Source organism: Aquarana catesbeiana, linkage group LG02, assembly GCF_042186555.1.
Source record: "Aquarana catesbeiana isolate 2022-GZ linkage group LG02, ASM4218655v1, whole genome shotgun sequence".
Lineage (NCBI taxonomy): Eukaryota > Metazoa > Chordata > Amphibia > Anura > Ranidae > Aquarana > Aquarana catesbeiana.
The window spans coordinates 624,879,013-625,000,908 of record NC_133325.1 but is presented as its reverse complement, the minus strand read 5'-3'; the positions used below and the strand labels follow the sequence as shown (position 1 = coordinate 625,000,908).

General features: G+C 43.1%; 1 protein-coding gene across 1 annotated transcript; it reads right to left on the bottom strand.

Annotated features, from left to right (window-relative positions):
- Positions 1-4,205: 4,205 nt before the first annotated feature.
- On the bottom strand, positions 4,206-61,491 carry LOC141128833 (arylsulfatase D-like). The gene is made up of 10 exons (XM_073616386.1): positions 61,371-61,491; positions 47,208-47,354; positions 43,834-43,955; positions 42,706-42,828; positions 39,592-40,012; positions 17,576-17,712; positions 16,767-16,901; positions 10,519-10,681; positions 7,115-7,236; positions 4,206-4,819 (listed from the first exon to the last, which is right to left on the bottom strand). Exons 2-10 carry the CDS (start codon positions 47,345-47,347, stop codon positions 4,470-4,472), a joined length of 1,713 nt encoding a protein of 570 aa, XP_073472487.1. The 5' UTR covers positions 47,348-47,354; positions 61,371-61,491; the 3' UTR covers positions 4,206-4,469.
- Between the last annotated feature and the right edge of the window lie 60,405 nt (positions 61,492-121,896).

Sequence of the window (121,896 nt, the reverse complement as noted above, 5' to 3'; positions counted from 1 at the left end):
TCTGCCCCACCGCTGAACCCCCTTCTCATCCCTCCCACCACTGTACCTCCTGCACATCTGCCCCAACACTGTACCCTCTTGCTCTTCTGTCCCACCACTGTAACCCCCCCTGGTCATCTGCCCCATCAATGTACCCCTTTTCTCATCTGCCCCACCACTGTACTTCCCTGCAGATCTGCTCCACTGCCGTATCCCTATGCTTTTCTCAGTATCTCATCTGTCCTGATACTGAACCCATCTGCTCATCTGCCTCACCACTGTAACCCGCTTTCTCATATGCCCCACCGCTGTAACCAGCTTTCTCATCTGCCCCACCAATGTACCTCCTGCACATCTGTCTCACCTCTGTTCCCCCTGCTCTCCTGCCCCACCACTGTAACCCCCTGCTCATTTGTCCCACCAATACACCTCCTTTCACATCTGCCCCACTACTTTACCCCCCTGCTTTTCTGTCCCACCACTAAACCCCCTTCTCATCTGACCCAACGTTGAACCCCCCTGCTCATCTGTCCCACCACTGTAACCCCCTTCTCTTCTGGCCCAACAATGAACCCCTCTGCCTCATTACTGTACCCCCCTGCTCTTCTGTCCCACTGCTGAACCCCTTCTCATCTTTTCCACCACTGTTCCCCCCTGCACAAGTTTCCAGAAGCTCAACAGTAATTCCACAAACTGTCTCCTGATTGTGGTTTTCTCAGTCACAGTGGAATCCCTTCTTTCTGAGATTGGTAGTGGCAACCAAGTGAGTCATCTTCCTCCAGAAGGAGAGCAGGGCTAGCAGGACTGTGATTGGCTTTAGCAGTGGCCAATGACAATCCTCCTCCTCCTCCTGAAAACAGGGACCGCCCCCCTCCTAGCAAAACTGCACCCAATCTCTTCCCCATCACAAAAGCTGACGATTGTAGCTACAGCAAAGTTAGAGAACCAAATACCCATCTTTTACAATGTGTGGGGGCTCAGTGCCTCCCCCTCAGTGCAGGGGCGGCATGGGAAATTCTGAAATTGGAATGCATTAGTGTCTCACTGACACTGCTGATGAGGAGGGAGCCGAGGGCCGGCTAAAGAGGCCTTGCGTGCTGGGGGTTGCCTACCCCTGCCCTAAAGTAAAGTTGCAATTCAGAGCTTGCACAGGAAGCTCCCATGGGTGAATGTAAGTATAAGGCTGAGTTCACACTGGCATTAAGAGCAGGCGTTTGAGAGGAGTTTGACAGGTGTGAAAAATGCCCCTGAAATGCCTATGCACAAGATATAATAGACAGCATATTGTGCTGTAGACATGTGCACACTGAAATATTTTGTTTCGGAATTTCGTTTTCGTCTCAAAAATAAATTTATTTAGTTACTCCCGAAATTCGTTTTTATTTATTTCGTTTTTCGTTAAAAATTGCATTCGTCCGAAAATCCAAATTAAGGTCGAATCTTATTATTATTGAAGGCTTATGGTGTCTGTCGAATGTTCAAAGAAGATTCGACGGAGCAGCTAAACTGTACAATGCCGTATAGTTTACCTGCTCCGTCGAATCTTCTTAGAACTTTCAACAGACACCATAAGCCAAAGTACGTGTGTACTTAGTTCTAGCTATTTTACTGCTCCACCTCTTTGGTTACAATCAGCCAATAACATTCATCATCATCATTATTTTTATTTATCTTTTCTCCCCTATGTTGAATCTTTCCTCCCCTACGTCGAATCTTTTCTCCCCTACGTCGAATCTTTTCTCTCTATGTAGAATAATCTTGGACTAATAGAGTTAAGGTTAGGCACATTCGACCACAGGTTTGATGGACACAGATTGTTATTGTCATCATCATGTCGAATCTCCTATCTATATCGAACTGTTGTAGCAACGAAAATGAAAATAAAGCATTTGTTTATGTCGGATCTTTCGTTTTTCGGACTCTGCACTTTCGTTATCGTTTGTTAAAACGATAACGAAAATACCTGAAATTCGGACGAAAATGCATTCGGACGAAAACGAATGCACATGTCTATTGTGCTGTTCACACTAAGCGCTAGTTTTGCTTCGCTTCAAAATTGAAGCCTCATGTCGAGTCAGGAGGCGTTTGAAGCCTTTCAACTCCTCCCATTCAAGTCTATGGTAACGCTCTGCAATCGCTCTGGCAGGCGTTTTTAGTTTACCTCTGTCACTTTCCATTGTGGAGCAGTTTTAACGCTCATCAAACTCTACGAAACTGCTCATAGGGAGCTATTTAACGCCTGTAAAACGCCCCATTCTAAAGCTCATTGACTCCTGTCTGACGCCCATACCAATGCCATACAAATGCTATAGAAGCATTTGTTGAGCGTCAGAAATTTAGTCAATTGTGAACAAGCCCTAAGAGAGAAGGCACACTGGTCTAGAGAGTCAGGGTGTGTTTTAGAAGGCTGATGAAGGAGGGTAATTCCCTGAAAAGTGCCAGACCCAGGAACACTTACAGAAGTGGGATCTACTGTCTGAAGCTCAGCATGCACTGCAGTCTGGACTGTTACTGGACTGTCACAACAACGCCAGCACGCATCGCGCATACGCAATTCCATTTTTAACGGCAAAGGAGTTTATTTGTCATCTCTGCTGATGTTGTTCCTTTTTATCATTTTTTTTTACCTATTTTACTTAATAAATGAAACAGTCATAGTTTATCTGCACTATTGGAGTCCCCCTTTCTTTTTTTGGAATCTGTGATTTACCTTCGCCTGATCTCTCTGGGAAGAAATATTGGAAGCGCCCCTGGGAGTATTCCTTCCGTACTGGCGCCCCTGCTACTGTTGATCAGCTGCTCGGGAAGGAGGCTGGCAAGGCATCCTATGGAGTTTACCATGGGACATCCCCAGGAGTCCATCACTACTAAGCCTGTTTTGACCCCCCTGAGTAAGGGCGGTCGCAGGCTCTCTGGCAAGCCTCCATTACTTATCACCTGGTGGCGGGCTGCACTGGCGGTGGATTATTCGACTCCGAACCCTGCATTGATTAACCTTTGGACTTGACTTTTCACCTATATCACATTTATGAACTTTGTTCTAAATATTTATGCTTTCACGTCATTTGTTTTTTATCACTTGCACATTTTGTATTGTATGGTTTCTCACTGGCCATCCTCACTGGCTGTTTTTTTTATCACTGTAGGTTAATTTTCTAGTTATATATTTTATATTAATTTATAACATATTTAATCACATATTTATTCACTTTGCAATAGGTCCAGCGCTGCACTGTCCTTTTAAGTCTTTTTCTATGTGCCCTTGTATTGGGGTTATAGTGCTTAGCTGCAGGACCTCCTTTACGGTTTTTTACTTATCACTATTTGCCTTTTCATTTAGCACCTAGCGCAATTCTTTTTTTCTTTATCAGCATATTATGACACACTGATTATGCATCCTTTTTCCTAGTTTTCTCTTGGCAGTCATTACTGGCACAGTATTTTGTTCCATCTCAAAACCCAGTCACCCAGGTTCTGTGTATGTTGGGGGTTCTGTGTACGTGCCTCGCCAGCACACGGCTCTACCACCTCAGCTCCCAGTAAAGATTCTGGCCTTGGCTCCATAATTACCACACCTCTCTGCACTGATTCCATGTAAGTACTCAGGTGGGGCATATTTTATTTTACCACACCTTATAGATATCTCTGAGCACCCTGCCCCTGATGAGTGGTTTACACGAAACGCGTCGGTCAATTTGTTATACAGACACATGCTCACATCATACCATCAACTTAGAACATCTTCCTTCAATCAAATTATGGTTTCACTGTTTTATACTATTTTTATTTCCACCACTAAGTGCTGCTCTTATGTGTATATACATGTATTCATTTTATGTATTAACCAATCAGTTGAGACCACTATGTGGCATCTATCTGACATATTTGATGTATTCTTGATGCCTTATTACACGCGCACATACATATGTGTGTATGAATATTGATGGAATGACATTTATTATAATGTTTTTTTCTCATGTGGTTTATGTTATTGATATGTTTGATACAGTTTTACGATCAATAAATATGCAGTCTTATTCCATCAACCTCCATGTTGTTCATGGACCTCATTTAAAGTCCCAAAACTCCCACTCTTTTTTCTGAACCAGGGATGGAGGCACACCACACATGTGCCTCATTTAAAGTCCCAAAATTCCCCCTCTCTTTCAAAAATAAAGAAGGAAACATTAAAATTGTATTTTCCCAATTGGAAAACATTTCAATATAAAATTGAGTTTATTAAAACTTTTTATCACCAATTTGATAATAAATTGATCCATTTTTAAAAACTTTTTTCTGCCATTATAACACTATCATGTTTTAGCATGTTTCACCTGCACAGCAGAACTTGAAAGAACAGCATGTGATAGATAAAAAAATACAAAAAAGGTACAGTACACATCAAAGTTTTGGTTATCAATACACAGATTCTGTAAATTACAGTGAGTAGATTATTTTCATAGCAGATACAATAATGTTTATTGCTAGATTTAACTTGTGCTTTCTTTGTTGCACCAACAAAATGGAAAGGATCCACAGCATGGTTGAAGTCTGGGGTCCCAAATGTTTTTTAGTCCATAGAGCTGTTGAGGCACTGGATGCAACGTTGAGTTATGATGGGCTGTAGCCAGTTGTGTTTTCTGTAGCACTTCCTTATAGAACACAGATTCATTGGGCAGAGGATTCACCTCAAAAGGATCATTGGAAAGGTTGAAAATTAATGGGGGAATGTGGTATGCAACATTTTCTCCACTGCAAGAACAAAGCTTGGAACCATAGCATGCATTTGCTCCTGCTGGGAATTTTGGAGAAATATAGTGGACTTTCCAAGTCGTCTTACCTATTGACAAATACAAACATTAGATTGCACAATTAATCCAAAATCAACAAATTAGCCTAATTCTTTCTGAGGGCTTTGCAAGTTAAGAGCTTACTGTGCTATTATTCAAGTTGGAGGCACACTGCTTTTATTCACCATGATATCAATGTAAGCGAGGACAACAAGCCTGTATACTCTCAGCCCCCCCTCACACCTGTACGTTCTCAGCCCCCCCACACACCTGTACGCTCTCAGCCCCTTCACATCTGTACACTCTCAGCCCCCCTCACACCTGTAGGCTCTCAGCCCCCCCTCACACCTGTACGCTCTAAGCCCCCCCACACACCTGTACGCTCTCAGCCCCCCTCACACCTGTACACCCTCAGCCCCCCTCACATCTGTACACTCTCAGCCCCCCTCACACCTGTACACTCTCAGTCCCCCCTCACACCTGTACACTCTCAGTCCCCCCTCACACCTGTACACTCAGTCCCCCCTCACACCTGTACACTCTCAGTCCCCCCTCCCACCTGTACACCCTCAGTCCCCCCTCCCACCTGTACACCCTCAGTCCCCCCTCACACCTGTACACCCTCAGTCCCCCCCTCACACCTGTACACCCTCAGTCCCCCCCTCACACCTGTACGCTCTCAGCTCCCCCTCACACCTGTACGCTCTCAGCCCCCCTCACACCTGTACGCTCTCAGCCCCCCTCACACCTGTATGCTCTCAGCTCCCCCTCACACCTGTATGCTCTCAGCCCCCCTCACACCTGTATGCTCTCAGCCCCCTTACACATGTAGGCATTCAGCCCCCCTCACACCTGTACGCCCTCAGCCCCCCCCACACCTGTAGGCATTCAGCCCCCCTCACACCTGTACCCCCTCAGCCCCCTCACACCTGTACCCTCTCAGCCCCCCTCACACAACAAGAGCTGGGACTAGGAGGACCATCTTACAAGGGCTGTTGTGCAAGGGGGGGGGTGCACATTCCGGTGTCTGTGTGTGTATATGCCTGTGTCTGCTTGTGAGGGTGGCTGGCTGAGAGCGTACAGGTATGAGGGGGGCTGAAAGCATACAGGTGTGAAGGGGGCTTTATTATATAAAAAATGTGTTGCACTGTCTAGTCAAATACAATTTAATGTATAAATCAAAAATAAAATAAAAATCACAAATAAATAAAATGACACACCAAAATCCATAAAGTGATAATGTGGAAAGTCCTTGAATTCAGTGCAACACCCAGTGCTTAAACAGGGAGGCAAAAATGTCTTCTTACCAGAGCCAACGACCTATTAAGGTCTGTATTTGCATCTGTGAGCTTTATTATCCCTCACATTACGTGCAGGTCATCTTAGCTTGACCACAGGATATCCACAGAAGCCGATCCAACCATTGATCATATGAGAAACGGAAAATTCATTGTGCAGCGTCCAGATTAAAAACGGGCAATTTATTAAAAATCTGCTTACAAGAACTGTAATCACAGGTATGTGGAAATATAACCGTCCTAACACTCTAATGAGCGTCTGAACATCATCGCTATTTCCTGCCCTGCCTTTGCACTTTGCACATTATCACTTTATGGACTTTGGTGTCTCATTTATATATTTGTGATTTTTATTTTATTTTTGATTTATACATTCAATTGTATTTCACTAGACCACGCAACACATTTTTTTTATATAATAAACAGAATCTACACCAATGACATAACAGTAGTTAGGTAGTATGGTTTAAACCCCTGATTTACACGGAACCCCCACACTGCTGCGCCAATCACTTGCTGCAGAATTATGACAACATTTGAAGTCCTGAAAACCTTGCTACACAAAATATTGTATTTTTTTATTTTTATTTTTGTTTATTTTTTAGGTGTCAGTTTCAACACACCTAGTCAGTTTATTCTTGTGCCTGTCATCGACTTTTCCATTTCCCTTGCATATCTATCAGAAATTCATGCCTCTTGCCATATTTTTTGTTCTGTCATCTCTCCTATCTATCATATTACCACATGAACATGTCTACATTGTAAGCGCGCTGGATCCTTGGACAGTGAGTGTCTATTTATTAAAAAGAGCAGCTACAGTTTTTGAAGCTCACAACTTTTAATTTTTGCAGAATTGACTGAAGCGCCTCTAACTCTCAAAGCTGATCCTGCATTCATTTACAGGACAGAGACAGAGTGGATAGTACTTGTAGCTCTCTTTACTTGACATAAGGGGCAGGGGCAAAAAGAAAAACCTTCAGTGTGTGAAGCTGGATGAGTGGATAAGAAGTTCATTTTCTTGGAAATTATATAATGTATTTTACTTACTGCTTGTGTCGTGCCATCGTACTGCATGCAAGAAGTCATCACAATAATGAAACATAAATTCATGTTCAGAATTAGGAACAGTTCCTTGCACGAGAGGCATTAGATCCTTTCCATCAATGATCCTAGAACCAAGAAAACAATAAACCACTACATAAACAAGCAAAGGATAAAAAATTGCATGCCCTGCCATAAACGAGAGCATGACCTTAAATGCTTCTAAGGTAACAACAGTTGCAGAATTACAGAAGCCTTGTGGTATCCACACACACACCTGTGTTAAGTCTCCCAGCTAAAGCTGGCCATACATGACCAGTGTAGGAACTAATGTCCCCAACTTCCACTACCCACTCTTTATTTACTACTCCCCTTTCCCTTTCTTATCTATAATAATTAGATAACGCACACAGGAGTTGTTTTGGAGTAAAACCGGCCATAGCAGCCTCCTTTATTATAAAATATAAAACCAACTTTTAAATAACTTTAAATAACTCTTTTAATGAACATTTTGTACAACTATGTATAACTTTTAACTGACAGTTCTTACACCTCCCAATCTTTGGTCTTCTGATGGCACTCTTAACTTCATCTCCTCCATTTTAACAACTTCACCAAACACCATACACTGCGGTACATAATTTACCATACCAGGCCACCAGCCGTATTTAAAAAACAGCTCGGTGACAACACCCTTCCCGCAGTGTAACATCTGTCTTCCAGCCTCGCCTTCCGCTGTCAGAACAGAACACACCAGAGGGGCCCAGAATACTGAAAGCCCCCCACCATTTACCATCACCTCTTTGCATTTTACCACCATCAGAGACCAAAGATGCCGCCGATAAATTGCTGCTATGACGACCATGATCCATTCACCTGTAATAAAGAAAAAACAGAAACAGCAAACCAGAAAATACCCACAACAAACCAAAAAAGGGAGGGTGGGTGGGCAACTTCCCCTTTGTCTGTCTCCTCACACTGCTCCTGCTTAAACCCCGCCTATTCCTTTTATATCTCTCCACCCCTAAAGTTAACTATAATCCCCTCCCTCTTACTTCCTTTCCATTTTTAACCCTCCGTTGTGTCCTGTTCCACCTTGTCATGCCCAGCCCTTCATTACCATTCCATATTTCCATTACCATTCCGGGCTTCCCTTTATACACTTTTCTGGTACATATTTCCTCTAGATTTACCAAAACCATATAATATGAGGTCAAACCTAAACGATTTCAATATGTATGCAATCATGAAGGCCCTTGCACTACATTTGCATAAAATATATTGAATAAGAAAATTATATAATGTATGGCCAGCTTGATCCGTGTGTCTCTGTGGAACCATTAGGATCTTAGGCTGCGTGTCGGCCTTCCCCCTCCAATGCTAAGTTCCACCTCTTAATTTACCTGTCAAGTGCAAGACCCTCAGTGAGCAGTACAGACTGTGACATTTGACAGTTGAATGACATGAATGAGGTACAAGAAGCTTAACAAGGACTAATGGATTAATATAAAGAATAACACAGGTACTTGCACATTTTACAACAACATGTTGCACTTCAGCACTATTTTCACCTTAGAAATATTTTGGGCAGGTCAGGTCCGGTTCATTTTAAAGATCTCGGGTGCAAGCTAAATTTCTCTCTCTTAACTGGTCTAATGGTTCTGCAGAGCCTGGTCAGGTATATCCCTAAATTTGGGGGTTAATTGGTCCTGCCTGCCTGGAAAAGGTTTCCAGAAATAGTGTAGAAGGATGAATCTCTGAGCCATGAATATTTATCTGACCTCAGCCAATCCTTGGGAGGGGGTGCTCAGAGGGTGTGGCTGGGGAGAAGATACATGTTTTGGGAAGGCCTGCTAGAGGACAATACCTAAGGAAGCTGAGCTAGAGAAGGACCAGTTTCACTGAAGAGTGTTGCAGGGAAGATGGTTGGGGAGCTGTCTCTAAACATTGAGAGCAAGACCCTTTTGCCTAAGGCTCTAGTCGTGCCTGTGCTTTGGGGGATTGAATGCCAGATGTTGCTGCCAGGACTGGGACTGCTCATACAGAGTATCAGACTAGCTATCTGTGCCCTCTAGCTCCAGCATTACTTAAAGCGGTTGTATAGTCAATTTTTTAACTTTTACCTACAGGTAAGCCTATAATAAGGCTTACCTGTAGGTAAAAAAAAATCTCCTAAACCTGTACAGTTTAGGAGATATTCCCCTTGCTATGAGCCGCTGACTGCAGCGAGCATGCGCACAGGGGATTCTCGGCTGAAGGCCTGGCAGATGCCGGACCTTGCCGGAAAGAAATCTCCTGTGCGCATGCGCAGGAGTGACGACATCGCGGCTCCAGCCACTCACAGCGCTGGAGCCGCGATACCCGGAAGACACGCCGAGGCAACATGTCAGCTACCTTGGCGTGGACCAGGTAAGATACCGATGCCTCGTTCTAAGGTAAGTATTTCATAATGAGCTAGTATGCGGTGCATACTAGCTCATTATGCCTTTTGCCTTACAGGGGTATAAAAAAAAAGTGTCAGCGGGATATTCCACCGCTTTAAGGCTGCCACTGAAGGACTTTGCCTGAGAATCTGTCTTCTAATGCTTACATGTGTTTTGGAGTATCCTGCACCCTCATCCCTCTACTCACTGTGTTCAAGTACAGCAATAAATCTTAAAAAAAGACACCCCTTGAATGAACCTGTGTTTGTCAGTGTGCTTGGAACTAGTGTAGGGGCCTGGCAGCCTCTGAACAGGTAAGGGAGACCTGAGTAATTTCCAGTGGCTCCTCAGGGGGTAAACGCTACATATTATTTATTATTAATGCAATCATCATATGAATAGTCTTGCGACTGGATTGGATGAATATCTCTAAATCCCATATAAATCTAAACAGATCTTAAAGAAAACATTTGCTGAGAGAAATACAGAGCTTGCCATGGCTGACCCCATTCTGAAACTGTCAACTACCTGGCTGGTCCTAGCTTTAAGATCTTAAGACATTGACCTGGAACTAGCATGCAGCCATGGAAAAGGTCAACAATGGCAGCCTCTCTACTTCCTCATATTCTTTTAAAGTGCAAGGTATTCTGAAAGTAACGGTTGATTAGAGATAGAAATCTTCAGCCCCTGTCCCTCAATTCATAAGTGTTCATCAATTCATAAGTCCTGACTGGCTGCTGTTATGGTCCACAGTAACCAATCTGAAATGTTGCTGGTCTTATTGCTAGTCTCAGATGTTGCAGTGAAAGTGCAAAAAAGATTGCTAATCAAAACTGTAGTATTTTCCATCTTATCCAAATTGTTCTATGATATGTGTGTCCACTAAGATGACATATTATACAAGATTTTTTTAACAGTTCCATGCTAAATACATATGCATTAATCTAAAGTGTAATAGTAGTATATCGGTTTATTGAAATATCATACCTGTCTTGGGGCAGAGTGCCTCCTCCAAGCTTAGTTACAGTGGGGAATATATCCATTAGACTTGTTGGCGTATCAACAGAGGTATTTGTAGGAAGAATACCCGGCCAGTGAACTATTCCTGGTACTCGTATTCCACCTTCCAGTCCACCCATACCTTTACCACCTGGAATGTACAGATAACAACAAGTATAAATTATACAGGGCCAATAAAAATATAGCGGTTAACAAAGTTGTCTTTCAAAAAATAAATAAAGTGATTGTAGCAGTAGTAATGTACTTGCAGCAAAAACAATCGAGCACTATCCATGATACTTTTTTTTTATTTGCACTAACATCCAAATTTTCAGGACAAGCTTTCAGGGTGTACCTCCTTCTTCAAGGTTCAAGCAGCGCTAATACAAAACATTTTAGCATAATATTAAAGTAATTATAAATTGTTAAGGAATTTTACCTTAACCACTTGCTGACCACACACTGTTGCTTCACTGCTACAGTGTGGGCTGGCTGTGCAGAATCACGTATATATACAAAGTGCCTTGAAAAAGTATTCACACCCCTTGAAATTTTCCAATTTTTGTCATGTTACAACCAAAAACGTAAATGTATTTTATTGGGATTTTATGTGATAGACCAACACAAAGTGGCACATAATTGTCAAGTGGAAGTTAAATGATAAATGGTTTTCCATTTTTTTTACAAATAAATATCTGAAAAGTGTGGTGTGCATTTGTATTCGGCCCCCTATACTCTGATACCCCTAACTAAAATTGAGTGGAACCAATTGCCTTCAGAAGTCACCTAATTAGTAAATAGAGTCCACCTGTGTGTAATTTAATCTTAGTATTGAAGCAATAACTCTCGGTGGAGCTGCTGGTTTAAAGCGGGCTTGTTACCTTCACTCTCGACACCTCTGTTTCACCGGCACCGGGTCTAGGGTTCCGTTGAGTTTACCTCTGGACGATATAAGCACCACACACTTGAGTAGGTTTTCCAATGCTTTAATAAAACGAACAAGGGAAGTAGCAGGAAAGAGGTAGTAGGAAAGCTGCAGGGAAGCTCAAATACCTTTCTGTTGTATTTCTTCAAAACATTCTTTGTAATTGAACACTTGCAATTGAATAGTCCCCCTTTCGTAGGATTCAATCTTTGCCCGCCTGGATAGACATCTCTCACTTGCCTAGCAGCCAGCATGTAGCATGAACAAAAGTCTCTGCCACAGACTTATCTGGAATAAAACCCGTACGATCCTCTGCGACAGGATGTATTGGTTTGTGATGAATGTCAGATACAGTACTTGAACCTTTAAGCCAACCCGGCAGTACTATACTGTAAAATTACTTCGGAATGCGTCCTCCAACCGAGTCACCAGGCCCCTCTCCAGACCAGCACTCTGCATGATCCTTCCATGATGGGTCCTCCCCTGGGATCTTCTCGGTTGTCCAGCTTCTTCACTCAGGATAGACAGCTCAGGACCATTCCTCCACTGCGGTGGTAGGCCCTAGACAGGCTTCTGGGCCCACCCACATGCCACAGCGATGCGTGCCTCCGGAACGGAGGACCACGAGGTGGTATTCCTAGTGCATACCTGTTGGCCAGGAGGGCCAGCAGGTGGCTGAAAACGAACCCTAAAACATGGCGTCTGTCCCATAAATACCCTCTCCCAGAATGCAACTCGGAGGACCACCTCCACCGAGTTATCTCAGGGACAGAGGAGCACTCATTCGCTTCAACGCGTTGCTTTTCCAACACCTGCCGATGGTGACAACGACACCTACGGGCACAATGTGGAACTGCATGCAACATCAGCCAAGCTGGAACAGAGGCAAATCTAACTTCCTATAATAAGCGACCCACTAAATTTACCTATCAGCGGTAGATAAAAATCTACCAGCGCTACAGTATAAACACAGCTGTTCTGTGAAGCCCTCAGAGATGTTAGAAAACCTTAGTGAACAAACAGCATCGTGCAGACCAGAGAACACACCAGACAGGTCAGGGATAAAGTTGTGGAGAAGTTTAAAGAGGGGTTAGGTTATAAAAAAAATATCCCAAGCTTTGAACATCTCTCGGAGCACTGTTCAATCCATCACTCGAAAATGGAAAAAGTATGGCACAACTGCAAACCTACCAAGACATGGCCGTCCACCTAAACTGATAGGCCAGGCAAGGGGAGCAGTAATCAGAGAAACAGCTAAGAAGCCCATGGTAACTCTGGAGGAGCTGCAGAGATCCACAGCTCAGGTGGGAGAATCTGTCAACAGGACAATTGTTGTGCACTCCACTAATCTGGCCTTTATGGAAGAGTGGCAAGAAGAAAGCCATTGTTGAAAGAAAACCATAAGAAGTCCTATTTACAGTTTGCGAGAAGCCATGTGGGGGACACAGCAAACATGTGGAAGAAGGTGCTCTGGTCAAATGAGACCAAAGTTGAAATTTTGGCCCAAAAGCAAAACACTATGTGTGGTGGAAAACTAACACTGCACATCACCCTGAACACACCAATCCCACCATGAAACATGGTGATGGCATCATCATATTGTGGGGATGCTTTTCTTCAGCAGGGACAGGGAAGCTGGTCAGAGTTAATAGGAAGAAGGATAGAGCCAAATACAGGGAAATCTTATGCCGCGTACACACGAGTGGGATGTCCCTCTCAGAAAAAGTCCAATGGGAGCTTTTCATCATATTTTCCGACCGTGTGTATGCCCCATCTGACTTTTTTTGTTGACTTAGAGAGTGAACATGTTCTAAATTTTTCCGACGGAACTAATTACTATCGGGAAACGCGCTCGTCTGTATGCTGTTCCGACGTACCAAAAATGACACATGCTCTGAAGCAAGTACTAGACGAAAGCTATTGGCTACTGGCTGTTGAACTTCCTTTTTCTAGTCCCGTCGTATGTGTTGTACGTCACCTCGTTCTGGACGGTCAGACTTTGGTGTGACCGTGTGTATGCAAGACAGCTTGAGCGGAATTCCATCAGAACTCTGTCAGAAAAACCTTCAGAGTTTATTCCAATGGCAATACCGGTTGTGTGTACAGGGCATTAGAAGAAAAAACCTTTTAGAGTCTGCAAAAGACTTGAGACTGGGGCGGAGGTTCACCTTCCAGCAGGACAATGACCCTAAACATATAGCCAGAGCTACAATGGAATGGTTTAGATCAAAGCATATTCATGTGTTAGAATGGCCCAATCAAAGTCCAGACTTAAATCCAATTGAGAATCTGTGGCAAAACTTGAAAATTGCTGTTCACAGACGCTCTCCATCCAATCTGACAGAGCTTGAACTATTTTGCAAATCAGATAGGGCACAAATTTCACTCTTGATTTGCCAAGCAGGTAGAGACATACCCAAAAAAGACTTGCAGCTGTAATTGCAGTGAAAGGTAGTTCTACAAAGTATTGACTCAGGGGGGCTGAATACAAATGCACGCCACACTTTTCAGATATTTATTTGTAAAAATTTTTTAAAACCATTTATCATTTTCCTTCCACTGCACAATTAAGTGCCACTTTGTTTTGGTCTATCAAATAAAATCCCAATAAAATACATTTACATTTTTGGTTGTAACATGATAAAATGTGGAAAATTTCAAGGGCTATGAATACCTTTTCAAGGAACTGTATGTGATCTTGCATTTCCGGGTAGGGGGCATGTGCGCCTGGCTGTGCTGTCACTGGCTCCAGTACATGCCGATCACCGGTTCACCTAAAAATGATTTATGGCCAGGAACCGCTGATCGTCAGAGCAGGTCACAGGAGAGAGCTTTGTGTATATAAACAACATAAAGCTCTCTTCTGACAGTGGCAATGTATTAAAAACCAGCACATCCTTTAGTAAAAGCACCTTAAAGTACACACAGTAAACATATGCACACATTTAACCCTTTGATTGCCCCAGATGTTGACCCCTTCCCAGCCAGTGTCATTAGTACAATGTAGGGATGAGCCAAACCCCCCCTCGGTTCGGTTCGCACCAGAACCTGCGAACGGACCAAAACTTCGCGCAAACTTTAGAACCCCATTAAATCTATGGGACTTGAATGTTCGAAATCAAAAGTGCTAATTTTAAAGGCTAATATGCAAGTTATTGTCCTAAAAAGGGTTTGGGGACCCGGGTCCTCCCCCAGGGGACATGTATCAATGCAAAAAAAAGTTTTAAAAATTGACTTTTTTTTGGGAGCAGTGATTTTAATGATGCTTAAAGTGAAAAAATAAAAGTGAAATATTTATTTAAATATCGTACCTGGGGGGTGTCTATAGTATGCCTGTAAAGTATGCCTGTACAGTGGCATGTTTCCCGTGCTTAGAACAGTCCCTGCACAAAATTACATTTTTAAAGGAATAAAAGTAATTTAAAACTGCTTGCAGCTTTAATGTAATGTTGGGTCCCAGCAAAAAAAATGAAAATCAGTGAGACAAATGGCATGGGTACCCCCCCCCCCCCATTCCATTACCAGGCCCTTTGGGTCTTGTATGGATATTAAAGGGGAACCCTGCACCCAAATTAAAAAAAGGAAAGGCGTGGGGCCCCCAGGCCCTATATACTCTGAACAGCAGTATACAGGCGGTGCAAACAAGACAGGGACTGTAGGTTTGTTGTTAAATAGAATCTGTTTGTAATTTTGAACTGGTACATTTTTAAAGTGTAGCTCCAGCCAAAAAATCTATTTTTAAGCTTTTTGGAAAACATGGGGAAGGGTTATCACCCCTGTAACATTTGTTTTGCTGTCTTTGCACCTCTTCAGAAGATTTCACCTCACTTTCTGTCCCAATGACAAATGTTTTTTGAAAATTTGGGGTTTTTAGTAAAACAAGGATTAGTGATAAAGCATCAGTGAAGAGGAGACACGTTTTTCCCATATTAACTGTTACAGGAGAGAATTTCCCTTCCTAGGGGTAGATTTCATCTCACTTCCTGTTGTCTCCTTCCGTTTGCAAGTAGGAGTCGTTTGTAAGTTGGATGTTTGAAAGTAGGGGCCTGCCTATATACTCTGCAGAAACTGGGGCCTTAGGTGTTAGAAATATTAGATCAAGAATTGTAATTACATGCCATTGTTGAACAGTGGTAGAAAAATTTGGCCTGTGGTGGTGGTGCTGCTGATGAGTTGAGGCACTATCTATATGGCATTAGGGAGCAAAGCCTTCGCTTTATCTGTGAGAATGGGATGGAATTTCTAATAAGAGAGTCAGTGGCTCCACTTAGCTGGGTCTTGTGGATAACAAGTGCAGTTACAAGTGGGAAAATATGTTAGTACTATAGAGAATAAACCACATGATAGCATATTCAAAAGCTCATATATATTAAAGGATAAGTTCACCTTTTAAAAAGAATTATAAATGCACATGTTTTTGCAGAAAAAGATGTGCATTTATTATTTTTTTCCTCCAGGAGCCTGGAAAGCATTGTACTAGTGTTCAGTTAATTATGGATGTAATGTCAGGCTTCTGCAGACAAGCCCTGCAGCTTTTAGCCTGTACCTTTGATACAGGCTGACTGTTTACAAGCTGCAGAGCTTGTGAATGAACTATGAGAGCTCTCATCAGCACCCTTGCAGTCCTTTCAGAACTACATGACATCAACTGTGGTGGCTGACGATAGTTGTAGTCTATCTATTCACAGGAAACAGCCGTTTGGGTGGAGCCCCGTTTAGCCACACTGTTTTTAAATTGTAATAGCGGGTACGGGGAGAAGATCCCCCACCTGCTGTCATGCAGAGGCGGGGAAAGGGGGGTAGAGACTGCAGGAGTTTGATCATGTTACATGCTCCACCCAAAATAAGAGTAGACATATAACATGTTCCAAAAGATAAACTTAGCCTTTAAATATTAGTAACATGTACCATCCAGTGCACTATCAAACTTTTAATATTCTTTAAACAGGTCTTGTACAGTCTTCAAAGCATGTCTCCGTGAGGGAATATTAGATTAACATATAGTCTGTGCCCCATGAAAAGAGATCCACATCCCTCCATCGCCCGTTCCATGTGCTCTTCTTAAAGGCTTACCCAATAATACCTTGCAATAGGCAGGTCAAACTTGATGACCTCATCACAAACGACATAGGGCACAGCGGCCATAATTGAAAAGGGCAAAACAAACACACATTACAAGTGACGGTCAATGAATACTCATACTAAACATAAAACAGCAATTATCACATTACTACAGTGGCTTCAGTACAGCACATCTTCTCCATAAAAAGAGAATGAAAATAAGGATTCATTATGGCAGATGAATCATTACCTCTGTAAATTCCATTGTGGCCTTTCAGATGAGGACTTCCATCCATTCCTTCCAAATATGCCCCATGGTCTGACGTAAAGTAGGTAAACGTATTATTCACTAAGCCTTCTTTATCAATGGCTTCTAGGATTTCCCCTTAAATGACAAAAAGTTAATATTTGTATCCATATTTAGCTGTTAAAGCCGCAAAACAAAAATGCCATATAGCTTACCAGTCCTTACTAGATGTGGTGGCTGCATTAGGCTGTGTACAGACAGATTGACATTTGGCTGGTTCAGCGTGGACTTGTCAAATTTCAATCTGTGCATAGCCCTCCCTGTTTGAGAGAAGTTGACCATCAGATCTACTTCTGTGGAACAGACATGCTGGAAAACTTTCACTGATCAGCAGCTGCAGCCAATGGGCTGCAGCTGCTGATCAGTGCATTTTAACAGCAGAGTCCCAGGGTTAGAAAAAATGTCCTGATGGGGGGGATTCATCCATTCACCTCACTTATGTTGGAAGAATAAACTGCCCATACCCAGCCTTAGTTTCTAGCTTGTTAGCTTTATTTTCACCTTGTGATTATGCCACACTTTCTGTCTCAGGATTACAATGCTTACTCATCGTACTGTATCTATGGAAGAGCAGTGTGGCTCCATTCACACCCGAGTGTACTGGAATCACAGGCGGTTGGAACAGTAAAGCCTGCCAAAGCACAAACATTGTACCAGAGCCTGCATTTGTAATGAGAGAGTGTGGCTACTCCCATGTACATATAAAAATTACAGATATACATTCCCTTTATACAGAACAGGAATTAACTTACCAACCATCCAGTCCATCTCCTCTATATTGTCTCCATACAAATCATGTTTACTTCTTCCTTTAAACCTCTTAGTGGTATAATGAGGAGTGTGGATATGCAGGAAAGATACAAACAGCAGAAAGGGCCCATTTTTATTCCTATAAAGGCAGAGAAATTGTCTATTTAACTTTTTGGACTTAAAGCAGGGTTCCACTCAAATATTTAACTTAATCTTACTCCCTTCAGTTAATTGCATAGATGTTCAAATGCCACACAATTTTTTTTTTATCGCTGTAATTACCTTTATATTGTACTTTATTGTGGCACTTCCTGTCTCTCCTCCCATGGGAGTAGGAGTGTTTATTGCCTTTCCCCGGTGGCACACTGTCTCTTGGGAGCTTAGTGTCAGGTTTCCCAAGATTCAGTGCGGAAACAATGATCATGCGTGTGAACAAGCTGTGAATGAACAGCATTCACCGCATCCAGGAAATCAATGCTCGTGGGCTTCACATGCCCACAAGCAAGATGGAAACAGCCAGCATCACATTTTTTAAGTTATTCTTCAGTACGAAAACAGACAGAGGCGGAAATATTACACCCAAACTGTGAGTATTATTTTGGAATTAGCAAAGTGTCTCAATGACCTAAAAAAAAAAAAAAAAAAAAAAAAAGGAGGATTGGTCGCCAGACTCCCACTTTAAAGTGCATCTGAAGCAAATTTTTTGGGGATATAGTAATGAGGAGTTATAACTAGAGATATGTTTGGGTGTCCTTTGAAATCAATGTACATCAGCTGCGCTCTTTTTCAGTCCAGTTATCTGCAGGCCAGATAATTTACTGCTCTGCAGTAGATGTAAAGAAGGGGGTGAGATGCTGGTGCCTATATTTAGTCAATGACATCAGTCATTAGTCGGGAGGGGGGGATTGGGGTGCAAAAGGTGAGCAAGGAGGGGTGGGCAGAGGCAAGTGGGGGAAATTGGGGTGTAAATGGGAGAGGAGGGGGGTATAAAAAGGGAGCCAAAAAATGGGGTCGGGTGCAGAAATAAGCAGTAGGGAGTTTTGAATACAGACATTAGCAGGGAGGATTTAGGATGCAAAGGTGGTCTGAGAGGAGGTGGATAAGGGTATAGAGATTAACCATGAGGGGGAGGGGTCATTGTAAATACCCTCAGTAAATTGCTGGTCAGTGTAATGTTTCTCAGTTATATTGATCTTTAGTGTAAATACCCCTGTTATATTGGGGGTCATTGTAAATCTTCAAAGTATATATGTCCCTGTTAAACTGGTGATCAGTATAAATGTCCCTGCTACATTGGTGATCCATGTAAATACTCATGTTACACTGGTAGCCATTCCCCTTACATTGGTGGTCAATGTAGAAATCATTCCCTACATTTATAAACTCCCCAATTACATCGGTGGTGAGTGTATCATCCCCCTTATATTGGTGGTCAGGATAGAATTTTCCTCAATACATTTGTGATCAATGTAAATGATCTATTACATTGGTGTTCAGTGTAGACATTTCCCCTCTGCACTGGTGGTCAGTGTAGAAATCTCCTTGTTACATTGATGGTCAGTGTAAATACCTTGTTACATTGGTGGTCAGTGTAGAAATCCTTCCATACACTGGTGATCAGTGTAAATTCCTTATTACATTGGTGGTCAGTGTAGAAATTTCTCTGTTACATAAGTGGTCAATATAAATTATTTATTACCATGGTGGTCAGTTTAGAAATCCTTCCATACACTGGTGTCCAGTGTAAAATCCCCTTTACATTGGTCAGTGTAAATCCCTCCTTACATTGGTGGTCAATGTAACCCCCCCCCCCTTACATTGGTGGTCAGTGTGAATTCCCATTACATTGGTGGTCAGTGTTAATCCCCTTTACATTGAGGGTCAGTGTAGAAATATCCCCATTGCATTGAAAAGTGTAGCATTTCCCCTTTCATTGCTGGTCAGTGTAGAATTTCCATTGCATTGGTCATCAGAGTATGATCCCCATTACATCAATGGTCATTGTACATCCCCCCTTACATTGGTAATCAGTGTAGAAATCTCCCTGTTACATTGATTGTTGGTGTAAATTTCTTAGTACATTGGTGTCAGTATAGTAATCCCCTGTTACATTGGTGGTCAGTGTAGAAATTCCCCACTTCATACATGCAAAAGATTTCCAATTTTGTTCTATGTAATTTGTTTTGTCAGTGCAATGCCTCCCAACTAGATTTATTACACAGGATTTTTGCCACCTACTGTTCGGCTGTTGGGTTGCTGCACTTATTATTACAGATACAGGTAGCAGCACAGTGGTGTAGTGGTTAGCACTTTCACCTAATAGAAAAAGGGTCGCTGGTTCGAATCCCGACCATGACACCATCTGCCTGGAGTGTGCATGTTCTCCCTGTGTCTGCGTGGGTTTCCTCCGGGTACTCCGGTTTCCTCCCAAACTCCAAAAACATGCTGGTAGGTTAATTGGATCTTGTCCAGAATGGCCCTAGTATATGTGTGAATGTGTGTTCCAAGCGCGTCGAGATCCTACGGGGTAAATGACTGCGTTATATCAAGATGCAACTCAACTTCTATAGCACTGTCCCTTTTACGCAGTGCTTTACATATACAGTATATTGTACATTCACATCAGTCCCTGCCCTCAAGGTGAATACACATACTAGGGCCAATTTAGATAGGAGCTAATTAACTTATCAGCATGTCTTTGGAGCATGGGAGGTAACCGGATTACCCGGAGAAAACCCACGCAGGCACAGGATTGAACTGACTAAGGTAGACCATAGATTATACATTCTTTCACTTCAACCAGTGGGTTGAAGGAAAAAAACTGTTTTGGATTACCCCATCAACGCACTCAGTCTTAATGGGGGAATCCCTCCCACAGAGCTATTGTAGTGTGACAGCAAGGAGAGTTCCCTGCTGCCCCGCTGTCAGAATACAATGTTCAGTATTGTCGGCTCTAGCCGGCGGCACTGATCAAGCAAATAAACCCAACAGGCTGGTTGTACCCAACAGTCGAGAGATCAACTTCTATAAAACCAGCCTGCCCATAGATGGTTCAAATTCAGCAGAGATTTTGATCCATCTATGGCTGGCTTAAGGCTAGCCATACACATGTAAATTTCCCTTGTTCACACCCATACAGCGACTGCATCTGATTGGATGCAGTCACCCTTTGGCCCATAATTTCCCACCCGGCTCCATCAATTTTAAAGCTGGCTTTTGTTGAACCAGGTGGTGCTGACACGGGCACTCATGGCTCAGATTTCAGCCAATTCAGCAGTCGTGTATGACTAGTTTAAAAATTGTACAGTAGCTAGCTAAACAAATCCATCGATAGACATGTGCACTGCCGAAAAATTTGCTTGTTTTGGTTTAATGCTTTTTTTTGTTTTGTTTTTCAGGTCATTCGTTATGATCGTAATTCGGAAATTTGTAAATTAGAAAACACGAAAGAAAAGCGAAAGAATAACTAACAGCAACTTAAACTATTAAGTTATAGGTATTGGAATTTCCTTTCAAATTTGTCTGTTAGTAAACGTAATGAATACGAATTTATCCAAAGTTACGAATTATCCGAAATAACCAATGCCGCATCTAAACTAATCAAACGGAACAAATGAATTACATAGTTACATAGTAGGCGAGGTTGAAAAAAGACACAAGTTCACTGCCTGTGGAAGAGTATACCATATCCTAACGATGTCAGAGACTGCAATCATGGTACAGGAGATGGTCAGAGACTGCAGACATAATGCAGGAGATGGTTAGAGACTGCAGACATGATACAAGAGATGGTCAGAGACTGCAGACATACTACAGGAGTCGGTCAGAGACTGCAGATCTAGCACAGGAGATAGTCAGAGACTGCAGATATAATACAGGAGATGGCCAGAGACTGCAGATATAATACAGGAGATGGTCAGAGACTGCACATATAATAAAGGAAAGGGTCAGAGACTGCAGTTCCTATGGACGTTAGTAGATAATGGCTGATCGGCCCTCTCACCTGACCCAGTGATACAGCAACGGTTCCACTGATCAGGAGTCAGCTCACTCTGGATTGCCCGTGGCGACTCCGTTGGGTAGCACCAAGATCTATATTCTGGCAATGACTCCATTCCTTTCTCTGCCAGGGATGCCGCTAGGCTGTGTGGCTTTTCCTCTAGTAGGGCAGCGGGGTTCTCTCTCTGATGGTGGTGACTGGTGGTCGGTGGGAAGAATGTCCCTTACATTGGTGATCAGTGGAAAGAATGTCCCTTACATTGGTGGTCAGTGGGAAGAATGTTCCTTACATTGGTGATCAGTGGGAGGAATGTTCCTTACATTGGTGTCACCCCCCCTTCCACCAACTATAGTCGCCCCTCAGTACAGACCCCCCTCCACTAAGTATAGACTCCCCTCCGTTAGTGCAGACTCCCCTACTAAGTATAAACCCCTCCCTTAGTACAGACCTTCATCAGTACAGACCCCCCCTCCATCAGTATAGACGGCCCAGGACAAACCACCTCCCTCCATTAGTACAGACACCCCCAGGACAAACACCCCTCCATTAGTACAGACCCCCCCACCAGGACAAACTCCCCTCCATTAGTACAGACCCCCAGGACAAACCCCTTTCCATTAGTACATACCCCCCACCAGGACAACCCCCCTCCATTAGTACAGACCCCCCAGGACAAACCCCCCCTCCGTTAGTACAGAACCAAAGGAAGACCCAGGACAACCCCCCCTCCATTAGTACAGACCCCCCCACCAGGACAACCCCCCCTCCATTAGTACAGACTCCCCACCAGGACAACCCCCCTCAATTAGTACAGACCCCCCAGGCCACCCCCCTCCATTAGTACAAACCCCCCAGGACAAACCACCCCCCTCGATTAGTACAGACCCCCAGGACAAACCACACGCCTCCATTAGTACAGACCCCTAGGACAAACCACCCCTCTCCATTAGTACAGACCCCCCTCCATTAGTACAGACCCCCTCCAGGACAAACCACCTCCCCAGGACAAACCATCCCTCTCCATTAGTACAGACCCCCAGGACAAACCACCCCTCTCCATTAGTACAGACCCCCTCTCCATTAGTACAGACCCCCCCCCAGGACAGACCCCCCTTCATTAGTACAGACCCCCCCAGGACAGACCCCCTTCATTAGTACAGACCCCCCAGGACAAACCCCCCCTCCATTAGTATAGACCCCCCAGAACAAACCACCCCCCTCCATTAGTACAGACCCCCCAGGACAAACCCCCCTCCATTAGGGTACATAAAAACACCCAGCGGCAGCTGGAGAGGAGAAGACAGTGTGCAGCCGCCTGGGTGGAGAACAGATCACAGCAGGTAGGAGTTAGACAGAGAGGAGGAGGAGGAGAACATGTGTCAGGCACGGACCGCCCCCCCCCAGTGACGTCACTGTGCGGCTGGTCTCTGTTCACACAGGGACAGCCGCTCCGATCTCCGGCTGCTCTCCTTCTCTGACAGGAGGAGGGAGAGGGGATGGGCTTGGAGCAGGAAGCACAGCGGCGACGGTGACCGGCGGAGAGAGCCGCCTCTGGACATGGACAAAGAGAGGAGGAGGAGGAGGAGGAGGAGGAGGAGGAGGAGGAGGGAGGGGAGCACTCTGGCACTTCAGTGCCCCCACCTCTGTGGCGCCCGGGTGCACTGCACCCCGCACACCTGCCTAGGATTGGCTCTGGTGGGGGGACAGGGACACAGGAAGATTTCATCTAAAAGAAGAGAAATTAGCACAAGGGATACATTTTCTTCTGCCTAAAAACTCCCCTCCATGTTAGCCAATGTGTCCATGCACACACTGGCTTTTTCACGAGTTTACAGGCATATGTTCTTACAGGCAGAAACCCCTCCCACCAAACTCGCGTTTTTTAGAAGAGCTTTTGAGGGGACGTGGCCAGATGTTGGTCTAGGCAGATGTGTAGGTAAAGAGCTCCAGCAATCCAGAGGCATGTCCAATATTCTGCACTCCCCAGCAGCCCTACCTGGATCTATCCACGGACCCCAGGGTCCCCCAGCCCATTGGGGAACCACCTGGGGCTCCATGCTGCTCCAGCCATCTGAGAGACAATCTGCGGCTTCGACCTATACATGGGGAGAGGCGGCCATTTTGGTCCACCCGGCGACAGTAACTTCGCCGCCTCTTGGTGTTCCTGGCACTCCTGCGCCTGGCTCCCTCATCACAACATCATCGGGACAGTTCAGCCTGACACCCGCAGCCGGCGGCCCACGAGATACCGCTTATGTGTGCCAGCCAGATAAAGCTTTGTGGTTCCCTTAGGTGAGTCGCGGCCATCTTGCTGCACCCCGGCGGATGCCCGCGGCCTCCTCATCTCTCCTGTGCCTGATCCACACCTCACTGATCATCATGAACATCCCGATCGGACAGAGCGAGTCACTAGTCGGAGTTTGCAGAGGTACCTTCTCAATTTATGGCGCAGGTGGCGGTCGAGGTCCTGTCCCCATACCCTTTTCTGCTGCTATCTTGCTCCACCCAGCTGCAGGGTTACTAGGACTTTTACAACCCCTCTGAGCCTGAATCACCCCCTGCAATATTATCAGAATTGCCCAGCCTGGCTGACTGCCACCTGCAGACCTCAACGAGAGAACTCCTGCCTTCATAGCCGCACGAAGGGCAGTTTTCAGCAACACTCCTAGGATTGGTGGCCATCCTGCTACACCCCAACAACTTATTTTTGACCTGCAGAACTCCAGTGTGTCTGATCCTTGACTGAGATGCGACAACACCTCAATCTGGGATGAAGCAGACGAGATGAGCTAAGGCCACGAAACTAACAAACAGGGGGCGCATGCGAGGCGCAATGCAGATCAACAACTCTATGTAGGAGCTCCATCGGATCAGAGGTGATATAACACACACCGCACGGAAAAAGCACCACAAATCACCCCAGTTTCTATAACCACCCCTGCAGGTCACACTAGTGCATGCCGTCGGGCAATTAGGCGCACCGTCGCCGCACACAACAACACTCTTTGACCAATTATCTGCTGCGCAACAAGGAGCAGGAGAACATAGCTTAAGTACAATCTCCTATAACAGCTTGTGACCCTCCGCAGGAGTTTGCCTTCACACAAATTAACAGTGAGTACTCCTCTCAGCTCCCAAAAGCTGATTTAGATGCTACCTCAACTAAGATTTATGAAAAACGTGCTGATAAAATATAGTAGGAGCTCCATAAAACAACTGCGTCAGAATGGCATGGGTGGGTGAAACAACATTACATAATGTCGGGCGCGCCCCCTAGGCGGCCGTGACGATCGGATTTGTTTCAGAACCAATCAGTCTCCAGGCCCAGGCCAATGATTTCTGGCCTGGACCTGCTGATCGGTCCTTACGAATGAAATCCTCCCCTGCCTGTGTACGTGTACACGTAGGCACACTTGTCACCCCTCGATCACCCCCCCCAGTTAACGCCTTCACTCCCTGTCACTGTGTCACCCAGTGCAGTGTTCATATTTTTTTTTATCACTGTACTGGTGTTATTTGTGACACTAATTAGCATTAGGGTACTTAGTAGTAGCCCCAGATAGGTCTAGGGAACCCCCCCTAATAAAGGTTTAACCCCTTGATCACCCCGTCACTGTCACCAGCGATCACCGTATTAGTGTCACGGGTGACGCTGGTCAGTTAGTTATTTTTTTTTAGCGTCAGGGCACCCACCGTATATTACCTAAATAAAGGTTTAACCCCCTGATCACCCGGTGGTGATATCAGTTAGGTTTTAGTGTCAGTCAGGGTCTGCGTCGCCCCAGGCAGCGTCAGATTAGTGCCAGTAGCACTAACACCCACGCATGCACCATACACCTCCCTTAGTAGTATAGTGTCTGAACTGATCAATATCTGATTTGCCAAAAATGCAGTGTTAGCGGGATCAGCCCAGGTACCTGCTAGCACCTGCGTTTAGCCCCTCCGCCCAGCCCAGCCCACCCAAGTGCAGTATGAATCAATCACTGTCACTTACAAAACACTAAAACACATAACTGCAGCATTCGTAGAGTCAGGCCTGATCCCTGTGAACGCTAACAGTTTTTTGGTAGCGTTGGAAGCAGACGCTGACAGGTGTTTTTTTTTCCTTTGAGTTTCACTAGTGTACCAGTAAATTTAGAGGCCAAAATATCAAATCGAAGGTACACTAGTGAAGAGACCTACACGTTTCTGAGCATGACAGATGAGAGTGAAGAGGAACTCACCCACCTGTCAGATTCAGCCTCAGAATACGATCCTGTAGACAGCAGCGGCACTCTGACAACAAAGTAGTGGTTCCTGCCAAGGTCAGGCAACCCCGTTCTTCTGCTGTTGTTGAGGTGCAAGAATCGCAGGGCTCTCGTATGGAGCAGAGAGCCATTACTAGTGCCACTCATTCTTCTGGTGAACTGGCAAGCACCAGCGGCCTAGTACATCCTGGTCATAGTCAAACCAGCACTGCAGTATCATGTGATGACATGGCGAGTCCCATAAGTGCAGTTCAAGCTGGGGAGGGGGGTAGCACAACTAGTGTCCCGCAGTCACCAAGAAGACAAAGACAGGCCCGTCGAGCCCATAGTACCCTTCCTGCTGCATTTGCCAATCCGAATTGGGAGCCCACCACTTCTGCAGCACCCGTACTTCCCCCATTCACTGGCCAACCGGGAATTCAGGTGGAAACAGTTGATTTTACGTCACTTGATTTTTATTCGCTGTTTTTCATGAAAGATCTCTATAGATCTATTGTGGACCAAAGCAATCTGTATGCTGGTCAATTCATCACCGCTAATCCCCATTTGACCCTTGCCAGAGATTGGAAACCTATTACGGTCTCCGAAGACCTTCCTGGGCCTATCCCTCCTCATGGGCATAACTAAAAAAAGTGAGTTGTGGTCATATTGGTCTACTGACCCAATTCACCATATGCCCATATTCTCTGCCTCCATGACCAGGACACAATATGAGCAGATCTTGCAGTTCATGCATTTCAATTGGCTCTGCTGAATGCTTATGTGCTATACAAAGTTTCAGGATGAACTGGATCCTTCCTTAAATTCCAGGAAGAGATCATCACAGCCCTTCTGTTTCCAAACGGTGCTGTTACCCAACTTCCCAATCCAAATGCAGTAAGCTAGCTGCATGGGAGGCATTTTCCGCATGTCCTCCCTGGTACCCCTACCCAAAGAAATCCCCAAAGAAGATGCCGTGTCTGTAGAAAGCACGGATATAGGCATGACACCTGCTTTTATTGTCCCTCCTGTCCTGACCAACCTGGTCTTTCCATTGGTGACTGTTTCAAACGCTACCACACACTAGTGGAGTATTAGCATAGGGTACAGCGCTACACAGTCCTAGGGCACACTAACACAGGGTCTCGAAAGATGAGATGACCATCACATTTTGAGAGACCCTAATCTGGAAGGTTTACAGTTTATATAAAAGTGCAAAAAAAAAAAAAAAAAAAAAAAACAGAAAAACACAATAAATAAATAAAAAAGTCAAAAATAGTTGTGGTTTTATTTTTCTTCTCTATTGTCCTCTCTATTGTCCTCTCTCTATTGTTCCTGTATTTTAGATATGTAATGTTTTATTTTTACTATTTTTTTTGTATTTGCTTAGCAGTTATGGTATGTCTTACTATTGTACTGTAATGTTACTTTGTTTTATTGCTAACCATCATTTGCTTAGCAGGTACGCCATTCAGCTGCAGCATGGGTTTATTTATTTTGACAGCAACAGCATTTGCTCCCACGATGCGTAAAGTCGTGACTCCAGCGCTGTAGGAGGTAATTTCACCACCACAGTTAAAAAAAGAGCATATATGCCAAAGCATGGGGGCAGGGGTGGAGGAGCGATTTGCTCCTAACATTAGGGGCGGATTGCCCCCATGCTTCGGCATATATATTTTTAGGCACAAATTGCGTTAAAACATTTTTTAATTTTTTACTATGTTTTATTGTATTTGCTTTGTAGGTATGGTATGTCTTACTTATATAATGTAATGTTACTTTGTTTTATTGTTAACCATCATTTGCTTAGCAGGTAAGTCATTCAGCTGCAGCACTGATTTATCTTGACAGCAACAGTGTTTGCTCTCACGATATGTAAATCAGCGACTCCAGTGCTGTAGGAGGTGATTTCACCACCACAGTTTAAAAAAAAAATGGTGTATGTATGCCCATCATTAGATGTGGGTGGATGAAGGGCAGTATTCTAATGGTGGGCATAACCAGAGATCAATCTTTTTTTTCGCTCAGCCCACAGGCTGCATGAAAAAAAGAACATTACAATATATGCCCAACAAGGACCAGTAACGTACTGGTATGTTGATGGATTTTGAGTAGTTATACCAGAATGATACCTGCAGATTTAGGTATCATCTTGGTATCATTCGTTTCAGCCAGCGGTCGGCTTTAATGTAAAAGCAATCCTAGCGGCTAACTAGCCTCTAGACTGCTTTTACAAACAGTGGGAGGGAACGTCCCCCTCTCCCACTGACCTCCATGGCTTTCTCAGGCTCTCCTGTCCCAGCAGGAAACCCGAGAATGCAGCTGATGGTTCCGACCAGCTGACCATAGAGCTGATCGGAGACCAGAACAGCTCTAATCATCTCTATGGCCTTAGAAACCGGAAGCTACAAGCATTTCATGACTTAGGTTTCACCGGATATAAACAGCGCCATTGGGAAATTGGGAAAGCATTTTATCACACTGATATTGGGTCTAATAGACCGCAATTAAAAAAAAAAAAAAAAAGAAGGAGTACCTGTCACTACCTATTGCTATCATAGGGGATATTTTCATTCCCTGTGATAACAATAAAAAAATAAAAATAAATGAAAGGAACAGGTTAAAAATAAAAGAAAAAAAGCACCCCTGTCACCTCGTGCTCACGCGCAAAGGTGAATGCAAGCGTCGGTCTGGTGTCATATGTAAACAGCAATTGTACCATGCATGTGAGGTATCACCGTGAAGGTCAGATCAAGGGCAGTAATTTTAGCATTAGACCTCCTCTGTAAATCTAAAGTGGTAACCTGTGAAGGATTTTAAATGCTTTTAAAAATGTATGTATTTTGTCGCCGCTGCACGTTTGTGCGCAATTTTAAAGCAAGTCATGTTTGGTATCCATGTACTCGGCATAAGATCATCTTTTTTATTTCAACAAACATTTGGGCAATATAGTGTGTTTTAGTGCATTAAAATTAAAAAGTGTTTTTTTTTTTCAAAAAATGTTTTTTTTCAAACATCGCTGAGCAAATACTGTGTGAAAAAAAAAAATGCAACACCCATCATTTTAATCTGTAGGGCATTTGCTTTAAAAAAATATATAATGTTTGGGGGTTCAAAGTAATTTTCTAGCAAAAAAAAAATATATTTTTCATGTAAACAAAAAGTGGCAGAAAGGGCTTTGTCTTCAAGTAGATAGAAGAGTGGATGATGTGTGACATAAGCTTCTAAAAATGTTGTGCATAAAATGCCAGGACAGTTCAAAACCCCCCAAATGACCCCTTTTTGCAAAGTAGACACCCCAAGCTATTTGCTGATAGGCATGTTGAGTCCATGGAATATTTTATATTTTGCCACAAGTTTCGGGAAAATTACAAACTTTTTTTTTTTTTTTCACAAAGTTGGCACTAAATGATATATTGCTCAAACATGCCGTGGGCATATGTGGAATTACACCCCAAAATACATTCTGCTTCTTCTCCTGAGTACGGGGATACCACATGTGTGAGACTTTTTGGGAGCCTAGCCATGTACAGGACCCCAAAAACCAATCACCGCCTTCAGGCTTTCTAAGGGCGTAAAATGGTGATTTCACTTCCTCACTACCTATCACAGTTACGGAGGCCCTGAAATGTCAAGATAGCACAAAACCCCCACAAATTACCCCATTTTGGAAAGTAGACACCCCAAGGTATTTGCAAAGATCCATGGTGAGTATTTTTCAGCTCTCATTTGTTTTTGAAAATTAAGAAAGAGTTAGTAATTTTCCCGCAACTTGTGGCAAAATATAAAAAATTCCATGGACTCAACATGTATCTCAGCAAATAGCTTGGGGTGTCTACTTTCCAAAATGGGGTCATTTGGGGGGGGGGTTGCTATCTTGGCATGTTATGGCCTTCAAAACTGTGATAGGTAGTGAGGAGTGAAAAAAAAAAATGTACACCCTTAGAAAACCCGAAGGCAGTGCTTGGTTTTCGGGGTCCTGTACGCGGCTAGGCTCCTAAAAAGTCTCACACATGTTGTATCCCCATACTCAGGAGAAGCAGCAGAATGTATTTTGGGGTGTAATTTCACATATAACCATGGCATGTGTGAGCAATATATCATTTAGTGACAACTTTGAAAAATGACAAAAAAAAAAAAAATTACACAATCACTTGTGACAAAAAAATTAAAATATTCAATGGGCACAACATGCCTCTCTGCTATTTCTTTGGGGTGTCTACTTTCCAAAATGGGATCATTTGGGGGGGGGGGGGGTTGTACTGCCCTGCTATTTTAGCACCTCAAGAAATGAGATAGCCAGTCATAAATTAAAAGCTGCGTAAATTCCAGAAAATGTACCATAGTTTGTAGACGCTATAACTTTTGCGCAAACCAATAAATATATGCTTATTGACATTTGTTTTACCAAAGACATGTGGCTGAATACGTTTTGGCCTTAATGTATAACCAAAATTGAGTTTATTGGATTTTTTTTTATAACAAAAAGTAGAAAACATTTTTTTTCAAAATTTTCGGTCTTTTTACGTTTATATTGCAAAAAATAAAAATCGCAGAGGCAATCAAATACCATCAAAAGAAATCTCTATTCATGGGAAAAACAGGACGCACATTTCATTTGGGTACAACTTTGCATGACCACGCAATTACCAGTTAAAGCAGCGCAGTGCCAAATTGTAAAAAGTGCTCTGGTCATTGAGCAGCCAAATCTTCCTGGGCTGAAGTGGTTAAAGGTCGCTAAATCACCATCGCCTCAATTTATGCCCCCAATGATGCACAATCTACATTTAAAAAAAAAAAAAATGATATTCTTGACAAATATCATTCCCCCCATTAATAGTAGGGGGGAGGCTTTAATTTAGCAGCAAATTCTGTACTTGGTAGAAGTAGAGTTGTCCCATCAAAGGCATTCCCTAAATCTCTTTCCCGCTCCCTACACAACCTTCAATTAATACATACTTGAAGAGCTCATAATGTTGGTATAAGGGTTTATACTTTTTATTCTCATCCACATGAAAGCTATGCAAGATTAGACTATATTTTCGAAACCCCAATCCTTTTAGCTAACTCATCTAATGCGGATATCCATACATGCCCTTGGTCTGATCATCACATTGTTTCTTTTACTACTTCTCACATAGGCATGGCCCCTTCTCCATATAAATGGCGTATTAATGACTCTCTAATAACAGACCCCACTATTACCCAACAACTTTCAACACAATTAGCAGATTACTTTACTCATAATGTAACTCCAGACATACCTTCTACCACTTTATGGACAGCACATCACACAAGGCAGTTATGAGAGGTCATCTTATTAATATCGCCTCAGCCAACAATAAATCAAAATTAATTGATATTAATACCCTAAAAATTAGACAAACTATATTACAAACATTTCCAATACCCATCTCCAGATTTATATCCAATATAAAAGAAGAGCCCTTGACACATTGCTGTCTGCTGACACAGAAAAGGCCTTGAGATGGTCCAAAGCGAAATTCCTATTATATAGCAACTCTGCCTCTACTATGTTTACTAGAAAGCTTAAACAATCTACAAACCCTCCGCATGTTTACAAATTACACAATTCCAATGGAAATTTAGTCTCTCACCCTAAAGAAGTCATGGAGATTTTCTCTGATTTCTACAAAAATTAGCTTTCTGCTCCTCATTCTTCACCAAAGCAATCTTCTCTGAATTGGCTTTAAGATGTTCTGCTTCCCACTCTGTCTGCCCAGCAAATTGAAAAACTGAACGCACCATGTACTGCTATTGAAATAATGAGATTATTAAGTCCCTAAAAACTTCCACAGCACCTGGTCTAGATGGGTATTCTACCTTTTATTATTAAAAAATTCCCATATTATGGCCCCTCATTTATCCAAACTATACAATTATATTTTACAAGGCAATAAATTCAAAGAGGAAATGCTTCTAGACAATATGTGTTTATTACCCAAGCCCCATAAAGATCACACCTTACCACAGAACTATCGCCCAATACCAGTAATAAATAATGACCTCAAAATTTTTGGTCATTTGCTAGCAGACAGAATGGCTGTGGTCATCACCTCCTTAATCCACCCAGACTAAACAGGTTTTATTCCAGGCAGACAGATTACTGACAATTTAAGGCTTGTCACAAATATAATACAGAACGCTAACCTACATGCAAACCCAGTAGTTATTCTTAGACTTGATATCCACAAGGCCTTTGATAGTGTCAGTTGGTCGTACCTGGAACTACTGCTCCCCAAATACGGTCTTTGCAATGAATTCATGCATGGCTTTCGAATGTTATATCAAAATCCTTAAACTAGAATTAGACTTTAAGGGAAAAACCCAGAGTTCTTTACATTAGGTAGAGGTACTAGACATGGGTGCCCCCTTTCCCCTCTTTTTGCCCTAGCCATGGAACCCTTCGCATGTGCCATTCGAAATAATGTTAATATTAAAGGCTATTCCAAAGGCCTAAAAGACTTCAAACTGAGCCTATACACCGATGATGTTTTGATGTTCCTTTCAGACCCCTTAATTTCCCTTCCAAACCTTGTCAAAGAACTAGAAACATTCCAGGATATCACCGGCCTAGGGGTTAATTTATCCAAATGTACTGGAATGCCCATAAATATTCCACCATTGTTAACGGTATCTGTGCAGGAGAGATTCTCTTTCGCCTGGATATTACATTCCTTTAAATATTTGGGCATCCTCCTTACCCCATCTTATAAAACTTTTTCAAACCAATTATACATCACTATTCACAAATATTAAAACACTACTAAAATTATGCATAAAAAGTGTAGCGCTATTTAGAATGAAAGAATATAATGTTGCATACAGTATGGACATTTAAAACACATAAATGCATATGTCACACCACAAGTGGAAATACTCCAGCAAATATCTACTAGGTATAAAACAAGTTGTGGAGAAAAGTCCCTTGTTGTGAATGTAATAATTCCGTTCACCATGTGAGTGGCTGGTAAGATCACGAACAGATATGGTGTGTCCCCCACAAGTAGTGCAGGCTTACCAGATAAGTTGGACTCATGCAAACATATGTTTAATGAGTCAATAAGGCTTATATTGCCAGCCGACAATGGAACAGGGTGGTTCAATCAGACAATGATGTACTCCGGATGGCATCAAAAACTTTCAATAAGGACTCCCCAACTTCTAACTTGGTCTCGATAAAGATAGCCCAAAAAGAGAAAAGGGGACCAAATAGTGTAATAACGTTTGGTGTAACCAATTTATTTAAAAAGTAGAACACTTACATTTTCCAAGATAAAAAAGAGCTTTGTAATAAAATTGTGGCAGGCAGTGGAGTCTCCCGACGCGTTTCGTCTAATCAGACTTCATCTGGGGTACCCTACCACTGCTGCCAACCCCTTTATAAAAGTACTGTGACCCCCCATAATGAGAATCCAGCTCGTCTCAGTTAATTGAATGCACTTCCGGGTAATGCCAAGATGGCGGACCCGCGTGCATTCCAGGCCTCTTTTTCAATATATGGTGTGCGTTCCAGCACTCCTATCCTTATATCGAATGGTAATATATCTCTCGATTCTAACATAGATAACAATAGTAAGGCTCCTCTGTGTTTTAAAAAAAGAAGAAAGTATTCCTAAATAAAATAATATAAAAAAGGATCAGTATTTCCTCTCGTCTTGGATGGTCAGTTCCGGATCATATATAGGAAGTGTGTGAGTACGGGCGGCTCGTTCCAGTGACGTAAGAACGTCACGCTCCGCAGCGTCCTCCGCCTGTTTGGAACGCAAACAAAGCCGCCATCAATCTAGTGTACACCACACCCCCTGACTAAAGGAGACGTGCCACGATGACGTAGAGAACGTCACACTCTGCAGCATCCTCCGCCTACCTAAAACGCAGGCGTCAATCAAGTATGCACCCCACCTCCTACATAGGGGAGACGTGGCGTGGCGTTCTTTCAGTTCCCTACAACTTCTCCGGCACATCTCCGGCCAGGGGGGGCCGCGCTGCTCTGCGATCCGGCTCCAGTTGTCTTGGAAACCAAGCAGGATGTCGTGCTGACCAATTCTTCCCCCCACGGTTTGTGTGATGAAGACATCTGACCGGATAATACATCTAGACCTGTTGGTCACCAAGCCTCTTTGACCTGTATGGCATATGCTATTTCAGGCCACTACTTCCGGTAAGCCTCCATATTTTCTGGTGGTGGTCCTGGCACTGTCTTCAAACTTCCGTGCACCTCTGATCTTTTACGGTCCATTTATCTACCAGGCTACCGGGTTTAAAGCTTTTCTGCACGTACAAGAAAACACCTGCTCATCATTGCTTATGCACTGATATCACAGATTTTTTCTTTGGTGTTTTGGACTTTATATTTGAAATTGTTTTTGATGTTTATTTGAATTGAACACATATGTGTATTATCATTTTGCTTACCAGTCACTGTCACATGTGCTCACGTGGCATTTTTTTGGTTCACATTTTAATGGTGTGATGTTATTTAATGCTTAGTTTTTTTATATTGCTTATACTTAACAATAGCGCCACACTTCGAACTTTCTGTTGTTATTTTTGTCCCTGAGTCTACGGGTGTGTTGGCTGCTTCTTTAGTTTGCTTTTAGCGCAGCGCTGTACCACATTTTACAAATATTTTGCACTGTCGTCACCGGCAGGATGTAATCATATGTGTTCGGCATGGCAACGCGTCCCCAGCAACGGGGTGTCATATTATGAGGTCTATATGATACTAGCCACTTAATATAAACTAGCCACTTAATATAAACAATATAATATATATAAGGTGATCCTCTAAGTGTTGCCTCAAAATAGAGACAGTGCAACATGAATAACCAATGGTGATAAATAAAATAAAAAATTAGTCTGAATAATTAAAGACTCTCAATAATGTGACTAAACAATCAGACATTCTATATGCACATTATCACAATTAGGAATGTGTTACATGTATGCATATAGAATTCCATAAATATAAGGTTATGAAATATGATATATCTATACCCATAAATATGAGGCAAGGTTTCCATCGTATTACAACAAAAACGTTACCAAGCGGTGACTAATCACGTGAAAAAAGTTTAAGGAAAAAAAAAAAAAAGAAAACTAGGATTTGGGATAATTGAAGTGAAAATTAATAATAAATAATTGTATATATATAAAAAAAGTTCACTCATATAGATAAAGATCCGAGAGGGATTCTCATTGGGTGATCCAAACCTATGATGATATATATATATATATATATATATATACACACAGAGACAATTGTGTAAAAAATTGGCATATTTAAAAAATAGACATATAAAAAATAATATGAAAAAATGAAAAAATACAGAAGAGACAGAAAAGGTCCCCCCATCCAATTAGGTTCTACGAATCATTAATAAAAATACAGAAGAGATGGAAAAGATCCCCCCATCGAATTTGGTCCTAAGACTCATTAATAAAGGCATTAATATCTAATTCCATATTCATACCCTGTGGGTGAAAAGACTGTAGCTGGTGTATCCAGAATGTTTCTAATCGAGAAACCCCTCTGGTCATGGCTCCACCTCTCCATGGAGGAGTGTATTTGTCTATCACCAAAAATAATGAACCTGCAGGGTTACTATTCTGAAATTGTTTATAGTGTCTAGGGACACTATGTTTCGAGTCCCTACCCTTGATGAGACTAATGTGTTCACTCACTCTCACCGTGAAGGTTCTGGTTGTTCGGCCAATGTATTGTTTGCCACAAGGACAAACAATTAAATATACCACATATTTAGAGCTACATGTGTAGAATGGTTTAATAGTAACTCTTCCCTGTGACAGTAGATGTAAATTCTGTCAATTTACGTCTTATCGGTATATTATGTTGGCAAACAACACATTTCTTACAGGGGAAGAAACCTGTCCAGTTGTGGAAAAAGGACGGACGTACAGGGGGGTTGACCACATTCGGTGCTACATGTCCCTGTAGGGACGGTGCTCCTCTGAAAATAATTTTGGCCTGTTCTGGTAACAGTTCCCCCAATACTTTATCTTGTCTAAGGACACCCCAGTGTTTTCTCATAATGTTTTGAATTTGTCTATGTTGTATTGAATTAGTAGTCAACATAGCCCATTTGAATGTGGTGTCCAGTTCCCTCTCTGGTTTGTGAGAAGGGTGTTCCTATCAGTGTTAATCACTCTCTGAAGTTCAGCGTCTAAGTCAGCCTCACTATATCCTTTGTCAAGGAATCTCTGTCTTAGGACTTCTGCTTGAGTGGTGAATATTTCCGTATCAGTACAATTCCTACGAAGTCTGAGGAATTGACTGCGAGGGACTGCACTAAGCCACGAACTATGATGGCAGCTATCCCTAGGGATGAAGCTATTTCGATCTGTAGACTTGAAATGGGTATTGAACTTAAATTTCCCATTGACAATCCCAATTTCCAAGTCTAGAAAGTGGATCCCCGTTTCACTAGCCTCATACGTTATATGAGGCGTTACATAAATTCCGTTGCTGGGGACGCGTTGCCATGCCGAACACATATGATTACATCCTGCCGGTGACGACAGTGCGCCACGTCTCCCCTATGTAGGAGGTGGGGTGCATACTTGATTGACGCCTGCGTTTTAGGTAGGCAGAGGATGCTGCAGAGTGCGACGTTCTCTACGTCATCGCGACACGTCTCCTTTAGTCAGGGGGTGTGGTGTACACTAGATTGATGGCGGCTTTGTTTGCATTCCAAACAGGCGGAGGACGCTGCGGAGCGTGACGTTCTTACGTCACAGGAACGAGCCGCCCGTACTCACACACTTCCTATATATGATCCGGAACTGACCATCCAAGACGAGAGGAAATACTGATCCTTTTTTATATTATTTTATTTAGGAATACTTTCTTCTTTTTTTAAAACACAGAGGAGCCTTACTATTGTTATCTATTTTAGAATCGAGAGATATATTACCATTCGATATAAGGATAGGAGTGCTGGAACGCACACCATATATTGAAAAAGAGGCCTGGAACGCACGCGGGTCCGCCATCTTGGCATTACCCGGAAGTGCATTCAATTAACTGAGACGAGCTGGATTCTCATTATGGGGGGTCACCGTACTTTTATAAAGGGGTTGGCAGCAGTGGTAGGGTACCCCAGATGAAGTCTGATTAGACGAAACGCGTCGGGAAACTCCACTGCCTGCCACAATTTTATTACAAAGCGCTTTTTTATCTTGGAAAATGTGTTCTACTTTTTAAATAAATTGGTTACACCAAACGTTATTACACTATATGGTCCCCTTTTCTCTTTTTGGGCTATCTTTATCGAGACCAAGTTAGAAGTTGGGGAGTCCTTATTGAAAGTTTTTGATGCCATCCGGAGTACATCATTGTCTGATTGAACCACCCTGTTCCATTGCCGGCTGGCAATATAAGCCTTATTGACTCATTAAACATATGTTTGCATGAGTCCAACTTATCTGGTAAGCCTGCACTACTTGTGGGGGACACACCATATCTGTTCGTGATCTTACCAGCCACTCACATGGTGAACAGAATTATTACATTCACAACAAGGGACTTTTCTCCACAACTTGTTTTATACCTAATAGATATTTGCTGGAGTATTTCCACTTGTGGTGTGACATATGCATTTATGTGTTTTAAATGTTCATACTGTATGCAACATTATATTCTTTCATTCTAAATAGCGCTACACTTTTTATGCATCTGTTTCTACAAATTTTCTGTTTTGTTGTGTGAGCTGCTATCTATATTGAGTAAGCGCAGAGTTTTTTGGTTTTTGCAAGTACTACTAAAATTATGGTATAATAATACATCTCATTTTGGGGGAGAATAACAGCTACCGAAATGGTGATTTTACCTAAACTACTATTTTATTTTAGAGCTTTACCCATACAGATCCCTAAAAGTACGCTAGACTCCCTACAAAAGAGAAATTAACAAATTTATTTGGCTCAACAAAAAACCGAGGTTTAGTTACTCTCTCATGGACAGATCTCAATCCAATGGTCATTTGAGCCTTAATAACTTATGGTGTTATTATTTACCAGCAAGATTTTACACAGTTAGCTTAATGGTTTGCTCCTTCAAATCAAATTGCTTGGTTACATTTTGAAGAATAATCAATTATACCATTCCATCTTCAAGGTATATTATGGTCCAAGTTGATTCAACCCAGAGAGATCTTTCCCTTAAATAAGGTGGTGGCTCACTCATATCAATTGTGGCACCGTATAAAGATAAATTTTACTTTATTTCAACCACCCCCCTAGTATCCTTTCTAAGAGACCTAGGCTTCCCCCCCCCCCCCCCCCCCCCCCGGCCTTTAGAAATAGTATTACTTTCTGTATGTGGAAATTAAGCAACCTCACTACTTTAAAATCCCTATCCTTAAATAACAAATTTCGCCCTTTTTCAGATTTATGTGAACTATATAATCTCCGAATTTCAGAATTACCCCATTATACTCAACTTTTCTACCAAAAATATTTCTCTCTAACATTACATCCTCCGTATTCCCAATTTGAACAAATCTGCATCTCCTCACCAAGAGATAGGGGCTTGATCTCTCGTATTTACCGTTGTTTAAATGAACTTTCTTTCTCAGAAAAATCAAAACCAATGCTGCAATGGGAAATTGACCTGGACCAATTTTCTACACTACCAGAATGGACCACTATAATCCAAAACCTACAGAAATTACTTGCTCAGTTTCCACGAGAAAAACAGCCATCAAAATACACACCAGATAGTACCTAACTCCCTTTAAAATAAACTCATTGTATACATCGGTATCCCCCACTTGTTTTAGGGGATGCCCAGATCAAGGCACCATCTTGCATACCTTCTGGAACTGCAAAATTTTAAACCCATATGGTTACAAGCAGCAGCTAAGATTGAACATATTATAGGCGAAAAAATTCCCCTCAACCCTAAGATGTGTTTATTGTTTGCTCCTATACCTAATGTACCCACACAGCATACTAGATTAATACACACAATGTTTAACTCAATCCACTGGATGATAGCTTTTAACTGGCACTCATCAACAGTCCCTTGGTCCCAGGTATTGAGTAGAATGGAACAAATAAAACTCTCAGAGCGTATCCACCATATACTCTTTGACACCATGCACATTTTCAAAAAAAAAAAATGGTCCCCTTGGGATATATCGCCTCCCTAAATATCACTTAATGTAACCTAAAAATAAATATAATTTTAGAACAAAACTGTAATGTAAATTATATAACATAAGAAAAATTAATTCTTAGATATCACCATTATTGTTCTTATGTTGTATTGCTATGTTCTTTTTTATATATACCGCTCACCTCATATTAAGTATATACTTGATATATATTGGATGTACCTATGTTTCTGTTATACATTTGTACTAAACTTTGACCTTCTGCAACAATAAAAATTGTTTGTAAACAAAAAAAAGAGAAGAACTTTTGAGCAGAAAAGATGCCTAAGTGCCCCAAAACGCATGAAAAACTCAAAGAAGCTCAAACACACAAAAAAAATAGCATAAATGAGCTGAGGGGAGGGTTTTCGAAAAAAAAAAAAAAACGCTCATGTTTAAAAAAGCTCAAAGAAGCTCAAGGAAGCTCAGTAAAAATGTGCAAAATACCCAAAAACGTACTAGCTTCTTCAAGCTGAAATAAAAGCTCAAATGCCTATAAAAGCAGCTTTTTTTTGAGCTGCAGTGTGCATGAGCCCCAACACATATAAACTTTTACTGATCCTATATTGAAAACATTACATGTTTATTCTTACCTGGTAATAAATGCTTTGGCCTCCTCCACTATCTGGCTAACTTTTAATTCCAGATCCATTGGTTGTTCCACAATGTCAAAGTTTCTCATTAATATGCAGTTCCAGTGTGGTAGAAATGCAAGGGCTACATACCAATATAGGAAAAAAATTGAACCAAAAAATGCAAAAATAAAAAGCTTCCATGGAATAATAATTAGATGTGAAAGTTTGATAACTAGTAATGTAAGCACAGTGATGATGAAAATCTGTGCATAAAACGTCATTTTTTTCTTGTAATTCAATAGCATTTCACTTGGTCTTGAGGCTTCACAATCATTTATAAGAGTAAAAGGCGTACCAAAAAAATAATCAAAGCCATGATTTAATGGGTGGTGGCAAAAGTCATTCCTTGATTCACAATTTATACCCAAGTGCCACTTTCCTGTTTAAAACAAAAATATATAAAGACATTTCAATTTTATTAAGACACAACAAAATAAAAAAGATTGTTAAAAATTAGAACATACTAGATCCCAGACACCAGGGTGCCATAAAATACTGCTGGAAATTAACATTTCAAAACAATATCATTTCATGTTAAATGCAAGGGAATGGTATGTTGTTATTTGGGATGAGAAGTGTGATTTTGTTTAACCACTTGCTTACTGGGCACTTAAACCCCCCTCCTGCTCGGACCAATTTTTAGCTTTCAGCGCTGCCAACATTTTTTGGTAATTAGGTAGGGGTATTATGTCCCCAATACGCATTTACATGGGGGGGGCAGGATCTGGGGGCCCCCTTGTTAAAGGAGGCTTCTAGATTCTGATACTAGAAACGGGAGAAGTGGGACTTTGAGTGAGGTATGCAAAAAGGCCAAGGGATCAGTCACCATGTAACAAACCATTTATTGATAGACAACAGCCTAGTGGCACAGTATTGTTCCAAAATATACATAAAACCGTCAAATGTAGTACATATACATCCTTACATATATACATGGTGGATGTAGATAACAAAACCCTGATGATGCAGGGCAAAAAATGATTGAGAAGTTATAACATCCATAAAATGCACAGGGTCACAACATTGATATATAAAAACTCAATTAAAAGATATGGTGCATGTGGTAAGACCGACGCGTTTCGTGTATCAAACACTCTTCAGGGGCAATTAAGCACCAACATCTAAAAGCAAGAAAAACAAGGAGTCCAAATGGGTCAAAAATTATTGTGCATAAGGAAAAAAAAAACAAATGGTTTGTTACATGGTGACTGATCCCTTGGCCTTTTTGCATACCTCACTCAAAGTCCCACTTCTCCCGTTTCTAGTATGCATAGGGATGGAGACTCACATCTCATTTAAAGTCCCAACCCCATTCCAGTAAACCCGATATAGGGATGAAGGTGTGCTTTGAGACCTTTGGATTATTTCACCAACATGGACATCAGTCCACAGGACACTTGCCCTGAATCGTTGGCCCCCTATTGGGGATTGTCTAGTATGACACGTGTTCCTTTTCATTCAACCTTTTTTTGTGTACATGCATTGCTTTATTTGTTGGTTTATTTCTATTTTTTATACCAATATATAATTTTTTTTTTAAATTTTTTTTTTGCACTTTTTTTCCATATTATTTATCCCACTGATGCAGTTTTGTAGTGTGCCCCCGATTGGGAGTCCATGTCATCCTGGTTGCCCTCCTGTCTAGGTATCCGGGAGCTGCGATGCATGGTGGGGCCCCTCCCCCTTCTCTCCTCGTCATCCCTGTGGGTGACGGGGATCGGGGCGGGTTCCCCTCCCTGCGTCGGCGTCATTCTTCCACGCTGTACACGTGACGTCCGTCACGTTGTCGGTGTTGTGTTTACCTTCTGTGTGGACACGTGGATGGCGGCGTCCCCAGCAGCTGTGGGCGGCGAGTGTCGCTGCACCGGAGGAGGCCTTGGTTCACCTGGTGCCTGCACTGTCTGACGCTGGGGGGAGTTTCCCTGCTGGGGGGAGGGGTTGGCTAGGTGCACATAAGGGCCCCCATTTCTTCGCTAGCCTAAGGCAGCACATCCATCACTGGGCAGGATACATGTGTTCATCACCCACCATCTTAGGTAAGAGGGTTACTATATGCTCATACTTTTTTCACATTTACTCTGATTGGGGGCTCTTGTTAGCCTAGGAGCATACTTCATACATATTACTTTTCATCACCACTACAGACTCACTCCCCTCATCTTATACCAGTGTGGATACATTACTCTATGGGGATTCCCTGTGTGCGCCTGGCATCTTCTCTCTCCCCATCTTGAGAGCTCCTCCCTCAGCTCCCGGACCTGAATCAGTCGGTGGCCTGTGACTATGGAACCCATGAAGGTTGCACTCTCCGGTCAAGTATACATCTGGGAATTGTGGCTTTCAGCCTCTCCTATATGCATACCCCCTTTTTTCCTTATGCACAATCATTTTTGACCCATTTGGACTCCTTGTTTTTCTTGCTTTTAGATGTTGGTGCTTAATTGCCCCTGAAGAGTGTTTGATACACGAAACGCATCGGGCTTACCACATGCACCAGTTTTTATATATCAATGTTGTGACCCTGTGCATTTTATGGATGTTATAACTTCTCAATCATTTTTTGCCCTGCATCATCGGGGTTTTGTTATCTACATCCACCATGTATATATGTAAGGATGTATATGTACTACATTTGACGGTTTTATGTATATTTTGGAACAATACTGTGCCACTAGGCTATTGTCTATCAATAAATGGTTTGTTACATGGTGACTGATCCCTTGGCCTTTTTGCATACCTCACTCAAAGTCCCACTTCTCCCGTTTCTAGTATGCATAGGAATGGAGACTCACGTCTCATTTAAAGTCCCAACCCCATTCCAGTAAATCTAGATTCCGATAAGCCCCCTGCCTGCAGACCCCCACAACCACAGACCAGGGTTGTGGGGATGAGGCCTTTGTCCCCATCAACATGAGTACAAGGTGCTTTGAGGTGGATTCACACCTTTAAAAAGGCCGACAATGCCTTTACCCCAATATTTCTTATTTAATCCTAAAACAAAGATTGGATTAAGCAAGGTGGACACTGAAAAAGGACATACACAAAATATGGATACTTCTCTGCAATACTCACCAATAATTCCTGTGGAATAACCTTGTTGCTTTAATATCTTTGCAAATGTTGTTTCATTACTGGGGAGACCACCAGATGCAGCATTCCACAGCAAAACCTCATACCCACTGTGTCCTGTCATGCCTAAAGACAGAAAAAAAATGGAACAAGGAAGAGAAGCATCAGTAGTTATACTACAATATACAACTATAATTTAATTTAAAAAAATAGAGGTCAAAACAGAGAGAGAGATAATACATTTTATGGGAATGCAATGCAACATCCATAAAGGAAAAACACTCTCCCGAATTAAAATTTCTTCTATGTCATCAGAGAAGTTGTTAGGAAGAGAAGGTCTCAAAAACTATTCTAAAAGGGCACTAATTTGCTCAAAATAAATGTAAAATGCTTTTATTTTATTATCTTATTAATATCATTCTAATACATATTAATAGCAAATTTACAAAAACTAAGCTTTTGTTTGGACACGTCAGGAGCTGCACTTAACAAGTTGAGCATCATTGCATCCACATCTGCATCCACAGCTAAGGTCTTTACTCACAATGTCCCAGGAGCTGTATGCCACCCAGAATCCACAGGTAGATCCTCATTGAGGGAGATAAAGGATCCTTCTCCAGACCAGGACTCCATACCAGTGCTGTCAAGCAAATATAATCCGTTGGCAGACTTCCCTAGGCCCTCAGCCCATCTCTTGCTGAGGTCCAGACTGCAGATATCTCTGTCGCACTAGCTTTCTCCTAGAGGCAGCATCCCCAGTAGAACCGGAACCCTCCCTGCTGAAGAATGGACAGTCTAGCAAGGCCTTCCAAACCTTTATCACCTCCCCAGCCACCTTCTGGATGCCTTTTTCCAGGGATTGGCTGGGGCATGATAAATATTCATAGTGGTCATTTGAATCTCCCTGCCCTACATTCTAGAAGCATCTTCCAGCAGCAGGTGAGAGAAACACCCAGCTTAGGAAACCCTGAACAGATAAAACCAATAGATCTTTGCTCAACTCACTACGGCCAACCAAAAAAAAAAACTATATTTAACCTAGCTGTCTAACTAGAGGAGGCCGCTACATACATTATACATTTACAAATGTTTCAAATGCCAAATATTCTGTTAAACTGACAAATAAATTACCCGTTCTTATAGGATATCGGCCAGTTTGAAAGGCTGATCTACTTGGAGAGCATAAGGGAGCTGCAGAAATATGATGTGTAAGTTTCACACCTTCTTTTGCTAATCTGTCAATGTTAGGAGTCCTGAAAATGAGAAATTCTTAAGCGTTAGTAAACTGATACCTGAAAAGAAACCATAAATAAAATAATACATGTAAAATGAGCCTATGCTGGCCCATGCAAATATGCAGAATCTGAAAGTAGAAGCACAGAGTTGCAAAATTAACACTAACCGATTCCCGACAGACCACAACACTTAGATGGGTGTTCAACAGCATCAATTCTATATTTAGTGGGAATGCTTTAGCAGTCCCACTATTGTTATTCGTTTTTTTATTTATTTTTCTTCTTATTCCGTACGTTTTTTGGTTCTGCGTAACTTCTGCATACTTTCAGCTATTAAAACCATTCAACTATTAAAATGTTCGTCTCTTTTAGCTGAGGTGTGCTCTTTTTCAACTTTTTTTCTACCATTTATACTTTTTAAAATATTACTTTTTTTTAACATTGAAGTCAATGGGAGCATGCTTGAAACCCTTAAATTCTTCTTCCGCTCCCAAAAGTTTCAGTTCCTTCATACTTTCACCTAGAGACACCAAACAAACTTTAAAATGTTCAAAAAATATTCAGCTATCTGGCTATATCTTTTCAGTTTGATATCTTTTACAGTTTTTGAGAAAAAGCTTTTTGTTTAGAGGTCATTTCAAGAAATTTTAGCCATTAATCAGAGTGTACTCTGTTTGTTTTGTTGCCATGGTTACCAAAGCTTCTGTTATACACAGGGGGGAGGTGGCTGGAGCATCTCAGCTCTGATTACAGAGCCCGGGGGAGGGGACAGACACACCATGTACTGATTTATAATAGAGGAATATGATGGGGCAGTTTTGATAGGGCAATTCTGATGGGGCAGTTTTGATGGGGCAATATGATGGGGCAGTTTTGATGGTGGCAATATGATGGGGCAGTTTTGATGGTGGCAATATGATGGGGCAGTTTTGATGGGGCAGTTTTGATGGTGGCAATATGATGGGGCAGTTTTGATGGTGGCAATATGATGGGGCAGTTTTGATGGGACAATTCTGATGGGGCAGTTTTGACGGTGGCAATTCTGATGGGGCAGTTTTGACGGTGGCAATATGATGGGGCAGTTTTGATGGGGCAATTCTGATGGGGCAATTCTGATGGGGCAGTTTTGATGGGGCAATTCTGATGGGGCAGTTTTGATGGGGCAATTCTGATGGGGCAGTTTTGATGGGGCAATTCTGATGGGGCAGTTTTGATGGTGGCAATATGATGGGGCAGTTTTGATGGTGGCAATATGATGGGGCAGTTTTGATGGTGGCAATATGATGGGGCAGTTTTGATGGGGCAGTTTTGATGGGGCAATTCTGATGGGGCAGTTTTGATGGGGCAATTCTGATGGGGCAGTTTTGATGGGGCAGTTTTGATGGTGGCAATATGATGGGGCAGTTTTAATGGGGACAATTTTGATGGGGCAATTCTGATGTGGCAGTTTTGATGGCAGTATGATGGGGCAGTTTTGATGGCGGCCGTTTTAGCAATTCAGCATTCCCACGCATTTTCCCCAGGAAATGCATTTTCTAGTTACATTTCATTTTCTTTGAGTTAAAACTGTGCATATACTTTAATAAATTTAAAAACATATCTAACACTTTTCAGGCAAAAGAACAGAAATTTGCTACTATGGAGAGAAAAAGCATATTTAAGTGTTCTTGCATAGCAAGACCACTTACTGTTATCTCACATATATATTATTATAGCCAAATTTACCACCCTAACTCCTCCCACAGTTTTTACACTACATAGACAAGTAATATACAGAAACGTGCGGATTGTTCCCGAATGGTGTGCTATTACTTTGTGGAACGTTTTGCCAAATGGTTCACGAAATATCGTCATTTTTGCAGCGAAATTGGTCCCATAGGAATGAATGGGGAAACTAGAGTGGGAGATGACAAAAGCTGGAAAATCAGAACATGATTTCTAAACTGCCACCACTCCCTCATTTTCAAGCCCACCTACACAAATCTTATATCAAAACGTTCAGCTATCCCTGCTGCCACTAAACATGTCCACGGCTAAGCCATAGTCCTGATAGTTTTCATAATATGACCATTTGTTTGCAACTCACACCGTCCATTGACATTCATTGAAACTACACTCTAGCCCCTTCAAATTTGAAGGGCAATATCTAAACTGCGACTGTGCCTTCAATTTTAATATTTCAGAGACATACTATATATCAAAATCTAGGTCTGGGTCTTGTGATTCTCACAATATAAAGATCTTCGCTGTAGGATTTATAGTTTTTAAAATACGGTCATTTGAAGTACTGCACAGTTACTACAACTATCATGGTCCTGTGTATTGTGTATTGAGCAGTATTTGTGAAGCATAAACAGGGCATGAGCGTTGCTAGGAAACAGTGGTTGTAAACACAAGATGCTGAGACCCCCCAAATGCATGTGGTCATACCTTCATCTGCTAGACTTGATAATGCTTGTAGACTCCTCCCACAGTTTTTACACTACAGAGACAAGTAATATACCAAAACGTGCGGATTGTTCCCGATTGGTGTGCTATTATTTGGGGAACGTTTCGCCGAATGGTTCACGAAATATCGTAGTTTTTGCAGCGAAATTGGTCCCATAGGAATGAATGGCGAAATGTTCAATGTCATTTAATTGGTGTGCTATTACTTTGTGGAACTTTGTGAAAAGCTGAAATATACCAGTGTGAATCTGGAATCAATGTCATTTAATTGGTGTGCTATTACTTTGGGGAACGTTTCGCCGAATGGTTCACGAAATATCGTCGTTTTTGCGACGAAATTGGTCCCATAGGAATGAATGGCGAAATGTTCAAAACTAGAGTGGGAGGTGACAAAAGCTGACAACCCCATGATCAGCTGAAACATTATGACCACCCCATGATCAGAAAAAACATTATGACCGCGCCATAAAAAAAAAATATTTTTGAAAAAAATATATATTTTTGAAAAAAAAAATAATTTTTGAAAAAAAAAAAATCATTTTTGAAAAAAAAAAATCATTTTTGAAAAAAAAAATAACTTGAAAAAAATGTTCAGCTCTTTCAGCTAATGATGGGACTTCAACTTTTTTACTACTATTTATACTTTTTAAAATATTAAGCTTTTTAACACTTTTCACAGTTACTCAAGCCACTCCATCCAGTTACTCCGCCCACTCCAGTTGTAGAGGCAAGAACACTTTTCACAATTTCCCCAGAAATTGTAGCTTTTCTAGTTCTTTTATGTAAGACAAGACAACATTACAATCCCCAATTACCGGTTACCTTATTGTATTATTCCCAAAGCATCCTACGTCTCCAATTCCAAGATCATCGGCCATGATCAATAAAATGTTTGGCTTTTGACCATTTGTTGGATTAGAACAAATAATCAGAAAGTAAAGTAGAAATGGCAAAGTGTCCATGACATTCCTAAAAAAGAATACAAATTGTATTACAAAATGTAAAAAGTGTTACTGGAAATGGAAGTCTAAAGCCTAGTACAGCCTTTTTCAACCAGGGTACCCAGGCACCCTGAGGTGCCCTGAAGTTTCTTCAGGGGTGTCTTGGGAAAATGCCTAAAAATGTATCAACAATTGTATACAAGCCAGCAGGTGGATCAAGGCTGCCTTTTAGTTACACAAAAGCCACAGGTTTTCATTATGCATTATTACAACTTTCTAGACACTGGCATCCTAACAACCAATGACATCATCAGTTGCTAAGGATGTCTGTTGCCTCCACAGAATCCTTGTTTGGCCTTCCTCTGCCTCTCTCCCTCAGCACTGGGGTGACATTATCTGAGTACTGGACTAGTCAGTACCAGTGTGCAAGAGTGTATTTGCTTTAGAAGAGTAAATTACCTCTAACATTGGGTGTCCTACGTGTGGATGTTGCTGCATTGTGTAAAGCTATTAGAATTGTTTTTTTACATTTTAGAATGGGGTGCCTCGAGACTGTCTATAATTTTAAAGGGTGCCTTGAGATTGTCTATAATTTTAAAGGATGACTGAAGTGAAAAAAAGGTTGAGAAACACTGGCCTAGTACACACGGGCTGAATGTCGGGCAGTATTGGCCGGTTCAATAGAAACCAGCAGACATTCGGCCCACGTGTATGGCAGCCGGCCTGAAGGGTCAGGACTGAAAAAGGTCTGCCGTCCATCTCCCAATCAGTGCTCTCAGCCAATGCCTGAGTGCACTGACTGGAGTGTTCTGGCGGGGGGGAGGGGGGGCACCCCCCTGTCAGAACACAATAGCACAGCATGTGAGATTTCTGTACTAACATTGGATTGTTAGTACAGTGTCTCCGACCTGAAATGTCAGGTTTTTACATTCAACCTGCTGGGTTGAACGAAAAAAAAAAAAAAAAAAAAAAAAAAAAAAAAACTTAGTAGTGTGTACGAGGCTTAAGTTTTGACCATCATTCAACCCAGAAGACTAGTGATGAGCTGAACATACCTGGTTTTAGTTTGAGCAAGTGCTGTATCAAACCCCTTTGAAATTAATGAGAACTGAATGCTAAAAAAAAAAAGTAATGGCCATTTTTTAGGCTAATAGGCTATAGATTATCAGATAGCATTGGAACTGGGTGCTGCCTTGGGGAACATAAACCAAAGAAAACATTTTTTTCTTAATGATTCTATTTGGCAAGGAGCAGAAAATAAAGTAATGCTTAAAAAGAAGAATTAAAAATGCAAAATTCGAATAATCATGTCAGGTGGATGCCCTGACCATGTCTGTGAAGTGATGTTTATGTGGGATATATACAACCTACTGCAGCAAAATTGGCATTTACATAGAAAAAATAGCTTTTGAATTTAACTTTTTGGTAAAATGCATTGTATTTATTGGGGGAGCCAACTTTTTAAAGAAGAAGTGGCAGTTTTTTTATTTTCTTCTATTTTTTATGACCTGCAAATTAAAGTCATATTATGCTAGTATGCAACGCTTCTGCAGGCCGCATCCATCTTCTCCCGTCTTCCTTAAGGGTCTGTGGACTCCGGCTGTGTGATTGGCCTGAGGCGCGTGACGTCACTCTAGCGCATGTGATGATGTCATCGGCTGCATGTATACTAAATATCTCCTAAACTGTGCCCGTTTAGGAGATATTTACAGTATCTATAGGTAAGCCTTATTATAGGCTTACCTATAGGTACAAGTAGAGGATCAGAGTTTACTTCCTCTTTAAAAGCCCATTTACATATTTATACATACCTTATATAATCAAAAACCATATATGGTCAATGACACCACCTGGGAGACCCAACCTCTTTGTTTTCATCAGCTGTCATTCACCAGAGCTGTAATTTAGTAGGAGTGAGCAAGTCCAGACATGTGTTGGTGCATTTCTTCTTTCGGGAGGTCATCGGGCATCAGACATAATAAATGACGTGGCTCTGCATCACTAGACAGCATCATCTACAATAGGTTACTTTCTCTATTCTTTCTTTTGCAGACATTGGGTTTACTTCTTTGTGTACTTTGTTGGTTAAAACCAGGATTTGTCTTTTGTTTGTTTGGCTAGAGAGACTTTTCCTGACCTTTTATACTATTTCATTAAAAAAGATGTATGTTTTAGTATTCTCCAGAATTATACTTACCAAGGTGGATGCAGCATCGGTACGGTGCATCTGTCCACCGGTGCCTCTACACTGAGAACTGAGCGATATACATATATACACAGACATATAGTGCAAAACTATGCAAATAAGGAAATCATAGGAAAGCATATGGTTACCCATACACCATACCATCAAAATCGATGGCAGATTAAAGTGCACGAATACAAACAATAAAGTGCAAATGTATCTGTACCTTGTGATCTGCTATGTAACACCTTAGATAAAGCTGCTATCATCCTTTCACACTCTCATAAAAATATGACCAAAATATAGTAACAAATATTGAGGCAGCGCTAATTTATATGCAATTACAAATATAATGAATAAAAATCATGTTTCCCCCTTACCCATCAGTCTGGAGGAAAGAAGAGAAAGGGGAGACATGATTGAAACCTTTAAATAAATCAAGGGAGTGAATAAGGTTCAGGTGGTTACATTTTTCAATGAGAAACCAAAATCAAGAACACAGAGACATTACCTGAAAATAACTGGATGAAAGTTCAAAACTAATCTTAAAAAGTATTATTTTACTGAAAAGGTAGTTAATGCTTGGAATAAACTTCTAGCAGAGGTAGTGAGCCAGTCAATAGTAAATGGCTTCAAACATGCTTGGGACAACCATAGATCTATACTCAGACAAAAAAGTTAACGAAAAAAAAAAAATAAGAATGAAAAAACTCAATGGACTACTCTGCCTTTTTTTTTACCGTCACTTTTCTATGTTTTCTATGTAAAAATGTGAAATGTCCTTGAAATCAATACACTTTATCAATAAACGTCTCTTGAACAAATTGTGCGGTATGCGTATTTTGATTTCTCTGTGTGTTTTCTAGTGTTGTTTCCATACTGTCAAAGTGTGCCCTCGCTTGAATTGATTGACCCTACAATTATGTATGGTCAAATATATATATACTAATGTGACCCGACACAACGTGATTATAGCCGTGGGTGGCTTCGTTCCAGCCTCCTAATCGTAAACACAAAAGCATCGTCATGACGTCACTTCCTTTACTCGGCTGCCAATGGCGCCGGTTTTAAGAAAAAATACACAGTATTCAGAATCGTTGTTTTCGGCGATCTGAACATTTTGAAGTGCAAAGGAGGGACCGGGGGTCTTTTAGACCCCCGATCCCTCCATTAAGAGTACCTGTCACCACCTATTTCTGTCACAAGGGATGTTTACATTCCTTGTGACAGCAATAAAAGTCATCAAAAATGTTTTTTTTTTTTTTAACACAATTTATAAATATAAAAATAAATAAAATAAATAAGAAAAAAAAAATTTTTTTAAAGTGCCCCCGTCCCCGCAAGCTCACGCAGCAAAGAAAACGCATACGGAAGTCGCGCCCGCATATGTAAACGGTCTTCAAATCACACATGTGAGGTATCGCCACGATCGTCAGAGCGAGAGCAATAATTCTAGCACTAGACCTCCTCTGTAACTCTAACCTGGTAACCGTAAAAAAAATTTAAAGCATCGCCTATGGAAATTCTTAGGGACTGTAGCTTGTCGCCAGTGCGTGCAATTATAAAGCGTGACATGTTTGGTATCTATTTACTCGGCGTAACATCATCTTTCACATTATACAAAAAATTGGGGTAACTTTACTGTTAGGATTTTTTTAAATTCATGAAAGTGTCCTTTCCCAAAAAGTTGCGTTTAAAACACCGCTGCACAAATACCGTGTGATATAAAATATTGCAACAATCTCCATTTTATTCTCTAGATTCTCTGCTAAAAAAAATGCATATAATGTTTGGGGGTTCTAAGTAATTTTCTAGCAAAAGATACGGATTTTAACTTGTAAACAGCAAATTTCAAAAATAGGCTTAGTCATGAAAGGGATAATCAGGTTATGTCAGGTCGCATTAGTATTTTGCCAAATAGAGTAGAAGACACCCACATCCCCAGTGACCTGCCACACCTTAACAACAATAGTTGTTTAATCATATTTACATTCCATAATTACATTCCCTTTTGTAATGAGCCACCCTTCTTTAAAACTTTAAAATCGCCATATATATCTATAGTCATACACCCTGGCTTTTATTGCTGGAATAAAAAAAAAAAAAAAAAAGTATTAGGCATAGTATATGGGATACAATATAGTGTACTTCCTTCGGCCCTGGATGAGCCCTCTTGTCGGGGGTGGGGGGGGGGGGGGGGAAACGGGATGGCTTTCTGACCCCGGGGCTGTGATGTATAGCAGTCTCTCTCCTTCCCCCACTATCCCCCTAAACAGGTTGGTGGGCGGGGCCTTGCCTCCAATGGGTCGGTATCATGATTGGATGCCCTGCTCTGTGCGTTAATACGCCTGACCATGGAGCAGATTCCCTCTTTCCATCTAGTTGGGGCTGGGTTCCGCGGCGGATTTGCATTCCGCCGACGGAGCCAAAGCTTATTGCCATTTCCCGCCTCACTGGCAGGATTTCATGATAGTGGGGACCCGCCCCTTACCGGGGATATAAGCTGCTCGGGCTGGCCAGCTGACCATTTCACATCGGCCATTCACACAAGCAGGATTCCAGGCATGCCTATGGCCACAGAATCATACACATGGTAATTGAGTTTGCACATAAACCCAAGGTAAGTATAGTAGCAAGTCGTAGTTGCAATCTCGGAACACCCAATAAGAGGATAATATGCGACCGGTCTCAACTACATGGCATGTTCACCAATGCTAGGAGCCTGGCGGACAAGATGGGTGAACTCAGGGGCGGACTGACAACGCATGGGGACCCCGGGCAGTAGAAGATCATGGGGTCCCCTGTGTCCCCACACTCAAGCCACACCTGCACAGGGAGACATGGGGGTGAGGGAGAGCACACAGGGGGACACTGTGGGGGGGGCACAATGGGGGACCCTGGAGGAGGGAGAGCACACATACACACAGGGGACACTGGAGGGAGAGCACACACACACACACACACACACACAGGGGGACACTGGAGGAAGAGCGCACAGGCAGGGGGACACTGGAGGGAGAGCGCACAGGCAGGGGGACACTGGAGGGAGAGCGCACAGGCAGGGGGACACTGGAGGGAGAGCGCACAGGCAGGGGGACACTGGAGGGAGAGCGCACAGGCAGGGGGACACTGGAGGGAGAGCGCACACGCAGGGGGACACTGGAGGGAGAGCGCACACGCAGGGGGACACTGGAGGGAGAGCGCACACGCAGGGGGACACTGGAGGGAGAGCGCACACGCAGGGGAACAATGGAGGGGGAGCGCACACGCAGGGGGACGCTGGAGGGAGAGCGCACACGCAGGGGGACGCTGGAGGGAGAGCGCACACACACACAGGGGGACACTGGAGAGAGAGCGCACACACACACACACACACACACAGGGGGACACTGGAGAGAGAGCGCACACACACAGGGGGACACTGGAGGGAGAGCACACACACACACACACACACACACACACACACACACACACACACACACAGGGGGACACTGGAGGGAGAGCACACACACACACAGGGGGACACGGGAGGGAGAGCACACACACACACAGGGGGACACGGGAGGGAGAGCACACACAGGAGGACACTGGAGGGAGAGCACACACACACACACACACACACACACACACACACACACAGGGGGACACTGGAGGGAGAGCATACACACACACACACACACAGGGGGACACTGGAGGGAGAGTGCACTCACAGGGGGACACTGGAGGGAGAGCGCACACAGGGGGACGCTGGAGGGAGAGCGCACACAGGGGGACGCTGGAGGGAGAGCGCACACAAGGGGATGCTGGAGGGAGAGCGCACACAGGGGACGCTGGAGGGAGAGCGCACACACGGAGACGCTGCAGGGAGAGCACATGCAGGGAGACACTGGAGGGAGAGCACACAGAGGGGGACACTGGAGGGAGAGCACACACACACACACACACACACACACACACACACACACAGGGACACTGGAGGAAGAGCACACACACAGGGGGACACTGGAGGGAGAGCACACATATATACATACACACACACACACACAGGGGGACACTAGAGGGAGAGCACACACAGTGGGACACACATACACACACACACACAGGGGACACTGGAGGGAGAGCACACACACAGGGGGACGCAGGAGGGAGAGCACACACACAGGGGGACGCTGGAGGGAGAGCACACACACAGGGGGACATTGGAGAGAGAGAGAGCACACACACAAGGGGACATTGGAGAGAGAGAGAGCACACACACAAGGGGACATTGGAGAGAGAGCACACACACAGGGGGACACTGGAGGGAGAGCTCACACACAGGGGGACACTGGAGGGAGAGCGCACACACAGGGGGACACTGGAGGGAGAGCGCACACACACACAGGGGGACACTGGAGGGAGAGCGCACACACACACAGGGGGACACTGGAGGGAGAGCGCACACACACACACAGGGGGACACTGGAGGGAGAGCGCACACACACACAGGGGGACACTGGAGGGAGAGCGCACACACACACACACACAGGGGGACACTGGAGGGAGAGCGCACACACACACACACAGGGGGACACTGGAGGGAGAGCGCACACACACACAGGGGGACACTGGAGGGAGAGCGCACACACACACACACAGGGGGACACTGGAGGGAGAGCGCACACACACACAGGGGGACACTGGAGGGAGAGCGCACACACACACAGGGGGACACTGGAGAGAGAGCGCACACACACAGGGGGACACTGGAGGGAGAGCACACACACACACAGGGGGACACGAGAGGGAGAGCACACACACACAGGGGGACACGAGAGGGAGAGCACACACGGGGACACTGGAGGGAGAGCATACACACACACACACACAGGGGGACACTGGAGGGAGAGTGCACTCACAGGGGGACACTGGAGGGAGAGCGCACACAGGGGGACGCTGGAGGGAGAGCGCACACAGGGGGACGCTGGAGGGAGAGCGCACACAAGGGGACGCTGGAGGGAGAGCGCACACAGGGGACGCTGGAGGGAGAGCACACACACACACACACACACACACGGGGACACTGGAGGAAGAGCACACACACAGGGGGACACTGGAGGGAGAGCACACATATATACATACATATATACACACACACACACACACACACACACACACACAGGGGGACACTAGAGGGAGAGCACACACAGTGGGACACACATACACACACACACAGGGGACACTGGAGGGAGAGCGCACACACAGGGGGACGCTGGAGGGAGAGCGCACACACAGGGGGACGCTGGAGGGAGAGCGCACACACAGGGGGACGCTGGAGGGAGAGCGCACACACAGGGGGACGCTGGAGGGAGAGCGCACACACAGGGGGACGCTGGAGGGAGAGCGCACACACAGGGGGACGCTGGAGGGAGAGCGCACACACAGGGGGACGCTGGAGGGAGAGCGCACACACAGGGGGACGCTGGAGGGAGAGCGCACACACACAGGGGGACGCTGGAGGGAGAGCACACACACACACACACACACACACACACACACACACACACACAGGGGGACACTGGAGGGAGAGCGCACACACACACACACACACACACACACAGGGACACTGGAGGGAGAGCACACACAGGGGGACACTGCGGGGGTGGGGGGGACCAGGAAAGTATCATGGGCCAGGGCAAGTTCTTAGAAAAACATAATGCATACAACTGCTGTGCTGTCTGTTATTATCACACTGACCTGCTGCCCCCACCCCACCCCGCGGGCCCTCGGTCAGTGACCGAGTGCCTGAATGGTCAGTCCGCCCCTGGGTGAACTAGAGATACTGTTGTACGAGGAGGATTTGGATTTTGTGGGAATTTCAGAGACCGGGTTCAACAGCTCTCATAATTGGCTGGCAAACATTCAAGGGTATACCCTATACCGCAAGGAGGACACTGGAGGGAGAGCGCACACGCAGGGGGACACTGGAGGGAGAGCGCACTCACAGGGGGACACTGGAGGGAGAGCGCACTCACAGGGGGACACTGGAGGGAGAGCGCACTCACAGGGGGACACTGGAGGGAGAGCGCACTCGCACACACAGGGGGACGCTGGAGAGAGAGCACACACACAAGGGGACATTGGAGGGAGAGCACACACACACACAGGGGGACACTGGAGGGAGAGCGCACACACAGGGGGGACACTGGAGGGAGAGCGCACACACAGGGGGGACACTGGAGGGAGAGCGCACAAACAGGGGGGACACTGGAGGGAGAGCGCACACACAGGGGGGACACTGGAGGGAGAGCGCACACACAGGGGGGACACTGGAGGGAGAGCGCACACACAGGGGGGACACTGGAGGGAGAGCGCACACACAGGGGGGACACTGGAGGGAGAGCGCACACACAGGGGGGACACTGGAGGGAGAGCGCACACACAGGGGGGACACTGGAGGGAGAGCGCACACACAGGGGGGACACTGGAGGGAGAGCGCACACACAGGGGGGACACTGGAGGGAGAGCGCACACACAGGGGGGACACTGGAGGGAGAGCGCACACACAGGGGGGACACTGGAGGGAGAGCGCACACACAGGGGGGACGCTGGAGGGAGAGCGCACACACAGGGGGGACGCTGGAGGGAGAGCGCACACAGGGGGACGCTGGAGAGAGAGCGCACACAGGGGGACGCTGGAGAGAGAGCGCACACAGGGGGACGCTGGAGGGAGAGCGCACACAAGGGGACGCTGGAGGGAGAGCGCACACAGGGGACGCTGAAGGGAGAGCGCACACACGGAGACGCTGGAGGGAGAGCACATGCAGGGAGACACTGGAGGGAGAGCACACACAGGGGGACACTGGAGGGAGAGCACACACACACACACACTGGAGGAAGAGCACACATACATACACAAACACACACACACAGGGGGACACTAGAGGGAGAGCACACACATACACACACACACGGGGGACACTGGAGGGAGAGCACACACACACATACAGGGGACACTGGAGGGAGAGCACACACACAGGGGGACGCTGGAGAGAGAGCATACACACAGGGGGACGCTGGAGAGAGAGCATACACACAGGGGGACGCTGGAGAGAGAGCATACACACAGGGGGACGCTGGAGAGAGAGCATACACACAGGGGGACGCTGGAGAGAGAGCATACACACAGGGGGACGCTGGAGAGAGAGCATACACACAGGGGGACGCTGGAGGGAGAGCATACACACAGGGGGACGCTGGAGGGAGAGCATACACACAGGGGGACGCTGGAGGGAGAGCATACACACAGGGGGACGCTGGAGGGAGAGCACACACAGGGGGACGCTGGAGGGAGAGCACACACACAAGGAGACATTGGAGGGAGAGCACACACAGGGGGACATTGGAGGGAGAGCACACACAGAGGGACGCTGGAGGGAGAGCGCACACACACAGGGGGACACTGGAGGGAGCGCGCACACACACACACAGGGGGACACTGGAGGGAGAGCGCACACACACACACAGGGGGACACTGGAGGGAGAGCGCACACACACACAGGGAGACACTGGAGGGAGAGCGCACACACACACACACACACACACACAGGGGGACACTGGAGGGAGAGCACACACACACACTCAGGGGGACACTGGAGGGAGAGCACACACACCGGGGGACACTGGAGGGAGAGCACACACACACACAGGGGGACACTGGAGGGAGAGCACACACACACACACACACACACACAGGGGGACACTGGAGGGAGAGCATACACACACACACACACACACACACACAGGGGGACACTGGAGGGAGAGCACACACACACACACACACAGGGGGACACTGGAGGGAGAGCATACACACACACAGGGGGACACTGGAGGGAGAGTGCACTCACAGGGGGACACTGGAGGGAGAGCACACACAGGGGGACACTGCGGGGGTGGGGGGACCAGGAAAGTATCATGGGCCAGGGCAAGTTCTTAGAAAAACATAATGCATACAACTGCTGTGCTGTCTGTTATTATCACACTGACCTGCTGCCCCCACCCCACCCCGCGGGCCCTCAGTCAGTGACCGAGTGCCTGAATGGTCAGTCCGCCCCTGGGTGAACTAGAGATACTGTTGTACGAGGAGGATTTGGATTTTGTGGGAATTTCAGAGACCTGGTTCAACAGCTCTCATAATTGGCTGGCAAACATTCAAGGGGACGCTGGAGGGAGAGCGCACACAGGGGGACGCTGGAGGGAGAGCGCACACACAGGGTACACTGGAGGGAGAGCGCACACACACACACAGGGGGACACTGGAGGGAGAGCACACACACACACACCGGGGGACACTGGAGGGAGAGCACACACACACCGGGGGACACTGGAGGGAGAGCACACACACACCGGGGGACACTGGAGGGAGAGCACACACACACCGGGGGACACTGGAGGGAGAGCACACACACACACACAGGGGGACACTGGAGGGAGAGCACACACACACACACAGGGGGACACTGGAGGGAGAGCACACACACACACACACACAGGGGGACACTGGAGGGAGAGCACACACACACACAGGGGGACACTGGAGGGAGAGCACACACACACAGGGGGACACTGGAGGGAGAGCACACACACACACAGGGGGACACTGGAGGGAGAGCACACACACACACAGGGGGACACTGGAGGGAGAGCACACACACACACAGGGGGACACTGGAGGGAGAGCACACACACACACACACAGGGGGACACTGGAGGGAGAGCATACACACACACAGGGGGACACTGGAGGGAGAGAGCACTCACAGGGGGACACTGGAGGGAGAGCACACACACACACACACGGGGACGCTGGAGGGAGAGGGCACACACGTGGATGCTGGAGGGAGAGCGCACACAGGGGGACGCTGGAGGGAGAGCGCACACAGGGGGACGCTGGAGGGAGAGCGCACACAGGGGGACGCTGGAGGGAGAGCGCACACAGGGGGACGCTGGAGGGAGAGCGCACACAGGGGGACGCTGGAGGGAGAGCGCACACAGGGGGACGCTGGAGGGAGAGCGCACACAGGGGGACGCTGGAGGGAGAGCGCACACAGGGGGACGCTGGAGGGAGAGCGCACACAGGGGGACGCTGGAGGGAGAGCGCACACAGGGGGATGCTGGAGGGAGAGCACACAAACACACAGGGGGACACTGGAGGGAGAGCACACACACAGGGGGACACTGGAGGGAGAGCACACACACAGGGGGACACTGGAGGGAGAGCACACACACAGGGGGACACTGGAGGGAGAGCACACACAGGGGGACACTGCGGGGGTGGGGGGGACCAGGAAAGTATCATGGGCCAGGGCAAGTTCTTAGAAAAACATAATGCATACAACTGCTGTGCTGTCTGTTATTATCACACTGACCTGCTGCCCCCACCCCACCCCGCGGGCCCTCGGTCAGTGACCGAGGGCCTGAATGGTCAGTCCGCCCCTGGGTGAACTAGAGATACTGTTGTACGAGGAGGATTCGGATTTTATGGGAATTTCAGAGACCTGGTTCAACAGGTCTCATAATTGGCTGGCAAACATTCAAGGGTATACCCTATACCGCAAGGATAGAGAGGGTAAAAAAGGGGGAGGGGTATGCCTATATATATCAAGAATAATGTACAAGTGAATTTGAGAGATGACATCACTAAGGGGGCTAGGTAGGAGGTGGAATCCTTATGGGTAGAGCTCCAAAGAGATGAAGCTAAAGGGAAAAATAATACTGGGAGTATGCTATAGGCCCCCTAACCTGAGGGAGGAAGGAGAGACAGATCTCCTATCACAATTTGGATTAGCAGCAAGGATGGGAAGTGTTATAATGGGGGATTTTAATTATCCAGACATAGACTGAGGGAACCACGCATTCATTTAAGGCTCGCCAGTTGCTAAATGTCTTGCAGGACAATTTTATGGGTCAGATGGTAGACGCACCAACTAGAAATAAAGCGTTACTGGATCTACTGATTACCAACAATACAGACCTGATCACGGATGTGGAAACACGGGGCAATTTAGGTAACAGCGATCACAGGTCAATTGGCTTCAGTATTTATCACACAAATAGGAAACATAAGGGGAATACAAAGACAACTTCCCTAAACTACAAACCTTGCTAGAATAAATTGGGATAAAATCCTAGGAACAAATAACACGAAGGAGAGATGGGTTTGCTTTAAGAGCATATTAAATAAGGGCATTAGCCAATGCATCCCATTGGGTAATAAATTTAAAAGAGCAAAAAAAGGTCTTGGATGGCTTAACTCCAATGTAAAATGCATATAAAAGCAAAGGAGAAGGCCCTCAAAAAATACAAGGTTGAGGGATCATCATCAGCATTCAGACTTTATAAAGAATGCAACAAGAAATGTAAGGGTGCAATAAGGATGGCTAAGTGTTTACACATACACGTCCCTGTTCTGGCTCTCGTGCCCGCGATCGCGCATGGCCGGCGGTCATAGCGACCGCCGGCCACGTGTGTTGGCACCCCCGCAGTACAGCGGGCGCGTGCGCCTCCGGCAGCACGCCCGCATCTGCTATCCCGCTTAAAGGGACTGACGTACAGCTACAACGGTTTGTGGGATCGTGCCAGCCTGCTGCAGTATAATGACGGCGGCTGGTCGGCAAGCGGTTAAAAAAAATAATGAAACGCCATATGAATCTAACTAAGCAGACATCGAAACTATGGACCAATCAGCGATACATTAGATGATGATGTCACGTCGTAGGCCACAAGGCGGTATAGAATGTGGGGGCACTTCATGCTGTTTTATCAGACCCTCATCTAGGATAAGGGTCTGGCAAAGATGAATAGAATCACTGGCCGCTGTTTACAAATAGGGCGAAGCAGTCGGGAGCCATCATTTTACCAGCAATTTAAACATTTTTTTTTTGTTAGATTGTATACATCACACAAATGTGCCTCTTCACAGGCAGCATCAGGGCATTCCCTGGGCATTATTATTTAAAGGAGGTTAGCATTTTTAATGTTTCACTTTAAGCATAACTAAATTTGCTACTCCCCTCCAAACTGAATTTTTATAATTTTTTTGCATTGGTTCATTTCGGTCATGGCAGTTCCCAGCTCCCCATATCATTTGTTTGTCTTTTAACCTAGGGAATGGTCATTACTGTCTTTTAACATTTGGCTCTTATTGATTTCGATTGGGTTCAGCGCCTGAACTTTGGTAGTGTTTGCTGAACCTTTCCCGAACCCAGGCACGTTACACATTACTAGACAGCACTTTATTGAAGATGAGTGTTGCGACAAACACTGGTGTTTATGGGTTTTAAAAATGTTTTTAGAGTAGTGGATGGATACAAAATAATTGAGATTTCCTTTCACTTCCTATCTAGGAAACAGAAGAGTAAGTAAAACAAAATGGGGGATTTTAAAACTAGTGCACACAGAATCTGGTGCAGCTGTGCATAGTAACCAGTTTCTAACTTCAGCTTGTTCAATTAAGCTTTGACAATATAACCTAGAAGCGGATTGGTTACTATGCACAGCTGCACCAGATTCTGTGTACACAAGTTTTATTAAATCTCCCCCCAAATCTCTCTAATATTAGGAAAAAAAATGTCCCCTTCTTTTCCTGTTCTGCCAAAAGTTTTTTTATTTCCCTTTACCATCTATCTGTGAAAATAGGTCACTAGGACAAAGCGTTTGATTCTCCCCAGTGAGGATGCAAACCATAAAAAATATTAACACTTCTGCACTCAACAAAATCTTGGCCTTACATACATTTTCTGGCCCTGGAGGCGCTATACCTATGGATGTCAGATTTATATGCAGCTCTAATCATAGAAATGAGAGGTACATCGTACTTACAAGGTATCAGAAGACTGATGGTCTGCTCTTCTCAACTGTGTTTAGCCTGGGAGGAATCAGATAGAGGTAGCTCTACCATATATGTTTAGGAGCACTCTGTAGAAGAATGTAGGTTGTTTAGTATATAACCAGCAGAACTGGTTAGAATAGATGATTTATCAAGGGGATGTTCCCCTGTCATATACATTGTTTGAAATTGTTTAACTGTAGTTACAAGACTGTTGTTCTCAGACCAATGACACTCAGACCAAATACAAATGTGATGTATGTGAAAGGCACCTTTGAGCTGTATATATAGATATTAACCACTTCCAGACCACCGCACGCCGATATACGTCTTTACTTTGAAGGGGGATATCGTTGTTATGGCAGCAGCTAGCTGCCATAACCCCGGTATCTTCTTGTTTGGCCGGCAGTCCTCTTCAAGATAATAGTGGTCTCTGCGGTGGATTTGCCGCAAGATCATTTTTATTGCGCCCCCCCCCCCCGCTGCGCTCCGGTGCCCTCCGCCAGTTACCAGAGCCGTCGGCTGCTGTCACTAACTGGGTATGGAGACGAGCGAGAGGAAGATGGCCCCCACCCGTCTCCATGACATTGCAGGGCGGAAGCGACGCCAAAACGTCACTTCTGCCCATAGCTCTTAAAAGGGCTTTTTTTTTTTTTTTTAATTCTTTTTTTAAATTGCATTTTAGTGTAAATATGAGATCTGAGGTCTTTTTGACCCCAGATCTCATATTTAAGAGGTCCTGTCATGCTTTTTTTCTATTACAAGGGATGTTTACATTCCTTGTAATAGGAATAAAAGTGACACGATTTATTTTTTTTTTAAATCAGCGTAAAAATAAAAAGGTAAAATAAATAAGAAAATTTTTTTTTCAAAACCGCCGATCTCGCGTGCAGAAGCGAACACATACGTGAGTAGCGCCCACATGTGAAAATGGTGTTCAAACAACACATATGAGGTATCGCTACGATCGGTAGAGCGATTGCAAGAATTCTAGCAGTAGACCTCCTCTGTAACTCAAAACATGCAACCTGTAGCATTTTTTAAACGTCGCCTATGGAGACTTTTAGGCTCTGTTTCCACTAGTGCGTTTTCATGCGACTTGGGACTGAAAAGTCGCATGACAAATTGTTTCCCATGATTTCCAATGAGTACCGTTCATATCTGTGCGACTTCAAGTCGCAGCGACTTCAAAGTAGTCCCTGCACTACTTTGGTCCCACTTTGATGCGACTTGAGGTCTATAGATACAGGCATTGCTTCAAATCGCGGTAAAAAGTCGCGGTAAAATCGCGGTAAAAAAATCGCGGCAAAATCGCGCGACTTTGGGGACGCACTAGTGGAAACCTAGCCTTAAAGGTAAAAGTTTGTCGCCATTCCACAAGCGGGCACAATTTTGAAGCGTGACATGTTGAGTATCAATTTACTCAGCTTAACATTATCTTTCACAATATAAAAAAAAAAGAAAAAGGGCTAACTTTACAGTTGTCTTGTTTAATTCAAAAAAGTGTATTTTTTCCAAAAAAAAGTGCGCTTGTAAGACCGCTGCGCAAATACGGTGTGACAAAGTATTGCAATGACCTCCATTTTATTCTCTAGGGTGTTAGAAAAAAAAAGTGTAATGTTTGGGGGTTCTAAGTAAATTTCTACCAAAAAAAAAAAAACTGTTTTTAACTTGTAAACAACACATCTAAGAAAGAGACTTGGTCCTTAAGTGGTTAATCCCTGTATGCCTACGCCTTTTTCTGACACTTGTTGCTTAAAATGAGTATTTTTTGCTAGAAAATTACTTAGAACTCCCAAACGTTATGTATATTTTTTTTTAGCAGAGACCCTAGAGAATGAAATGGCGATCATTGCAATATTTTATGTTACACTGTGTTTGCACAGCGGTCTTTCAAATGCAATTTTTTGGAAGAAATACACTTTCATGAATTAAAAAAAACAAACAAAAAAAAAACAAAAAAAAAAAAAGTAAAGTTAGCCGAATTTTTTGTATAATGTGAAAAATTATGTTACGCCGAGTAAATACATACCTCACATGTCATGCTTTAAAAATGCACACACTTGTGGAATGGCTACAAACTACGGTACTTAAAAATCTCCATAGCCAACACTTAAAAAATTTCAACGGGTTACCTGTTTAGCGTTACGGAGGAGGCCTTGCATGAAAATTATTGCTCTCACTCTAACGATCGCAGCGATACATATGTGGTTTGAACACGGTTTACATTTTCAGGCGCATTTAAAAAAAATATTTTTTACTATTTTATTTATTATTTTATTTTTTTCATGGTCCCTTTAAATTTTTAAATTCTTTATCACTTTTATTGCTGTCACAAGGAATGAACACATCCCTTGTGACAATAATAGGCAGTGACATGTACTCTTTATGGAGAGATCTGTGGTCTATAGGACCCCAAAACCCTCCTTTGCACTTAAAAGCATTCAAAACGTCAAGTTTGGCTGTTTTGAATAATGTATTTTTTTTTTAAACTTTTTTTTTTTTTGCCACATCAGCAAAGTATTTTTCCGGGAGTCATCATTCAAAAATTTAAAATTCAAATTCAGTGATAAAAGCTTTATAAATACATTCTTCATGTGGCACAGCTAACTCAAATGACAAATACATGTTTGACTATACTATTATTTTCAATATTTTTCTGCAGAAAATTTGGAGTCTAAGGCACAGTTTTACTGCCCTCCACCCACTTGAACACAGACTTGCAGCCACTCAGGGCTGTATACATGTTGCAATGGTGAGCTTTGCAGCTGCATCAAAAATTAAACAGCATGTCAAACATGACCAGTGCAATTCTATGGAAATTCCCCATAATGACCTGCAATGCACGCGATTGTGCTGTGATGGTGCAGCATTTACATGATCAGATTGCATCCCTCTGTAATACAAAGCCCTGCTCTCAGTGTTCCTCTCTCCTCCTCACCCCCTCCTCTCTGCCTGTTATCTCTGAGTCTGTGTGTCTCTGTCTCCACCCTCCCCTCTGCCGCTATCAGTAAAATCAACCATACCCCCTCTACTGGGTGTGCTCTCACCTGAATCTCATGATAAAAAACCTTTTGATGTTAAAAATCAGTATCTTTCCACTTAAGAAACTCTGCAATCTTCTCCACTCAACCCATATACAAAGAAGCAAGAAAGCAAAAGGCATAAACTAATCAGTGTGCCAACAATGCAATCACAAACCAACAATCTGTAGTTGAACAAGACTGCTGTTCTCAGAACAATGACACTCAGACCAAACACAAATGTGATGTATGTGAAAAGGGCACCTTTGAGCTGTACATATAGATATTAACCACTTCCAGACCGCCGATATACGTCTTTACTTTGAAGGGGGATTTCGTTATGGCAGCAGCTAGCTCAATAGGGTTTAGGTCTGGAGACATGCTTGGCCAGTTCATCACCTTTACCCTCAGCTTCTTTATCAAGGCAGTGGTCGTCTTGGAGGTGTGTTTGGGGTCGTTATCATGTTGGAATACTGCCCTGCAGCCCAGTCTCCGAAGGGAAGGGATCATGCTCTGCTTCAGTATGTCACAGTACATGTTGGCATTCATGGTTCCCTCAATGAACTGTAGTTCATTGAGGGAACCATGAACTCCCTAGTGCCAGCTCAATGAACTCCCTAGTGCCGGCAGCACTCATGCAGCCCCAGACCATGACACTCCCACCACCATGCTTGACTGTAGGCAAGACACACTTGTCTTTGTACTCCTCACCTGGTTGCCGCCACACACACTTGACACTATCTGAACCAAATAAGTTTATCTTGGTCTCATCAGATCACAGGACATGGTTCCAGTAATCCATGTCCTTAGTCTGCTTGTCTTCAGCAAACTGTTTAAGGGCTTTCTTGTGCATCATCTTTAGAAGAGGCTTCATTCTGGGACGACAGCCATGCAGACTAATTTGATGCAGTGTGCGGCGTATAGTCTCAGCACTGACAGGCTGACCCCCCACCCCTTCAACCTCTGCTGGCAGCACTCATACATCTATTTCCCAAAGACAACCTCAGGATATGACACTGAGCATGTGCACTCAACTCCTTTGGTCGTCCATGGCGAGGCCCAGTGTTGCCAACCTACCAGATTGAAATTTACTGACACTACACCCAAAATTTACTGGCACAGTCAAGTTTTTACTGGCTTGTTTAAAAGTTACAGAATTACAGTTTTAAGTGCAAATTTCAGTATTTAGGCTACAAACAAGTACATCATGCAATTAGCAAAGTGATTTAAGGTAGATATTAACCGCTTCAACCCCGGAAGATTTTACCCCCTTCCTGACCAGAGCACTTTTTGCGATTCGGCACTGCGTCGCTTTAACTGACAATTGGGCGGTCCTGCGACGTTGCTCCCAAACAAAATTGTTTGGGAGCAACAAAAAGTGTTGCTGAAACAAAAAGTGTATGTCCAATTATAAATAACATGAGGAAGAGTTAAAACCCCTGTCTGGTCAGCCCCTTGCACTCCGTTATATACCAAGGCTGGAATTTAAGGGGAAGAAATAGCACAAAAAGCCAATCAGTTCATATGCTGGCAAGGAGCACAATTGGAGAAAGCAAAGTGACAGGGAGTTGAGCTTATTACCTTGCTGCTTCTTCTTTCACTTTCCAGTCGTAGGCTCTGGAAGATCCAGGATGACCAGGGCTCAGCGGAAGTGGCTTGAATGAAGCTGGGCAGACACAGAATATTTAGTGGCAGAAAAAGGTACTACAGGAGAAATCTCTGGATTGAAGGTGTATATTGCAGCAAACACAGGTTTTGCTATTTTATCTTTTAATAGACAATTCATTTTTATCTTGTTATTTTTGTCTGGACTTAAAACAAGTTAAGCGCGCCCATTGAAATCAATGATAAATGTACAAAGATACATGCATTAATGCACCATAGTAAATCCCTGTTCTTAATGTTTTTTTTCTAGCTTTCCTGAAAAATTAACATAAAATACACAGACATGCATAAACAAAATTCATAACTGCAAATGAATAAGTGTAAAAGGGGTCTTATTGGTAGATTGCCCATGATATATAAATATTTTTTTTCAGTCATTGTTGATGGTGGAAATTTGCAGTTAGTTGCAGGTGATTTTCAGAAGAGAGGCTTGTGTGCAATTATTTGGGTCTAAAGTGGTTGTAAACCTTTACATATACCCACTGAAGTGACAAGCCTCATGTGAGACCAGAGGTGAAACAAATCCTCCAATATAAGTTGTACCCATCTGGTTTGCCTCCAGTAGGATATTAACCGCTTAAGGACCACCCCATGTACATTTACTGCGGCAGGGTGGCCCTTGAGTGCAAGATCAAGTACCTGTACGTGATTTCTTCTTCTGGGTCTGGGGCGTGCGCGCCACAGGAGACCTGCTCCTGCTGTGATTGAACACAGCGGGAGCCAATCAGCTGGTCCTCTGGACGTGATGTTCGTAGGGAACCCCGTGATCGTTCAGAGAGGCAGAATGGTGGTCTGCCTATGTAAACGAGGCAGATCGCCATTCTGCTAGTAAGAAAGACAGAGATCTTGTGTTTCTGCTAAGTAGGAACATGGATCTCTGTCTTTTTTCAGTTAAGCCATCTCCCCACAGTTAGAAAACACACCCAGAGAACACAGTTAACCATTTGATCGCCCCTGATGTTAACCCCTTCCCTGCCAATGCCTTTTATACAGTGACAGTGCATTTTTTTTAGCACTGATCACTGTATTGGTGTCACTGGTTCCCAAAAAGTGTCACTTAGTGTCAGATTTGTCCGCTGTAATGCCGCAGTCCCACTAAAAATTGCCTATCGCCCCCATTATTAGTAAAAACAATAAAAGTCCACGAATCTATCCCATAGTTTGTAGACTCTATAACTTTTGCGCAAACCAATCAATATACGCTTATTGGGATTTTTTCTATTTTACCAAAAACATGTAGCAAAATACATATTGGCCTAAAATGATGAAGAAATTCAAAAAATAAAACCCGCAGAGGTGATCAAAGACCACCAAAAAAAAAAGCTCTATCAGTGGGAAAAAAAGGACATCAATTTTATTTGTGTACAGTGTCGCACAACCGCGCAACTGTCAGTTTAAGCAATGCAGTGCAGTATCGCAAAAAATGGCAAGGAGTAAAACCTTCTGGAGCTGAAGTGGTTAATCAAGTTGTTTTGCCTGCAATATTAGATTTGACCACAAAATGGGGCCAGTGGTAAATTTACTGTTTTTGCAGAAACTAGAAACTGTTCACCTTTAACTAAAAGTTCCCATCATTTTTCAGTCTAAGGAAGAGAAACAGGTGCATCCTGGGAACTCAGATTCCATCTTAGAGACTGACAGAAGGAATCAGCTCTCAGAGCACATGTTGGACTAAACCTTGCATACCCTAAATGCAGCATTGCTGATAAGAATATGCTTATCGCCATCTACAGCCTGATTTATCTATTGTATTTTCTGTATATTTCATATACTGATTATATGCATCTGTGTTTGTTTTTTCTCAATAGTTTCACACACCCTGTTTTGTTAATAAAACTTTAAAATGACATTCAGTCTGGCTTATTGCAGAATAGGAGGGTTTAACTGCACGTAGAGCACAGGGGCACCTCCCCTCTATTCCATGCACCCGGCCTATAATCTACATGCGAGTGCCGGACACATGGATTTCAACAGTTTTTTTTTTTTTTTGGAAGCACATGATTAGAGCCGAGGCTCTAACTGGCTTCAAAAAAGGGTGGGGTGGTTGTGTGACATTCGCTAATGTCTAAAAGAAGCTCATTGTATGGGCTTGTACAGGCTTACGTACCCTTTAATACCATATTATATACAGTAACATTGTTCCTGGAATGGAAAAAGCCTGTATACCATAGGTTAGCTATAGCAGCTTAACACATATAAGAAAACAGCAACTATTTAAACACAATGGTAAATGATTAGGTCTTGTGCTAACATATGTATTTAACAATAGTTTACATTTAAAAACATTTTAAAATGTAGAGTTCAGTACAGTGAGTCCAAAGGTAAACTGCTTGTTAACCTTATAAATGTATAGTTATGATTTATTAACCATAAGATATGAGGTTGGTTAAATAAGAGTTCTTATGACCAGAAGCGAAAGCTTTAATATAATAACATTTGTTAAAGTAGCGTTAAAAGTCTACCTAAGGCTTCATTCACACTAGTGCGTTTTTTGATGCATTTTGCATTTTGCAGAAATGCATGAGAATTTTTTAACATGGGTTCCTATGGAACATGTTCACATCAATGCCTTTTTGTACCTCTGCATTTCTGGAAAAGGTCAGGGACTTTTTTTCATGCAAAATGCAGCGTTTTGCATATTAGGCTCGATTCACACCTATGCATGTTGCTTTTGAGCGTTTTTGGAGGTTTTTTTTTCATGCTTGCCACGTTTTTGAGCCGCGTTTTTGCCGCGTTTTTGCCGCGTTTTGCGTTTTTTTTTTTTTTTTCATTTTTTTTTACAGTCTTAAAAAAAAAAATTACAAAAAAAAGAAAATAAAAAAAAAAAAAAAAAAGGCAAAAACGCACCAAAAACGCACCAAAAACGCATCAAAAACGGTGCACTTGCGTTTTTGATGCTTGTCCATTGAAAACCATTACATGCAAAACGCTGCTTTTTGCATGAAAAAAAGTCCCCGACCCTTTCCAAAAACGCAGAGATACAAAAAAGCATTGATGTGAACATGTTCCATAGGAACCCATGTTAAAAAATTCCCGTGCATTTCTGCAAAATGCAAAATGCATCAAAAAACACGCTAGTGTGAATGGGGCCTTAGGCTTGATTCACACCTATGCATGTTGCTTTTGAGCGTTTTTGGAGTTTTTTTTGTCATGCTTGCCACGTTTTTGAGCAGCGTTTTTACAGCATTTTTGCGGGTTTTTTTTTTTTTTTTTTTTTTTTTTTTTTTTAGACTGTATACAGTCTAAAAAAAAAAAAAAAAAAAAAAAAAAAAAAAAGCCAAAAACGCATCAAAAACGCATCAAAAACTCTGTAAAAACGCTGCAAAAACTGTGCACTTGCGTTTTTGATGCTGGTCCATTGAATTCTATTACATGCAAAACGCTGCATTTTGCATGAAAAAAGTCCCTGACCCTTTCCAAAAATGAAGAGGTACAAAAAGGCATTGATGTGAACATGTTCCACAGGAACCCATGTTAAAAAATTCCCATGCATTTCTGCAAAATGCAAAATGCATCAAAAAACGTGCTAGTGTGAATGGAGCCTAATAGAATTCAATGGACCAGCATCAAAAATGCAAGTGCAGCGTTTTTACAGCGTTTTTGATGCGTTTTGCGTTTTTGGCGTTTTTTTTAAACTGTATACAGTCTATAAAAACTGTACAAAAAAAAAAACGCAAAATGCCGCAAAAAAGCTACAAAAACGCTGCTCAAAAACGTGGCAAGCATCACAAAAAAAACTCCAAAAATGCTCAAAAGCAACATGCATAGATGTGAATCGAGCCTAATACACAGACAATATCTATAGTCTTAAACAAGGGAGAAAATATTAGGTTAAAGTACAAGAATACATAGTATATTCATCACAATACAAAGGGTAAACAAACAAATATGTGACAAGCAGGTATACCTTTAAGTGCTGGGAGATGCTCTGATAATTACCTATATTAATGTTCCTGGGCCCAGGTCAGTCTTCATCTCCCTACTACTCTCTTTGGGAGTACTTCTTATAGGCCCATCTCTCATTGAATTGAATAGGGCCACTCTGATTGGGGTATTCTGTTAGCCCTCTACACCCACCAGGCGTATCTCTTAATTTGGGCAACTTCCTCTTGTTGGGGTAACGAGCTGGGGATAATTTGTTTGAAGAGGATCTAAGGTGAAGGTCATCACCTTCTCTTGAATGGGGCACTTAACTATGCATGGCATTAGCCAGGGCAAAACCTCCTTTCCCTGAACAGATGAAAGAAATATTCTCATCCTCTCCAACACCCCTTTGAAATGGATAAATGGAGGAATACAAAGGCCTTTATCAAGCTAATGAATTTGGCCCTGTAACAAATACACACTTCAGATGGTATCTCTTCCTGGCCCTTTGAATATTAAATATAGGTAAACAGCTGATTGTCTTCATAGTACCTCCTTCTCGCATACTACAAATAGCTGTTAAATGCATTAGCTCTTCTCAGGCAAATCCTGTCACATATTTACATCTAACTAAATTAACCCTCTACTGAGAAACAATATCACATACTATTATTTTTTATCCAAAATTATATATATATATATATATATATATATATATATATATATATATATATATATATATATATATACTCAAATATTCCCAGCTGCTACTGGAGATTCCACATAAACTCATAAGGCAACACTGCTGGACAAATGTAAAACAGTTCAGAAGTTGTGCAAGATTATGTAAATTACCTTCATGAAAAAATGCACATAACTCCAGAAATGGGTTATAAATAACTAGACATTAGTACTCCAGACAAAGAATACAGATCAACTAGATATACTGTAGGTTTACTTGTTTATTGGTCAAATATATGCAGTTATGTAGCATGCATTAGGGTGAAAAACCATGATAGTTTACAACCCCATTAAGGTGGAGAGCTGATACAGGAACCTGCAATGCAGAAGAAGTTTAAAGCGTTTGTTACCCCAACATTTCATATTCCTGATATGTACCTGCCGTACAATGTACTTGTATGAGAAAGTATCCTGTATTTTTTGTATTGCTTCCTTTGTGTGAAATCCCTGGTGTTCCTACCGGTCCCCGTGCTTTCCTGTTAGAAACTGACCACAGTAGGCACGAGAGCATAGCGTGGTCAGTTTCCTAGCTATGCTGCTCTCCTCCAATGATCACGCTTGTCATGATGCCCCCCCCTGCACAACCATTCACTGAGAATCTCAGTGTGCTGCTGTGTCTCTTCCCCCTTCCCCCCAGCTGAGAACAGAGGGAATGCGATCACTTATAAAAAAGAGGAAAAAGTTATTTATGATTTTTTATATCAAATGTGTTGACTTTCATTTCTTTTTTTAAACTGAATGGGTTGTTTTACAAGGTGATCATTTACAATCACTTTAAGGGTTGTATTTATTAAAAAAAAAATGCATACTTTTTTCCATCAAAACTGAATGTAAATTAATTTTGTGCAAATGTAGAAACAAAATCTAATGTTCTCAGGTAATATTCTCTGCAATTTGTAGGTGTTGATGATCGAAAGTACCAATATGGCCATTAAATGGGGCTAAAGCTGTGTACACACGACTGGACTTTTCGACCGGACTGGTCCGACGGAACGAATCTGTCAGACAATCCGACCATGTGTGGGCTTCATCGGACCTTCGGCGGACTTTTTCTCTTGAAAATTAGACAGACTTTAGATTTGGACCATGTTTCAATTCCTTCCGACGGACTTGAGTCCGGTCGAAAAATCCGTTTGTCTGTATGCTAGAACAACGGACAAAAAAGGACGCAAGGGGAGCTATTGGCTACTGGCTATGAACTTCCTTATCCTAGTCCCTTCAAACGTCATCACGTTCAAAGCAACGAACTTTCGAACAGACTTTAGTTTGTTCGTGTGTGGGCAAGTCCGGTCGTTCGAAAGTCCGTCGTAACTCCGTCAGACCTTTGAGGCTGAAAAGTCCGCTCGTGTGTATGCGGCATAAGAAGCATGCTTATTTGCTTTGCGGGTCAGTGCGGGTCATGGGTAATAACAATACAAAGGACTTAATCCCTATATATGAGGCAGGTACTCAACGTCAGAAAGTTGCACCATGGGTACTTCCAGAGAAAGAGACCTGTGGTCAGTCCACATGAATTGTTAGAAAGATTCCCAACATGTTTTGGTATAATATTCCTTCTTAAGGGGTGACTTGAGCACAAAATCCTTTCTAAATTGTGAATGTGGTAGAACATCAGTAGACCAAGCATAGAAATTTATATAAAAATGTATTGGTGGGAGTGTACAGTAGTACAAGTATTCAACCATCACAATGGTATATAGAGGTTACTTACATAGGTCAAAAAATACAAACATAAAACAGCATGGATCGATGGATCCTAACAGAGATGGAGCTGGCAGGTACACCAACCCCCCCAGGGCCGGACAGATGGACACCAACCCAGACCGCCAAGTAACCACAAGGACCGCCCAATAGAAGATGGTCAGCATGAGGTGAAGATTGCACAGACATGGTCCACTGTTATCATTATCAGGAAGCCTGCCCACAGCAATGATGTGTAGCCAACCCTAGAGTGAGACAGAAGTGACTGTAAAGAGGCTGGAGAAGATAAAAAGCACAGTGATGAAAACAAAGGATGAAGAAAATGAGCAACACTAGAGCAGAGTGTGATGTCAGGCCTCTCCATCTCATCCAATCAGAGAATGCTTTGCATTCATTCCGAAAATGCAAAGCATTCTTAGAATGGCTCCTGTGCCAAGTGGCCAAACTCCTGAATTCAGAATGCAGCAGGCCAGCAGCTCTGCATGTGAGTTGGAAGCAAGTGTAGATCAATGGAGTAACCGTGTCTACTTCAGTGATTGCCAGCTTCCAGGTGCATTGGCCATTTATGTTATATACATAGTTACATTGGTCTAGCTTGGACCAATATAACTATGTAAAAATATACCCTGCCTAGAATTCATCTTTAACATAAAGGAAAAAAAATGCAAATGCAGGAACTGGACAATTAATCAGTAGGGCTAAGTTTAGACTTGGGACCAACTTTGTCGCCCCTCTGAAATACGAACTGCTTTGGATCGCATTGTATGCAGTTGCAGGGTAATTGCGGCGCAAACCCATTCACTTGAATGGGTCGGCTTTGGCAGTGAAATGCAACAGGGGGGTATAATTTGCATTTGCAATTTACATGCTCTGCATGTATACAACCTGGTCTGGCTGCCCTTGCAACTGAAGGGGGTGGTCGGAGGGTGGTAAAACCTCTGCTCAACTGTCTTTTTCTTGCCCTCCAACCACAAATGTAAATGAGCCCCAAGAAACGTACAACTTGCTTTAGGCTGTGTTGATGCAGGTAAAGAATTCAGAAAGCTTTAACACAAGATAAAGGATTATTATTAGGGCCTTGTTCACATGGGCGATGATGCTCTTATAGTGTTAACGGTCTGTGTTTGGGGCCGTTCACCTGCACCCCTGGCATATTAGGATATTAGGATCTTCAATGGTCTGCCTGCATGCAGCACCAGGACGAATAGGAAAACTGCTTGTTCCCAGGGGCATCATCTCCCTGTGAATGAGGCCTTTTTTTAGCCAGGTGATTGTTATTTCAGACCTCAGTGAGCTCCTCTGAAAATACATAAGGCTACTTTCAGACTGATGTGGTACTGTGGAAGCAGTGCAATTTATCTGTGGGTTTGGTGCAGGGAAGCCATGCCTTCCCATAGAAAGAACACCAAAATGGCTAGACCTAATAGAACTCTATGGGAAAGCACGGCTGACCCGCACCAAACCCATGGGTATGCTGTGCTGCTCCTGCGGGGCAGTCACACCTCATGGCATTAGTCTGAAAGCAGCCTTAACCTCATCCAGATTTATTCAGTGTGAGTTCAAAACAGGGAAAACACTGGAAGGACATACTGTACAAATTTCATACAAAGTTAAAACGAAGTGCTGCAAGTCAAGAGCACAGGATGGCCCTTGCTTTTGGAATCATAGCGAGGATCAGTGTTGTATTTTGATAATAAAACAAAAGAATCTGTTGCGCTAAAAAACATACAATGAACAAATGATAAAGCAGATGACACTATATTGCTGGACACAATAACGAAACATAAAATAAAAGGTGTAGCGCTTAAAATGATAAACAATAAAGTCCATCAATAATAAACTGAGAAGACGATCAACTCCAAAAATCTTCATCCAAAAACAGATAAAGCGGATAGAATAGCCACCACCAGCACCCAAATCAATTGACCCTTACCACCAGTGTTTAGGGTACACACAAAGTAAGCATTAAATAAGTAAGTAAGATGAATGGCCCCAGCAGTCCCTCTGCACCGATCGATCCACTCAGCTAGCAATTAAGCCTATTCCTCTCCCAATGATCAAATTCCTTAAACTCCAATGGACAGCTCCAGTATCCACATGAAGAATGAAGAAATAAAAACACTCATTGCGCAGACATCCAGATTTAGGATTTATTGTATAAAAAAGCTGGTACACTCACATGTTTGAAAGGACCGCCAAGCATGTAGGAACAAAACGGTGTTTCCAACTGAAAAGATGGCCGCCACATCTCCAATCAGCGTCCCGCGTCACACGTCCTTAGCTCCACCCGACGTTTCGACATACAGACGCGAAACGTCGCCACTGATGACACATCATTATGTCGAAACGTCTGGTGGAGCTAAGAACGTGTGACGCGGGATGCTGATTGGAGATGCGGTTGGAAACACCGATCCTGGCTTTGCTTGGCTGTCCAGCCAGCTGGCAGATGTGCTGGCTGGTCACTCAGGTCTCCCGATGAGACAGGGGAGCCCGAGAGAGTCGCAGAAAGTGGCCGAAGGGGGGGATGTCCCCTCCGGCTGCTTGGAATAGCAATCGAGTGGCTGCTCCGATTGCTATTACAAAAGTGCTGACCACAGGCTCTAAAAAAAAAAACAATGCCGTGTTGATGCCTGCAGCTGCAGGCACCATCGCGGTACAACCACTAAAAGTATGGAAAGCGGTTAAAGAGCAGCCTCTGTCCTTCTGTGTGGGGGGGGGGGGGGGGGGGGGCGGTGCCGCCCCCCTGAAAAATGCTGCCCAAGACAGATGCCTTGTTTACCTCGTGCTAGATATGCCCCTGGCAGGGAAGTTCGTTGCTTCAGCCTATTATTTCCCACCCAAAACTAAAATATATCTTTGAGTGGAGCTGACATGTTAGGACCCAGCCCTTTAAATGTTCAAAATTGTGATTACCTAGCAAAGCCAAAATAGCAGGTGTGAAAAAAAGGGGGTTTGCAAAGATATGTATGAATTTGAAGACATGCTCCCCATATCCAGGCAGTGGAGTTTTTTAAAGGCTCTTTTCACACATCTGCAGTGTGTTAGCTTTGGAAAGTGTTAAAAAATGAATGGCACCACCAATCACTGTGCATTGTAGTTTCACATTACCACTAGGCAGCTGTGAAGTCAGCTTTAGGCCCCTTTCACATGAGATGAACTCCGACTGTATCAGCAGGTAATCTGTGTGCTAATCCCCTGCTGAGCAGAGCAGGGGGATGACAGGTCCATGTCAGCTCAGTTTATGCAAATTAACATTGATCAAGCCCGCTCTGCTCTATGGACCGATGGGTGTAAGCAGGCTCCACTTACACCTGACTGTCCTCCGATTTGATCTGCCTAGACGGAGGGGAGCAGATCCCCTTTCATCAGACGCCCGGATCAGTTTGGAGATTGGACACAAGTTCAGTTACACCCACCAGTCCATAGGGGTGAATTAAGGGTCCAATCAGGTCCACCTTAAAAACTGACAGGCGGACCTGATCGGACCCTTTGTGTGAAAGGGAGCTTAAAGTGGTTCTAAAGGCAGAAGTTTTTTTATGTTAATGAATTGTATGCATTAGACCCCTTTCACACTGGGGAGCTTTTCAGGCGTTTTAGCGCTAAAAATAGTGCCTGTAAAGAGCTTCTCAAACCACCCCAGTGTGAAAGCCCAAGTGCTTTCACACTGGGGCAGTGTGCTTGCAAGACGGGAAATAAAGTCCTGCAAGCAGCATCTTTGGGGCGGTGTATACACCGATCCCCCCATTAAAATGAATGGGCAGCACAGCAACACGGGCGCTATTAACCCTTTCTTCGGCCGTTAGCGGGGGTTAAAAGCACCCCGCTAGCGGCCGAAAAGCGCAGCTATAACAACGGTAAAGCGCCACTAAAACTAGCTACCGCTAACACCCGCATCACCCAGTATGAAAAGGGTCTTAAGGTTAAAAAACCTTCTGGGTGCAGCTCCTCTCCCATCCTCCCCTTGTATTTACCTGAGCCCCATCTCTATCCAGCCACATGCATGAGAGCAGTGACTCTCCCAGGTCTCTGTCTTTGCACTGGCTCACACAGCAGCGGGAGCCATTGGCTGTCACTCGCAGCCAGTGAGCCAATGAGGATAGAAAAAAATAATCAAAGCCTAACGTCCATTTAATATAAACAAATATAAGCATATCTACCTATACAATGTGTATTAATGATTTCTTTTGCATATGGTTTAGACATTTATGCAGATGGATCTGGAGATGGTAGCCTCATTGCATGTGACTGTTGTGTTTTAGGAATTCTAATAAATTTAGAAGTTAGCATACCGCATCATACAAATGGTTCACCTATGCATTTGCAATTTTCTTTACTGTATATGTGCATTGGAGTGCCATTCATTCTGGATGGCACCAAAATGCTTCACTTGTAGATTGACCTGTTTTGGTAATGTGCTGTAGACCATGTGTTTTTTTTTAATGCAATTTTGGGGCCCCTTACACAGCTTTAGGCTTGCTCCCCCCCTCCAGGCCTGACCACCAATATTTCCCAGGGCCCATCCACTGGCCATCCCACCGAATCCACCCACTGGCCATCCCACCAAGTCCTTCAGTGCACCCACTTATTTTAATACTCTCACAACTTAATATGTGAAAATGAAAAGTGTATTTCAAGTCATCAGTGCTTTCAAGATTCAACAGTAAGGAATTATATTTTGGCCCAAAAATATGAAGCCTGCCACCACCTCTTTTGAGCAGGACCTTACACTAACACTAACCGCACTTCCTTTTCAATGCCCCCCCCCCCCCCCCCCCTAATCTATCCTCCCATAACAGATGTAAGAAAACAAAACAACTCCAAAACAAAAAATATGTATTTTCAGCAAAGAGACATCCCAATCCAGAAAAGTGACATCCTCATATATTTAGCAAAGAGACATTCCCCATATTTTCAGTAAGGAGACAGCCCTATTTATTCAGAAAAGAGACATCCAAAACAAGCAAAAAGATGACTCAATCCAGCAGAGACATTTCTATATAGTATATTCAGCAAAAAGACATCCCAATCCAGCAAAGAGACATCCCCATATAGCAAAGAGAAATCCCCATATAGCAAAGAGACTCCCTATATAGCAAAGAGACAGCCCAATCCAGCAAAGAGACATCCCATCTAGCAAGGAGACAGCCCAATCCAACAAGGAGACAGTCACAGCACAGGGCCACTTCCACCAACACTGTCAATCAATTTACCATTGTGATGTCTAACAATTTGTCTCTAGACCAGTCCACAGTGCACTAAACAGTCCTGCAGGCATCCCCCCAACAACTGTAAGCACTCAGCCCCCCTCACACCTGTACACATTCAGCCCCCCACACCTGTACACATTCAGCCCCCCACACCTGTACACACTCAGCCTCCTCACACCTGTACGCACTCAACCCCCCTCACACCTGTATGCAATCAGCCCCCTCATACCTGTACACACTGAGCCCCCCTCACACCCAAACGCACTGAGCCACCCTCACACCCAAACGCACTCAGCCCCCTCACATCTGTACGCACTCAGTCCCCCCACATCTGTACTCACTCAGTCCCCCCCACATCTGTACGCACTCAGCCCCCCCTCACACCTGTACACACTCAGCCCCCTCTCACACTTGTACACACTCAACCCCCTCTCACACCTGTACACACTCAGCCCCATCACACCTGTACACACTCAGCCCCCTCACACCTGTACACACTCAGCCCCCTCACATCTATACATACTCAGCCCCCTCTCACACCTGTACGCACTCAGCCCCCCCACATCTGTACACACTCAGCCCCCCACACCTATAAACACTAAGCCCCCCTCCAAACATGTACATATGTCAGCCCCCTCCCCACCTCCCACATATACACATAAGTAAACACATACAAAGCTCTACCCCCCGTACACAAACAGCCCTCTCTCTTCACTTGTACACACAGCCCCTATTTGTAAAGGAGGTCTTCTTAGTCCCAGGTCTTGTTTACACAAAGCTGACACATGTTGCTAAGAGTGGAGAGGAGCTGGAGCCTATCGCAGTCCAGGATACAGTACAGGCAGCACACACACCAGGAGTGCACATGCAGCAAGTAGCCAGAGGTGGCAGCAAAAAGCCCAATGTGAGCAAAATGACACAGAGCAACAGCTGCCGACTCTTCTGTTGTGAATGAATGTATAGAAAAAGGCAGGGTAGCCACGCTCCTCATCGGGCCCCTCGGATTGCCAGGGCCCCTCCTGATGCCCGGGCCCCCTACGTGTGTATTGGCTGTTCCTGTTCCTGATGTTGGCCCTGTGTGTGAGTGGACCCTTTGAACACTGCATTAACAGATGATTGCTGTTAGTTGATAGTGATCATCAGCTAAGGGAGGGTAAAGTGAGTAGCAGTACACTGTGCACAAACTTCCTTACTTAATGTACACATTCATTTCTCATACAATATTATATTTATCTACATTCATTGAGTTAATGTAAAAAGAAAGTGTAGGGGCAAATCATCCTAGAGCAAGAAGTTACACCTTACTATAATGTAAACCTACTATAGGTAGCCTTTAAAGTGGTTGTACAACCCTACATATACCCAGTGAAGTGACTGGCTCCAGGTGATACATAGGGATTATTATATTTATCTACATTCATTGAGTTAATGTAAAAAGAAAGTTTAGGGGCAAATCATCCTAGAGCAAGAAGTTACACCTTACTATAATGTAAACCTACTATAGGTAGCCTTTAAAGTGGTTGTACAACCCTACATATACCCAGTGAAGTGACTGGCTCCAGGTGATACATAGGGATTATTATATTTATCTACATTCATTGAGTTAATGTAAAAAGAAAGTGTAGGGGCAAATCATCCTAGAGCAAGAAGTTACACCTTACTATAATGTAAACCTACTATAGGTAGCCTTTAAAGTGGTTGTACAACCCTACATATACCCAGTGAAGTGACTGGCTCCAGGTGATACATAGGGATTAAACAATTTCTCCTACATATGTCAAGCGAGGAAAAGAAAATTTGGGGACTTTAAATGAAGCAAGCACCAAAGGGGTGCCCACCTCCATCCCTATCATTAGTTTAAAAACGGGAGAGAGAGAGGTGGGACTTTAAATGAAGTGCACAGCGAGTAAAAGAATTGGTCAAGTGACTAGGACATACAATTTATTGTAGTTAGGTAGTCTATAATCTTACTATAAAACATTTTGGGCATCAAGCCTCTAAAAAACATTTTGGGCATCAAGCCTCAACATAGTAAACCTTAGATTAACTAGACATAAAGTATATAATGAACCACAATCACATAGACATATACATGTAGTAGGGGCAAAAAAATGACAATTAATGCATATAGTACATAGGTCATAATAGTTGGAACTTAGGTAGTCTGAATGGCTTCCTTAAATTACACATTTGCTGTAATAAATAGTTCTTAATAGAAGTATAGTCAAATGATATCTTGATATTCCATGATTGAAGTGGAGGTAAAAAATTGATAAAAAGCTCGACGCGTTTCACGGCCTTAGAGCCGCTCATCAGGAGCATGAACCATGAAACAAATCTAGAGAAAAAAAATATTGAATTATATATAATTATAAAATGTAAAGAAGTTTTTTAATTTTATGAAATTAATGAGGGATGTGCGTCCAACTCACATCTGCATCCGCGCACCAGTAGAGCGGCATCGAGGATTGCCAGAATACTGCAAAGCAATGCCACCAGACACCACAACGACTAGCAAGGGGCGATGATGACCGCCACAGGCACATCCAAAGTGGGTGAGTGCAAATATGAAGTGACATAAAAATGAAAACCCCCAATGGGGGACATATGTGAGAAAAATTTATGTATTAGTTATGTGCAGGTATATATGGGTATACATAAACATATGTATAAAGATGGTGTATAGAAAAAAGGCCAAGTGAGGTGAATGACATAGATTAAGTGAATGGTGTCTGGTCGTTGTGGTGTCTGGTGGCATTGCTTTGCGTTATTTTGGCGATCCTCGATGCCGCTCTACTGGTGCGCGGATGCAGACGTGAGTTGGTCGCACAACCCTCATTAATTTCATATAATTAAAAAACTTCTTTACATTTTATAACTATATAAAATAGTTTTTTTTTCTTTCTGTAGATTTGTTTCATGGTTCATGCTCCTGATGAGCGGCTATAAGGCCGCGAAACGCGTCAAGATTTTTATCAATTTTTTTACCTCTACCTCAATCATGGAATATCAAGATAACATATGACCATGCTATACATATATAACATATGTCCCAGCTCTCTTCTCTCCTCACACCGATACAGCGTGAGAGGAGAGAAGAGAGATCGAGCAAAAACCGTGAGTGATAAGCTTTTTGAAAGCACTACAGTGCCCAGCAGTGCCATCCAGTGCCACTACTGTGCTAATCTGTGCCCTACAGTGCCATCAGTGCCACTACACTACCCAGCAGTGCCACTACAGTACCCATCTGTGCCATCAGTGCCACTACACTACCCAGCAGTGCCACTACAGTACCCATCTGTGCCACCAGTGCCACGACAGTACCCATCAGTGCCACTAAAGTGTCCATCAGTGCCACTACAGTGCTCATCTGTGCCATCAGTGCCACTATAGTGCTCATCAGTGCCACATCAGTGCCCTACAGTGCTCATCAGTGCCACTTCTGCCACTTCAGTACCCATCTGTGCCACCAGTGCCACGTCAGTGCTCCGTCAGTGCCACGTCAGTGCCATACCAGTGCCCAGTGCCACTACAGTGCTCATCTGTGCCACCAGTGCCACATCGGTGCCACCAGTGCACATCAGTGCCACCAACGTGCCTATCAGTGCCACGTCAGTGCCACGTCAGTGCTCCATCAGTGCCACGCCAGTGCTCCATCAGTGCCACTACAGTGCTCCATCAGTGCCACATTAGTGCCAATACAGTGATCATTTGTGCCGTCAGTACCACATCAGTGTCACTAGAGTGCTCATCTGCACCACTACATCGCTCATCAGCGCCACTTCAGCGCTCATCGGTGCCACTACAGTACCCGATAGTGCACATCAGTGCACATCAGTGCCCATAAGTGAGTGCTCATCAGTGCCACCATATCAGTGGATCCTCATTAGTACCCATCAGTGCTACCTTATCAGTGCATATCAGTGTGGTACATTAGTGTACATCAGTGGAACCTTATCAGTTCCCAGCAGTGCACCCTCATCAGTTCCCAGCAGTGCACCCTCATCAGTACCCAGCAGTGCACCCTCATCAGTACCCAGCAGTGCACCCTCATCAGTACCCAGCAGTGCACCCTCATCAGTACCCAGCAGTGCACCCTCATCAGTACTCAGCAGTGCACCCTCATCAGTACCCAGCAGTGCACCCTCATCAGAACCCAGCAGTGCAGCCTCATTAGACCAGCCTCATCAGCACCCATCAGTGCAGCCATTTCTGTCCAAGTGTCCCTACCACAGCAGTTTGTCACCACAGCCCACAGTCACCAGTATGGCCAAAAAAATTTTTTCCGCTCAGGAGGCATACCAACAACTTAGCTTGACCGACGAGAGCAGTGGGGAGTCTGTGTCTGATTCTGGTTCAGAATATGAACCCGTGTAAGCAGTGGTTCTGATACAGAATTGGAGGAAGAGCAAAGTGTGCCCATGAAACGAAGACGCTCTGGCATGGAGGAGCAGGCTACCACAAGTAGTGCTGTGGCATCAACCAGCAGCTCAGTGCCATCCACCAGAAATGCAGTGGCATCAACTAGCAGCTCAGTGCCATCCACCAGTAGCACAGTGCCATCCAGAAGAAATGAAGTACTACTGCAGCAAAGGCCAATAAATAGTGGGGTGTCATCTCGGCTCCAAAGCGTTAGGACCCATGCCGGCCTTCCCTATGCCCTTGAAAACCCTCTGTGGCTTCCCTCTAATTCAAGAGCAGCAAACATCCCCCCTTTTACCGCCCAGCCAGGTGTTCAGGTGAACACAGAGAATTTTGCCCCTATTGATTTTTTTAATTTAATTTTTACCCAAGACCTATTATCCTCCATCGTGGCCCAGTGCAACCTCTATGCACAACAATTTATTACAAGCAACCCTGGTTCAAGTTATGCCCGTCCCTATGAGTGGAGACCATTGACAGTGGAGGAATTTAAATTATTTTTAGGCCTAACATTTAATATGGGACTCACAAAAAAAAATGAATTATACTCCTATTGGTCCACCAAGCCCATCCACCATATGCCAATCTATTCGTCCATTATGCGAAGATCAAGATACCTCATGATAATGCGTTTCCTCCATTACAATGACAACACCCAGTGCCCTCCCCGAAATGACCCATCACATGACAAATTATTTAAAATTCGGCCACTTCTAAATTTTTTCTCTGAGAAATTCCCCCAGTTATTCATCCCCGACCAAAATATCTCCGTGGATGAGTCATTGGTCCACTTCACAGGCAGGCTTGGCTTCAAGCAGTTTATCCCCAGTAAGAGGGCTCGATATGGGGTTAAGCTCTACAAGCTATGTGGCCGAGAAACAGGGTACATCTACGCATTCCGGGTGTATGAAGGGAAGGATACCCAACTGCGTCCCCCTGAATGTCCGGAGTACATCGGAGTCAGCGGAAAGGTTGTTTGGGAGCTTGTATATCCACTTCTTGGAAAGGGTTACCACCTTTATGTGGATAACTACTATACAAGCTTGCCCCTCTTCCGCAATCTTTACCGCAAAGACACTCCAGCATGTGGTACAGTGCGAGCCAATAGGAAGGGATTCCCGCAAAGGCTCGTTACTGAAAGACTACGAAAAGGGGAGACGGCGTCTTTGAGGAATGAAGAGATATTGGCTCTCAGGTGGAGGGACAAACGAAACGTCCACATGCTCACAACGATCCACAACGACACCTACGGGGAAATCCCCCGAAGAAATGGCCCAATCCAGAAACCAAAATGTGTCCATGACTATAATTTGTTTATGGGGGGAGTCGACTTCAATGATCAGATGATCGAACCCTACCTTCCCACAAGAAAAAGCCACTTTTGGTATAAAAAAGTCTCCATATATCTTTTCAGTTTGGCCATTTACAATAGTTTTGTTATTTACCGTAAATCTACACAGAGCCCCGTATCTTATCTTCAGTACCAAGAAGAAATAATCTCCACACTTTTGTACCCTGAAAGCGCACCAGGAAGCATTTGCTCGGATTCAGTGAGCAGACTCCATGAACGCCACTTTCCTAAAAGACTCCCCCCCCATGAAACAGGCCGGAAACGTCAGAAGAGATGCCGGGTGTGCTCAAGAGGAGGAACTAGAAGAGACACCGTGTATTATTGTCCTGATTGTCCTTCCGAACCAGGCCTTTGTATTGATGAATGTTTCCGCCGTTACCATACTTCTCAAGATTATTAGGGAAGTATGGTAACCGTAATTGTCATTTACCGCCACACCCCTTTAAGTCACTGTACATACCGCTGCTTTCTCCGGAACTGACCCTGGACTGCTAAACAACCACGCTTCTGCCTAATGCTAAATTGTACCTACCTCTGCCTTCTCCGGGAACCGACCCTGGCCTGCTAAACGACCACGCTTCTGCCTAATGCTAAACTGTACCTACCTCTGCCTGCTCTGGAACTGACCCTGGCCTGTTATACGACCACACTTCTGCCTAACGCTAAACTGTACCTACCTCTGCCTGCTCTGATACTGACCCTGGCCTGTTATTTGACCACGCTTCTGCCTAACGCTAAACTGTACCTACCTCTGCCTGCTCTGGAACTGACCCTGGACTGTTTGACCATGTTTTTTGCCTGCCTCTTGGACTGGTCTTTTACTCTGCTACTGGAGTAGAGGGCTTCATAACACAGGGGTCTCACATATGTGAGGGGCTCCAGAATTGTTTTTCTGGATGAAGAAAACTAATTTTTTAGTTTTCTCATTCCCAGATTAGGGTCTGGAGACTCGGAGGCTTCAAAGAGATTTGAGTGGGAGAAGCCTCTACCCCTGTCCCCCTTCTTTCCTGGCCTGCTACTTGGACCATGTTCCTGCTTACTACCAGGACCAATATTTTGGCACTGCTGGCAATGTCTCTACTTGCACTGACCCTGGACTGTATAAGGACAGTATCCCTGCCTGTACTATGGACAATATTCTTGCCTGCTGCCTGGACTATTCCATTCACTGTGGCTGACCACGTCCCTGCCTGCTGCCTGGATCAGGGCTCTCCTCCTGTGGACAACTGCACTACAAAAACCACAGGTAATCTTTTGTTTACCCTTTGCTCAACAGAATGTATTTTAGGGTGTAATTCTTGGTTCATGCTATGTGTTAGAAATATGAAGGGCCTTCAAAAATGTGATAGATTGTAAGGAAATTAGATGTGTAATTTGCTCCTAGAATGCCTGAATGTGCTACTTCAATGTTGGGCCTCTGTACGTGGCCAGGCTGTGTAATAGTCTCACACATGTGGTATCGCCATACTCAGGAGGAGTAGCAGAATATATTTTGGGGTGTCATTTTTGCTATGTACATGCTATGTGTTGGAAATATCTTAGAAATGGACAACTTTGTGTAAAAAAAATGCGTTTTCATTTTTTTTCCACATTTTCCAAAAACTTCTGGAAAAAAATGAACCGTTCAAAAGACTCATTATGCCTCATAAATTATACGTTGGGGTGTTTGCTTTCCAAAATGGGGTCACTTTGTGGGCTATTCCATTGTCCTGGTGCTCCAGGGCCTTCAAAATTGTATTAGGTGGTTGAGAGATTAGATATGCAATTTATGCTCCTAGAACGCCTGAATGCGCTACTTCAATGTTGGGCATCTGTATGTGGCCAGGCTGTGTAAAAGTCTCACACATGTGGTATCGCCATACTCAGGAGGAGTAGCAGAATATATTTTGGGGTGTCATTTTTGCTATGTACATGCTATGTGTTGGAAATATCTTAGAAATGGACAACTTTGTGTAAAAAAAAATGCGTTTTCATTTTTTTTCCACATTTTCCAAAAACTTCTGGAAAAAAATGAACCGTTCAAAAGACTCATTATGCCTCATAGATTATACGTTGGGGTGTTTGCTTTCCAAAATGGGGTCACTTTGTGGGCATTTCCATTGTCCTGGTGCTCCAGGGCCTTCAAAATTGTATTAGGTGGTTGAGAGATTAGATATGCAATTTATGCTCCTAGAACGCCTGAATGCGCTACTTCAATGTTGGGCATCTGTATGTGGCCAGGCTGTGTAAAAGTCTCACACATGTGGTATTGCCATACTCAGGAGGAGTAGCAGAATATATTTTGGGGTGTCATTTTTGCTATGTACATGCTATGTGTTGGAAATATCTTAGAAATGGACAACTTTGTGTAAAAAAAAATGCGTTTTCATTTTTTTTCCACATTTTCCAAAAACTTCTGGAAAAAAATGAACCGTTCAAAAGACTCAGTATGCCTCATAGATTATACGTTGGGGTGTTTGCTTTCCAAAATGGGGTCACTTTGTGGGCGTTTCCATTGTCCTGGTGCTCCAGGGCCTTCAAAAGTGTAATAGGTGGTTGAGAGATTAGATATGCAATTTATGCTCCTAGAACGCCTGAATGCGCTACTTCAATGTTGGGCATCTGTATGTGGCCAGGCTGTGTAAAAGTCTCACACATGTGGTATCGCCATACTCAGGAGGAGTAGCAGAATATATTTTGGGGTGTCATTTGTGGAATGTACATGCTATGTGAGAGAAATAACCTGTTATAATGACAATTTGGTGTGGAAAAAAATAAAAATAAAATAAATCTTAATTTTGCAAAGAATTGTGGGAAAAAATGACAACTTCAAAAAACTCACCATGCCTCTTACTAAATACCTTGGAATGTCTACTTTCCAAAAAGGGGTCATTTTGTGGGTATTTGTACTTTCCTGGCTTGTAAGGGTCTCAAGAAATGAGATTGGCCTCAGTATATCAGGTGTGATCAGATGTGATCAATTACCAGTGATTGGCACCATAGCTTGTAGACGCTATAACTTTCACACAGACTAAATAATATTCACTAATTTGTATTATTTTTACCAAAGATATGTAGCAGTATAAATTTTGGCCCAAATTTATGAAGAAAAATTACTTATTTGCAAAATTTTATAATACAAATGAAGAAAAATGCATTTTTTTACAAAATTTTCGGTCTTTTTTCATTTATAGCACAGAAAATAAAAAACCCAGAGGTGATCAAATACCACCAAAAGAAAGCTCTATTTGTGTGAACAAAAGGACGAAAATTTCATATGGGTACAGTGTTGCATGACTGAGTAATTGTCATTCAAAGTGTGAGAGCACCGAAAGCTGAAAATTGGTCTGGTTAGGAAGGGGGTTTAAGTGCCCAGTTGTCAAGTGGTTAAGGAAGCCATTCAGACTACCTAAGTTCCAACTATTATGACCTATGTACTATATGTATTAATTGTCATTTTTTGACCCTACTACATATATATGTTTATGTGATTGTGGTTCATTATATACTTTATGTCTAGTTAATCTAAGGTTTACTATGTTGAGGCTTGATGCCCAAAATGTTTTATAGTAAGATTATAGACTACCTAACTACAATAAACTTTATGTCCTAGTCACTTGACCAACTCTTTTACTCGCTGTGCACTTCATTTAAAGTCCCACCTCTCTTTCTCTCCTGTTTCTCCTACATATGTTATACCATTTCTCAATGAAAATTCTCTTCCAATTTTCATCTGTAAAAAATGTAGAATATGAGTGCAATTTTTTTTAAATGTGGTCACTTTTTGAAAAAACTAAGCCTACATTTGTGTCACAAAGCATAATTAAGGTACTGTATTTGCAAATGAAAGAAAGGGTTCATTCCTTTTTGTTTTTTAAAATTTTGTGTATTTTTTTAAATGTGGTTCTACAAAAACAAAATGGACAAATACTAAAAAATGATCATTCTTGCCCTTGCAAGCATTTTCAAAGGGCAATCTCCAAAGGCAGTACACATTTTCTCTCTCTGTCAGCTTTGCATTAATCTACCATCTAAATCTATGTTAATCCCATATTAATCTTTTTATCAGTTTTTTACAGTCTTCTTTTCTTTTTTCTCTTTTTCTAATATAAAACTATAGAATTGTAATATATTTTACTGTAATTTTTGAATTACTGCTTATTTTTTCTGATTATTGAATTTTTGGTGGAAATTTATGGAAATTTCACAGTGATGACAAATACATTCATGAAATGAATAAATAATAAAACTGGGACATAATACACTTATTATAAATAATTAAATTACAGACATCTCCTACCAAAGCAAGTCCCCTTGTAAGTTTGATGTTGGTACCAATCTGACACCACTATGCTCACACTTTTTCTATAAGAGGAAAATAATCCAGACTGAATCCTGTATTTCATTACAAAGAGCGCTGAGCGTGAATTCAGAACAAATATGTTAATTTTACTTACTTATGTCAGGAAATTTACTGAAATTTTGTTACAACATAACTTATAACTACAAATTACAAGTGTAAAAAGACAAACAAACAAGCTGCTGCAAGCCCTGTCAGCATCTCTTATTACTTTTACTAGACTGATTTATAAGGATGGCTGTCATATAATTGCAGTAATTATTTGTTAATGCTAACTGGAAATAAATTGTACGTCACATCATTTTGCTTGCAATCAGCAATGTTTGCAATAACATACATATTATACTAGTAGTTAGAGAAAAAAGGGACTACCATTGCCGACCTAGGCTAGTTGCTTGGCTGTTATAAAATAGCATGCATCGGTCATTGCTGTCACAAAGGGGGCAGTGCCACCAGGTGATGTTGCCGGGTGGCTCCGCTCCTTACGTTTATAAGAACTGTCAAACAGCAAGCCAGGCATTTGATGGTTTGCCTTAGTTTTTTATTTCTTTTTTGGAGTCGGGGGCGTCATGATTGACGATGGATTTACATCGGGGGATACTGTTTTTTTTTATTTTTTAATAAAGGAAATGTCAAAAACTGCCTCCTGTTTTTATTTATTTTTACACTTCTTTGGTAAATGCGCAGGGGTACTATGTACCCCATACTAATTAGGGGGCTTCCAGATTCTAATAAGATCCCTGTCTGCATACCCCCACAACCACCGGCCAGGGTTTTGGGAATGAGCACCCACCCCCCATGATGCCTGGTATGGTTCAGGAGGGGGGGGGGGTGCGCTGCATGCTCAGATAAGGGTTTGGTATGGATTTTAGTGGGAACCCTACGCCATTGTTTTTTTTTCATTTTGTTTTGCTGGCAATGTTTTTTCTTTATTCAGCTGTCAGTAGGGAAGCCCATTGACAGCTGATGACTCATCAGTTGTTAAGGATGTGGAGGCAGGCTTCCCAGCCTCGCTCCTTAACAATCAGCTATTCACTGCGTCCTGACTAGGCAAAGCTTTGCCCAATCAGGGTTTAGAATTCACTGTGCAGCACGCAATGCATTGCAGGGTGTTCGGCGGAGCGAACACTTGCCAAACACCCTGCAAATTCAGGCGTTCGACAAACGAGTAAACAGGCGATGTTCGAGCCAAACTATTGCCGGTTCGAGGCCCGAACAGTTTGCCCAATTCTACTCTCTACTGGTGTACCCTAGGGTTCTGTCCTGGGGCCCTTACTGTTCATAATTTATCTTCTTCCTCTTGGTCTCATATTTCATAAATTTAACATCCACTTCCATTGTTATGCAGATGACACATAGCTCTACCTGTCGACTAAACCTACTACCACCCTTCCAACAAAATCCCTTACCAGTTGTTTACAGGAAAATAAATCCTGACTCTCTCCCAACTTTCTCAAATTAAAAACAGTGACAAACCCGAGGTTCTCCTCATTGGCACGAAATCCCCCCTGACAAAGCCTAACAGTTTTTTGGTTAATATTGATAACCTTTCCCTTCCCCCCCGTCTGGGTGTCATCCTCAACAGCACACTATCTTTTCAAGCCCACATCAGTAATCATACTAGGTCAGCATATTTCCATCTACATGGTTCAGAACTCTGCTGTTTGCATTATCACCAGAACCCCCTCTTTTAATCACATCACTCCTGTCCTTCAGTACCTCTGCTGGCTTAAGGTCAAATATCATATTGATTTCAAGATTTTGTTACTTACCTTTAAGGTCATTCATAACCTTGCTCCTCCATACTTCTCTGAACTCCTGTATATCAATAGACCCTCCCACACTTTGAAGTCTTCTTCCATTCATCTCAATGTTCCATCCACCAATCAGACCACTATGGGACTGAGAGCCTTTAGCTGCTCTGCCCCCCGGCAGTTGGAACACCCTGCAACCTGACATCCGCAACACTGATTTCCTACCCATCTTCAAATCACTTCTCAAAACTCTTTTTAAGTTAGCATACCCTGTCTGACTTCATTGATTTGTTTTTGTAATTTAATGGTTATGTAATGTATATTTATTTTATTTATTTACTTTTTTGTTGCTGTTATCTTTGTAAGGTGAGTGACCTTGGGTGTTCTGGAAGGTGCCTATAAATAAAGTGTACTATTGTTATTATATCTGTTTATTTGCAGCCTTCTCTTCACTACAGCAATTCAAAGTGCAAGATTTATACAGATTGTTTGAGGTTCAGAAAGCAGGGGGCAGGGAGCTGAAAGCGGCGTCCCACCCATTTAATAGGTGGAAGCTACAAAAAGTGTAGCTGCTGACTTTTAATAATCAGACACTCGCCTGTCCCAAGGTCCAACGATAAGGGCGCACAAAGCCTCGCTCCTCTCCCCCTCCTCTCCAAGGCGCCGGCATTCTAACTGTGGGCGCCTGGCTTCTCAGCCGGGCACTCAGTGCACATGTGCAAGCTGCTTTGCCTGCTGTGAATGGCCGGGAAATCTTCTAGGACCTGTGAACCCCCCCCAAAAAAAATTACATGCCAAATGTGGCATGTCAGGGGGTCACCAGCACTTAAAGCACAAGTTCCATTTTTGGGTGGAACTCAGTTCAGTTTTCAGTGAAAAGAGCTCTGATTGCTGATTGGAGGGAAGGGACCCCCCCCCCCCCTTCACAGAGCTCACAGGACCAGAGCTGAGGCTGTCAATCATAGGCTGTGTTGGAGATCCCTCCCCTGTCACATTTTTTTCTCTTGACTTCTGGAAAACTTGTCAGAAGAGACACACGCAGATAGCAGAGGAATGGAGAGAAATTACACGTAGTGCTCTGGACTGAGACAGATACACACTATAGAAGGATATGCTCTGTTCATATTTCATGTCAGAGGTTTACAACCACTTTAAGTCATCAATCATCCCATTGTTGTTGACAGCACAGACAATTTTACTTTTTTGCTCAGTGTGCATCAGTATGTGGGTATCTTTGAATACATGTCATCTGCAATACAAACATGATCTGCAACACATCCATTTTTTATGGCTGGAATGGAGCTTTTGAATTCACACAAATGCCAAAATTCACCTCCCATCCCCAGCTGAGACAGATAGTATGTGCACATCCACACATGCAACTGCCGGGCCAGCACAGGGTGCATACATGACAGCGTTTTATTCACTAGTCATAATGAATAGATAGCTTTTCACTGGCATTCTGGCAACCAAAAGTTTTTACCATCTGTTAAAAATTTAGAATATGATTCACATTCTGTTTTAAAATTTGGCCCCTTTTTGAAAACACTAAACCTACATTAATTTACGAAATGCTAATCCCATATATATCGTTGTAGCAGTTTCATACAGTTTTTTTTTTTTTTTTATATAAAACTATAGAATTGTAAAATATATTTTATTTGAATTACTGTGTCGCCTTATGAGTTTATGTGAAATCTCCATTAATAACTGTAAAATATTGTAATAATCTACACACATATTTAGTTACAAGTAAAAGGGCATTCCTTTCCCATAATTACCCATCCTTACCCAAGTTCCTTTCAGCTTGCTGGTCTACCAGAAAAGAAACTGATACCTCCCCCTTGGCTCTGAGTATATCAAACCAGGTTGATGTCTCATTGGTTGGCCTAGCTTGGATCATGATTGGCGGGATTACTCCATAAGTCGGCCCCTTTCATGCAAATCCTTGTGACTATGCTGGCCAAGTGAGTTAATTGAATTTCCCCAGGAAGTTAGGTCCAATGCATATCCCAGCATGGGGCCCTTTTAAAGGAGTAGGTGTAAAACAATGGAATTGGCTCTCCATTGTTTGTATATACAAGCCTTGGCCCACATTCTCTGCTCTTAGCAAAAGCCTAAATGAAACCCTTTTTGCCCGGCTTTCATAGATGCCAGCTAAATTAAATATATTCATTATTACAATATTTTACAGTTATTAATGGAGATTTCACATAAACTCATAAGGCAACAACTGCTTAATTTTTCTGATTATTGCATTTGTCTATATGAAAAATTCACAATGATGACAAATAAATTAATTAAATGAATAAATAATAAAACTGAGACAAAATACACTTCTTATAAATAATTTAATTACAGAACATCTCCTACCAAAGCAAGTCCCCTTGTAAGTCTGTCTGATGTTGGTACCAATCTGACACCACTGTTCTTCTCACACCTTTTCTATAAGAGGAAAATAATCCTGACTGAATCCTGTAGTTTATTACAAAGTGTGCTGAGTGTGAATTCAGAACAATTATGTTAATTTTACTTACACTACGTCAGGAAATGTACTGAAATTTTGTTACAACATAACTTATAACTACAAATTACAAGTGTAAAAAGGCAACCAAACAAGCTGTTGCAAGCCCTGTCAGCATCTCTTATTACTTTTACTAGACTGATTTATAAGGATGGCTGTCATATAATTGCAGTAAATATTTCTCAATGCTAACTGGAAATAAATTGTATGCATATTGTCACATCATTTTGCTTACAAACAGCAATGTTTGCAATAACATACATATTATACTATGGCCACAAGATGGTGCAATAAGATAATATATAAAACTAAAAGTACCTTAAAAGCTATAATACCAAACATGTAGTTAGAGAAAAAAAGGGACTAGCATTGCCGACAGATGCTAGTTGCCTGGCTGTTATACTGATTCTCTGGCTTTTCTGAGACACTAAAGCAAAACTTTTATGCAGATTAGAAAAGTTAGAGAACAGTTGGATGTCTTTGGGGTTGGTTTACTAAAACTGGAGCATGTAAAATCAGTTGCAGCTCTGCATAGAAACCAATCAGCTTCCAGGTTTTTTTTGTCAAAGCTTAATTGGACAAGCTGAAGTCAGAAGCTGATTGGCTACAATGCATAGCTGCACCAGATTTTGCACTATCCAGTTTTAGGCCTGGTTCACACTGATGTGACAATCGCTCCAACTTTGGAGCACTTGTCGTATCAAAAGTCAAACCCCATTCTGTGCAATAAAACCGCTCTAATCGGTGCGACTTAAGTCGCTCCGACCAGGGCCATTTTTAATTTTGATTGGGCCCTGGGCAAACATTTTCTTGGGGCCCCCCCTCCATTCTGAGACATACAAAAAATAGCAGGTAGACTCAAAATCAGTTTACTGCAGCAGATCAGGCAGCGATTGCAATTGTTTGCCAGAGGTTACAGCCTATCATTACTGCTCAATGGCTGGTTTCTAGAGGTTACAAGACATAATTTCTGCTTGCCGATTGGTTGCTAGAGGTTGATGTACATTATTAGCGCTCACTAATTGGTTGCTAGGGGTTACAGCACATCATTAGCATTTACTGATTGGTTGCTAGAGATTAAAGCAGATCACTACTTGTTTGCTGATTGGTTGCTAGAGGTTCATGCACATCATTACCTCTCACTGAGCAGTGGAGCAATCCCAAATAATTGAGCAAGTAAAGGGGCACATTAATACACATACTAGAGGAGACAATCAGAGACTGCGGACATACTGCAGGAGACAATCAGAGACTGCGGACATACTGCAGGAGATTACCAGAGACTGCGGACATACTGCAGGAGATTACCAGAGACTGCGGACATACTGCAGGAGACAATTAGAGACTGTGTACATACTGCAGGAGACAGAGACTGCGGACATACTGCAGGAGACAATTAGAGACTGCGGAAATACTGCAGGAGACAATCAGAGACTGCGGACATACTGCAGGAGACAATCAGAGACTGCGGACATACTGCAGGAGACAATCAGAGACTGCGGACATACTGCAGGAGACACACAGAGGCTGCGGACATACTGCAGGAGACAATCAGAGACTGCGGACATACTGCAAGAGACAATCAGAGACTGCGGAAATACTGCAGGAGACAATCAGAGACTGCGGAAATACTGCAGGAGCCAATCAGAGACTGCGGAAATACTGCAGGAGACAATCAGAGACTGCGGAAATACTGCAGGAGACAATCAGAGACTGCGGAAATACTGCAGGAGACAATCAGAGACTGCGGAAATACTGCAGGAGACACTCAGAGACTGCGGACATACTGCAGGAGACAATCAGAGACTGCGGAAATACTGCAGGAGACACTCAGAGACTGCGGACATACTGCAGGAGATTAACAGAGACTGCGGACATAATGCAGGAGACAATCAGAGACTGCGGACATACTGCAGGAGACAATCAGAGACTGCGGACATACTTCAGGAGACAATCAGAGACTGCGGAAATACTGCAGGAGACAATCAGAGACTGCGGACATACTGCAGGAGACAATCAGAGACTGCGGAAATACTGTAGGAGACAATCAGAAACTGCGGACATACTGCAGGAGACAATCAGAGACTGCGGAAATACTGCAGGAGGCACTCAGAGACTGCGGACATACTGCAGGAGATTAACAGAGACTGCGGACATACTGCAGGAGACAATCAGAGACTGCGGACATACTGCAGGAGACAATCAGAGACTGCGGACATACTGCAGGAGATTACCAGAGACTGCGGACATACGGCAGGAGACAATCAGAGACTGCGGACATACTGCAGGAGATTACCAGAGACTGCGGACATACGGCAGGAGACAATCAGAGACTGCGGACATACTGCAGGAGACACTCAGAGGCTGCGGACATACTGCAGGAGACAATCAGAGACTGCGGACATACTGCAGGAGATTACCAGAGACTGCAGACATACTGCAGGAGACAATCAGAGACTGCGGACATACTGCAGGAGACAATCAGAGACTGCGGACATACTGCAGGAGACAATCAGAGACTGCGGACATACTGCAGGAGATTACCAGAGACTGCGGATATACGGCAGGAGACAATCAGAGACTGCGGACATACTGCAGGAGATTACCAGAGACTGCGGACATACTGCAGGAGATTACCAGAGACTGCGGACATACTGCAGGAGATTACCAGAGACTGCGGACATACTGCAGGAGACAATCAGAGACTGCGGACATATGGCAGGAGACAATCAGAGACTGCGGACATACTGCAGGAGACAATCAGAGACTGCGGACATACGGCAGGAGATTACCAGAGACTGCGGACATACTGCAGGAGACAATCAGAGACTGCGGACATACGGCAGGAGACAATCAGAGACTGCGGACATACGGCAGGAGATTACCAGAGACTGCGGACATACTGCAGGAGACAATCAGAGACTGCGGGCATACTGCAGGAGACACTCAGAGGCTGCAGACATTATACAGGTGATGGTTAGAGAACTTTCAGCAATGCACAGCTTTACAGTTAAATAACAAAGCTCAGGGTTTAAACAGTCAGGCATTTTATGGTTGTAAGGACATACCTGGCCAGCCAAACTTACTACATGCATTCAGGACTGTGGGCGGGGCTTCCACTCTCTGCTCTCACTAAAGCAGCTGGGAGCTCCACTGATGCTTTGTTGGGGGGCCCACATCACCCGTGAATGGTCGCCCCGATGACAGCTTTGCAGAGCGCACAGAGGACATGGGAGGATGTATTCCGCGCTAGCCAGCTGAGAGGGGCGGGGTCGGGAGCTCCACTGACGCTCTGACCCCGCCCACGTGCAGCCTATGTACTGGGAATAGAGCGCCTGTAGTGAGAGCCAGTGATCGGAGTGGGAGTGTCATTGGAGCTCCCGGCCCCGCCCCCGGACCTCTGTATTCACCAGCCAGTATAGAGGGGGCGGGGCCGGAAGCTCCACTGACACTCGCACTCCGATCACTGGCTCTCACTACAGAAGCTCTTTTCCGAGTACACAGGCTGCACGTGGGCGGGGTCAGAGCGTCAGTGGAGCTCCCGGCCCCGCCCCCTCACAGTTGGCTAGCGAGGAATATGTCCTCTGTGCGCTCTGCAAAGCTGTCATCGGGGCCCCAATTCACGGCTAGCGCAGGCCCCCCAACAAAGATTGGGCCCTGGGCAAGTGCCCCATTTGCCCTGCGCTAAAGACGGCCCTGGCTCCGACTTAGAAAAAGGTTTCTGTACTACTTTTGGTCTGACTTTGGTACAACTTGCATTGACTTCTGACTTTAACCACTTAAGGACCGAGCCTCTGTTTGGGATGTGTTGTTTACAAGTTAAAAATAGTTTTTTTTTGCAAGAAAATTACTTAGAACCCCCAACACCCCCTAACACCCTAGGGAATAAAATGGTGGTTGTTGCAATACTTTCTGTCACAACGTATTTGCGCAGCAGTCTTACAAGCACACTTTTTTTTGGAAAAAATACACTTTTTTGAATTAAAAAAAAGACAACAGTAAAGTTAGCCTAATTTTTTTATATTGTGAAAGATAATGTTACGCCAAGTAAATTGATACCCAACATGTCACGCTTCAAAATTACGACCGCTCGTGGAATGGCAACAAACTTTTACCCTTAAAAATCTCCATAGGCGACATTTAAAAAATGCTACAGGTTGCATGTTTTGAGTTACAGAGGAGGGCTAGGGCTAGAATTATTGCTCTTGCTCTACCAATCGTGGCGATACCTCACATGTGTGGTTTGAACACCGTTTTCATATGCGACGCTACTCTACTCTACGCTATACGTACGCTTCTGCATGTGAGCTCGTGGGATGGGGCGCGTTTAAAAAAAAAAAAATTCTTATTTATGTTACCTTTTATTTTTTTTTTTTTTACATTGTTTTTTTTAAAAAAATTGTGTCACTTTACATTCCTTGTAATAGTAATAAAACATACCTTGTAATAAAAAAAAGCATGACAGGACCTCTTAAATATGAAATCTGGGGTCAAAAAGACCTCAGATCTAATATTTAGACTAAAATGCAATAATAAAAAAAAAATGTTGTCATTTAAAAAAAAAACAAAAAAAAATGGCCTTTTAAGAGCTATGGGCAGAAGTGACATTTTGACGTTGCTTCCGCCCTGCAATGGTATGAAGACAGGTGGGGGCCATCTTCCCCTCACTCGTTTCCATACCCAGCAAGGGGTAACATTCGATCACCTCTGCCGCTGCCGACAGCTCCAGTAAGCAGCGGAGGGCACCGGAGCGTGGCGGGAGGGGGCCCCTCTTCCGCCGCCGATAAAAGTGATCTGCCGCAGAGACTACTCTTATCGGAAAGAGGAGCAATGGCAACAAACTACGGTACTTAAAAATCTCCATAGGAGACACTTTATCATGTTTTACAGGTTACCTGTTTAGAGTTACAGAGGAGATCTTGAGCATTATTGCTCTCGCTCTAACGATCATGGCGATACCTCACATGTGGTTTGAACACTGTTTACATATGCTTGCGCAACTTACATATACGTTCGCTTCTGTGCACGAGCACGGAGGGATGGGGCACTTTCAATTTTTTTTAAATTTACTTTACATTTTATTTATTTATTTACTTTTTTACACTCTCCCTTTTATTTATTTATTTTTTATCACTTTTTTCCCATACAAGAAATGTAAACATCCCTTGTAATAGAAATAAGGATGACAGGTCCTGTTTATTGCGAGTGAAAAATGTCCCTATACTGGTGGTCTGTGGGAGTGAAAAATGCCCCTATGCTGGTGGTCTGTGGGAGTGAAAAATGTCCCTACTTTGGTGGTCTGTGGGAGTGAAAAATACCCCTACGTTGGTGGTCTGTGGGAGTGAAAAATGCTCCTACGTTGGTGGTCTGTGGGAGTGAAAAATGCCTCTACGTTGGTTTTCTGTGGGAGTGAAAAATGCCCCTAGGCTGGTGGTCTGTGGGAGTGACAAATGTCCTTGCATTGGTGATCCGTGGGAGTGAAAAATGCCCCCATGTTGGTGGGCTGTGGGAGTAAAAAATGCCCCTATGTTGATGGCTCATGGGAGAGAAAAAGGCCCCTAGACTGGTGGTCTGTGGGAGTGAAAAATGCCCCTACGTTGGTGGTCTGTGGGAGTGAAAAATACCCCAAATTGATGGCCCATGGGAGTAAAAAATGTCCCTACATTGGTGGTCTGTGGGAGTGAAAAATGCCCCTACCTAGATGGTTTGTGGGAGTCAAAAATGTCCCTACTTTGGTGGTCTGTGGGAGTGAAAAATACCCCTATATTGGTGGTCTGTGGGAGTGAAAAATGCTCCTACGTTGGTGGTCTGTTGGAGTGAAAAATGTCCCTACATTGGTGGTCTGTGGGAGTGAAAAATACCCCTACGTTGGTGGACTGTGGGAGTGAAAAATGCACCAAATTGATGGCCCATGGGAGTGAAAAATGTCCCTACGTTGGTGGTATGTGGGAGTGAAAAATGCCCCTACCTAGATGGTTTGTGGGAGTCAAAAATGTCCCTACATTGGTGGTCTGTGGGAGTGAAAAATACCCCTACGTTGGTGGTCTGTGGGAGTGAAAAATGCCCCTACCTTGATGGTCTGTGGGAGTGAAAAATGCCCCTACGTTGGTGGTATGTGGGAGTGAAAAATGTCCATACGTTGGGGGTCTGTGGGAGTGAAAAATACCCCTACGTTGGTGGTCTGTTGGAGTGAAAAAGTCTCCTACGTTGGTGGTCTGTTGGAGTGAAAAATGTCCCTACATTGGTGGTCTGTGAGAGTAAAAAATACCCCTACGTTGGTGGCCCATGGGAGTGACAAATGCCTCTACCTTGGTGGTCTGTGGGAGTAAAAAATGCCCTTACGCTGGTGGTCTGTGGGAGTGACAAATGTCCCTACATTGGTGATCTGTGGGAGTGAAAAATGCCCCCATGTTGGTAGGCTGTGGGAGTGAAAAATGCCCCTATGTTGATGGCTCATGGGAGAGAAAAAGGCCCCTAGACTGGTGGTCTGTGGGAGTGAAAAATGCCCCTACGTTGGTGGTCTGTGGGAGTGAAAAATGCCCCAAATTGATGGCCCATGGGAGTGAAAAATGTCCCTACGTTGGTGGTCTGTGGGAGTGAAAAATGTCCCTACTTTGGTTGTCTGTGGTAGTGAAAAATACCCCTACGTTGGTGGTCTGTGGGAGTGAAAAATGCTCCTACGTTGGTGGTCTGTTGGAGTGAAAAATGTCCCTACATTGGTGGTCTGTGGGAGTGAAAAATACCCCTACGTTTGTGGCCCATGGGAGTGAAAAATGCCTCTATGTTGGTGGTCTGTGGGAGTGAAAAATGCCCCTATGCTGGTGGTCTCTGGAGTGACAAATGTCCCTACATTGGTGATCTGTGGAAGTGAAAAATGCCCCCATGTTGGTGGGCTGTGGGAGTGAAAAATGCCCCTATGTTGATGGCTCATGGGAGAGAAAAGGGCCCCTAGACTGGTGGTCTGTGGGAGTGGAAAATGCCCCTACGTTGGTGGTCTGTGGGAGTGAAAAATGCCCCGAATTGATGGCCCATGGGAGTGAAAAATGTCCCTACGTTGGTGGTCTGTGGGAGTGAAAAATGCCCCTACCTAGATGGTCTGTGGGAGTGAAAAATATCCCTACTTTGGTGGTCTGTGGTAGTGAAAAATACCCCTACGTTGGTGGTCTGTGGGAGTTAAAAATGCTCCTACGTTGGTGGTCTGTTGGAGTGAAAAATGTCCATACATTGGTGGTCTGTGGGAGTGAAAAATACCCCTACGTTGGTGGCCCATGGGAGTGAAAAATGCCTCTACGTTGGTGGTCTGTGGGAGTGAAAAATATCCCTATGCTGGTGGTCTGTGGGAGTGACAAATGTCCCTACATTGGTGATCTGTGGGAGTGAAAAATGCCCCCATGTTGGTGGGCTGTGAGAGTGAAAAATGCCCCTATGTAGATGGCTCATGGGAGAGAAAAAGGCCCCTACACTGGTGGTCTGTGGGAGTGAAAAATGCCCCTACGTTGGTGTTCTGTGGGAGAGAAAAATGCCCCTACTTTGGTGGTCTGTGGGAGTGAAAAATACACTTACGTTGGTGGTCTGTTGGAGTGAAAAAGTCTCCTACTTTGGTGGTCTATTGGAGTGAAAAATGTCGATACATTGGTGGTCTGTGGGAGTGAAAAATACCCCTTCGTTGGTGGCCCATGGGAGTGACAAATGCCTCTACGTTGGTGATCTGTGTGACTGAAAAATGGATCCAAGTTTAAAGAAGGGAAGGATAGAGTAACAGAGGGATGGAAGTGATGGAGGGTGAAGAGGTTGGAGGGGCGTGCAACAGAGGAATGGAGACGGGTGAGGAGGTGAAGGAGGGGTGGAGAAAGGGGGTAAAGGAGGGATGGAGACAGGAGAGGAAGTGAAGGAGGGATGGAGACAGGAGGTAAAGGAGGGATGGAGACGGGAGAGGAAGTGAAGTAGGGATGGAGACGGGAGGTGAAGGAGGGATGGAGACAGGAGGGATGGAGCAATGGAGACAGGAGTGATGGAGCAATGGAGACAGGAAGTCTTTAGAATTGGGGACATAAATTCTGGTGATCCTGGTGGCTACCTGGGATTTCTGCTCACTTTCTGTGGTAGCCATGGAGCAGAAATTAAGGGGAAATCTCTCCAGTGGGACATACGTGACAAAATCTGATGGGTTATAATAACCCACCCTTACTATATCAAAAATAACATAAGAAATATGTTTTTTTGTTTTTTTTTAACCTTAATATCTATCTTAAACCACATTGCTAATTGCATAGTGTACTTGTTTGTAGCTCAAAGTGGGAGTCCGGCGACCAATCTTTTTTTTTTTTCTTAGGTCATTGAGACACTTTGTTAATCCCAAAATAATACTCACAGTTTGGGTGTAAAATTTCCGCCTCTGTCTGTTTTCATACTGAAGAATAACTTTAAAAATGTGATGCTGGCTGTTTCCATCTTGCTTGTGGGCATGTGAAGCCCTCGAGCATTGATTTCCTGGATGCGGTGAATGCTGTTCATTCACAGCTTGTTCACACGCATGATCATTGTTCCCGCACTGAATCTTGGGAAGCCAGACACTAAGCTCCCAGGAGACAGTGCGGCGCCGGGGAAAGGCAATAAACACACCTACTCCCATGGGAGGAGAGACAGGAAGTGCCACAATAAAGTACAATATAAAGGTAATTACAGCGATAAAAAAATTTTCGTGCGGCATTTGAACATCTATGCAATTAAATGAAGGGGATAAGATTAAGTTAAAAATTTGAGTGGAACCCCGCTTTAAGTACTGAAATTTTGTAACTTGTAGAAAATGCCAGTAAAAACTTGGCTGTGGCAATAAATTTTGAGTTTCATGTCAGTGAATTTTAGTCTGGTAGGTTGGCAACACTGGATAGAAGTCACAAGACTGCTATAAACTGCTGGTGAGAAAAGATATTTAGCAGTGTACATTTACTAAAACATTTGCATTTCCAAGTTCTGTGTACTGTGGGAGACCAGATTTTGTGAATGCAGAGTCCTGGGTTTAATAACACTTTAAGTTTGGGGCAAATCAAGACATTAGCTGTCAAAGTTGAGCTTTGCCCCACCACCGCTGCCTCCGTGTCATTCTTTTAATGTTTCATTGTCCATTAGGGGGGTCCAGTTGGTGTGTAAAAGAAGGGGCAAGTTTGGCTTTTACAGGAGTACAGGAGAATTCAAGATTTGCACATCATTTCTACTGCATCTTTGTATCTACTGATCAATTCGAGGTGGTTTTTTTTTTTTTGTTCTTTTTCTTAAAAGATGCAATGTCTGCTTTTGAAATTTTACCTTACATGCTTGGTTTGAATTTCCCAGACTTGTGTAAAATTAATTTTAAATCAAAATTAGAAATATGCAGAAAAATATGTCAACAAACGCTTAACAACCTCTACAGTATTTTCTTCATTCAGGTTATAGGGAAAATAAAGCTTCCTTTTTGTTTTGGAATTCCTAACAATAATCTGGAAGCAATCTTCTCACTGTACATGTGCACTAAATAAGTTCTGGGAAGTTCAGATGATGAAAAAGCTCCCTGGTCTTGTTAACAATACGTCTAATATGGCTATGGCACTGGAAAATTTGGTCATGGAAATCAGTGCTATTTTTTTAAGAGAAGAGAAGCAGCCTGAGTTTGTCTGGAGTACTATATATATATATATATATATATATATATATATATATATATATATATATATATATATAGTTGGAAAAAAGTGGTATGGAGAATACTGGAAAATGTACCCGAAGCCTACTCATAAGGCCTCATTCACACAGGCAATGACATACATGCAATTATATGCATTTACACCACAATTCTAAATGCATATAAATTCATGTAATGATTTTAAGGCTTAATGCACAAGGACGTTTATCAGCTCACAAGTACTTAAGTGTAAAATCCCCAGCTCATTCCCAAGCCTTGGGAGCAACACGTGTTGTATACAGCCCCCGATACAAGTGAATAGCTGTATGTGTTGTGTAAAAGCTGATTGCTTCTGCAATGGCGTTAACCCGTGAACTTACGTATGACACAGTTCCCCAAACACTCCACTTTTTTGTTGGGGAAATATGCTGTACGTGCATTCATAAGCAAATGTAGATGCAGGAGTGATTGGTGTTTATGTAAACCACGTATAACCATTACATTATAATGATGGCTGTATACGGTAGATGCCATTCCCCAAGTGTGGGAAAGTACAGGCTGTCCCCGAGTTACGAACATCCGAGTTACAAATGACTCGTACTTATGAACGAAGGGAGAAACATGAAGTGAGAGGGAAGGGAGAAGAAATCCACTCCTAGGAAGGGAAATTCATTCCTGTAAGAGCTATCGTGGGAAAAAGAGTGTCTCCACTGAAGCTTTATCACCAATCCTTGCTTCCATAACAACCCAAAATGTTCCAAATTCAATTGCCACAGGGGCAGAAAGTGAGGTGAAATCTTCTGAACAGGGGCACAGATAGCAAAACAAATGTTACAGGGGTGTCAACCCTTTCCTATGCTATCCAAAAAATGTAAAAATATATATTTTTTGGGCTGGAGTTACACTTAAAAAATGTACCTGCTCCAACTTACATACAATTTCGACTCAAGGACAAACCTACAGACCCTATCTTGTTCGTAACTCAGGGACCGCCTGTATCCAGGATTTTATACATATACATGCTTCAGGTGCATTAAAAAAAAAAAAAAAAATCTGTGTGTCCATGGGCAGATTGGATACCTTGAATGTGTGTAAACACATGTAAATATATGAAAATTTTCAATGTAACCCCATGTACATTTTGAATATGAATGCAAAACAGTCACTATGCTTTCCAGTCTCAAACTTTTAAGTAAAGCAAACAAAGGAGATCTATGTGAATGAGGCCTAACATTTATAGTTGGCACCTATGTGCCGTGTGGCAGTATTAAATTGGGTTTTTGCAATCCAAAATGTCTATATTTTATCCATCACCATGGTATGATATGTGGTTGAAGGATGCAGTAAGATTCTATCATAGAAGAGAAAAACAAAAAAACTCCAAGAAGAGTATAAGGGAAGAGATTGTCCCAATCAATAGTCCCTTATTTTCTTCTTGGAGGGTATTTGTTTTTCTTTTCACAATTGGAATGAAGGCGCTCCCACCATTCTACCATGGTTCTAGTTCCTAAGATTCTTTCATGAACTGCAGAGAGTGTATAGGTGGCAGAACTAAAACAATGGCAAAGGATGCACCCACAACAGGGACAGGCCCCCCTGTGGATACAATTCCAAGTCCGAATTTTAATATGCTGGGAGGGATTGTTCAGGTGCTTTGCACATTGTTAGCATGAGAGATCTACTGATCATAATGTAAACATGGATTGCCAGAAAAAACATATACACTGTCTCCTGATATGTTTATGTGATGATGTTGTCACAGCAATACAGCCTATGTCGGGAGGTGTACAATATATATTTTTTAACGAACCCCACATTTTTTAACCACTTTGTAATATTTCACTTAAAATTGAGTCCATGCATAATTTGGAAACAAAACAAATGTCACTTAAAACCATATTACTACTCTCACCTTTTAGTTCTCTCTCCCCAGAGAGGTTTCTGCACAGATGCTCCATCCTTGGTTGACTGTTTGACCACATACATCCTAAAGCTTAAAAAAGTTTCCTGCAGAGGATTGATGAAGATTGATCAGTGGAAAAAAATGTTATGACTGGAAAGACATCCGGTAATAACACGTGTTATTACCAATTACTGGATTGCCTGAACTAATCAGGAAATTATTGATCATGAAGGGTTTTCCAGAGGGAAACAATTAGTTTTTATGATACTTGGAAGTACTTGCTATTCATTATGTTGGGAAATCTCTGCAGTGAAGCTGTGATTCTTCCTTTTTTAGTGGAAATGTAGTGTAACTAATTGCAAGGCTTGAGAGCATAGTCAATGCTTTATGTATAGTAACTCATAATTTATGGTCCTATGGTAAATAAACATCATAGCCTCCAATAGTCAGACATTTCCTTGGTAACTGACTTTAAAGTGGTTCTAAAGGGGCAGAGGGTTTTTTTTTTTTACCTTAAAGTGGCCGTAAAGCTAGAAGTTTTTTACTTTAATGCATTCTATGCATTAAGGTAAAAAAACCTTCTGTGGTCTGCTCTCTGCCCAGCCTCCCCTCCCTTTACTTACCTGAGCCTTCTCTTGATCCAGTGATGTGCACGAGAGCAGCCGCAGGGGGAGCCATTGGCTCCTGCTGTTATCAATCACTCAATCCCAGCCAGTGAGGATAGCGAGGGGGGCAGGCCGAGCCTTGTTCTGTGTGTCAACAGACACACAGAGCCGGCTCATGAGCAAGCCTGAATGAGTGCCTCCATAGCAAGTGGGGGGTGGAGAGCCAGGAGCACTGGCGGGGGACCCGAGAAGACAAGGATCTGGGCTGCTCTGTGAAAAACTATTGCACAGAGCAGGTAAGTATACCATGTTTGTTATTTTAAAAAATGGATTTACCATCACTTTAAATTTGAATTTTCATAGTAATAGTTGTAAATAAAAAAAAAAAAAAAAAAAATTAGCACAAGGGAGATTACTTACAGTACCTTCAACGTGATGTGCCCAACGTGCTGCTATGATCTATGAATGGAGGGGGCAGAACTATCAATCATCTGCCCTTCCTCCATTCACAGCTCCTGTTTCATGCATGGAAACTGTAGTAACGACGTATTTAAATGAAGCAGCTGGGAAGAAAAGAGCGGGCATAGCCAAGCTTGTCACGGCTTCCGGGGGGGGGGGAGTTATCAGAGGAGAAAGATTTCACTGAATGTCTTGTGTTCATTATAAAATTCTTCCAATATTGCATTTCAGGTAATCAATCCTTACATAATTATATAACAATATAATATAGCACGTGTTAAAATTTTTTTTTCTTTTTTCTTTATATTTCTCTCCAGAATGACTTTTGAAAAAGGAAGTAGATTGAAATTCAAATTGCAGCATCTAAACCAAAAAACAAAAATGTGATTTTGTTATTATATCAATTTTGTAGCTGTAAGAGAGAGCAACTTTGGTATCAGTCCCAATTTGAAGTTTAACGAGAAATCCACAAAGGAAATAACGTGGAAGAGGGGAGAGTCTTTTTGATATCTATAGAACAATAAAGGATATAAGTTGATAAAAATCAAAATATTTATTGAAAGTACATTTAATATAACCCCAAGACCAACCATCTAGGGGTATATGTCAGAAAAACATGATAAAATACAAATGTCACATGTTAACATTAAATGTTCATGAACCATAATTTGATGATCCTGATAGCACAAATCCAGGGCCCGGACACATTTTGACTAAGTCTTCCTCAGGGGGATGGCATTTGTTAGCATATCAGAGGAATCTCTAAAAATACATACATGGGTAAATAAAAGTAAGGTTTACCTATGTATGTATATTAGAGATTTCTCTGATATACTAACTCAACATTCGTTTTGTTCTGAATACGTTTTTCGACAAAATTAGACAAATTCATTAATTTGTTTAACAAACTTTTCCAAAAATTCGAAAATCGGAAAATAAGAATGAATATCCAAAAATTCAAAAGAATGAAAATCCGAAAATAAGAACTAAAATTCTAAAACCTGAAAATCCGAAATAATAACTAACTAATAATAATAGCTATTCCTAACTAATACATTTTAGGTACAGTATATTGGAATTTCCTTTGAAATTCGGCTGTTAGTGAACGTAACAAATAAGAATTTATCCAAAGTTACAAATTAACCCGAAATAACGAATGCCGCATCTAAACGAATGGAACGTAACAAATTAATAACAATAAATAATAATAATAATAAAAACGTTTTATTATTACTGTTATTTATTATTATTAATTTGTTATGTTCCATTAGTTTAGATGCAGTATTCGTTATTTTGGATAAACTTTGGATAACTTCGGATAAATTCATATTCGTTACAGCCAAATTTGAAAGGAAATTCCAATACCTATAATTTAAAAGTTAGTTAAAGTGGATGTAAACCCACTCTCATCTTTTTTAAAGTACTGCCATAGTGGTGATCCATAAGGATATACAAGCCTCCTGCATGTATCCTTACCTTTCAAATGTCTCCCCTTTAGCTGTTTGGAGCCCCCCAAAATGCCGGATTCAGTGGGTGGGTCCATTGTACGGCGCTCGGTGGGCGGAGTCATGACATCACCAGACTCCCCGCCCACCTCTACACTCGTACCTGGCCAGAGTCAAAAGTGCGCGCACAGGAGAAGAAGAGCGCGCTCATGGCTCCTGTCACGTCATGTGTCACTGTCTAGTGGCAGTCGGGGATGATCGGTGCAGCGGGGACAGCTGTGAGCATGGATCCTCCTGAATGGCTTTTCCGCTGAAAGCCACGAGAGGCAGAGAAGGAGAAGCAGCTGATCAAATGCCATGCAGGGAGATTGGTGCTCACGGCTGTCCCTCCGCTGCACCGATCACCCCCGACTGTCCCTTCTGTCTTTCTCCTCCAGCGCCTGACCCGTTCTCCTCCTCAACCACCACCCTTACCCCTTCTTCTCTGGCCCCCCTCCTGTCCTCATCCTCCCGCTGTGTCTTGCTCCCCTCCTCTCTTACGGGCTCTGTCAGGATGGAGAGCAAAGGAAAGGACGGAAACGCTATACATGTAACTTACGGGGGGGGTGGAGCTATATACAGTATATATATCCCGCCCCATCAGACCAGTGGAGGGTCTGCAGCCAGGGCTGAGGTTATGTGGAACATCCAATCCTGGCAGAGCAGCAGAAGAAAGGAGTGGGGGAAATTAAAAAATACTGCATGTTTCTTACTTAGGCTAGTGCACGAGATATGTAAATCACCTGTCACTCACAGCAAGGGGGGGTATTTGACAAAGTTTTTCTCAGTTTGTCAAGAATTCTCTCACTGAACAATAAAAGAGGATTGCTCAGAGATGGATTAACTCTGTGTGGCAAGACTGGGCTCAAATGATAGGAAATCTTATACTCTACAACATGACATCAAAAAAAAAAAAAAAAAAAATTTCGGGTTTACATCCACTTTAATATTAGTTAGTTATTATTTCAGATTTTCACATTTTTGTTTTTTCGGATTTTTGTTCTTTCGTTCTTATTTTCGGATTTTCAAATTGTGGGATTTTCAAATTTCCGGATCTTCGAATTTTGGATTTTTGAATTTCAGATTTTTCCAAATTATCAAAATAACGCATACTGCATCTAAACCATTGGAACATAATGAATTCAAGTTTTTACAAATTCATTTGAAATAAAGAATTTCGATCATAACGAATGACTCGAAAATTGAAAAAAAAAAGAAAAAATAATGGAATGAAAACAAACTAATTTTTCGGCAGTGCACATGTCTAAAACTAACAACTACCATTACCCTGAGGAAGACTTAATTAGGCTCTGGATTCATGCTATCAGGATCATCACATTATGATTCATGAACATTTAATGTTGAATTACATGTGACATTTGTTTTTTACCATGTTTTTTCTGACATTTACCCCTAGATTGTTGGTCCTGGTGTTATTTTAAATGTATTTTCAATAAATATTTTGATTTTTATCAACCTATATTCTTAATTGCTCTGTGGGTATCAAAAAGTCCCTCCCCTCTTCTCTGCCATTTCTATAACAAAAATGTAATGTACTGTATTGCAGTTTATTAGTCCTTAAATGCAGTGGTTGCATTTGTTTTCAAGTTGAGCTTTTTTTCTTTTACTTTCAGCAGTAATCCTTCAAATAAAACACTTGCTGTCCCTTGGGGAGGGATTTATTAAAACCGGTGTACACAGAATCTGGTGCAACTGTGCATGGTAGCCAATCAGCTTCTAAAGCCCTGTACACATGATGCGATTGTTGGCAGGGGATTGTTTGTTGACAGACTGTTGTCCTAAAATCTTACCATTAGTACGCTCCTTTTGACAATTGTTGTCCAACTTTCGGCCAACAAATGTTGGATGGCAGGCTAGTAAATTTTCGGCAGACAACGGTCTGTTGTCTGATTTTCGTATGATCAGTATATAAATCCATCACACAAAAGTCGAAAGTACAAACACGCATGCTCGGAATCAATGCTCACCAAACATGAAATTAGCAGAAGGGGCCCAAAGGGTGGCGCTCAAGAGCTGAAATTCCTCGCAGTACGTAACTACGTTCCTGTTTGTGGCACGACGATTGTTTACCGTTAGTATGCAAGACAAGATCCTGGCACATGCCCTTTTGACAAAAATCAGATTCTCGATTGGCCAACAATCGTACCATGTGTATGAGGCTTAACTTCAGCTTGTTCATTTAAACTTTGACAATAAAAGCTGGAAGCTGATTGGATTCTATGCGGAGCTGCACCAGATTTTGCACTCTCCAGTTTTAGTATATACCTCCCTAAGGGTGTCTATACTCTCTCCTCCATTGTATCTATTTAAGAAGCCGTGCTTGTCACCCAGGCTGGATGCTAATTACTTTACTAATGAGGTATGTTGTAAAACATTGAGTCAGTGGTCTTATATTTACAGAGCTTTGTTTTAAAACAGTGCTCTATTATTTTTTGTGTGTATAACTAGACAGCACAGATGACAGCCAATCATAATGGCTATGTGCCTTGTGATCATTGTGATGGGTAATCACAGCAATCACACATATAACTACAGCCTGTGTTTTATATGTCAGAATCCTCTTCTTCCTTGTACGTCATAGGAAGGGGAGGAGGGGAAATTTCACCAATGAAGAAATCTAATGCCGCGTACACACGGTCGGACTTTCCGGCATACTTGGTCCGGCGGACCAGAGTGTGCCGGACAATCCGCCCGTGTGTGGGCGCCGGCGGACTTTTCCGGCGGACTTTTTCCCAAAAGCCCGCCGGACCTAGATTTGAAGAAAGTTTTAAATCTTTCCGCCGGACTCAGTTTCGGGCGGAAAGTCCGCTCGTGTGTGTGCTGGTCCGACGGAAAGCCCGCTCGTGTGTATGCTGGTCCGACGGATCATCTCGCGCTCGCTGCAATAGGAAAAACAAACGTGTGTATGCGGCATTAGATAGGTAGGCAGCAGCAGATAGAAAGGGATTCATTTTATTGTTGTATTATTTTTAACCTTTTCACCCCTCATCCCCTCCTGTATATTTCACCACCATTTTTTTCTGCAGTGCCTGTATCTTAATGTCTTCACCTCCCTTATCTTTACATTAACCCTCTCAAATCCAACCTGCCTCCATGTATGACCTGTACATTAATGATGCCTGGTATCTAGTGCGCTATTACTAAGCTCCATGTTTCAACCACCTTAATACCAGCATGTTACTTTATTGTGTCAAAAATTGAGATTACTTTGATGTGTCTGCTTTAACAAAGAGGGTAATTTTCCTGCAGGTTCGGGGTCTGTGCAGACCTTTGCCAGAATTTTTTTGGCCAAATTCTTTGCAACCATAATTCAGTGTGTGGCTTAGAAGGGCCTGCATGGGGCCTTTGGATACCTTAGCCCCAATTGCTATAAAACTGGGTAGTAAGGGGGCCACTGAGCAGCCACAGTGTCTGGAAGCTGCTGTTAGGAAGGATTTGTGTCAGATAGGAAACTCATTTTTTTTTCTTGTTGTTGCAATCTTTCCTTTCAAAATCAGTATTCTTTTGTTATAGTATTTAGGGGTAGTATTTTGGGTGTTTCTTTATTTTGTTTGCACTTTTATGTTGGTAAGGCCTTTGTAAGTTTGGATTGCCCAAAATGCAGCATGTATTTGTTCCTGACTATCTAGTCTTAGAGCTGTCTTTTGTTTGCAGAAGATAAAACTAAATTCTTAACCACCTCACATTATAGCTCTCCCATTCAACTACCCTATCTCCCCATCCCATCATCCCTACTAAAGACTGCTAAACTGATATACTGTATGTTACATTTTTGTTGTTAGGCTTGGTCATCCTTTGAGGTCACAACCAAACTCATTTGAGGGAAATAAAAAAAAACTGATCAAACATTCAGTAAATCCAGAGATCTAAGTAGATAAAGTAGGGAAGGCTTAGAAGCTCTATGAGGTTGTTAAACATTCAGTCCTCAAAAACATAACAGGAAATTAGTGGAAATCCCACCATAATTAGATGAAACGTTATTAGAATAACTTTCCTTTAGCAGTTTTTTCAGCAACATTTTAGATTTTAGTTAGTTTCTTAAAGGGTAACTAAAGGCAAAACGTTTTCAGTTTTTTTTTTTTTTGGATAGAGTGGATATGGATTAGAACACATGTAAGTTTATATTGTTGTCTGAGAACTCATTTGGAAGATTCACTTTCTCTTATTGTCTTGCTTGCCGTTATCATCAAAAGTAAAAGTAAAAGAAAATTCAAAATTTTGAGTTGACATCAGAACAGGAATAGAAGGGAAACCTTCCAATGGGGACGCTAGTTCTGGTGACCCTGGTGAGGACCCGGGATTCCTTCACTTTGGAGGGATTTCCTCTCATTTTTTTCTTTTGTCTATGCTTCATTTGAAAGACCACATTCTCTTACTTCTCACCTGTTTATGTAGCTACCTATCATTTTTTATTAGTAGGATACTCAGCTTGACTGCCTGGGGGACAAGGTTTCATTGAGCTATAATAGGGAAGTCCATTTTCTGTACTCTGCTTTCATGCTTTCATCTGGTCATTGAACTCTCTGGCACATGGCTCTACCCTAGACACTCTGTGGTAGGCCCTGATTGGGTTAAAAAATAGGCCTGGGCATTTTATATTGGGCAGCCCAGTCCCCGGGGGGGGGTATGGGAAGCGGGCATTCGCGGGGGTGGTTGGTGATGGGATTTGCAACCCAAGAGACATTCCAATTCAGCAAACAGACATCCAAATCCAGCAAAGAGGCAGAGAGGCATCTCCAGTCCAGCAGAGAGGCATCCCCAGTCCAGTAAAGAGACATCCCCAGTTCAGCAAAGAGACATCCCCACACCAGCAAAGAGACATCCCCACACCAGCAAAGAGACAGCCCCACACCAGCAAAGAGACAGCCCCACACCAGCAAAGAGACAGCCCATCCAGCAAAGAGACATCACAATCCAGCAAAGAGACATCCCCCACATCAGCAAAGAGGGATCTGGATCCACCTTCACAATGGAAGTCAGGGCCAGCGCTATCTTGGGATAGGATAGAATGCCTAAACTTCTGAAAAAGCTGAAGACAGCATAATATGCGTACTAGCACATTATGAAAGACTTACCTGAAAACTAAGCCTTTCAGAGGCCTGCTGTCACTGCTGACAGGGCCTTCATCTTCACCCAGTCTTCCTGTTCACGGGCTGCAGCCGTATGCCTGGCGAATCTGCAATGACGTGACTCCCGTGTGGGAGTCACGGCTATGGCATGGCTCTCTCAATGGATGGCACGCTGTCCATAGAGAGCGCAGTGCGACATGCGCCAGTGACATCGCTGGCGCCGTTTAGGAGACATTTACTGTACCTACAGGTAAGCCTTATTACAGGCTTACCTGTAGGTATTAATGTAAAAACCGCCTTTACTACCACTTTAATAGCAAAAAAAAATGGGTTTAAAGTTAAAATCAAGGATAAGTAAATATTGTCTAAATACAAGAGCCATGTGTATTTTTACTTGAATGTTGCTGTGCTTTGTGTATTTCTTCCATATCTGTGAAATAATGCAATGTAAAGCGTTGCTCCTGTGAAGGAACGTCCTGTAATAAAGACCGGTCACTGCTGCTCTCTTTCCTTGTGCAGGGTGACTGGTCTTGTCTCCGCCCCCTTCTGTAGTTTTTTTGCAGGCAGATTGTAGTGAGTGGAGATTGTTAGGCCCCTCCCACAGCTCTTTTCTCTTCACAGGCTATGTATGGTACATTGATGGTGTCACTGCTATTTACACAAAATATCATCTGGGTTTGCAAAAATATCCGGTGCTCACAAAGTGGATTTATATCTATTGAGGAATATGAATATGTATATATATATGTGTTGCCCAGAATTTAGCTTTAAAATCTCTTTTGTTATGGGTTGGCTCAGATACACACATTTTGGAGCTTTCTGTATGTCTGTGGAATAAACAGAGACAACATGGATTTTATTTACACTCGCTCTCCCTGTAGACAGAATATTTGGTGAACTTTGGATGGACATGAGCTAGTTCTGAACTAAAGCTGAGCTGACACATGAGAAAATGCAGGTGTTTGTAGTTACTACAGGAAGCAACTATAAGGGGGAAATAACAAAAATTTGATTTACTTACAGAAAACTGTTTTTACCCATGAGACAATTCTAGTATGAGTCACCTTAATGTGTTGCCTCTATGGTTTTTACTCTAGGTGAAATAAATCACATCCTATTGATTCCATGATACAGGGTAACATATTGTTTAGCTTAGCAACGATTATGTTATTGGTACAAAGCTGTTGGAGATTTTTGCTAAAAGCTATAGTAATTGTTCAAGGCCTAGTCAGACTACTGATGTGATTGGGGTCAAATATTTCAACTATAATCTAAACAATATTTGAATCAATGGTAGAACTGAAAAGTTTCAGTTGGACGGGACTGTACAGATGTATGAGGCTCATAGGTTATATTGATTCCCTGGTAAAAAGTTGAGATGTACACCTGGTAAATTGTATATTGTCCTGTATATAGCAACTATATCTGCCAGAGCAATTGTAATTATGTCCAGTTTGTCATGTGATTTGCACAAAGTACTAACAATAACTTACAAAGCCATCCATAACTTGGCTCAACTACATCACTAACCTAGTCTCAAAATACCAACCCACTTGTTCTCGTTGTTCCTCCTAAGACTTCCTGCTCTCTAGTAACCTTGTCACCTCCTCCCATGCTTGCCTGGGGACTTCTCCCAAGTTTCTCCCATCCTTTGGATTTCCCTACCCCAATATGTCTTACTGTCTCCTACTCTATTCACTTTTAGGTGATCCCTGAAAACCCTCAGCTTCAGTGAAGTCTATCGCTAACAACTTTACTTTTATTTTACCCATCAGCTCATCCCCAACAGTTATTACCTTTTGTATCACTTGACCCTCCCTTTTAGATTGTAATCTCTAATGAGCTTCTTCTAATGAGATTGTAAGCTCTAATGCAGGGGTCTTCAAACTATGGCCCTCCAGTTGTTCAGGAACTACAATTCCCATCATGCCTAGTCATGTCTGTGAATGTCAGAGTTTTACAATGCCTCATGGGATGTGTAGTTCCACAACAACTGGAGGGCCCTAGTTTGAGGATCCCTGCTCTAATTATTCCTCCTGTATTGAATTGTTGTGCTGCACTCAAACAACACCAAATACAAATGTGTGACAAAATTCTTTATTATTATAAATGTTGTCGGGATGTGTCTTTAAAATGTGATTCTATCCTTTTAAATAAATATTGCAGCATGTACACCATATAAATGTGCTATTGTGTATTCAAACAATAATCATACAATAATCATAACATCAAAATTATCATCTGTGCATATGTTACATAAATCACAGTGCTCACAGTGTAAAGCCTCACATATACCCAGTGAAGTGACTGGCCTCAGATCATACACAGAGATGAAACAAATCGTCTTACATTAATTGTTTATCTCCAGCCCTCTTTTCTCTACAACCCTTGAAATGGGCAGATCATATTAAAAATCTTTTTTCATCTGTCAGGAGCATAAAGGAGGGGGCGAGGAGCTGCAGTCAGGCCCGAAACTAGGGGCGGGGGGCAGGGGGATCTGCCCTGGGTGCTTCATTGAGGGGGGTGCTGCCGCTGACAGGAGTAATGACAGCGGTAAAACTTCTCCTGCTAGCCAGAGGAGGAGAGAGCCAGAGGCAGTGAGTGTTGTGTTCTCTCTCCCACTCTTCTGTCTTCACCCACCCGCCTATCAGACTTGTTCCACAGAGCTCAAGAAGTGCTCCAAAACCCCCTGAGTTGTGTGTATAGGTTGTGAGCGGCTAGAAGACACAAAAAATGATCGGGGGCGGCATCAATACAACTCCCCTACCTGTCAAAGTACTGTATGGAGTAGGAGAAGCCAGAAGCTCCGAGTGCGCCCCTCTCTCCCCTACTCTCTGCCAGGGCAGCTCTGCGCTCCTGTACCTGCAGAACAAACAATACTGACGCTTGAGTGCGACTTCACTACACAGCAAGAGGGAGCTTAGCTGAGGATTCCTTCCTCCCACCGAGGGTCTGGACAAAGGAGGGGCACATGCAGAGCTTCTGGCTTCTCCTGCTCCGTACTTTGACAGGTAGGGGAGTTGTACTGATGCCGCACGCATCATATACATCTGGCAAGAGAGAACAAATGGCAGTCCATAGTGTAAAACAGAATGCTATTTAATGAGTTAAATATATGTACATGCACAAATATCTCTCCAGCACTGCAGCTGACCTGGCAGGTGTGATAATGTCAGCACAGGCTCCTCCCTGATGCGTTTCATCCAATGGGACATTCTCAAGGGCTTCTCAGGAGCACTGCGATTAATGTAACATATGCACAGACGATAATTTTGATGTTATTGTATTTACATTCCCAGAACAGATTGGAATAACAAAGAGAACCCTTATCTAGCACAGATCATCTGTAAAATTTATATTACATATTGTGTTTTGTGGTCTATTAATGACTGCTGTGAAAAGGGGTCTCTTAAAGTTGATGCTTACTGTATATCCTGGACTTTTTGTGAGCAAACATACAAGCTAAGTGAAATCCCAGTGCTACATTAACACAGCTTAATTCTAAAGCTAGCAGCCAAATGGCTCCATATACTTCCTAAAGTTTGAAGTTGGAAGACTGCACCCCAAGCCATTCCAAGCAATAAATCTTTCATTCCAAACATAGAGTCACCAAATAATATCATTTAATTACTAATGAAAAACATATGGGCTATACCAGAATTGTTTAACAAAGTAATGTTATCAGTTTATGTTTATGACATTTATGCACATAGTTCACACACAAACACACAGGTATGATTTTTTAATTACTGCCTTGTTCTGTTTGTTGGCATTATAATGCTGGTTCATTTTAGTTTAACATGTACCTGTATCCACACCAAATGTAGTAAATTGATAATGCATGCTTGCATTTTTTTCCACATCAAAACAGGTACAGGATGTCCCCGAGTTACGAACATCCGACTTGCAAACGACTCCTACTTACGAACAGGACGGTGGGCACATTCGACGGAATCTTTTCGATGGCGGGCACATTCGACGGACCCTTTTTCGACGGTGGGCACATTCGATGGGCCCTTTCTCGATGGCGGGCACATTCAACGGACCCTTTTCGATGGCGGGCACATTCGACGGAACATCGGAAAGCGATATATCTGCCGTTCTGCACATGCAGTTTCAACTTACGAACATATTCGATTTAAGAACAAACCTACAGTCCCTAGCCCATTCGTAACTCGGGGACTGCCTGTATATAGATCAGGAGTTCCAAATTTATTTTAGACAAATATCGCAGTCCCACTATAAGTCACTAATAGCCACCATTACTAGTTTAAAAACATTAAAATTCCATAAATATATACCATTGTTTGCAGACGCTATAACGTTCACGTAAACCAATCAATATATGCTTATTGGGATTTTTTTTTACCAAAAACATGTAGCAGAATACACATTGGTCTAAATTTATGAAGAAATTTGATTGTTTACATTGTTGTTATGGGATATGTTTTATAGCAGAAAGTAAAAAGTGTTTTTTTTTTTTTTTAAATTGTCGGCTTTTTTTGTTTATAGCACAAAAAATAAAAAAATGCAGTGGTGATAAAATACCTTCAAAAGAAAGCTCTATTTGTGGGTAAAAACTGACATAAATTTTATTTGGGTGCAGCGCTGCATGAACGCGCAATTGTTAGTTAATGTAACGCAGTGCCGTATCGCAAAAAATGGCCTGGTCATGAAGGGGGGTATGTTTGTACCTGAGATGTACTGGTTCTGCCCATAGATATGAATGGCTGAAGGTGGCTATGGCTATGGGTATGCAGCGGACACTTATTTGGGACATTATGTCTGTGCGTTTTGTGCCAACTTACACAAGTAGGAGTGCATAGCTGCATTCAGGTGCCTTCACTCATTCAGGTCTATGGGCATCACCAGTACATCTCAGACACAAGAATATGCAGCGTGTTTACACTATATGGGTGGATGTGCCCATGCACATGAAGCTTATGGAGCAGTAAGCTGCAATATATTACACTTTTGTTTTGGGGTTTTAGATACGTTATTGTAGCTTATATTTACCAAAATTTTGCACAGGTAGCACACTTGTAAAGCTCTGTTGCGCAAGGCAGCTCAGGTTTCTATGTGTCCTAAAAGCAAAGGTTCATTGAACATACTTACACAAAACTTGACATGTTATTTCTTGTTATGTGGAAATTGAATTAGTGCATATGAGCTAAGTAAGAAAGTATGTACCCAGAGAGGACATGTTATTACCTTAAAGTGGATGTAGACCCAATGTCATCCTTTCTAAACTACTGCCATAGGGGTTATCTATAAGGATATGCATGCCTCCTGCATGTATCTTTACCTGTCAAATGTCTCCCCTCTGTCTGTTATGAGACCCGAAAAACTGCATATTCTGTGGGTGGGTCTGTTGTCTGGAGCTCGGTGGGTGGAGTCGTGATGTCAGTAGACTCCCCGCCCACCTCTACACTCCTCTTGTCAATATGCATTTTCTCTGTGTATTTCTAACACTGAACTTCTGCTGAACGTCTGCTATGATCTTTAACATCCAGTGAAAAGACAGGAAAGTAACCACATGACTTCAGCATGCCAAATCATGCTGAGGTGTGGAACAGCCAATCCTTGCAGAGCTGCTGAAGAAAGGAGTGGGGGAGGGAATTAAAAAATACTGCATGTCTTAGGCTAGTGCACGAGATATGTAAATCACCTGTCACTCACAGCAAGGGGGAGGATTTGACAAAGTTTTTGTCAGTTTGTCAAGGTTTATCTCACTGAACAATAAAAGAGGATTGCTCAGAGATGGATTAACTCTGTGTGGCAAAATTGGGCTCAAATGATAGGAAATATTATGCTCTACAATATGATATATATATTGATAGGGTTAGGGATTTGATTCAGAGTTCTTACTTAAATCTAATTCCTACATGTAAAATCTGTTTTGAAATGCCTGCGTTGCAGTATCTTATGATAACTAACCTTTGCCTGCTGACACATTATTTTCGATGAAACTGCTTTTATTGTAACCTTTGACTGCTGATACGACATTATTAGTCAAAAACTGTTTTTTATTATTTGATAACTATTTTGCACTTTGATTCTTGTGATTGTATAACAAAATATATATAAAGACCCAATAAAACAAGACAGTTAACTCACTGCGGGCTCATAGACCGTGGAATGAGACACAGACGAATTTGCCTCCGTGTCTACTTCTTTAAGGGTTAAGATTTGACAAAGCAATATAAACATAAAGTGACTTATTTAAAAAGTCACATCTAACATTTTGGTGCCCGAATAGCAGGGACCCACCGATGATACTACAAGAGGTGGCTGAGCTACGCTGACGGAACGAAAGGACAGGCATTCCGGGAACCACAGATAAAAAAAAAACCTGGCCAGGTAAGAAAAAGCTTTATTTTTCTTATATTCTGTGCTCCCCTGATTTGTGCCTATCTGTTCTGTCAGTTATGGTTCTCCTGGTTTTAAAACACCAGCCTCTGTAGTGGTGAGTCTAGAATTTACTGCATATTGTGGTTTATATTGCTGCCATTATTTGTTGTTTTGTTGTCTGTCTGTCTTGTTGAGAAAGTGAACGAGCCTTGCCTAGGTTGGTATGAATTGAAAGAATATCATCCCAATGAGCAGTGGAATGCGCCCTTACCTCGCAAGAGGACTTTGGGGGTCTGCCGCTTAAGTTTGATATTCAATTTAGTTCATAAACCATAGACGGGTTGCGAGTGTAAGCCCTGTCTGCTCCAAAAAGCAGGGATAAGAGTGTATAAGAGGGACCCTAGATACGGGGGGGTAATGAGGTCTCCATAAAGCCCGGAGATCTAGTCGGATACCTGGTCACTTTAAGGAATGCTTGTATATGTTGTAGCCGTCAGTCTGATCATAAAATTTTGTCAGTTGGCTAGCATATAAAGTAATTCGGTTTCAAGAATCTCATATAGGAGAGGTTTTTAGTATTCTGGCATCCTAGGAGGAAAAGGCAACGAGGAACTAGTGTAACTTGGTTAAGTGTTTTATATTGTACACTAAGTGTCCCACACGCTACCTAGGCTGGACTTTCAGAATGGGCCAGAGGAACACAAAACCCCGTCAGGGAATTGTGGCACATTACACAGTGCCACAGATAATTAAAAACATCTGTGGGGAAGATGAAGCGCAGGACTTAAAGGCTGTCCTTCGTAAATTTAAGGTGAAAGGAGCAGCGGGTTTAGACCCGGATGTATGGAGTGAAATAAAAAGGGACAGACAAGGGGAGGTGTTAGAGAAGCAATGGATGCGTCAGGTTCAATGCTTAATTAAGGTTTCAAATAGAGCAAAAGAAGAGGGGTGGAAATATAATCCAGATTGTGATGGTTGGGATATGAAAGATAGAAGAACAAAAAATGTTGAAACCTTAAATAATATTACTTCAACCATCCCACCCCCATACACTGATATAGAGAAAAATTCACATAAATCAGGGTTATATCCTGTACTTGAGGGTAGAGGATGGGTTTGCCAGATTTGTGGATCACAAAATCCCGAGTGGGCACAAGAATGCGTACATTGTGGAGCACAAAAACCTCACCCGGAACCAGTAGCCCCAGTGCACATTAGTACACGCATCGTAACAATACCCAATCCTGAACACGGGCATCCAGACCATCCAAATGCACCGACCACGGTTACTCGTAACATGACCATACATACCTGGAAACCATGGTCGGCGGACACACTTATGGCTCTAATTCAGAACGCCCCAGATCCAGTAGCCAAGCCGGCTGCTTTTAGTAGATTTGTGACCCAGTTAATGAATACACATAGAGCGGCTTGGCAGGACGGGGAAGATTTGTGTAGACATAAAATGACTTTGACTATGTTCAATCAGTTTATGACAGAGATAGGTCCGCATAGACCTGTAGAAGTAGCCGATGAACACGGCAATCTGACAGACGGACATGTTAGGCATATAGGCTCAAGGGCCCCCTTTCTTGCTTTGTTAAACGCTTTTTGTCAGGCAAAACAGCAAGAGAGAGGATCCACGTCACCCATGAAACAACTGCCAGGGCAGACGGTATCAGACTTTTACTTATAAATGGAAAGTATGATGGCAGACGAGGGAATGGATTTAGCACTGCCACTTACGATCCGAACCTTCAACAGACAGTTTATGGAAGGATTAATTCCACAGATAAGTGAAAGACTGAAAGCCTGCACACCAGAGTGGAGGGCAATTAGAGATAGAGGGTCGTTGTTACAGAAGGTACAAGGTATAGAAGCAGACTTAGCAGAAAACAGAAGTCGAAAACATCCGGCAATCAATACGGTTGTAGATCCCCAAGAACCAAGCAGAGGTTCCTATCGCAAACCCCTTACTTGTTATTACTGTAACAAGACTGGCCACATCAGACGCCACTGCAGAAAGAGAATAAGGGATGAAGGAAAGGAGGGTGTTGATTACCCAGTTAATCAGAGGAGGAACTGGCCCAGGGACAACAATAATGGTGATGTTAGGCGACAGGGAGATGGTCCACGGGCATGACTCGCCCCGGTTTTAGAAAGATCCAAAACTAAGATGCTTAAGACTACTATAACGGTTGGTAATAAGAAAATCTCTTGTCTAGTCGATACCGGCGCTTTACGTTCGTTACTTTCTGATTCTGAACTACTCCCTGAGCAAGAATCACCTGACACTTTATTAATAACTGGATATGATGGCATCTTAGCAGACGCCCCGCTCACAAAACCCTTAAAAGTTAAAGTAGGGAACCATATGTTCCTTTCACGTTTTCTGGTATCTAGAGGAGCCCCCACTAATTTACTAGGAGCTGACGTTTTACAGAAAATAGGAGCTAACATTACCTATCACCCCGATGGAACTGTCACCTTAGCTATAAGGGATGATCAAGAACACATGGAGATGTGTAACCTGATACAATACCTGGAGGAGGAATCAGAACTGCCTGGTCCATCACCTCCAGATTTGGATCAGATTTTGTTATCCCTTCCGGAAGAACTATGGGAAAAGCATCCAGCTGATGTTGGACTTTTGCCCATACCTCCGGTTACCCTACAGCTGATTCCAGGAGCAGTGCTACCCCAACAAAAACAGTATCCACTCAGTGCACCCCAAGAGGCGGTCATTGAAATGCAGGTCCAATCCTTCTTAAAAAGTGGAGTTTTAAAAGAAGTAAAATCGCCGGCAAATACTCCTTTGTACCCGGTTAAAAAGAAAACGATAGCTGGTAGTCCGGTTAAGTATAGGATGGTCCAAGACCTCAGAGCAATCAACAAAATACTAGCCCCAATGACACCTTTAGTGCCCAATCCACATACGTTACTGTCACAAATACCCTCAACTAGTATGTACTTTACGGTTATAGATTTAGCGAATGCTTTCTTTTCTGTCGCACTTGCTGAAGAATGCCAACTATGGTTCGCATTTTCAATAAAAAATCGGCAACTAACCTGGACACGCCTACCTCAGGGTATGGCGCATTCACCTACCTTATATTTGCAAGCATTGCAAACGGTGTTGGGAGAATGGGTACCACCAGATTCTTGTGTATTGCTACAATATGTGGATGATTTATTGTTATGCTGCCCTGACAAAGAAACTTGTTTGGCCACCACCCTTAATTTGTTGCGATTTTTAGCAGAAAAAGGTTGCAAGGTTAATAGGAAAAAGTTACAAATGTGTCAGGAAAAAGTTATCTTTCTGGGACATTGTATATCACAGTGTACAAGACATCTCACTGAGGAGAGGGTTCAAGTGATAAAGGGAATGTTACCCCCACGGAATTTCAAACAATTGCGTACGTTTTTAGGTATTGTGTCATATTGTAGACAATGGATACCACATGCTAGCGCTTTGATGCAGCCATTATACGATTGTTTGAAAATTGTACCGTATGTGCTTACAGAAGTAGCTTATGAGTCGTTTATCACTTTGAAAAAGCTATTGATTTCTGCCCCGGCCATTGGTATTCCTGATTACACTAAGAAATTCAATCTATACGTTGCTGAGATCGCTGGACACGCCACAGGTGTTCTGACACAGGCACATGTAAAACAAAGACCAGTCGCTTACTTTTCAGCAGCACTAGATCCAGTGTCCAGAGGTTCACCGTCCTGTGTACGGGCGGTAGCTGCAGTGTCAATTATCATAGATAAGTCATCAGAGATTGTTCTAGACAATCCAGTTGTAGTGCATACCACACATGACATACATGCAATCTTGTCTCAGGTACAGCCCAAACACATTTCCATGGCTAGGCAATTAAGGTTACAGTGTACTTTACTCTTACCTCCAAATGTCACTTTTCAGCGCTGTACAACCTTAAATTTGGCCACCTTTTTGCCTCTTCAGTCATCAGATTTGGCAAGGGGGAATAATAGTGCTAATAAGGAAGGAGATGAGGACACTGACACTCTTCTGTTTGAGGAAGTAAATGAACATGATTGTTTTCAGCTCATGGAACAGGAGACAATGGGATTCCCACATGTTACAGATACACCAATTTTAAACGCTGAGCATACTTTGTACATAGATGGTAGCAGGTTTGCTGATGACAAGGGTAAATATCACACAGGTTATGCCGTAGTGACTGATACACAGGTAATTGACGCACAGCCCTTACCAGCCCACATGTCAGCACAAGAGGCAGAATTAAAAGCTTTAGAACAAGCCCTAGAATACTTAAAAGGGCGAGAAGGGGATATTTACACTGACTCCGCTTACGCTTATGGCGTAGCGCACGATTATGGCCATATA

Bases quoted from the DNA above. Each gene is read 5' to 3' on its own strand.
- LOC141128833 (XM_073616386.1), bottom strand. From the start codon at position 47,347: ATGGACACTTTGCCATTTCTACTTTACTTTCTGATTATTTGTTCTAAT. The intron at 43,956-47,207 runs GTAACCGGTAAT...TCTCATTTTCAG, and splicing joins TTTGGGAATAATACAATAAG to GACTCCTAACATTGACAGAT. The intron at 40,013-42,705 runs GTGAGTATTGCA...TGTTTTAAACAG, and splicing joins TTATTCCACAGGAATTATTG to GAAAGTGGCACTTGGGTATA.